This window comes from Pantherophis guttatus, chromosome 5 (assembly GCF_059756535.1).
Source record: "Pantherophis guttatus breed Tessera chromosome 5, ASM5975653v1, whole genome shotgun sequence".
Lineage (NCBI taxonomy): Eukaryota > Metazoa > Chordata > Lepidosauria > Squamata > Colubridae > Pantherophis > Pantherophis guttatus.
Window position 1 is genome coordinate 21,990,523 of NC_142067.1, and position 144,179 is coordinate 22,134,701.

Genomic DNA, 144,179 nt, shown 5'->3' on the forward strand with positions numbered 1-144,179 from the left:
GATTTTAGGATTTAACTTTAATGCATTCAAATTACTGAACTGTTTACTCTTCAAGGTTCCCATAACCAAAATATTTAACTGTTTGAATAAAGGCCATTGTTTGAATGACCCCAGTGGACTTGCTAAGATCCAAATACAGAAGAACGATGGGATGTTACAGGACCAATTATCTAGAGAGCTAAGTATTTCTGGTGAAGAATGTCTAGGGATATTTTTGCGACAACTATGGGCTGAATGATTGAGAATCTCCGTAGACATTTAGCCATGAAATTTCTAGTTATGTTTTTAATCATAGTATTTGTGGGGAGAATCTCATTAGAGGTGATTTGCATAGAGTAACGTAAAAGAAATAAGGCTACAATATCTGGGCTAGTTACTGCAGTAGCAAAAAGATACAGCTATAAATCACTCCTTGCTCATTTAAAACAGATTAATTTGAACTCTAAAGACAGCCATGTTTGAAAACTAAACTTTATTCTGTGGTGGTCAGGCAGAAAACATAACTTATGTAGATGCATGCTTTTAAAAAATGAATTTTTCATGACCAGCCTCGGGAAAGTTACTGGAGTGAAAAACAGTCACTTCAACATATATGTTCCTCTCTTTGCTCTGGGAGATGAAGAGATGAATCTTCTATCATTTTAACAACATTGCAACTCTCCTATGAAAATGGCTGGCTTAAATACAAGTGATTGGCCCAAAGTTGTCCAATAAACGTTAAAACTGTGAATGAGGGCTTCCTTGGTCCTAGTCCAACCTTTAGCCTATATACTACACCAGAAGTATAATATGCTGTTAATATTCATTCACAGCTCAAGTCAAGCAATTATTACAGAGAGTTGTTAGGAATTTAAACAATGGATGTGATGGAACTTGACAGTAGGCAAATCAATATACAGTACCTATATAATGCTAACATTCATTTTCTTTTAATGACTTCACTGTGTTTAGCTTCTAATCTTTGTACACTTGTGCAACTTACAATCTTCCAGCTTATGTATACATTTTGGTATTTCCAGCTTACAGTGAAAGATGCAAATCCCTGTGCAAACAGAATAAAGTACAGAATACATGAAGAACGTAATAAAAACTGGTCTCCAAATGCAAAAATATTTTCAAATGTCTATAAGGTACTGTGTTCTAAGAATACCTTTTGCTGACTAATTTCTTACCTAGAATTTATGTTAGATAATTTATATAATTTAAAGCTCAAAAACTTATAAAAATTCCATTGCATTGTTGTATTTTTCATACTTTTCTTTCCTTTAATTATTAAAAATGGGGATGTTCCCATGTGTGCTATGAAACTTGCCTTTAAAAGATATTTCCTGATTTACAACCAGTGGTGCATTGTTCCCAGTTCACCCCGATTTGGGCGAACCAGTAGTGGCGGTGGCGGGAAGCTCCGGCCACCCATCAAAAATGCTCTGCACATGCGCAGAAGTGCCATGCACTTGCATGCCGGCACTTGCATGCCGATAGCGAACAGGTAGCGCTGGGATTTGAAACCCACTACTGTTTACAACCATTTATTTAGCAAGTATTCAAAGTTACAATGGCACTGGAAAAAGTGACTTATGACCTGTTTTCACACTTACGACCATTGTAGCATCCTCACGATCAAAATTTGGGCACTTGGCAACTAGCATTTGTAATCTTCCCAGCTGGCTTCTGACAAGTCAAATCAATGCAGGAAACCAGATTCATTTAAGAACCGCATGATTCACTTAAACTCCAGTGATTCATTTAACGACTGCCGCAAAGAAGTTGTAAAATGGGGCACGATTCACTTAACAAGTGTTTTGCTTAGCAATGGAAACTTTGGGCTCAATTATGATGGTAAGTTGAGGACTATCTGTACAAAATTCCAGATAGGCTGGAAAACTATCTATCTGTGAGAACATGAGTACCATCCAAAATAACCCTAAAGCAAATTCTATTGCTGTAGGGATGTGCAAAGTGTTCTATGCATGGAAGGACTAGTTTCAGGTGGTCTGCCACAGGATCAAAACTAGCATATTTAAGAGAGAAATGCTTTGGGGAGAGACAGAGAGAGAGAGAGCAGGAAAAGACCAATGAGGTTGCAGGCAAAGGAGGCAAGGAAAGGAAGGTGGATACTAAAAAGTGGATCGATCAATTGCATATGCTGCATTTGAAGCCAAGCACGCTGGAAATGGTAGTGGCAAAGGGGAAGGGAGGAAAGGAAGGTAGGTATGGTACTGATTTGGGCTGGTGGTTATGTCATGATTGAAGCCAAGGACATCAGCAGCTAAGGGCAAGGAACAGGAAGAGCTGGGAAGAGCAACAGATGGGCCATTTGCTAGAGGAGCCATTTGCTAGAGGAGGGGAAGAGGGCCAAGCTAAGAAAGCTCCTCCCAGTTTTGTTTCAGTTAAAATGCAGAACAACCAAAAGTGCTTTGGGGGTTTCAGTTCTATCAAATTGCAGCACCCCTGAATGATTCCGAAACACAAAACGCATTTTCTTTTTCATGCCCACCCCTATCAAAATCAAATAATGGAAGTGTCCGATATTTAATGGTATTAAATGATTGCACTTCGTCTAGGATAGCCAATCTGTAAACAAATACATGAAAAACAAAGCAGAATCAGAAAGCTGAGTCACAAACGATCTTACAAATACATTTAAAAAGGACTCTTCCCAGTTTGCTTCCAAACTTCTTTTGCTCCTTTAATGGTTTCTCGTTTCACACATTTCCAGTAACCTTGGACTCCTTGTTGCTGAGGCACCTGTTTAAAAAAAGTAACAGTTACCAATCTATATTTAAGTTATAATTTTTTTAAGGCTGGCTACATTGGGTAAAGTCAGCTACTCAGATCCATCTGTCAGTTAACCATTCCTACTGGTCCAAACACATTTACCTGATTGCAGGACACATTACTTTCGTCTTGGTTAATCATCTATAAATGAACCTATCACAACCACAAGTATTTTTTTGTGGTTGGAAGCTGCTGGACAAATGAATCCTCCTTTATGATTAGGGATGATCTATAAATCATGACAGGAGGGAGCAGTTCTAAAAAGGCACTTCTGCAGTTTAGCTGTTTTATGATTAGATATGACATACAAACGCAGCAGGGCCAGCCTGCTCTACTTTGATGGGCAGGCTGGCACTATCCACTACTTGCCTCTTTCCATTTAGTCATTTAATTATTTTGTAGGAAGAGCTAAAACTTGAATAAAAAGAGCCTTGGTGGCGCAGCAGACTAAAGTGCTGTTAAGTAACACCAGCTGCCTGCAATTACTGCAAGTTCAAATCTCACCAGGTTCAAGGTTGACTCAGCCTTCCATCCTTTCAAAGGTAGGTAAAATGAGGAACCGGACTTTGTATAAAAAAGAACACCACTTAGGGGCCCCCCGAAAGCCCTACTAAGCAGGTATATACAAAAGTATGAAGCCTATTGCTTAATGCATTGTAAGCCGCCCTGAGTCTCCGGAGAAGGGCGACATATAAATCGAACAAATAAATAAATAAATAAATTCGCTTATTTTTGACTTTCTTCCCCATCATCCTAGGGCCGTGATGGCGAACCTACGGCACGCAGAGCCCTCTGTGGGCATGCATGCTGTCGCCAGCTGCTTTTCTGGTTTACAGCGCGCGCATGCACATTGGCCAGTTGTTCTTCGCGCACGCCGGAAACCTGAAGACCTGCTGGCCAGTGTGTGTGCGCGCGCACACACACACACGTTCCAGTTTGGGTACTTGATGCCCAAAAGATTCACCATCACTGTCCTAGGGCATGTATTTGGCATAAGTCATCATTTAAAAATGCTTTTAAGTACACAATTATCTACTTTCCTTTTATTCTTTTACTCATTACCACCATTAGAAGCTTTGGGATCAGCTGCCTTAAGCAATTTGTATACCAGCTAACCTCCTATTATAAACTGCTTGTTTTAATACGATAAATTTTATTTTATAAATGCATATTTATAAAGCTGATAAATTTTTAAAAAAAGACTCTACTAGGTCATATAAGCTCTCTGTGTATAAGCTTTCCTTATTTTATTAAAACTGAGGCAATTAGACATTTCTACTGAACATTTGAGAACAGAATTACCCTTAATCCACGATGCATCCTGTTTTTGAGGACTCCAAGGAACTCTGCGTGGCTGAGGCAATTATCTCCATCTAAATCAAAGATCTTGAAGATGGTGTCCAAAACATTATCTGAGAGCTCCTGCCCTGTAGCCACTTTCACAGCTCTCTTGAACTCCGCTAACACAAGCAAAGATATTTCATGTTTCTATTAAAAATAATAACTAGATTTATAATTCTAAAGAATAAAGGAATCTGAGAACTTTATATGTCTATTAGACTATACTCGTCTAATTAATAGTGTGATCAGAAAATGGGTGTCCATAGCCATGCTTAAACAGCTATGTAGCACTGTATTTATTGAAGAAAAAATACTTCTATTTTCACAGAAGTGGAACCAGTTACTTTATGGAAAATAGTTAGCTTTTTACCTGAATCTGCTTTTTGAGCACAGAAATTTGCCCAGTAAACAAACAAACAAACAAAAAAAAATTGAATTACAATATTTTACCTGGAATATTGTAACTCCTTTTTACATTTCTGAAGGAATTGTTATTTTCCCCTCGAGTATATGTATTCTAAAAGATTTATGAAATCAATCTATAATTAAAATTTTCTTGAGTTTGCTTTTCTTTGCCTTTGCCTTGTAAGGCCTACACTAACTGCAATAGAAAGTCACTCCTTACAATCATGCTTTATGACAATATATAGAAGGCTGGGAAGGAAGATAACCAAAATGCAATGTAATTTTAAAAAATCAAATCCATATCAAATGGGGGGTTTTATGCATTTTTAAAAGGATATAACAATTCTGTACTAGCAATGGATTAACAACAGATGATGAGGGGAAAAAGAGCATTACTATAAAGCAAACCAAAGATGTTGTTCATTTTTGGATTCTATTGTCTTATAATTTCTTATTTACATAAATGGCAGCAGCAAATTGATCCCATGTTTACTTGTTAAAGGTTCAGCTTTGTAGTAAGGTTTATAAATGCTATTTCACATACTATACTTCATATATGCATTCCAGTTTGTCACTTCTTTTTTAAAGAGATTTTTAAAAAAGAAGAAATATACTTAGTTTTTGATAGAGAAAACCCATATACAACTAGCCACACTGTATAAATATTTATTTTATACAGCAAAAATTGTGGATCTTTGTAAGAGCTTTTAAATGTTCTTTTTTAAGTTCCCTTTTTTAGGAGGGGTCAAACGAAGATTCTAAACAGAGTTTTTTGAAAGCTTTGATTGCAAGATATGTTTTAAAGGTAATGTTATTTATTCTGTTTTCCAAATCGGATCAACAGTTTGGAAGAGCCTTGTTCATGCTCAAGAGCTATTTTTCACTAATTAATTGAGAAAGCATCCATTGGTTCAATTTTCTAAATCAACTCAAACTGCTGAACTGGACCAACAGTCTAAATTGAATGGATGATTTGGACTGAAACTGATCTGCACACCTCAGTTCTACTATTATTCTAGCATAGCGGCAAAGCACACGGTACTATATTAATTAAAGAAACTTCTAAATATATTTTATTACAGTTCATCTTAAAAAACAAAAACAAAAGGAGGCATCTTCCAATAATTTTTTTTTAAACCTCCAAAACTCTTGGTGACATTATAGACACATCCATATATTTTTCTTGGCAGCAATGCAGAAAAAAGCTTTGTTTTCCTCTTCCTTCCAGAACCTCACTAGACCTGATGTTGTTTAGCTTCTGAGCCCAGACAAAGCCGAGGTGGTGTTGCCACCTACTGAGATTCCAGTTAAAAATCAGGTAGCAATATTGACTGGAAATCATTTATTTTTCCATTTAGAAACAATTTCCACTATTTTCCTTTGTGCGTGCTAAGAGATGGTGATCTGTCATCTCATAGCTGTCATAATACATAGTGAGGGACTGACATATAATGCATAAAGTTCAAAACAACTTTATAAAGCAAAATTGACATAATGGGGACATTTTCAGAATCCATACACATTATCTTTTCATTTTGATTTCATGAAGAACGATGAAGTGGTGCACTTCTTACCCCGTTTAACTGGACGGCTGGCTACAGTAAACATTTTCAGAGCAATTGAGAAATCTTCTAAACGGTTTGTAAATTGGCAGAAAGTCTTAAATTCATCCATACTGATACTCTGGAATACCAAAACGGGTGAGATGTTTAGTCAAGACAGCAAAATCCAAGTGTATTCATAAGGGAGTTGTCAAATCACTATATAACTACGTACAAACAAAACAACTTGATTATATTTTGTTGTACTTTAGAAAGCTCTTCAGTTATATTATAGATGCTTAATTCAATATGAGGCAATTTATACCAACCTCTCCTGCTTGGATTCTCTCTTTCACATTTTGCCAATAAATTTCATTATTTTCTTCATCAGTGAAATACAGCAACCACTCTACAAAATCTTCCTTTCTCATGAAGGTCAGGCCTTTGGAAAACTGATTGAATTCCATTTCTTGCACTTCTGCTTGTAAATCCTGCATAAATCTAAAATAAATAAACAAATAATATGACAGCTTAGTTAAATGCAGAAAAGGGCAACCAAAAAGATCAGGTGCTTGAGAGCCTTCTCTATGAGAAAAAGCTAAAATGTCTGGAGCTCTTTACTATGGTAAAAGGTGATTGAAGCAGACATGATTGAAGCACTACCGGTAAATATAAAATCATATATACCATATATATATATATACTGTACAAAGTAAAAGAGACTTTATCTCACCCTCTTGAATCAGTCTGACCTGGGATCCTCCAATAAAGCTGAACAAAAAGAAACTTGGAACTGTCCAAAAGTATTTTTCAAAAATACTTTTGTGAAAAATAGAGTTGTAGAATTAATTACCATGAGACATGGTGATGACTGCCAATGTGGATGCCTTTAAAAGGGAATTAGATAAATTCATGGAAGGCAGGCCTATCAAAGGCTTGGGAATCAGTGCTATTTCTGGGATGGGAGCAACATGTCAGCTTTAGGGGAGAAATGGTATGAGAAGGCGAAGTCTTCACTTCCTGCTTAAAAGCACTCCAGAAGCATTTTGGTTGCCAAAACTAAATGTTAGATTAAGATTTCCTTGGACTGATCCAGCAGAGTTATCCTTTTGTCAAGACAATTATTTTCATACCGCATTTTTAGCCAAATAATACTTTACTCTTATCAACTGATGGTACTGTGTAAATAAAGAGTATCCTCTTAGAGTCACTGTTGTAGGAGAATGCAACATACAGACTGTTAGCTTCCATCTCTTAACAGCAACAACTTTCATTACTTCCGTGTTGCAGAATAACAGAAATTATGCCAAGAGGGCAGAGTTCTGTGAGCTGTTGACTTAACACAAGTTGAGTAAAAGAAATTACTAGGTTTTAAAAGTTTGCAATCTTAAATACACAGCTGGAAGAAATTAATAAATGCCATGAATTACAAAAATATTGTGCTTCCGCAAGCCTACCACTAGAGTGCTCTCTAAATTCATCTATGTTCATGAGTAACTAGGCTGAAAAAATGTTGGTATCTGCAATTTTTTAAAAGTTGCCTGAATGTGAAAGCAGACTTAAACATGAAAGTAGATAATGTGCACATATACTTTAATTAAAATCTGTTTAAAAAGAGACAAACTTTTAAGTGATGTAAGTAACAGAAATGAGAAATTGTTTGCTATAAAATACTCTTGTTCAAACAACCTAATGTTACTCTTATTCAAAATTTTGCTAACAAATGTATTATGAATATCAATGAAATACAAATTTGGTTATAGAATGGCCATCAGAGAAAAATCATTTATATCTATATTCATAGAGAGAGAGATCTAGGCATGCATATCAATTTTTATTTATTTTTGTATCAATTTATGAACTACATAGTACACTTGCAGAGTGGGAATTTATTTATTTATTCAATTTCTATAGCTATCATCTTAAACTAATAGAAATAGATTGAAGGAATAGATCATACATCCAGCTCTTGCTTATCAATGGAGACCGAGTGGAGCAATTGGCCAGTTTTAAGTTTCTGGGTGTTATTATAAAAGAGGACCTGACTTGGGCACTCACATTGCAGCACTGATCAAAAAGGCCCAGCAGAGATTATACTACCCGAGACTTCTCAGGAAACAACGACTGAATGGAAAATTGTTGGTGACCTTCTACCGCTGCACCATAGATAGTATTTTAACTTACTGCACCTGTGTATGGTTTGCCAATTGCAGAGTGGCAGATAGGACAGCACTCCAGAGGGTCAACATCATTGCCCAGAGGATCATTGGTTGCCCTCTCCTCTCCTTGGAAGAGCTTTATAGCTCCCGCTGCCTTAAGAAAGTTCAAAACATTCTTAAAGATCCATCTCATCCTGGGCACCCTTTTTTTGAACTATTACCATCTGGCAGACGGTACAGGACAATAAAAACAAGGACAAATAGGCTGAAAAACAGCTTCTATCCCAGAGCAGTAACTATATTGAATTCTACTGTATAGTGCAATATTAATGCAATATCAGGGGTTTCAATTCAATTGTATAGAACAGCGGTCATCAATTGGTGGCCTGCAGACCACTGGTGGTCTGCGAGAAAAATTTGGTGGTCGGCAGAAAAATGATTTGCATTTTTTATATTGCACTAAATATTATTTATCTTTTTTAAAAATTCATATTAGTTGTCCACGGGATTTAAAATTATGAATTTAGTGGTCCCTGAGGTCCGAAAGATTGGTGACCTCTGGTATAGAATATGAAGGATGTGTGTTTGTGTTTTATTTTTATAGTTATAATGTACACTGAAGATGGCATTTAATTTCATTGTATGAGGTGCAATGACAATAAAGTAAACTAACTAAGTAACTAACTAACTAACCAATGACTCTAACTAAGAACAGGACAGGATGCAGAACAAAATTAAATATATATATATGGCAGCCAAGAGAAAATATAATAGATATCAATATAGCCAGGAAACCGGGTCATTCATAAACATGGAATTGTATGGATATCTGTACAATTGTTTAATTGAAGAACTTTTGATAAGATTGTTTCCCCAGTATACTACTTTTGCATGTAATGTTCACAAGCTACACATGAACTTGACCTTTTTAGTAATATTTACTTGAAAAACAGAACATAAATTCAGAAAAGTATAATTGTTAACATTTTTAAATTATGTATGATTTCAGGATGCATGTAATAAGGAGTTCAGTGCGGAAAAATTAATTGAAAAATATTGTGGCACCTAGTAAATGAGGAATGTGTAGGTAGGGCATCTTCACGGAATCACACATTCCCATAGAATATACAATTGGCTGTTTTGTTTAATTAGGTTGTCTTTATCTAGTTTTAGGATTTGTGTGGAGAACATATCACAATTTAGCTCATATTTATGCAGAAATATTGAAAATTGAAGACTTCACCAACTTTTAAACACAAGTTTATCCAGTTTTAGGACTTGTTTAAAGAACACATCACAATTTAGCTCAGTTCACAAACTTTTAAACATCAGTTTATGCAGCTCCAGATTCAATGGAATTCTTGGTGTTCTCTTGGTGCTGTTGGACATTGGGCAATGCCTGCAAAACGACTAAGCTCAAAAAGCACCAAGAACTCCACAATATTAAGCATTACCACTGTAAGACATAATCAACTCTTCTTACATCTTGAATTATACACCTTTCCAAAATATTTTGTGCTGCAACCCAACCAATTCCTACTTGACATCTACCATTTTCTTCATCTATAGCATTGTTCTTTGCACTTCTTGTTTACAGAGCGTAGTCATTTCAGTTCCTTTTATTTTTCTTATGGCATTTTAGACACATCCTACACTCGCTAGTAGCCATTCTTCTCTCCCTCCCCCACTTTTTTTAAAAAAGCCAAATGAACATTTGACAAATTCAAATGTTCCCTGGAGAGAACAAAACATTCCTGTTGCTTCTTGCAAGGTAAGCCGACTGTAGCAGCAGTTTGATTAGGTCGTTCTAGATGGACAGGTTCTATATATCTTTGGCTCTCTTCACAAAAAGAACAAAACAAGAGTGACTGCTTCCTTTATCCACTAGTCTCCTGAGAAAACTGATTTTCTAGGTTCATTTCAATCAGATTTCATTAGCAATTTGGGGATAGAAACTAACAGGCACCCTGTGGAGTTCTTGATGTGAAAGAAAACAAAGGCAAATGAGGATAAATGGGGCTGGAACATTGCAGAGGCATGATTATCCGTTTTTAACCACGATGATGCCAAAATGGTGGTAATTGAGGCTTCAGCTCAACTCTGGTAAGACTAAGTGATTGCGAATTTTCTGACTTGAGTGACCTTCCATCTTTATCTCTAAATGGGGTAGCGTGCTCCACAGTTGATATACAACTCGGGGATCCTTCTGTACACGTCCAAAAAACAGGAGACAGCTATAACGAGGAAGGGTTTTGTACAGGTTCATCTTGTGCACCAATTACACCTGGACCAGGGGACCCAACTTATGGTAGTTCATGCTTTAGTTACTTCTTGGGTGGATTACGTAACAAGGTCTATATAGGGCTACCCTTGAATAGCATTTGGAAGCTGCAGTTGGTCCAAAATGCAGCAGTATGGACTGCATTGGGCACTTCATGAAACGGCCATGTGACACCTCTGCTTCATACGATGTAGTGACTCTCTTGAGGGTACAATTCAAGTCATTATTACTTATAAAAGGTTCATGGCATGGGGGTCAGGATAATGGGGAGCTGTCGGGCTTGGTAATTTCTACCATTCTTGCAAACTTCAAATTTAGCCCTTCTCAATTTCCCTTCCTATTTTGCATATGCTTGAAAAAAACAACAATGCTAGTTTAAAAGCTTTATTGCCAGCATGAAATCGATAACATGCATATAAGGCAAATTGCCTTCTTAATGGTAGAGAATAAATAAAATGAATCAAGTGCACTATGAAGTAGAAGTCACAAACCGTGTAATGATCTGCTATACAGAAGACTTGCTGTGTAGCATGATTTAAAGTCACTTCTGCATGCTAAGTTTAAATTATGTGTTGCAAAGAACAACAAATCAACAGGAAAAGTGAAAGACTAAATAATAAAGCCTACATTTCATTTCAGTATTTTGAAAAAACAAAATCTCTTAAGCATACATAAGCACCATTAAGCCTTATGAATGAATCTTTCCCCCCTCCCCCATCCACATCATTTTAAGGAATGTAAATTACATAGTTAACAATATCTAAGCTTCTGTGACAGGTTTTAAAGCAGCCTAATCAAATGTAATCACTCCTGCTTTCTCTGGCTACTCCGCTGATCAATGGAAAGCCTTTTTAACAAGAACTTGGAAAATGATAAAAGCATTTACCATCATTTTCCCCTCTGCCTTTGACAATGATCTATGTCTGTACAGCTCATCAGTCATCTGTTGTAAAAACATCATGGCACTTTGATCAAAAAGCCAACAATAGCCTCCCATGTGAGGTAGAAATGTGAAAAACTATGAGATAGAAATCACATTTTTCCTGAACAACAGAACCCTAGAAATGATGTGCTTGAGTTACTTACAAATAAAATAATGTGAAAAGTGATATCTCCACAGAGCTTTAAAGAAAAATAGACACTGATCCTTTCATTCACCTTTCTGTGCATTAAAACAAACTCTACTGTCATGTCACAATGCAGATGGATTGTGGATATATGTGGGCAGTGATAAGGAGACACATACCAAGTGCATGAAAAAGAAATGCCTCTGTTGAAAAATTACCTATATAAAACCCTATACTTATCCTAACAGCTCTAAGAGCAAAATGTGGGAGTCCAATTTTGATTACAAGCTTCTATCTGCGGTAGGCAAAGATCTTTAACCTACATTTGTTGAATGTAGTAGGTACACAGAATTATCAGTGTTATGCCTCATTGGATCAATGCAGGATTTTATCTAATTACCCGAGACATTCCATTTCACACTATAAATGCAAACAATCTTTCACTGGTGCACTCTGGATTTAACACAGTTAAAGACCCCACTGTACCTTGAGAAAAAGGAGCAAATTTAAGCATATCAAAAACTTATTTTCTCGCAGAGCTGGAGCATCCTAAAACCATGGAAAGGCAAGTTTTTGTGGCATTAGGCATGGCCAAATCTGAATTTCTCCTTTTTCTTATCTTAACGTCATCTCTCCACTCTTCTCCATTATTTTAAAATCCAAGTTAGATACAATGATTGCATGATTTGCATGCATATTTTTCTAATATTATATTTCTGCAATTAAATTCCCATGTAAAATGCATTTCGCTACTTTCAGCAATATACATCTTTTTGTGCCCATTTATCCAGCTTTGCACTTTGTTGCAAAGTTGTAGCACAACATTCAGAAATTTACAACTACCGGAGAATAACTAAATTTTGATTTGGAAAATTTTAATCAGATAAATTTGTACTGGAATGAGAAAGAAATGAATTTCTCATCCATTTCCAGGAGCTCCTATTTTGGTTTTAGCTGGGAGTAAAACATTCTAGATAGTAGTATATATCCACTAGGAAAATAACTTGATTATGACCAACTGTATTACAAGTTTTTGACTGTTCCAGATTCTTAGGCTTGCTATGTCTAAGCAAAAATATAACAAAATAAAGGAATGAGGGAACAGACATGATGAAAACCACCAGGTTTCTTTTTGTGAGATGAATGGAAGAAGTGCCTGTTTGCATGTTTAAAAGGGGATTGATCATATTGAGTAAAACTAATACGATCCGTTTCTGAATTCAGGATTAACCAGATGAATACTGTATGTGAGTTGTGAATGTGGCTGCTTCTTACCCTAGCATTGATGTTCTGTTAATTGCGAAAGAAGCAATTGTATTATGAATTCCATCTAAATCAGGGGTGTCAAACTGGCGGCCCACGGGCTGCATGTGTAACGTGCAGGCCATACCCACCCCAGCTCTGCAAATGGGAAAAACATCGCGAAACATCACATGATGGCAGCGTGACACTGCGAGTTTGACACTTGTGATCTAAATTATTTAGGCTTAACAACAACAAAATAAGAGTTGGAAAGGACTTTCTAGTCCAGGGCTGTCAAACTCACAGCCGGATGCGTCATGCGCTGGCCTTATTCACGCCCAGTTTAGCAAAGGGGAAAAAAGTTACGATATGTCACATGACAATGCTGTGACAACAAGAGTTTGACATCCCTGTTCTAGTCCAACCTCCTGCTCAAGCAGGGAACCCTATACCGTTTCAGACAAATGGTTGTCCAATCTCGTTTTCTTTCCAATGTCTTGGCTTTCCAATATTTACATCTATAACATAGAAAGGAGTCAGTCTGCAGAGGTTCCAATGGCCCAAAGATACCATTGGATACACATAAGAGGAATCTTAAAGTGAAAAGGGCCAGTACTGAGCCAAATGCATGACGCCTCTCAACTGTTCTTTGGAAAGATACAACTGTCCTTTTATCCTATTCAGTACAATGCTTTGGCCAAACTATTTAAATTGTGAGCATTATCAATATATTTCATGTATTGGTGTAATATGGGCAACAATATGCTTATTAATAACACAGTGACTAGACAAAAAGAATCCTCACTTGCATAGAATAAGGTAAGCAAATCTGGGATAAAATTGAACTGGGTTTCTCTTGGTTTGATGTTGGTCAGAATATGCCCAAACTGATGGGTATTGTTTTTACTCTTATGAGGGAATGTTGGGTGCTTTGGGCCAGTCACTCTTTCTCAGCCCAACCCAGTTTACAGGGTTGCTATGTGGAAAATAGACAGGCAGAATGAAAACCTAAAGCCTTGCACCTGAGAATCAGAATTTTTGTATGATGATAGAAGGTATAGTAGACATCAATGGTTTGGAGCAGTTACAAGTGACTGTTTGCCATATTTTCAAAATTTACTGAGAATCATTTTCACTCAGATCCCAAATTAGAAAGAAGGTGCTAGTGGAGTCTAAGAAAAACAAAACAACATTTTATTTCCTCATACAGTCATATTTTGTGCTTCAATTATGAAGACTTGAGTGCTTTTTCACAAATGAACACTTCTTGATCCAAAATTTGGATGCCAAAGTATTCTTATTTTCTCAATGTATATCTAGATGACTGTATTTCACATACTTCTGCATAACCTGATATAAATATATCTCAAGCTATGTTTTTCAGCAGATGGTAACCATTAAGAAAATAACTATGAATATTAGCATGTGAAGTAGTCCTGAGGAAAACATAATAGGATTCAAAATGAGGGACCCATTTGCAGAAGATTCCTCAAAGAAAAGGACCGATATTAAATTTATTTATATTACTAAGTAGGATATTTTCTTCAGCATTTTTCAAGGTAGAAGTCGCATAACTTCAAGTCTTATATTTCCAAGAATACAGGGCTTTTTGTCTGCATTTAAGCAGTCTCTTTTTTAAAAAAATAGCATTATAAGAGTTTATTCACAATACAGGATAGGTTAATGCTCATTTTAATTAAGTGTTGAGTAAGAAAACAAATCATATTACAATCCTGATCTGAAGCACAACATGACATTAAAAAGATAGAATAAAATGCAGAATTATAATAATCTATATAAAAGACAGATGAAGATAATCAGAATCTCTATTATTAGTTAAGCATGACTTGTTTTATTAAATGTCTAAAAGTAAGAATTTAGTCTAGGCATTTTCTGGGAATAGCACTATAGAAATTAGTTCTATTAAAGCATTCCAGAGGGAAACACTATCTTGACATAACATCTAATGCAATTCCCACAAGTGTCCCAAATATGGAAAGTTATTTGGGATCCTTCTGAAGTAAAAGATATGACAAATATTTTTAAAAGGCTATAAAAATCAGGATGAGATTCCAAAGTAACTTTTTACATCTTGCAACAAAGAACAGAACAGGATGATACAAAGTAGTCCTTGATTTACGACCACAATTAGGATCAGAATTTCGATGGCTAAGCTAGGTGGTTGTTAAGTGAACCATACTCAATTTTATGACCTTTTTTGTCAGTGATTCACTGTTGTTAAGTGAGTCATGATGTTGTTAATCCAACTTCCCCCATTAGCTTTGCCTGTACGTCACAAATAGTGATCACATGACTTCAGGATGCCGCACTAGTCATAAACACAAGCCAGTTGCCAAGCGCCTGAATTCTGATCATATGGTGATGCTTTGATGGGCATATGTTAATCGCTTTTTTCAGTGGTATTGTAACTTCGAATGGTCACTAAGTAAACTAAGTTGTTAATCAAGGAGCACCTGTAGTTGACGTTAAATAAAAGCAACCTCATTGTGCATCCCAGTTTGTTGTGTTTTTTTGCCCCATGTGGACATCCTGGTTGATTTACGAAAAATCTCAATGCAAACCAGAAAAGCGGAATGTGGACTTGAAGTCATCTACCAAAGATGTTCATGCTTTGAGAACTTAAATTATTAAATCCTTGGTTCCCCTTTGCCTTTAAGAAGTATTGGATTAACCACCTGACAAATCTGGAATACGTTTTAAAAGAGTACTAAATCCATATTCTGTTTTGGCTTCATAAGCCTCTTTATCATAAACCTTATTCAGGTTTAACTGTTTTAAATACGTACGCCCAATTCAAAGATTTTATAATGCTACCTTTGGAATTCCGAATACTGAAGTTTATCTTTTCCTCCCTTTCCAAAAAAGTGGACCAGTAACATGGTGTTGATATCAGCACCTTCCATTTCTGGTTCCTGCAAGCAAGTAAAAACAAATCAGGAGTTAATATTTGGTGGAATAACTCCAGATGTATTTGTACTTTTGTAATCCTGTCATAAAAAGGGACGCAGCGGTGTCTCAATGGCTAAGACGCTGAGCTTGTCGATCAAAAGGTTGGCAATTCAGCGGTTCGAATCCCTAGTGCCGTGTAACGGGGTGAGCTCCCATTATTTGTCCCAGCTTCTGCCAACCTAGCAGTTCAAAAGCAGGTAAAAAATGCAAGCAGAAAAATAAGGACCACCTTTGGTGGGAAGGTAACAGTGTTCCGTGCGCCTTTGGCGTTTAGTCATGCTGGCCACATGATCATGGAGACGTCTTCGGACAGCACTGGCTCTTCGGCTTTGAAATGGAGATGAGCACTGCCCCCTAGAGTTGGGAACGACTAGCACATATGTGTGAGGGGAACCTTTACCTTTACCTTTAATCCTGTCATAAATAACTGAAGCAAAAGATGTAATTGTTTACCCTGAACAATGCAAATTAAAATCCAGGATGAACTTTAAATGAAGGAAGAGGCCTTCGCAGAAATAAAGCAATTTATTATTATAATATGAAAACTCTCAATTTGATCAGACTTCAAATAACAACTTTCCCAAATTCTATCTTGGTGTTAAAAATTGCTTTCTCTTTTATAATATAGGCTTTTGCTGTATGGACATATATGCAGTTCCCACGGACAATTTCAAAAGAAATATCAGAATAGTTTAGCCCCTTTTCCAATGGGTATGTGGAAAAAAAATATTATTAATTTTTAATGTTGATCACACAGGTTTCAAAGAGAGTTCTATTAGGAGTTAGTCAAGTCTCATTCTGAAAAAGAAACATTCACATAAGGAAGCACTGTATGACAACTGCAGGTACTTTAAAATATTATTTCTATTCTTATCAGTGAAGAAAAATATTTCAAATGAATCATTACCACAAATATTTTGTCAGTTATTAATGCAACTTTTTAAAATGTACTCCAGGATTCTATGCATTTAAAAAAAAAAAAACTCTTTAAATATTTATAGTGATACTTGCAAGTGAATATTTGCAGCTTATAAGTAGCACTGATTCCAGTAAGTATTTATCTCTATCTGGGAAAACTAGACTTACTTTAGAAAAAGGTAAAATAAATAAATAAAGAGTTCTAAATTTATATATCAAAATTTTACCTAGGCTGTTAGATATGCCAAAATATTAACCTAATAGCTACATGAATTCATCTATTTCTTATTCAAGAGAAATAAATAATTCATATATAGTTGATTTTTCCCCTTAGTAAAAATGCTTAAGAGAAATCAAGGAGTGTATTTCTGTATTTCAGTTATTCCATTTTTTTCCTGAAGGTTGCAACTATGCAAAGTGAGGGATTTGTACATTATAATTTTCTTTCATCACTTAGACTAAGTGGCATTTCTTTGAACACAACAACACACTAAGCATCATGGAATCCACAGAGATTTCAACAGTACCCTCCTTATGACATCTACATGACCTCTGTCTTTTCTTCTGCTGAAAAAGAAAGATGAGACAGAGATCTATTCATGGATTCAAATTCTAGTGGTTATTTGAATTTTAGCATTATCTACAAGTTGTATTAGTTCGAGGTGTATCATGCTTATTGCCCAAGTAACAACACACTTTATGGGAAAAGGGATAGCATTTATTTGTCCAATGTTACTTTCCACTAAACTAAGTAAAACGGGCCACGTTTAGGTCACTAGAAATAGCTTATTGTGCATGCTGTACTTTATCATTGACTTTTGTAACTGAAAATATACATATTAAGTTCAGTATTAACATGCTACACCTGGCAATGATGCAATTGATAAATTAAATATAATACGGTGCAACAGAGCGGGGAACCCTTTTGACTGGTAAAAATATTTGGAATTTTGAGAGAAACATTGTAGGTACTCTTGCAAAACATCTGCTGCTGCTGCTGCTGATGCAGGCTGTCTTGTTATAAAATTTGCTGAAAGGACAGCTGAGATGTTGTCATTCCCTTTCCTCTAATCTCCCAGGATGTTTTTTTTTTACTGTGTCCTTTTTGTGGACAGGGGGGCCAATTCTCAAACAAAGTCTGAGCTAGAGCCTCTAGCCCCGTGATGGTGAACCTGTGGCACGAGCCGTCACCCCAGTTCAGCTCTGCTGCGAATGCGCGTGCGCCTCCCGCCGGCCAGCTGGTCTTCAGGTCTATGCCATGCATGCATGGGGGCTGTGTGCGCATGCATGGGTGTGTGTGATGCATGCATGGGGGCGTGCGTATATGTGGGGTGCGTGCAGGGCCACGCACACATTTGTGGGGTGAGGGGTTTGTGCTGGTGGGTGCGCACGCATATGCAGGGGGCTGCACACACATTGCATTTTGGGGCTTTGGGTGTGCACATGCACATTCATGCGCACACTTGCTTTTGGCACTCGGTCCACAAAAGGTTAGCCATCACTGCTCTAGCCTTAATTTTTATTCACTGCTGAACTCAGAAATATTTACTTACTGCCACAAACCTTTGTACAGTGTAACCTCTAGCAAATAAGAAAGACAAGTTAATAATGTAAATAACAGGGATACTAGAGGTGAGAGCTTTGCTTACAGCATAAATGTGGCCACATTTATGCTGTAAATGTGGGTGGTTGAAAATTTGCTGAGATTTAATGGCATTCAATTTACCCCTTGACTCTCTCTCTCTCTCCATAAAGAACTAGGCAACTTGCAAGTCTCATGCAGATCCCAGAGATGGGGGGTGGAAAGAAATGTCTGGAATTTGCAAATCAGGGAGGAGAAACACACTGAAGCTTGCAAGGTGTTGAACTCCTCCTGGCTTTGCAGTTACAAAACCTGTAACCAGTTTCGATTGCAACAGAAAACCAAGCTGTTTTACCATGTTTTTAAATTAAGGAAAAAGTCAGTAATGAAATATAGAAATTTTTATTAAACGTAGTTTCTAAAGTAAAAAGAAAATACCCATAATAAATGTTATCCTAAGGAGATTCCATAATGGAAAATGGAATTTTTGCAAATTTAGTACATTTACCCAAAAAAAAAAAAAAGACAACGTGATCTCAAGCAGCATTGACCAAAGTCATGGAGGTCAATATTTATGGGCTCAACTGGTAACAATTATGACATTAATAAACAGCATTAATAAACAAAAGAAATAAAACATGTACAGTATATGGAGTGTCTGTAAAACTAAGACAGTGGGAGCACATAATGGAATTCTAGAATGCATTAGAAGAATTTACTAAACCCACTGAATGAAATTATGCCTCTGATCCTGCAATGCCTGTAATACCATGTCCATATAATTGGTTACTGTTTTCCTGTGGGATGTTTTTTCAACTTCTCATGTAGACTAAGGTATGCTAGGATATGCACATTGTCTCTCATCCAAGTATTAATCAAGTCCAATGTTTTTTTTAAAAAAACATTAGCCAATGTTGTCAAGGTGCAATCACCTACTATGGACCCTTCCAACTTGAACAACTATAAGGTTTTTACTATTTTTGTAACTTTTATATTATTTATACAATTGTAACTGGAAAAATTTAAAATATATTAATCATATTAAATTTTAGATAGTTATAGTAGTTTGCTATAGTAGTTAAAGACATGAGGCTTGAGACCATTTTAGTCATGCCTGAGACACAAAGCCAGCTGGGTGACTTTGAGTCAGTCACTCCCTCTCAGCTCTAGAAAGATAATCAATCAATCAATCAAAATAGATCTGGAAGGGACCTTGGAGGTCTTCTAGTCCAACCCCTGTTCAAGCAGGAGACCCTATACCATTTCAGATAAGTGATTGTCCAGTGTCTTCTTAAAAACCTCCAGTGATGAAGCACCTACAACTTCTGATGGTAAGCTGTTCCACTGATTCTCCTTAACTTGTCCTCAGCTAATGATAAACAACTTCTGAAAAATGTTCTAACAAAAATCATGAGCATGTCTAGTCATCAAGAGTGAAGAATGATAGAAGGCACCCAAAAAATCAAAACCAAAGAACTAGGCATTAATGCCTAATATACATTATCATAACATAATGTCTTTTTTTGTGGTGATGATCCATAAATCTTTTATCCTTATTACCATATTTTCCAAAGTATAAGACACATCTTTTTCCCCCAAAAAGAGGGTGAAAATCTGGGTACCTCTTATACTCCGAATGTAGCCCCACCCAGCTTCTCAAACGGAGGTTTCAGAGGCTGAAAAAAGCATCAGAAACGAAGCCCCCAAACAGAGCTTCAGAAAATCCCCCAAACAGAGCTTCAGAAAAAAAGCCTCCAAACAGAGCTTCAGAAAAGAAGCCTCAGAAACAGAGCTTCAGAGGCTTTTTTTCTGAAGCTCTGTTTCGGAGGCTTTCAGAGGCAGGAAAAAAAGTTTTTTCTGAAACTGAGTTTCAGAAGTTTCAGAGGCAGAAAAAAAGCAAAAAAAAGCAAGGCACAGAGCTCACAACCAAGGAACCTGTTGCTAAAATTCACCTTTGGGAACAGCTGATTGGGGGTATTCCGGGAGGCCAATCCACCTGCCAATCAGCTTTTTTCTTATTTTCCTCCCCAAAAACTAAGGTGCATCTTATACTCCGGTGCATCTTATACTCCTAAAAATACGGTATATAACCTTCACCTGAACTATGAATTTCCTCAGATTAGAAAAGTATTTTAGGAAAAAATGTCAGTCATTACTTTATTTACTATTTACAGAGACTAAATAAATAAGTAAACATCACAAATATTTTAATAGAGGAAAAGTTATATAGCTGCATCAGAAAATTCATATGAATCTTCCTTGGATTGGCACCTACCTGAGACAGGATGTCATCTCCTGAAGCTGTTTTAAACTCATCTTGCTTTCCAATTATTTTCTGAAGCTAAAACAAAAGGATGTATTTATTACCTTCTATTTTTCTGAGTGTGGGCAGGACATTCCCACAGCATACACAGAATATTTAATGAGGTTACAAAGATTGAGGCCTCCTTTATTTATTATGGAAGTCTCTACATAGAAAATCTTTTGTATAAGAACACTAAACAAGCATAGAATGTATAAATTATACATGAATTACAAAGTAAATGTAAGGTGTGATAGGCAGCCCAAGTATAGAACTATCTATCACACTGATGGAAGGAGAGGGGCAGGAAGGAATGTTTTATTCCAGGATTTTCCATGAACAGATATGGTCACAAGAACACCTGCTCGCTCACTGAAATTAATTCTTTAAAACCACAAAAATTAGCTTTACACTCATCATTTCCAAGGATTATAGATTCAAGCTTTGTTTGAATAATCCCCGTTTGTGTTTTTCCCAGCCTTGATTATCCTCCTCCTTAACCCAGAGAACCAATCCACAGTCCACACTGTTTGGGAAGGTCCCGATTCTTTGGAGATGTGAGAGTGTGTGTATTAGGCATATGATGGGAAGAACCAGTTGCACAATGACTTTATTGCAAACATATTAAAATACGTCCAGAAATATAAGTTTAAGCAGGACAGCAGAGCTTCAGAGAAAAGTAAAATCAGATAAATGCTTTTATATACCGTTGATTTAAGAGGTTTATCTCAAAGTTAAATGAGAGCTTACATAGAGAGGGTAAGAATTCTCCAGTTCAATTTTTTTTTCTTCAAATAGTTTACTAAGCAGCCTTATGAAGCCTAATTTCTCTTTTGCTTATTCTTCCTGTCTGAAATATAGGACAATACTATCAATTTGACTAGGGAAATTAACTGGCAAGCCACATTCCTTTGCATGCAGGAAATATTATTCTACCCCTGCCATTTCTAGATAAAGATTCTCAGGCAGTAGCAGTGAGAAAGGCCTTCACTAGATACCATGGACATCAACTCTAAATTAAAACAGTCATTACTGAATAAAATGATCTCACTTTGTAGATTGTAGCTTTTAAAAACGTATTGAAAGAGTGCATTTTAAACATTCTGAATAGTCAAAACACTGATATGTGTTTGATTCAAAGCTGTGTTTTCTTTTAAAAAGCCAGAATGATTAAATAATCATGACTGTCTATAAAATAAAAACAGGTTCTGGATTCAAAGGTTTTCTATCAAAAGCTGCTTTTGCTTATTGCTTTAAATCCCAAAGTAATCATCCAGCAAACTCCTGGCAGGATTTTTTTTTTTTTGTAAAACATTTCTCATCATGTGAGTACAGTATAGCACTGCTAAGCCCCCCTACCTTTCAAAGATGTTAACACCGTTCCTCAAATGGATAGCAAAAAGAAAAGAACATAAAATTTATTATTTATGATAACGGCAAGGTTAGAACCAGAAAGTGCAGGACTTAAAGGTTCTTAGAAGTGCTTATGTTTATCATTGTGAGACAAGGAACATATGACCTTCTTTCTAAACGATAAAAATGATCTCTCCTTACATCTCCCACAGGTAGTTCTTGACTTACGACTGTTCATCTAACAACAGTTTGAAGTTCCAACCCTCAGAAAAAGTGTTTTATAGCCTGTGCCTACACTTATGACTGTTGCATAGCTCCCACGATCATTTGATTGCAGTTTGGATGCTTGGCAACTGGATCGCATTTACAAATGGCTGCAGTGTCCTATAAGTCGCATAATTGCAATTTGCAACCTTTTTTTTATGATTTCCAGTAAAAGATGTCTATTGGGAAAACTGGATTCATTTAATGACCACAGTAAAAATGGTTGCAATATCGGTCCAGTCACATGATGACTCGACTTAAAAACTGCAGCAACTTACAGCTGCAATTCTGATCCCAATTGTGGTTATAAATTGAGGACTACGTGTACATTATAAACCTTAAAATGTACCTTTGATTCCTCAAATCCAATGTTAAAAGAAAGTCTGACAGGTTAAGTTGGAAAAAGCAGTATTTTCCTAAATTTGTTTCAGTTATTTAGCTTTTTAGTCACTTCCAGCTCTGTGTGATCTGATGGATATCATCATAATGCCTGTTAGCAAAGGCTTCTTTTGAATTCTTGTGAGATCATGGTTGTGTTATAGTATCTAGGGCTTTATTCATTTATCACATTTATATCCTGCAGCAATTCAAATCAATTTTCACCAGTTTGCATTACAAATTTAAACACAGATAAATTTAAAACATCCAGTAAAAATTAAAACCTTGGCTTGTATCAGCTTCTTTCTGATTGTTTTCAATTTTTCCAAGAGTCGGGGTCTCATTCTTTACATTATATGTCCAAAATGTTTAAGTTTTAGGTTCATTATTAGTTCTTCTGGTGAGATCTGTTTTATTTCATCTAATATCGAAATGCTTGTTCTTCTTGCTATACAAGTTATTCTTTCCAAGTTTTTTCCAAGTTATTCTTTCCAAGTCCCCCCCCCCCCCCAGCTTTTCTGATGATCCTGCTTTCTTATCCACATGATACAACTGGGAAAACAATGCCCCTGACAATATATAGCTTTGCTGTCAGTGAGATGTCTCTGCACTTTGTCTAGATCTATCACAGTCCTCCCAAGGAGCAACTGTCTTTTTATTTCATGGCTACAGTTACCATCATTCTGAATTAGGAAGATAAAGTCTGTTATTACTTCAGCTTTTTCCCCACTTGTTTACAATAGGATGGCAATGACTGTTGATATCATCAACCGTCAAGATCAACTGATCAATTGTTTCAAACCATACCTTAAAGAATTCTTTTTTCTCTACTTGTTCATTGCCATCTGCATCCAACATTTTAAAAGCAATCTGAAATCCAGTCTGTGGTTCTACAATAAATAATAGATGTGTTCAAAAAAAACCTTTACATGCAAGTGATAGAGTCTGATACTCTATATATAGACACATGCCTCCAGATTTATATACAAGAAATTTGTGTAGTGTAATAGTTAAGATAATGAACTGGGACCAGGAGACCTTTGTTCAAGGCTATCCTAAACCATGGAAGTTCAATGGGTGACTTGGAATCATTCACACATTCTCATAGCAACCTACTCTCAGAGATTTTTTTTTGTGGGGAAAATTGGATGTAGGAGTTTATGGATGCAATCTCAAGCTCCTGGAGTAAAAATGAGATATAAATTTATCACATAAACAGGTGGATGTGAAGCCATTTTTAAAACCATTTCTAGATTTGCTATCAGAGAGTATTGAGTATCTACAAAACCAAGTACAATAAAATGAAAGATTTACCCAATTTGATTGCTATTTTTAAGAATACATATTACAAATTCCATGCATAATATGGGAATGCCCTAAATTAGAGTTTGTGTTACTAAAAAGAAGCCCATAAATCAAAGTTTGGAGAGTCAAATAGAGATTGTTTCTACTGAGCCAATGTGCTAGCAAAATTAAAAGGGAAAGAGATTCCAGCTATTTCAGTGACAGTGTTAAGATCCTCTAAGAATATACAAAGAACCTCAGGGAAAATGAAATGTTCGTTTAAACTTTTACACACACACAAACGTACATACATAGACATACATACATTTCTAGAAATATATATATATATATATATACATACACACACACACACTACCAAGTTTAAAATTTTTAGTTAAAACTTTCAACTAAAATCCCTACAATTCTCAGTACATTCATGAATATCAATAAATATTTCACAAACAGGGTATCTACAGTCTATTGCTTAGGCTTTAGGGCAAGAAGCCGTACTGATTTAAGAACGGCCACTGAATTTTATTAAGTCGACATTTTGAGTCAGTAACACTGCATATGGGGCCTATTAGTTTATTGGAGGATAAAGCAAAATGATAAAGCAGTGAAACAAACCATATGTTGCAACAGGTTGATAAGGAGGCAGCCCCACAGAAGGTATAGGAGCTAAAGCAGCTCGTGCAGCTCACCAGATGACATTCTTATCTGATATGAGGCAGCTTTAATGGTATGTATTTATAAAATATAGGAGGTTCAAAGAAAAGCCCCACACACTTCCATTTAATTATGCAGACAATATTTTTAGGATGAGAGTATCAGATATTCGCATTGGCTGTTAACAGAAATTATATTTGGGTGTTGGCCATAAAAATAACAGTTAACTTTATCAAAATAGTAACAGCCCATATTTTTTTTCTTTAAATCACCATGGGAGGCAGATGCCAAGACAGACAAACCCTACCAAAAGCTATTCAACCAGAGAGATGAATCCTTAGGACTCTAAATAGGCTTCAGCCTTCGTCTTTCCTCAATTGACTTGGAGATACTGCTAGCAATTCTGAGAATTATAGTTCTGAGCCATTTGGAAGGAAGCTGGTGCTTACTCTCTTCCAACTATTCCCATGATCTGGGAAGGTGCTAACAGGTGGAATGGAAAATTGTGTATTTGAACACTGACTTCCCTAAACACCTTTTCTCCCACTCTCTCCAGGCTTCGGAAGCTCTTTTCAAGGAACAGAAAAGAGGCAGAAAGTGGCCATGCGGATACATAAATTGAAATTTAATCCAACCACCAAGGGCTTGCTTAATAGGAAAGTGGAATCAGGACACAAATATGCATTGTTCCCCAAAGAGGAAATTCACCATCTAGAAGTGAAGATTGATTCCATAGATTTTGTGTACCCCCCCAAGACAGCAGTGTTAAACACTGCTTTTGTAAAAATTACATTAGTGTACTAGTACTGCATGAATCCTAGCTTGACTTGGCAATCATGCCTAAACTGAATTGATTGATTAATTTCTAGACCACTCATCTCCCTCAAGAGATCATTGCAACAAGGAGCTACCCTTGAAGTGCACCCAGAAGCTTCTTTTAGTATAAAATATGATAGAGAGGACAGACCTCAAGAACTTATTATATTTCTATTAAAAGACCTTTTCTGGGAGCAATTTAAGATTTTGACTTTTAAAGCACTGAACAACTTGAGGCCTAGATATCTCAGGGATCCATCACAATATGAACTTGCCTAGACATTAAAATAAGGAAAGGCAAGCTTAAGATGCCTTCATTTTCTAAGGACCTGTAGAATGAATCTTTTTCTATATTTCTCAGTGTGCACGTAACCAATTATTACTCTAAGAAGTTCATATCTTTATCAGCTGAGTTTTGACCTGGATCATACAAATAAAAAGGAGCTAACAATAGTGATTAACATTTAATTAAATTGCAAAGTACAGTCACCATCAAAATACTTACTTGTGAGTATTGTCAGCAAAAAGAGGTACTCTGTGTAGGAAATCAATCCTGAAATACAAGATTGAAAGGTTAGTTTGGTAGTCCTCAGCAAATTGATGTGCTTTGTTTATAGCACTTCTTGCACAATTAGATTTTTATAAAAGTTCTTTAGTTTAATGCTCTTTACCTATTAAAAAAAAGCAATATCAATTAGTTTTCAGGAAAATCAGATTTTCCAGCCCCATTCTACTGCTCTACAATTCCCATCATGCTGATATCTTATTAAAGACTTGGTTTATTTGGGATTAATAGAAAGTCTCTTTAAATCTTTTTTGAGTTTTTACAGAAAATATTCAGTGTTTATACAAAGAATGAATAAATTAAGTGTGCTTTGTCATATTTAGTATTTGGGAGGAGACCTTTGCTAATGTTGCTCTGAAGGATCAAAGTATTTCATCCTTTGGCTGTCTTCGAAATGTGAAGACCAGATTTTCTTTAAGTCTCAGGGGGAATAGAGCAACACAAAGCTGGCAAGCTGCTAGATTGAACTGATAGAACTGCTGGGCATGGAGCCAGGAACAGGCTCTAAAAAAAAAAAAAAATTAAAAACCTGAACACATCTTTTCTACAAGGTGAAAGTGTCTTTTCTTTCCCCTTTTGAAGGAAAATTCCAACATTTCCCTTTGAAAGGCCTACTGAAGAGCCTGAACAAACACAAGATGCAATTGTCAAAATACCAACATGCCAGCTAAAGATAGAGAAGTATATAAAGTCTATGGGTTAAAGAAAAGAATTTGAAGCATCCCCCCCAGTAAGAACACTTTTAGAATTTTTAAAAAGATCTTTTATAAATAACACATACACACAAAGACAAGCTACGTTTAACGTGCAAACAAAAAATAACCCCAACCCTTATCCTGTATAATGGAAGAAATGTTGCAAGCAAATGTTTGAATTCTACCATCTACTGGGCAAGTCTTTTCTGTGATTTATATTTAACTAACCGATAGAAAAGGAGATTCGCCCACCTCCCCAACACACAGGATTCTCACATTAAATAATTCCTATGAATGGATTCTGCTAGTGATAGTTCATAACTGATGTAAAATAAGTATTGTTATGTTAATTCAAGGATGCATAAAACTTATATCCATGAAGTCAGAAAGATTATAGGATAAATATTAAGAGTTTTATTTAACAACTTACTGTGTGTTAAATTGCTTTCGAGGGCTACATAGTTTTTTTAAAATTCTGTTTGAAGAAAGTGCTTGAGAGCTAGGAGGAATGTATACTACCAGTTGGAAATCATTAAAGCAGTTATATCTATATCCCACATTGTAAGCTACCATAGAGTTTCTGCTGCAGCCATAGAAGAGATGCAGCTACTTCAACAAATAGCTGATAGATGCTGCATTTGCACTTGTGTACAGTCAAATCCAAACCACTGCATTGCTTTCACTAATTTTCCCCATTTTACTCAGCTTACTCATCTGTTAATGATTTCCCCCCTGCATCAGTTTATAGTTTGGTAATAAACTGTATACTAGCACTGAGAAGGTGCTCGTTCTAAACATTTCCCCATAGCACTGATATTGACAAATAAATGTTGATATTCAAAAATTCTTTTCTGTGCTATCACTTCCATTAAACATAGGGGACACAACGTATGATAGAGACATTGGACATGGGTGTCAAAATTTAAATGCCACACAACATTGCCATGTTTTGGAGAACAAATGCACCCAGATATCTTCTTCTGCTTCCTATTCAAACAAGGAACAGAACTTATTGAACTTAATTTGTTCATTTAGCCTTTGACTGATTATGTGCCATCAAGTCAGTGTCTACTCTTAGCAACCACATAGATTTTTCTCAAAGAAACTAGTGTACTGGGCTATGACAACAGCCCTGAGAAAGAGGAGGAAAAGCTGCAACCAAAGCAACAGTCAGGTAAGAGAAATCTCAGCCCCAAGCAGGAATGGAATTTGAGAAAACGTCTTCGACCTGAGCCTAGTATTCATGTCCTTGGTGTTCAAGTTTGATTAATTTCAAAGGGCTTACAATATTGATTTAGGAAGCCTAAATAATCCCAATGTTTTATAGTGTACTGCCAAACTAAATTGCAGAATTGTTATTATCTATATATTAGAGTAGAGTAGAGTAGAGTAGAGTAGAGTAGAGTAGAGTAGAGTAGAATAGAATAGAATAGAACAGAATAGAATAACAGAGTTGGAAAGGACCTTGGAGGTCTTCTAGTCCAACCTCCTGCTTAGGCAGGAAACCCTACACCACTTCAGACAAATGGTTATCCAACATCTTCTTAAAAGTTTCCAGTGTTGGAGCATTCACAATTTCTGGAGGCAAGTTGTTCCACAGATTAATTGTTCTAACTGTCAGGAAATTTCTCCTTAGTTCTAGGTTACTTCTCTCCTTGATTAGTTTCCACCCTTGCTTCTTGTCCTACCCTCAGGTGCTTTGGAGAATAGTTTGATACTTGATACTAGTTTCCCTGAACCAAAGGCAAGCTACAGACACTCTGAAATATGATCATGAAGTATCTCCAAGAATGACCTGTGTTCCCACATACATTTCTAGGCATTCCAGGTTCCAGCAAAATTCATTCTCAGCCTCATTCTCCCTCCCTCTCTCTCACACACACCTTTTTCGGATCTTTGTTTCTGGAGCTAAAATAGAGTTTGAAATAGCTCCAACAAAATATTTAATTTAGCAGCCTAGGCATCAAGCAAACATTTCCATATATTGAAATCTCAGGAAAGAAGATTTTAATATTAATTACATCAATAACCTAAACGGTTACCTCTGTCTCCAAGTTCTCTAAAAAAGGTTGGTCCTGGTCTAGCCTTCGTAACATTTGCTAGGGTAGAATCTATTTCCTTTGAACAAACCAAATAAATGACAGGTTAGTTGTGAAAGCAAAATCCATTAAAGCAAATAACAGAAAGAACAAAAGTTCTTTTGACAAACAGCATCAACTCTTTGCCTACCTTTTTTGTCAGTTTCTTGGCCAAAGTTTTACCTGTCCAAAAAAGAAAAGAAAAAAGAAAAAACACACCAGTCAATCATCTGTAAGTCAAAGCTTTGTTGAGTTCTGCAGTTTCTTCATACTGTGTTTTTAAAAGAGAAATTGCACGTGACACTACCAACAGCTTAGAAATATTTAAATGTTCATAATAGTTAGAAAAAAACCTACTGTTCTAGAATGATAGGAACAATCTATTCAATACTGCTACAATGCGTAACAAATAGAATAAAATAAACTTTTAGATATTTAACTTAAAAAAACTAATATACTTTCTATTCGTTATATTTACATATTGGCATAAAACTGAAATCACAAAAAACAGCTGTAATACAGCCTCCTTTCAGCCTTTTAGATATTCCAATTATAATCCCTAAAAATTGCAGTTAATATAGCCAACACGCATCTTCCAAACCAAATGGGCTGCAATAATTTTAAAACCTATTGCTATAAAAAACTACCACTAGAAACATTTAGGACATTAGTCCAAGTATGCGACAGGTGGCTATTATTGGTTTTCCTTCTTCTTTCTAGTTCTTAACTATCTCCCATGTGAATGTAGTGGAAATGAAACTGGTTTGAGTTCTGTCAGTGACTTTCTACTTGACAATAGAAAGATGAGTTCTCCCTGTAACTCATGAATCATATTGGAAACCAAAATAGAACTCCAGTTTTATTCACACCCAAGAACCCTGAATACGGTCATTAACATATTAAACCATAACTTCATTCCCTGGATCCTTTGGGATAAATACATCTAGAATTTTGTGATCACATCTTAACTGGCCTTGGTGAACACCAAGGTGTGGTTAGCATGCATGGTGCATCATCTAGCAAGGAATTAGAAACCCACTTGGAACTAAATTTGTTGAATGACTTATCATGACATTGGGTGTAGTCTACCATAACAAAGCGTCACACTTTTCACTCATTAAATATCTTTGATAATTTATAAATAGTAGTGGTGAAATCTGAACTGGTTTGCTACCGGTTCGCTGGCTGCGCATGTGCGCCAAGTGTGCGCTGAGGACGCGCATGCGCAGTACACACCAAAAGGAGGCTTGGGAAGGTAAGTAGAACAGCAAAGGGGGGGATCAGCTGTGCCGCGCGGTTTAGCTTCACTAGAAAGCAGGATTTCCTGCTTTCTAGCAAAGGTAAACCATGCGGCACAGCTGATTGTCGGAAATCCCAGTTTGGAGTAGCTTTTTTAAATTACTGGTTCAATCGAACTGGTAGCTTTTTTTAACTACCGGTTCAACTGAACTGGTAGCTTTTTTTTACTACTGGTTTGCCTGAACCAGTAGTTTTTATCACTACCGATTCGCCCGAACCAGAGCAAACCGGTAGCACTTCACTTCAATAGGTTATATAAAGAATTCTATATTTTTCAGGTTTATAACTTTTCACTCTATGTATTGTAAACTCATGAACTGAATTTAAAAACTTTATGAAGGTCTATATACGGCAATCAAAAGTAATAATAGTTTGATTTCTTTCATTGTTCTTTCATAAGAACGAACAGAAATTATTACAATTTAGGTCACAGGTGTTAAACATGTGGCCTGTGGGCCAGATAGCCCAGAATTGTCCTGTGGGGCCCTCCCGGAGATGGCGAGGGACTGGCCTGTGCTGCCTCAGCCCACTCGGCTTCACTCACCCACTCTGGCCCCCCAATGGCAAACAAAATCCTTATACAGTCCACGCTGGGATTGAGTTTGACATCCCTGCCTTAGATACTTCAAACTGCCAATGGCCGTTGGTTCAGACGTTGGATGCTTTTTAGCATCTTTCCACCTTTTAAAACATCCATTTACATAGCTTTTAAACAACAAACAGCAGATACACAAAGCACCAATGAGAAAAAAGCACATTTTTTTTCCAGGCAAAACATTATCCATAACTTTGCATGTATAAGAAACTGCCACCGGAATCAAGGATTACATCAGTGTTCTCTGTCATAAAAACAAATTTTGAATAGTTAGTTTTAGAGTTAGATACCAAATGAATGTCACACATTTCTTTGCAATCTAAATTTTATAAATTCAGAGCTTTGTAACATATATTTTACTTAGCTATTAGTTATCTGTTAATACCAATGTTCAGACTAAACCTGATGTTAGTATCTCAACGGCAATGAATTCAGCCCATGTTTTCCTGCATACAATACACTTAACCTATGCCTCTTTAGGAAGAACAGACATATAACCTTTTGTTATTCAAAAGTCACTACTTTATCATTTGTGATAATGTTGTAACGCAAAGGAAAAGTGCAGCATTAATAATGACCCTTGGGTAGGATTTTCCACAATTTGGAGTTGTCCTTTCCAATTGTTTAAGTAGAAAGGCAGAGCAAACCATCAGTCCCAGCTTTGCTTCCTGTTTTGCTTAGAAGTTCCTGCTGTCACCATTTATCCTTCAAGGGGCAAATGACTTGACATCCATACCCCTTAATGTTTTTCTGGCCATTAAAAAGTCAAAAAAACTGAAATGACTGCAATTGGACCATCTCCTGATGTAATGTAAAGGCATAGTGACAAGGGGATTCAGCATTTCCTTGCCTTTTGAAGATAAATCAAACTCAGAGGTCACAAAATCAAATGATGTTATTAAAAAAAAAGAGGATAAAACATTAAAAAAAATAAAGCATTAAAATGAGAACATTCATTATGAAAGGAAATAATTACAAATTTTACATGAAAAGAGAAAATCCAAAAGAAAACCCAGTGCTCCAGACAGGCCACAAGATGGCACTGGTCTCCAAAAAAAAAATTCCCTGCAAAATATAAGAATATTCTAAAGGAAAAAAAGTATCTTCATACAGTTAACCTTAAATGTGCTGAAATCAAACATCCAATTCCGTAATTTATATTCCAGAAAGATAAGAAAAATGAGACTTAATGCAACAACAACAAAAAAGCCAAAAATGAATCCTTGGGCAGATATTTTACCCTTTTCCATAAATTTAGATCCTGCAATGCACTCTACATGTGGCTGCCCTTCCAGGCCAGAAGTGGGGAGGGCACTCCTAGTCCCTTCCCTTAAACATTTATCATCTAATGGGAATTAGGAAGTGTGCCTTTTCCCTGCCCTACAGGACATTTTTCCCTCTGAAGTTCAGCAGGCCTCTACCTTCCTACCCATCCATAAAGCCTTGGACTTCAACTCTCAGAATTTCCCAGCGAGCATGACTGACTGGGGAATTCTGGGAGTTGAAGTCCACCATCTAAGAATTGTCAAGGCTATGAAACACTGCATCAGAGGATATCAGGCAAAGCGAAGCCCCATTTTTCTACAGATTTCTTTGTTTTAAAAAGACCAAACTTCCTCTATATCTAGTAGGACAAAGAGCTGAGGTACCTGTGTATATGACCAAGACCAGGGGTCTTTTAAATACTCAAAGAGCCATTTGGACCCGTTTCCCACAGAAAAGAAAACACTGGGAGCCACAAAACCTGGGTGGGCATGGCCAACTCAATGTCACTCACTTCTACCAGTCACATGACCCCCAGCCACGCCTACCCAGCCGGTCATTAGGGCAGAGAACCAATTGTTAAAAAACACCAGGAACCACAAAATCATTTTGACATCTCTTTCTCTCCCCTCCCTCCCTCCCTCTCTCCCCCCCTCCCTCTCTCTCTGTATCTATGTCTCTCTCTCTCTCTCTCCCCCTCTTCTCTGTCTCTGTCTCTGTCCTGGCCACTTCTCCATCCCCCACTGTCGCCCTTACCTTCTCAGGCCAGGCAAGGAGTGACTGGGAGGGGAGGGCAAGGGGCAGGGCCAGGCAGTGGTGGGATCACCTGACAGGGAGCCACAGCAGAGGGCCCAAAGAGCTGCATGCGGCTCCGGAGCTGCAGGTTGCTGACCCCTGACCAAGACCAAATTCAGTTGTAGGAGTATAAACGAAGAGTCTCAAGTCTGTTGGTTGCATTCAGAATAAACTGCATCATTTAATTCAGTTTGTCTCATTTTAAAGTGATACACAAAGAAGAAGAAATTCTCCTTCCTAATTTCTCTTGACTAATATCTTGAGTATCAGAGAAGATACTCTAATTTGGCAAATGGACAAATCGGCATTCATTCAACAGCATTGTTTAAACCGAGAAGAAAAACAGCACTTACGCTCTGATTTGTCAAACATAACTGAGAACAGGAAATCTCTTGGAGTCATGTAATATTCTCCTCCATACTCCAAAGAAGCAAATTTCATAAAACGTTGCTTTCGAATGGAAAGCTTTTCTGCCATCTCTTCATCCACAGCATCTTCCTTCTGAAACACAGGAAATGATATAGCAAATACAGGTAAATATATTCATGGCTAGAATCACCAGCTATGACTCAGCAACAGAACAAGACCTGAAACTATATCATTGCTGCATGCTGCAAAACAAATATTTATTTTAGACTAAGGCAATTGTCAAAAGGATCGTTGGCGTTTATGCACACATCTGTTTGTGGGTTTGTAGGCGTGCATTTTTTTTTAAAAAAAAATACTCCTGAATCTTACCCAAACTCATGGATAAGATGGAAACAATGAGGTGTGATTAATTCTAAATGTAATTTCACTTCATTAGCTGGTGGCCAATGCCGTGTCATTAGGCAGAAAAGATAAAAAGACAATAGAAATAATCAAAAGACTAGAACAACTTCAAATAAGATAAGATGCCCGAGATGCTTTAGTTGAGAAAAATTGTGTAAGTGATCAAGGGAACAGGGCGAAAAGGCAGCTGTCACAAAAATAAATACTGCTGTGTGTGGGGGTGGTGGTGGTGGTGGTTGAACAAATGTTGGTGCACAAATAAATGTTGCCTCTTGGGGCGAACGAATGAATGCTGTTGCATGAATGAAATGCTAGGGCTTGGGGGCAGCTTTTTGCCCCACAAGACAAGGTGCAGGGTGGGCGTAGTTAGGAGGGGAGATAGGCAGGTGGGGGAAGTTGGCTTGAGGCTGTGAGGGACAAAGTCCAGCATGGCTTGCATTGCGTACTTGTTTAATGATCTGCGATTCTTGGTTAACAACTGCAGTGAAGATGGACAAGATTGGAGTCTCTAAATGATGCAGTCGTAAGACATCTCATTACATGACTCCATGACTTGGCAACTGAAATTCCTGTCCCAACTGTGGTCGTAAACTGAGAATTACCTGTACTCTTAGGAATTATTTTGGAAATATTAAACTGGAATCCACAGTCCTATGTCTTCAGTTTCTTTTGTTATGCCCTAAATTCTGGAATGACAGAGAAATAGGTCTTAACTTTCTTCTGTGAGAAACTACTTCATGTATTTTAAGAATGTTGTATTTTTTCCTCACAGCCTTCTCGTCTCAAGGCTAAAATATCCATTCCCTTAATTTGTCACTCCAGGAGTTAAGTTCCAATCTTCTCTTAACTTCATTGCCCTTTTCTGAATTCATTCCAATTTGTCTGAATGTTTTTAAAATTCCACTGAAAAATAGAAACAATATTTAAGGTGGAGGTCTAACCAATGTGAAATAAAGTGGAACTATTTTTTTCAGTCATTTGAAAATATAATGCTACTGACGCACTTATCTTTTTGGAATCACGTCACATTGCTGACTCATATTTGGCATGCTAACAATTATAATTTAAGGAACCCTTTCACAAGCACTATTATGAAGCAGGCTGGTTCATCTGAATTCACACTTTATTCGTTACATATTCTTTTCTATGTGTTCTTTTTTCTGTATTTCTTTAATCCTTCAATTCTTTCCTTCTTTATTATCATGAGTTGCATCCAGTGGTGGGATTCAAGTAATTTAACAACTGGTTCTCTGCCCTAATGATTTCTTCCAACAACCAGTTTGCCAAACTGCTCAGAAAGTTAACAACTGGTTCTCCCGAAGTGGTGCGAACTGGCTGAATCCCACCACTGGTTGCATCACCTGAAAGTTGGAGGTCTGCAAAAGGACATTCCACTGGTAGAGACAGAGATAAAGGTAGCCAGAATAGGAACACTGCTTATTGTCCATAAAGGAAAAATTGCAAAAGACTACAGAAGTATTATGACGTAAGTATCAAGATAGCTAGATTGAATGTCATTGTTGCCTATGAAAATCAAGTTTCTGTTATGTCAAGTTTCAACTACTGTTGACTTCAGAATGATCCCCTCCCTCCCTTTTTTATTCATTTTATTATTTTATTTTATTTCTTTCCCTCCTTGGTTTCCCTTTCTCTAAAGATATAAGGACCCAGCATTATACATGAATTCATAAATATACTGTCAATTGTACATTGAAATCCTTATCCTTCATCCTCTTATAACTGATCCGTACCTCAGTTCTAATTAACCTTTAAATCACAGAGGAAGAACTGAGTCTGAAGTCTCTCAAGCCCAGGTTGAGGGCTTGGTAGACTCTGAAGATCTTTTAAAATGCCATCAAAAATAAGGAGGGTGTCCAGTGAAGAGCAATGCAATACTCTCTGAGTTTAGAGTGCACATCCAATTTCTATTTATTCTGATGAAAAATGAGTTTTACAAAACCAGTGCTCTGTTGAACTACAGCATCTCAACAAAGATGAACATGAAGAATGTACCTATGGGCTTGCTTTCTGACATAAAATTTTGTGTCTGTCTGTCTGTCCGTCTGTCCATCCATCCATCATCCATCCATCCATCTCTGATCAATCTAACGAACAACACCAAGCAGTAGCTAGAGACAAATTGTAGAAGCCAAAGCAAAATGCCTTTTCATCCTGCCTTTACTCTTGCTCCGGGTGAATGTTTTGTATGCCTTTACTGATTCCTTAAAACTCTTTTAGCTTAAATTTCATGGACGTGTTAAACAGAACAGTGTATTCAGCTTTATTCTCTTTATGACTCAGGGGTTTTCTCTCCCTACATCATTGACAATGATGACTGAAGCAATGAAAGTCCTGGCACTCTCAAGGGATGCCCTTCAACCAGCAACCTAAAAGTGAGTCATGACCGCAACTGAGTTTTTGTACTTGCTACAGAAGAGCTGGTGGCAAAAAAATAAAATAAAAAAATAAAAAAAATCACAAGGAATCTGGTAGCATTTTTCTAACAAATGTTATTGAATGTAAGCTGCTGAGGTGAGCAGTTTACGCCTTTCAACAAATGTGCTAGAAAAGGTGCTACCTGATTCCTTTTTATTCTTGTTCTGTAATTCTTCCCTTTGGTGGGGAAGTTGAATAAAGCCAGCTGAGCTATAAGTGCAGTCCAATATATGATAATCTTTTCAAAGATTTTCTGCAAATCTTAAGAACATTTTCAAATTTTACATTCTAAGAGCAAACAATTAGATAATGCTAGTAGTTCCTTTACTTTAGTCTAACTAAATTCAGTAGGACTTACTTCCACTTAGGCAAACCTGGTACTTTCAAGATATGTTATATTACAATTTCAAAATTCCCAGCCAAGCTATTGATTATGATAGCAAAAAAATTACAATCCAAAGACTGGGGAAAGCTGATCTGATATTAATCACCAGAAATATAAGAAATTTATTTTGAAAAATGAGTCAGAAGCATGGCTTTCAACTAGACTGAAGAATATCAGATCTTTTGGCTATTGGTATATGAACACTTATACAACTATCCAAGAAAAATTACTGCATTTTGGCTTTCTATGAGGAACATTAGTTGTCATAGCTGACGTTTAACCTTCCTTACTTTTAAAATGGTTTTGCCAGAAATTGACATTTACTTCCAGTTTCTGGTAAATAAGGCACATAGCAAACAATGGGTTTGCTTAATGTTTGACGCAAAATAATAATAATAAAATCTCACTCTTAATCAACACTGACTGGAACTGGCCTCGAAGAAAGGGGGGGGGAAGAGAATGAGCACAGTACCATGCAACCCCTCTCAGAAGCGAAATCCAGAACAATACCATGAATAATGGCATCAAAAACTGCCAAGAGATCAACTAAAACAAGAATACATGCACTACCTCATTCTACTCCCACCAGAAGTGATCCAAAAATGTGAGGAATGCCATATTTGGGCTACAACTGAAAGGGGTCTAGATAATTTGCTTCATCCAGGTATTAAGTGTTAAGAATAGATCAACTAAAACACAGATCTTGATGTTTCACAAGTGATATACTGGTAACTAAGAGAAAAACTGCAATGGCAAATACAGCAAAGTTTATGTTACACTGATTTGAATAACCTAATTTCTTTTAAAAAATCAGAATTAATGATGCATTCTAATTAAACTAAGTCCATTTAAGAGAAAAAGGGGTTTGTTTAAACTGGTTATGTATATGTATATGCATATGCATATATATGTATACACACACACATGTATGTGTGGGTCTGACTGTGTGAGAAAGAAAACACATTTTTAGGCATAATTAAATGGTAAAATGTATTCGGTTAATGTTTAGTTATTTTATTGCAACTACAGACAGTAGGAATTCAGGAATTCTAATATATCATATATGCCACAGTAGCAAGACATCAACTGAAGTAACAAAGAAAAACATTTCAGCATTAATTATGAATATAAATGTTCCTGTGATTTTATGTTAGACCCCTTCTCATGGTAACTGGAAATATCAATGTTAGATCTCTAATACTTAGTGGAGAATTAGACTTGAATGACTTCAAAGACCTCTGCAATGACGCAAATCATTTCTCCTTTCATTGACATACCAAGTAATCAGCTGCTAGGAAGCAATTTGTATCTGAACATTATTTACACAGACACAATCTGTTACTTGCAGGCAGACAGGCTTCAACACAGCAGTATTTTCTGCAAGCTAATTTTTAATTTGTGCAAGAAAGCATCTTAAATTATTTGGAAAGAAGAAAGACATTGATTTTTCTCCTTCTTTTACTCTACACAGAAGAACTAGCCCGAGGCAGTTGTAACCATACATGTACAAAGTACCTACCACCAAACCCTGTAAAGCTTAATTCATTTATCTCAGGAATGAATAATGGGTCTTAAATTACAGGCAGTTAATTCTAACCAAAAAACGGATGAGAATAAAAGGTACTACGCATTTCTTCAAATCTTGATATCATAAATAATGTGTTACCTTTCCTTCATTATTAACTTTCGAACTTTTTGAATATTATCTAGTATGTGAAAAAATGTACAGTTGTATGCAGTTTATAGTGTTTACTGAAGGATCATTTTTAAAAACTTGGTTCCTTTCAAAATGAATTGTTGGTTCCAGTTTTTTTCCAGTATAGTACAATTAAATGACCTTTCTTGCTCTTTCTCACACATTTACACACATTCCTTTCTTACAGTCTCTTATTCCCTCTCCTTATAGTTATAATTTAATTCTAGCTTCTATTCTACTTAAATACCCATTTATCATCAGTCATCAGTGACTGGTTCAAAGGATCTGTCCATGTTGGCTCCTGCCCAAACTCCATGACTCATCAGATACCTGTATTTGGGGATATAGTTTTCTGAACATTCTGGTGAAATCTCAGTGTCTAGTTCTATACAAATTATTCCATTGAGGGATTTAATCTATTGGGAATGACCATTTTTCAGGAGTCACAAACCACAGAGAAATTCTTCTTAATGGCCTGAAAACTTCCAGCTGTTCCTTAAGTGCCTCCCTGTCCTTAACTCAAACTACATCCTCACATTTTAAACCATGAACAAACTATGGTACAAGACATTACTAAAAAAAACACCCAGTAATAAAAAAAACAATCTGGAAAAGAAGGCACCACAATAACACATTTGACTAAAATCTGGGCAAAAGATAAGTCTTAAGCTGAACCAAAAGTTGAATGGAATGAGCCTAGAGGTGGGTTTCAGCAGGTTCTGACCAGTTCTGGAGAACCGGTAGCAGAAATTCTGAGTAGTTCGGAGAACCGGTAGTAAAAATTCTGACTGGCCCCACCTCTCTGCCTCCCAAGTCCCAGCTGATCGGGAGGAAATGGGGATTTGCAGTTACCTTCCCCTGGATTGGGGATGGAATTGAGATTTTACAGTATCCTTCCCCTGCCACGCCCACCAAGCCATGCCAACCAAGCCAAGCCACATCCACCAAGCCACGCCACGCCCACCAAGCCACAAAACCAGTAGTAAAAAAAATTGAAACCCACCACTGACTGAGCCCCATAACTGAGGGTTTGTATGAAAATTTTTGAAGATGGGCTCCAGCATGAGTCTGAAAGCTTGGAAGAGTAAATCTCTGATCCCAAATCATCATCTTCATTTAAGAACCTCATAATCCCTTGCGGGGTGGAGTCTGGACAATTGAATGGAGCTAGCAGAGTGTTTTAATGGCCGGATGCCCTTCTTGTCACCAATGCGGAGTTTTGTTCAGCAGATATATTCTCAGTGTTCCCAGAGAGAGAAATAGCTGCCTTTACCTAGGATCGAACTCTACCTCCAGGCTGCCGCACCACTCCAAATCTCTGATCCCAATGGCCGACCCAAATTCAATCTCGCATCATTATCCTGGGACATGTATATTCACCTTCATTTGTGAAAAAAATTCCCTCCCAATACTCTTTGTTCCCAAATTTGAGACACTTCAAAGGCTCTCAGTGGTCAGTTTCTGAAAAAAATCCAGCAAGAAAAATAAAAGTTGCAAGGTTTCAGATTTTTAAAAATTGCTTTACTTTTGGCAACACCATCTATATAGCTCCTAAAGGTAATGCAGTAATATATAGTTAGTTAACATAGAAAGATTTGTGAATGCAATACTGGTAGAAGGTTTGAATTCCATTAGAATAACATCTAGCTACCTGTGTCTGAGGAGTCCCAATAAGGATGAAACTGGTTGTCCAGACCTTCCAGGTGAGTAATGTAACTAATCTTTGAAAAATAACTTGTGATCTTTCTTGGCAGCCAATATAGTCTCTAGTAACTCTCTCTTTCAACATCACAAGTCTGTAATCCATTTTTGCTGGATTACATAAAAAACCCACCATGGTTCCATATAGCTTGCTGTAGATTATTCCATCTTGTCTCCCATCCCCTCAACCTAATACTTTAACTACTACCAGACACTGAGGTGAAACGTATGAACTATTTACATCTCAATCAGTCTAAGGAAATTTTATGGTAATTCATCAGGGTAGTTCCCCCTAAAGACTTTAATCCAAACAACAAAATCCATGAGATTAACCTAGCCCTCCAAGGCTTAATCCCCTTTGCTTCCATCACAAAAAGATGGAATGACTTGAAATGACTTCTACTAAATGATTTCTGGATATTCAACGTAATGTTCAGCTGGTCTCATGGAATATGGCAGGCTGGCAACCTTTTTTTAGTTGCCTACTAAAAAATTTTGACATTAGATTCTTTCTGGAAGAAATATGAGAACAAAAGTCTGATGAGCTGGAAAACTAAATATTCTTTTCTCTTCAGACAACCTCTAGTCTGCAAGGTGGATGTGCCACATAAAAATTGTTATTTGAATTCTTAAATTAGAAGTACTGTATGTCCATTTAACATTTTAATCCCATTAACTATAATGCTCAGAGAGCTGAAATTGGAAGCCAAAGGATTTGTTAACTAATGTCTACTTTTTTCATTATAGAGGAGAAACTAATGGGCCAATGACTCTTGAGATTTGGTGAAGAACCAGCTTCTGAAACTGTTTCCTAAATTAGAACATATTTCAGCAAGAGATTCCTCTAAGGAATTAATTATGAAGGGTGGAGATTGATTCAACTGGTCATTAAATTTGACCTACTGGTTCTAAATGTCTTGATTCCTAGTAACCAAAAAGGTTAGTTTACTTTCTGAGAGGCATTGGCATCAAGACACTATGATTGACTATCATACTGCTTCATTCACTCACTATTGGAACTGATTTTAAAGTAGTTTTCCATTGTAATAAGTGATCACTCAAGCTTTCTGAAGCTTTGCTCTTAATACTCTGGTATATGGCAGGACTGTAATGTTCCCAACACCATAATTAAGTTTGCTAGCTGTAATAGGAACAAATTTATTCCTGCAGGAAATTATGAGGGTTGCATGAAAAATAATGATCTACCTCTATAACCTCAGTTTAAACAATAAATGAAGCAGACAAATAATCCTTGAAATAACTTTGTTACCTGCCTTTATTTGGCTACATACTTTTGCCAAAGACAGACAAGCTTCTTAAAGCTGTCATGAACAAATTCCACATTTTATCTCTTCAATCATTTTTTTATTAGTGATTATTTATTAGTACTTTTTCTTAGTGGACTGAAATTCTGAATTTCTTATGAAAGTTGTTACAGCTGCTCAACTTTGTTTGCTAGTACAGGAAGGTGGTTCTGAATTATACTCACATTTAGACGATCTAGTTCTCGGGTGTCAAATTTGCGGTGTCACATTTCCATTACTTGACATTTCGTGATGTATTTCCCATTCACGGAGCTGGGGTGGGTGTGGCCTGTGTGTGACGCATCTGGCCTGCCAGTTTGACACCCCTATTCTAGTTATTTATGTGTTGTGTGGAATGTTATTAACATTTGGTACTAACTCTTGTCACTAATAAACTAATTCATGCTATCGCTTTTTTTTTAATGAAACCAAATCTAACATCCTAACGTGTCAGCTGGCATTTGAGTTACATGTTGACATAGTACTATGAATGTAAAACCATATGGCACAATCTCTATGTTGTATTATTATTTCAAATTAGAAACTGAGCCCAATTAAAGTGAATTTGAACGATGCTCTGGGAAGTCCTGACTCAAATTAGTCCAGGTTGGATTTATGTGCATCCAGCCAAGTACAAGTAGTCCTCAATTTACAACCACAATGGAGCCCAAAATTTATGTTGCTAAGTGAGAAATTTGTTAAATGAGTTTTGCCCAATTTTACAACTTTTCTTGCCACATTTGTTAAGTGAATCACTGCAGTTGTGAAATTAGTAATCCAGTTGTTAAGTGAATCTGGCTTCTCCATTGACTTTGCTTGTCAGAAGGTGGCAAAAGGGGATCACATGACCTTGGGACACTGCAACTGTCATAAATATGAGTCACTTGCAAAGCATCCAAATTTTGATCACATGATCATGGCACTGCTGCAATGGTCGTAAGAGTGAAAAATGTTCGTAAGTCACTTTTTTCAGTGCTGTTGTAATTTCAAACGGTCACTAAGAGGACTCCCTGTATTTCAATTCTACTTATTCCAAGCACACACAAACACACACACAACATATCTACGTGTGTGTGCACATCCACACTATTGCCTCAAGGTTTATGTATGCATGCTGCATATATTCCAACTTTTTACTTCTTTGGCTTTCCATGAAACTTTTTATGATGAGTAGGACTATTCTTTGCTGCACACCTTCCAGCTACAATGCATATTCTTGAACCCACTCACTCACCTCTACTTTAAGAGTCTTATCTCAGGCTCTCCTAGAAGTAGTAACAAGTCTTCAACAGCTGTTTTTACCCAGACTCCATTTTGGTTTCCCAGCTATGTTAGGGGTCTCCAACCTTGGCAACTTTAAGACTTGTGGACTTCAACTCCCAGAGTTGAGGAGTTGAAGTCCACAAGTCTTAAAGTTGCCAAGGGTTGGAGACCCCTGAGCTATGAGACTCTTCTTCTTCTTCTCCTTCTTCTTCTTCTTCTTCTTCCCAGAAATGTTTGTCTCCAGCTTTCTCCTCCTCCAGCTTTCTCCTCCTCCTAACCAATTCAATTTGTTATGGATAATAATATATTATTTCTTCTACCCTCACGGTCTGCTATCAGCTAAAACAACACATTCTAGTTGGGTAATGCATGACACAATAGCAGGGAATTCTGGATGGCAGCATGTCTTGCAACTTCAGTTACACCAGGATGGAACTTCTTTTCTGCACCCACTTCAATCAGGATTTCGTCTGGCATATGGTACCGAGACTGTTTTGCCACATGGCTTTTGCTAGAAGCTAGATGGGGAGTGTGGGTTGGGAATGTGACCCTGCTATTTTCCTCAAGTTCTCAGCAGCTTTCAATGATGTTTATTATGGTATTACTGGGCCTCGGGGATAATGTTTTCCAGTGGTTTATGTTCTTTTCTGTTGGGATGTGTCCAGAGTGTGCCAAAGGATCACTGCTTGATTCCTAGGTCTCTTCAGGGTTCTATCTTGTCTCTTATGTTTTTCATCATGAAAAAAAATTCTTGGAGGGTATAATTTAGAGCTTTGAAGAGGGCTCCCATCAGTTTGCTGAAAGCACTCAGTTCTACTTCAGTTTGCTTTCTAATTCCAAGGAAAAGAATCAGCGCCCTTGAATGCTGCTCATTGATACAAAATACGGAGATCACATAATACCTGCACTGAAAGATCTGGGCTTGTTAATAGTTGCTTTCTAGGCACAATTTAAGATTTGGATATTCAAAACCCTTAACAGCTTTGGATCTGACTAATCTTCTGTTCCTCCTGCTATGAACTTAACTAGTTATTTAATACAGCAGGAAGACTTTTTCCTCCTGCATGCATATGCGGAACATGGAATAATGAGTTTAATTTACAGATAGGTATTTGGAATGTTAGGATAAACTTCCTAAGAGTAAAAACAGACCAACAATGAATACTAAGGGTAATTGTTGAATTGGATAGACCTCCAAAGTGGATATTTTAATGTAGATACTTGCATTGAGCAGGCACTTGGGTTTGATTTACTAAAGGATCTTTTATAATCTTATGATTTCCACATACTGGTCAAGTTGTATGTCTACAGCTGAACAATCTTCAACAAGAAGAATTGGTTTAAATTCAATACGTTGTTGTATCATTTCTTCCAGCCAGATTTTAATCTTGTACCAATAATTTTTTGCTTCGGGACAAGTCCACCACATATGGTAATAAGATCCTGGTATTTGATGACATTTCCAGCATTTAGCTGATTTATCTTTAAACATTTTTGCTAACTTCTCCGGTGGCATATGCCATCTATAAAACATCTTATACTGATTTTCCTTATATGCTGTGGACATTGTTAATTTATAGTTCCTTTCCCATAGTTGTTGCCATTTTTCAAATTCAATTGGATAACCAAAATTTCTACCCCAGGCTATCATCGTTTCTTTTACTTGCTCCTCCTCCAATTCAATATACAACAAAAAATTATTTAAAAAAATTATTAAGTTTTCTTCTGTTCCCATGAATATCTTATCCAGTTCAGTGTTCTCCATATAAAAACCATAGTTTAGCATCTTTTTCATATCTTGCTCTTATTTGCATATACATGTACCAATCTATCTCAATTCCCTGTTGTTCCAATTCTCGTTTCTCTTTCAGTTCCCCCTTATCTGTTCATAACTCATTATATCTGACAATATTTCCAGAATTAAAGACATTTGGGTGTATCAAAGCTTCCGTTATTGATAACTATGTTGGTATTTTCACATAAAATTTATCTCTAACCTTCTCCCAGACCAATAACAATGCATTTCTTATATAATGTCTATGAAAGTATTGTGTATCTTACTTCTACCATGCCATAAAAAGGTATGCCATCCCAGTTGTAAATCATGCCCTTCCAGTGTTAACAACCTTGTATTTCTTAATTCAATCCATTCTTTCAACCATGTCAATGTTGCTGCTTGATAATATAATTCCCAATTTGGTAAACCAAATCCCCCTCGTAATCTCGTATCTGGCAACATTATTAAATTTATTCTTACTTTTTTACTTTGCCATATAAATTTCCTCATTATCTTATTAAGATATTGAAAGTAAGTCTTTTCAATTTTTATTGGCAGAGTTTGGAATAAGAATAATCTAATAAATCTAATAAAAATCTAATAAAAATCTAATAAATAAATAATAGTCTTGGTAATATATTCATCTTTATCAATGCCATCCGACCCATAAGTGATAGTTGAAGATTCTTGCATTTTTCCAAGTCTTTTTCAATTTGTTGCTTTAACTTGTAGTAGTTTTCTTCTTTTATTGTTGCACATTTTGAAGTTAAGTATACTCCCAAGTATTTCACTTTTTTCACCACTTGCATGTCTAGATTTTCTTTTATCTCTATTTTGTTTTTCTGTTGTCTTCTTCACCAAAATTTTTGTTTTATCTTTGTTTATTTTCAAACCAGATACTTTTCCGTAACCTTCTATCTGTTCTAGTAATTTAGGACCTGTTATTTGTGGTTCCTCTATAATAAAAACTAAGTCATCGGTGAACGCTTGTAATTTATATTCCTCTTTTTTGACTTTCATTCCTTTTATCTCATCACTCCGTCTAATGTTTCTGTTTAAAACTTCTAGAATCAAAATAAACAATAATGGTGATAAAGGGCATCCTTGCCTGGTGCCCTTCATTATATTAATCTTTCCTGTCATTTCTCCATTCATCATTATCTTGGCAAATTGTCTGTCATATATTATTTTTATAGTATTTATAAATCTCTCCCCAAAATCTCTGTAATTGCTTTATCATAAACTGCCAGTTCACATTGTCAAAAGCTTTTTGTGCATCTAGAAACATCAACACCATTTGTTTTTCTGGGTGAGTTTAAACCAGAGTTGTTCCTACTGGGTATCTTTCCAGAAAAAAATAGTAAGGAAAATGTATATTTGATTATACATATAATAACAGCTGCAAGAATTGTGTATGCTCAAAATTGGAAATCAGAGAAAATACCTTCGGAAGAAGAAGTAAAAAATTTTTTAGACTGTGCAGAAATGAATAGATTAACTTTGATGATTAAAGATAAGGTGGAATCAGAATATTTTAAAACATGGAATTATTTTTATAGTTGGTTGGAAAAGAGATATAAATGATTGATACCATAATTGTGTACAAATGATGATTATAATATTGATTTAGAAATGAAATGTTAGAATGGTTCGGATGAATATGAAGATAGAGGAAACTTATGGAAGATGGAAAAGAAGATGGAAAAGAAGCCTAGAAGATAACACCGAGGTGTCACAGGGAAGGGAGGATTGATGTATTAAATGTTTATCTTGTTTTAAAAAAATAAAAAAAATATTAAAACAAAAAACAAAAAGAATGTGGAGACTTTCATGAAAAAAACAAGTATAATTAGAAATAGCTTCCATACAAATAGACAGTTCAACCTATTATGATTTGTTTTGGGGACTCATCAAGATGTTGCCTTAATCTACAGTGATTTTAAATCAGGCTGCTAAACATGGTGCTCAAATTTAATGTGGACCAAGTATTAATAAAGCAAGTATTAATAAAGGGATTATAGGTTTGTTTGAAACAATACATTTATATGCAAAATAAATTTGACTTTGAATAAATGTACACTTTTTTGGCAATGTATATATTTTCTGTTTAAAATGGGGAGGTATATCAGTATGGCACCTTTCCCAACAATTACTATATATTTCATGCTGCAGACTGAAAACTGCAGCTGATTCAAGAACATATTACTTCTGGAAATCTACAGGTGCTTTAACAATGAGACGTTTTGCTGAAATTGTAAATGTTTTATTAAAGGAAATTAATCCAATAAAATTTAATGTCTCCTTTGAACAACTTATTTGTAAAATGCACACTAAATAGAAAACCATAGTATTCTCTTTTGTAATGACAATAATTATATTAATAATTTAATATACATTCTAAAATTCTATTATATTTTTCCTATATTTTCCCATATTCAGAAGTTTCATATAATCTTTTTAAATCGTCTCCTGCATCATTTTTTTTAAAAAATCCGGGGTTTTTTCCCCTGCCAAATAAATTTGGTTATTGCTTGATTTAGATCCATGAAGAATTTTTTTGATAGATTTGCTGGGGCAGTTTGCAACAAAAAATTAAACTTCGGTAAAACATAAGATTTTATTGTTACCCGTCCCAAAAGTGATAGTTGAATTGTACCCCACTTGTCAAGGTCTTTTCTTATTTGGGTTAATAATTTATTATAATTGTCCTCTTGTATTCTCGAGCATCTGCTGGTTAACCAAATTCCCAAATATTTAATTTTATTGATTACTCTTAATCCAATCGCTTCCTGTAAATCCTTCTTATCTTCCTCTGAAACGTTCTTGATTAATATATTTGTTTTCTTTTTGTTAATTAATAGGCCTGCTACCGCCCCAAATTCTTCAATTGTCTCTAATAGGGATAAACCGGATTTTATGGGATCTTCCAAAATAAAAGCCATGTCATCTGCAAAGGCCTGAGTTTTATATACCTGGTGTCCAATTTCAAGACCTTTTATTTTTTCCTCGCTTCTTATTTTACGCAGTAGTGTTTCTAATGATAATATAAAAAGTAAGAAGGATAGAGGACAACCCTGTCTTGTGCCTTTGCCAATAGAAAATTCTTCCATCAAGTCCCCATTTATCTGTAATTTAGCCGTTTGTTTGGAATAAATGGCTTTAACTGCGTTTATAAATCTTATTTATCTTATACTATTGGTCTGTGTATAAATTTGACAAATAAATAAATAAAAATTTACTTATGATTCTTAACAGATAAGAGTTAGCCAGACCTCTCGGTAACTGCTCCTTTGATATTAGTGATAGCATCCTGCTTTCTGCTGATCTATTGCTATTGCCTTCAATTTCCCCAAGTATCAGTCTCCTCCAAAGATTTATGCTTTGTGTCCAAAGTATTTAACCTGCAGCTGAGTTATTACTTCTTCCAGTGAGCAGTCAAGTTTTATTTCATCTAGTTTTGAATGATTTGTTCCACTTCCTGTCCAAGGCACTCTTAACAATTGTCTTCAGCATCCCAGTACAAAGGCATTAATTGTTCTATGTTCATCTTTTCCAGTGGTCCAGCTTTCATAGTCATACATTGCTACAGACCAGGCTATGGCAATACAGGATTAGTATTTTGAGATTTCTCCACTTTCATACAGGCAGTCTTTTGAGTTACAACTGTAATGTAGCCTGCTCTTTATGGTCATAATTTGTGAGGTTGTAAAGCAGGTTGGCCATGTGATTTTACACCCTTTTAATCCTTTTTTGCAGCGGTTTTCAGCGAACCAAGGGTTTGCTACGGACACCGTTTTGCTGATAGCCAGAAGTAAAGGCTAGTTTTCAGTAAAACTGTCACAAAATGCAGTCACGTGACTGTAAATACAGCCCGGTTGCCTGACAAGCCCTCCCTGACCATCGGAACTTCGAATCCAAGTCACAAGTACCCCCCTTAATGACTTAAGGACAAGGACATGCATTTTATCTAAACATCTTCTCCCAAGAAGCAGGTGCCTCCTTTCGTCATGCTTACTGTAACCATCTTTTTGAATTTTTGTGCCAAGAAAAACAACATCATCCACTTTTATTACTTGTTCATTGTTTTTCTACTTAACTTTCACCATCAACGACCAACTTATTAAGTCTTCCTCACTTCCAAACCTCAAATTATCAGCATATCATACATTGCTAAAATTTCCTCCAGCAATTTTAATTTAATTTCTTTTAGCTTGCCATTTCTAATTATATATTTTGCATATAAGTAAATTAGATAGTGCAGACTAAACTATGCAATGGGCACAATTATGTATATGGGGCCATTTGGTTTTTGCTGGTAGCAAAAACAAAAGGTTGTTAAGCAAGATTGAATAAAAATTGACCTAGTTAAAGAAAACGACATCTTATTTGAAACCTGGTTTCAAAAATTGCTTGATATGAAATTCTAGCCTGTCTGAGAACTTAAATTCTGTCTCAATTCTTTTTCAAATTTTTCAATTGGAATAACAATTTCAGACCTCTGCATGAATGGCCATTTTACTGGAATACAGACTAGTGACGTAGTGATCGTCTTTATATTGTTTTTAAGCATATAGTTATTTCAAAAACCTGATCAGACATCATTTATACACACCTTACACAAGAAAGGTCACAAACTATTTAACTACATTGTTCAATTGTTCTGTTGTCTGGAAGAACAACTTAAGAGTACCTCTGTGGTTAAGACTTGTGCCAGAAATCTAAAATGTGGTTTCCCTACGTTTCCCTCCCTCTCCCAAACTTTGTTATTCCCTTTCCCTATTAAATATTTGCACCACTTAAGCTTTTGCTTAGATTTTCCCACTTTTAAAGTTACGTCTCTTTTGAAAGGAGTGGGGAAGGCTTTTGAAAGGAGGAGGGAAACACTGTTGTCAAATAATTAAAAAAAAAAAATCCTTGAACTTGTTTAAGTAGATGTGTCAGTACTGTAATTCTATTATACAAGCAAAGAGAATGCAAGACAGCCTCTCATTCATATAGGACAAATAGCTGTGCCAAAAGCACAAATTACACCTAATTATAGGGTATAACTCTGTCATCTCTCTTTTTATAACCTAGTAGTTTACACACTTTGATTTTTTTTTTTACTTCCATTTGAGTTTATTAACATCAAAGCTTTGTCATCACTTATCTGTTTCCACCAAGTTTTTACTTGGGGCAATAAAGAATAAAAACTTCTTTACATTCCAGCTTTTTGGATGCAAGAATGGTTTAGCCTGCATTGTTCTTATGATGTTTTATACAAAGGTTTTAATAACCATGTTGTTAAATTTATTGCCCTTGGCGGAGAAGTCTTAAAATACACTATAATTTAACCTACTATAGTATTAAATACATCAGTAGAGTGCTCTGAAATTATATTCATATTAATACTATTCCCATAAACAAGACTAGGTATCTTATGAAGTTTTGAATAAGAATATGCCAGACGGTTTTAGATTTTTTAAATCAATATTGTATGCCAAATATGTTACTCATATTTTAATCAAATTCATCAGATATACTGCATCACATTTTTCTTTTACAATTTTTTTTTTTAATTTTATTTATATGCCGCCCTTCTCCAGAGAGTCAGGGCGACTTACAATGCGTTAAGCAATAGCCTTCATACTTTTGTATATTTATACAAAGTCAGCTTATTGCCCCCACAAACTGGGTCCTCATTTCACCTACCTTAGAAAGGATGGAAGGCTGAGTCAACCTTGAGCCTTGGAGAGATTCGAACCAGCAGTAATTGCAGGCAGCTGTGTTAATAACAGAGTGCTTAGACCACTGTACTATCAAGGCTCTTAATTAAGAGGTATGATGGCTATAATGGGTTAATGGGGGCAGGACTATTAGGTATTAGGGTATGTATGTTAGGTATGTTTGCTGCTCTGATAAGATATAATTTTATTATCTGTACTTACATATATACCTACATCAGTGGTGGGTTCCTCCCGGTTTGGCCCGGTTCTCCCGAGCCAGTAGCGTGACGATATGACGTCACCGAACCAGTTCTGCCCCCCGCACTCCCCCATCCCCCGCGCCACCCCCACATTATTCTTACCTTTTATTTGGCCTCACCCCCAATCTATTGCTGCCTCCTGAGTCCCAGCTGATGGCTAGAGGGAAAATATCTGTTTAAACTCTTGCCGCGGGGCTTCAAAGGGCCGCCCTACAGCTGATCAGTTAAAAGAAAACAAATGAGTAGACCAGTGCCTGCAAAAATATATGACTAGATCAGTGCCAGCAAAAAATAAATGGGTAGACCAGTGCCTGTAAAAATACATGAGTAGATCAGTGCCTGCAAAAATACATGAGTAGATCAGTGCCTGCAAAAAATAAATGGGTAGATCGGTACAGCTCTGCAAGCAGTTAAAAGCCTGGTAGACCAGTACATCTGCTAAATCCTAAATAATTGTCATATGACCATCAAGCCACGCCCACAAAATAAGCCACGCCCACAGAACCGGTAGTAAAAAATTTTAGAACTCAACCCTGACATACATACAATCTTTGTATCACTGAGATGTATTGTGCATTTATTTTTTATTTCCTTCCTTCTTTTTTCAAACTTCAGGTCTCAAAATTTGAACTCGTTTTGATTCCAGCTTCCATCACACCCAACTCTGCCATTTTTAAAATATATTCCCTGCACAAGTGAAACAGAGACAGAGACAATGCATACCATCTTTATCTCATCCTTTGTTAATCTGAACCCTTCAGTTTCTCCAAAGTCAGATTTTACAGTAGTAGCTTCTTGTTCACAATAAACAAGAACATGATTCCTCTGAAGAATAATTAAGTGTTCTGTTACACCCATTAAATTCCACCTTTTGGCATAGTCTACAAAAAGGCCTAGATGTACTCAATAAAACAAGGACAAACCTTCTTAAATTCTCTTGATCTCTCCATTCTTCTTATGTTAAATTATCTGATTTCATGTCACTCTGCCTTTTCTGAAACCTGCCTGTTCATTTGGCATTTCTTTCTCCAGATATAGCACTGTACTCTTTTCTTAAATTAAGATCTTAAGGCAAAATTTTCTTTGCCTAAAGAATCAGTGCAATGGTTTATAATTTGCAATGTCTAATACCCTGATGGCGAACCTATGGCATGCATGCCAGAGGTGGCATGCAGAGCCCTCTCTAGGGGCATGCGCACCATCGCCAGCTGCTCTTGTGGTTTCTGGGGCACACATGCGCGCCGGCCAGCTGGTCTTTGCCAGCACCAGAGCGCCAGAAAATGGCCTGAAAATGGCCAAAAAACAGGCTGTTTTTTGGGCTGTTTCCAGGCCTTTTCCAGGCTCGTTTTTGGGCTGTTTTCAAGGCCGTTTTCTGGCTGTTTCTCAGGCTGTTTTCAGACAGTTTTTTGGGCAAAATGACTGTGATGGTGAACCTATGGCATGTGTGATGGCACCTGGATGGCAAACCTATGGCACCACCTCTCTGTAGGCATGTGCGCTGTTGCCAGTTGCTCTTCTGGTTTCTGGCACGCACATGCGTGCTGGCCAGCTGGTCTTTGCGGGAGCCGGAGAGCTGGAAAACGGCCTGAAAACAGCCCGAAAAAAGGTGAAAAAACAGGCAGTTTTTCAGACCATTTTCGGGCTGTTTTTGGCCCATTTTCAGGCTATTTTTGGCAAAGACCAGCTGGCCGATGCACATGCATGTGCCGGGAACCTGAAGATTAGTTGGCTGGCGCACACATGCACACGTGTTCCGGTTTGGGCACTCAGTGCCGAAAAGGTTCCCCATCACTGCTTTATGAGTCTACATCAGAAATTCCCAAATAGTTGGGGTGATTGCTGAAAATCCCAGTAGCTAGGTGATCAAATATCGCAATTATTTAAATGATAAAGTTCTCATTCTTATTAATGCCTAACTCTATTGCAGAGTAGCGAGATGAAGAAAATATTCTAAAATTGTATTGTATTCTAAAATTACTATAATACTGTGTGCGATGGAACAATTCAGAAAACAGTGGGAATACAAGCAATTCAAACAGTGGAAAATAGGAACAGGTTTAAACCTAAAATTGCAGTATATGGTATGCAAATATTTATTTGTACATTAGCATTAATTTCTAAGTAAATTATTTGATGATTTTTAAAGAATGATTGGCAAATTGTTTAAAAGGAATCTAGAAGTTGGCCATATTGAGTAGATGGCTATAATAGCTCTGGGATTCATATTGAGTAGATAGGTATAATAGCTTTGGGATTCTTTTTCAATTTTTTGACTGCCTGAAGGAGGAACAAAATAATAGTAAGTTAAAATACAGTCAGATCTCTACTATTTGGCAATTTTAGTGAATTTATTAGCAATATGCAACACCATCATAAACCTAAAGCTTGAGCTAAAAATAGCTCTTGCAAGTGGAATGCCAATATCCTTATTACTGCACAACAGGATACCTGGTCTACCTCTTCAACTATACAGATTTCTAGTAAATAGCTGTCAACAAGCCTGTGCATGACTGAAATCAAATTACTAATACTATGGGAATAGGCTTTTGAACTTTGTGCCAACAAAGTATCACGTATCTAATCTAAGAAGGAATTACAGACCAAAAGACTGCTATTATTTTATTAGCCATACCACCTTCATTTTGATCTGCTCTACTACGCTCATTTAAATCTACTTGTCAGTGGGATGGCAGAGAAAGTACAATACATTTTATGTTCCAAAGCAGCTATAATTCTGTTTTGAAACTTCTGGTTTTTTCAGGTTTTAAAGAGTTTTGAACAATTTTTACAGCATTTGATCTAGAATTAATGACATAAAAAGAGATTATAATGTATCTAAGCAATAATTCCTATACAGTTAATTAAATGAAGTAATCAACTCAGACATAATGTCATGCTTACTAGTCAAATAATATGTTAATCTTGATTTCAAAGTATGAACCCAAGTCATTTAGGCAAACATTGTAGTGTTTTCTCTTTTAAATGAATTCAATCCAATTGTATTTATAGGTAGTAAAAGTTTAAACTTCTCAAATATCCATATAATAATGTAAAACAACTTTTTCACACAGGTCCGAGGACATTTTTTATAATAAGATATTGCACGTAATATCTTGCATTTCTATCTGATCAACCAAGCAAACAAAGAAAAGGAAACACACAACTTTCTGAGCTTTCCTTTATAAAAATTGCAAGAATCAGAATGCTGGCTAACATAACACACTGAAAATTAATTTATGAGATGTGCCACAATCTTCTGCCCCTTATCTATTCTCTTATACTTCGCATAATAATGCAAATTTAAAAAGTTGAAAACTGAGGATTAACAATCCCTTCCAAAAACAAAACTTTATTCATTAGTTTCTGCTGCGTCATCGTTCACTCAAGTTCTTGTATCTTCTGCTACAACCATGGAGCTAAATATCAGATAGGTAGGATATACGTATGTATATGAATAAGAATGTGTATGTGCATATGTATGTATGTATGTATGTATGTATGTATGTATGTATGTATGAATGTACATACTCAGTGTACATACTTATTATATGACAATACGTAATATTATATGCTCTCAGTGTACACTTATGTACACTGAGAGCATATACACCAAAGACAAATTCCTTATGTGTCCAATCACACTTGGCCAATAAAGAATCCTATCCTATCCCATCCCATCCCATCCCATCCCATCAGAATGTATGTATGTACTGTGTTTCCCCGAAAATAAGACCCTGTCTTATATTTTTTTGAACCCTGAAATAAGCGCTTGGCCTTATTTTCGGGGAGGTCTTATTATTTTGGGGCACATGGAGGAAAGCAGAGGAAATGGTGGGAACCGGCTATGCATGCGTTTAAATATTTTTGGGGAGGGCTTATTTTCAGGGGGGGGCTTATTTTAGTGCATGCGCTCAAAAGCCCGATTGGGCTTATTAACAGGGGATGTCTTATTTTAGGGGAAACAGGGTATGTATGTATGTATGTGTTATGTTTATATACATACACTTTCAGGTAGTCCTCAATTTACCATAACTGAGGCCAAAATTTTTGTTGCTAAATGGGATAAATTAAGTGAATTTAATCCCATTTTATAACCTTTCTTGCCACAGTTGTTAAGTCAGTAACAGAATTGTTAAGTGACTCTTTCCCCATTGACTTTGCTTCTCAGAAGGTAACAAAAGGTAATCAATCGCATGATTTGGGGACACGCAACCGTCATGAATATGAGTCAGTTGTCAAGCATCTGAATTTTGATCACATGACCATAGGGATGTTACAAAATAGGTTGGAAGCAGGGGTGAAATGCTCCCGGTTCGGACCGGATCGGTTGATCCGGTAGCGATGGAGACGGGAGGTTCGGAGAACCGGTAGCAAAAATCCTTGCCTCCCCCCCCATGCCCAGCTGAGCCGCGCGATCATCAGAGGCTTTTTTTCTTTTAAATGGCTCTGACGATCCAAGCTGAGTTGCCTGACCGTCAGAGAGCTTTTTAAAAACCCTCTGCCGATCAAGGCAACTCAGCTGGGATCTTCAGAGGCATTTAAAAGAAAAAATTTTTTTTTCTTTTAAATGCCTCTGACGATCCAAGCTCTGACGATCCCAACTGAGTTGCCTGATTGGCAGAGGGTTTTTTAAAAACCCTCTGATGATCAGGCAACTCAGCTGGGATCGTCAGCTGAGATGATGCTTTTGAAAGCATTTTTTTACAACCTCTTCACCGAAGAGGTTGTAGAAAAATGGTTTTAATTGTAATATGTATGTATGTATGTATGTATGTATGTATGTATGTATGTATGTATGTAGGTCTTTGGTTATTCGGGTTTTCTCCCGCGTAAAATTGGAGCTGTCTTGGCAACGTTTCGACGAAGTCTCATTCGTCATCTTCAGGCTGGTGTTCTCGGCTTCGTGCTTCTAGGAGCAATGTGTGTGATCGCAGCTGTTTCTTCCTTTTAACTGCCAGTGGGAGTGTGAACTGATTGGGTGGGAGCTTGGCTGTGTTCTGATTGGGTGGAGGTGTGTTCTGATTGGTTGGGGGTTTGGCTGTGCTCTGATCGGATGGGGGGGTTGGCTGTGCTCTGATTGGATGGGTGTGTGTTCTGTTTAGGTGGGGGCTTGGTTGTGCTCGGGTTAGTCTGAGTAGCAGGGGGATTTGAGCTGGTGAGCTGTGTTGCTGTTGTTTGGCTTCGTGTTCGTGGCCGTGCTATCTCTTCATGTTGGGTGTCAGTCTGCTTCATGTATGGATTGGAGGGGTTTAAAGTGGCTAATGATGCAGCTGTGGTCTGGCTTCTGGTCCGTGGTCGTGCCTGATCATCAGTGTGGGTTTGAGTCTGCTTTCTGCGTGGATGTGTGGTGGTTACATCCTGTGTGGCTTTCGTGAGTGTGGGTCTGGTATCATTCTTTGTGTTAGGGACTAAGACTAACCCAAGCACAACCAAGCCCCCACCTAAACAGAACACACACCCATCCAATCAGAGCACAGCCACCCCCATCCAATCAGAGCACAGCCAAACCCCCAACCAATCAGAACACACTTCCACCCAATCAGAACACAGCCAAGCTCCCACCCAATCAGTTCACACTCCCACTGGCAGTTAAAAGGAAGAAACACCTGCGATCACACACATTGCTCCTAGAAGCACGAAGCCGAGAACACCAGCCTGAAGATGATGAATGAGACTTCGTCGAAACGTTGCCAAGACACCTCCAATTTTACGCAGGAGAAAACCCGAATAACCAAAGACCTACATACAAACACCCGCGAAAACCTCAGAAAATATTATATATATATTGGCCACGCCCACTCAGTCACATTACCCCCCCACCAAGCCACGCCCACAGAACCGATAGTAACAAATTTTAGATTTCACCACTGGTTGGAACTGTGAAAAACAGTTGTAAGTCACATTTTTCAGTGTCTTTAACTTGTAACTTTAAATGATCACTAAATGAACTGTTGTAAATCAACTATCTGCTATTCTTGTAAGTATTTGTTTTCTATGTTTTACTAGGCATAAATATTAAAAGTATACAGGTAAAGAGTCTGTAATGTGAATTTTTACTTGCAACTAGCATTTCATTCTCTTTTTTTTAAATGATGATACTGTCAATAAGGAAAGCCTCTGAAAAGCCTTAAGATATTCACTGTTAAGAATGGATAAGTATAACAGTTTTATTTCCTTCCTGAATAAGGAATGAAACAACCTAGCTATTGTATAACAAAGGTATTGTACAGTTGTGTTGGGAATATTGTTCCTTTAATTTAGCAGATTAGTCAGTCTGTTTCAATTAATAGATGGGTCTTAATGGAATGTGGAAATATTGCCCAGCATCAAGTTACACAACTGAATCAACTCTATTTTTCTTCCATTCCCATATCCTGAACTTCCGACTACAACTCCTGTCGTCTTTAATTTAATTAATTTAATTTAATTTATCGCATTTCTATGCTGCCCAACTCCCAAGGGACTCTGGGCGGCTTACAGCAAAAATAATGCGAAAATAAAAAAATTGTTAAAAAATATTGTAAAAACATTTTAAAACATTAAAAGCCCATTCATGGCCGGATCTCGCAAGATTGCAACAGCGAGATCAATGGCCCCAAGCCTGCCAGAAAAGCCAGGTCTTCCACTATCATGCAGAATTATGAACATGTTACTTCATAAATCTGGTGCGTATCAAATTTAAAGCAAGTTTAGCTTCTCTAGCAATTCAATTGTTATACAAATCTTTTTAAAAAAGTTATTTCTCCATCTATTTAGGGAAAGTTCAAGTTTTATTTTTGACATGCAAAATATCTAACTCTTTACCATTATGGCTCTTCCTCAATTTATCTCCATGATTTATATTTGTATAAGACACCCCCCCCCACAAAAAAACCCCTTCAAATGCCAAGGATAGGATTATTGATAGTGAAAAAAAAATGATATTTATTATAAAGATCCTTGATGCTACTTAAAACCCAAGATCATAATCAAGTGCCAAGGATTACAGCAGTGACAGAGAAACTGATGACTAATGACAGTACAGTCATTTGGCTTGTACTATACTTTTATCTTAATGAAAGCATCTTCTCGGTAATCTCCGTGATTTAGAAACCAAGTACACTGATCAAACTACAGTTATTAAAAAATAAAGCCTTGAATATTAGAGAACATTAGAAAGACATCAAGAATTCTAAAATTCTAAAACTTCAGCTACCTCAACCCAGTGGTGAAATCCAAATTTTTTTATTACCGGTTCTGTGGGCGTGGCTTGGTGGGCGTGGTGTGGCTTGGTGGGCGTGGCAGAAGGATACTGCAAAATCTCCATTCCCACCCCACTCCAAGGGAAGTATACTGCAAAATCCCCATTCCCTCCCCACTCTGGGGCCAGCCAGAGGTGGTATTTGCCGGTTCTCCAAACTACTCAAAATTTCCACTATCGGTTCTCCGAACTGCATAAAATTTCCGCTACCAATTCTCCAGAACCTGTCAGAACCTGCTGGATTTCACCCCTGACTCAACCATACTTTCTTTGGTCACCTGGTACCTCTCAAAGAAAGCCATCTCTATGATCATCCTGACTTGACTTAATAAATTACATCTACCATATTTAGTTCAAGAGGCAGCAAAGTTTAAGGACCCCAAGTCTGCTAATCTTTCCACAAACAGATTTTTTTTTCCACATCTTACAGAATCAATCAAATCTGACATAAAAAATCAATAGTTTTAACATCTTCACAACACAGAGGTACTTAAAATTCCTAGCAAACTGATACACAGATTAAAAAAAACCCTATGTAACACTTCACTGCACACCTTCCACTAGCCTTAATGAAACATTAACACAAACCATGGATGTGTGAGTATATTTTCAAAGCCAATGCTCAAGATATAAATACCTTGCATTTATAGGCTGTAAGTGATACTGTGTTGTGAAACAAATGCACACCCTTAACAAAAATCCATTTCTAAATTTAAACATAACATTATGGCCTTACAGATTCCATACGGACTATATTATTGACTGTTTTAGTCACTCAGCATAACAATGTCTGCATTTCAGTAATGCAAACTATGATGCTCATGATATATTTAATGCTTCGGTTATTTAAACTTCAGAGATATCTGAAACTTGAACTAACTTAACGCAACGTGATATAAAACCCATGCAATGTTGGAAGTTTAAATAGTTTAATTATAGTTAGTACAGGCAATTAGTGACTTTTGAGATCAAACTGAACAAAATTGCAAAATAATGTTTCTATGCCACTGTATTCTTTGCCCTGAAATTCAGCACTGCTGTGGATCAGGGAAAAAAAAAAAGCAAATAAAATACCAACCCTTAAAGATTTTATATTATCTTTGTCAATAACAGCTGAAAGGGTATGCCTTTTCTGAAAAACACTATATATTTCTTCCACAATTATTTTGTGGGAGGAGATCCTTGCAGCGATCACTACAAACCCCTCTTTCTTGCTTCAAATCCTGGTCTTTGGTCCAACAGAAAATGGAAGATCTTCCTTTGCTGTGATGGGGAAGAAAAAAAGCTGCCTAGGTGTTTGTGCGTGTGTGGCAGGAAAGAGCTGTGTTAGCACATTTTCACAGGAGTAAGCATTCTACAGAATGACAAGGCAGGGGTGAGTTGGCATGCAAGAGAGCAGCCTGACACTGAAGAGTTAGGAACAGTAAGGTGATGGAGCCAAGTAGGATATCGCACTAGTAATTGCTGAAGCAGAGGAGTGTTAGTGAACTGTTGAGCAGCAGCAGCAGCAGATCCAAGCCTCAGTGTAGTAGCTCCATCAATTATAGGTAGTCCTCAACTTACAACAGTTCATTTAGTGACCATTCAAAGTTACAACGGCGCTGAAAAAAAGTGACATATGACCATTTTTCACATTTATGACCATTGTATGGTCATGTGATTTCCATTTGGATGCTTGACAACTGACTCACTTTTATGACGGTTGCAGTGTCCCGGAGTCATGTGATCTCCTTTCGTGACCTTCTGACAAACAAGTCAGATTTGCTTAACAACCATGTTACTAATTCAAGAACTGCAGTGATTCACTTAACAAACATGGCGAGAAAAGTCGTAAAACGGGGCAAAACTCACTTAACAAATTTCTCACTTTACAACATACATTTTGGGCTCAATTGTGGTCGTAGGTTGAGAACTACCTGTAGCCAATGACCTTTTTCTCCATTTCCAGGAAATTTAAGCAGTATCACCAATGATGGTTCATGCCAGAAGCAACAGAGTCTAGCTGTAACTCTCAAAGCAACAATCCCAGTTTAACTTAAAACGATGCCCTTGAAGTGATGTCCCGGTGCCTGGAGGCCGTACGGATCTGGATGGGGAGGAACAGGCTCAGGCTCAACCCATCCAAGACTGAGTGGCTGTGGTTTCCGACGTCCCGATATAGTCAGTTGACGCCATCACTGACTATTGGGGGCGAATCATTGGCCCCCACGGAGAGGGCTCGCAACTTGGGCGTCCTCCTGGACTCACGGCTGTCTTTAGAAGAGCACTTGACGGCCGTGACCGGGAGGATTTTTCATCAGGTTCGCCTGATTCGCCAGTTGCGTCCCTTTCTGGATCGGGACTCTTTACGCACGGTCACTCATGCCCTTGTCACCTCCCGCCTGGACTATTGCAACGCTCTCTACATGGGGCTCCCCTTGAGGAGCACCCGGAGGCTCCAACTGGCGCAGAGTGCGGCCGCGCGGGTGGTAATGGGAGCGACATGGCGTTCCCATGTAACACCTCTCCTGCGCGAGCTGCACTGGCTCCCGGTGGTCTTCCGGGTGCGCTTCAAGGTTTTGGTTACCACCTTTAAAGCGCTCCATGGCTTAGGACCCGGGTACTTGCGGGACCGCCTACTACCACCAATAGCCTCCCACCGGCCGGTACGCTCCCATAGAGAGGGGCTCCTCCGGGTGCCGTCAGCCAAACAATGCCGACTGGCGGCCCCCAGGGGGAGAGCCTTCTCTGTGGGGGCACCTACTATCTGGAACGAGCTCCCCCCAGAGATACGGAGGATCCCGGATCTGCGCACCTTCCGCCGCGCCTTAAAGACCTTACTATTTCACCAGGCCGGCCTGGCCTAATTTTCCCCCTCTTTTATAAAAGATTTTTAAAATTTTAAATATTTTTTAGTATTTATATATTCAATTTTAAATTGGTTTTAAAAGTTTGGGGTTTTAAATTTGTCGGGGCCAAAATTATTTAATTTGATTTTATTCTATTTTTTAAATTTTGTATTGTATGTGTTTTTATTGTTTGGCTGTGCACCGCCCTGAGTCCTTCGGGAGTAGGGCGGTATAGAAATCTAATAAATAATAATAATAATAAAAAAATCACTAGGATTGGGATGAAAGAAGAAAGAACCTTAGTTTTCTCCCTATTCTACAAGCAAGGAAAATGCCCAGACCAAGACAAACAAATTGTCAGCAGGTAGAACTATCAAAGATTGGCTGCAGGAGAAAAAGGAGGAACCCAGAAGGTTACAAAAATTAAAACCCATCTATAAAGAATATAAAAAGCACAGCTGCACAAGCATAAGAATAAATAATGTGAAATAGGATATAGAAATAAGACAGGAATAAGACATAGATAACAGTATATTTTTATTTGGATCTTTTGAAAAATACTTTGTTTTTGTTTACACATATCAAAACTCAATACTAAAACCACCATGAAAAATTAATTTGCAGAATGTTCTGTTGCTTTTAAAAGAGGGCGAAGACAAAGCTATACTGGGGTTCTTCAGAACATTGGTCACGTTAAAAAAATCAATAAAAGAAAACCATAGCTCTGTAATTAAATGTGTTTTATAAATATTGATCATTATCATTTTACAAGCTTACTGGTACTTAGAATTTGTACTCATGTATTTTCTGCAGCAGCATCCAGGAAATTTGTTGCATAAACTCTCAAATTTGACATGTCAAGCTGGGGATTAAAAATGGAACTCTGAACATCTCCCACATGAGTTCATGCAAGTGCACTAACTGGGAAAAGCTACTGGCAAAGCATCAAACATGTTTTACAACCCCACTCTTTATATCTTATAAATACAGATCTTGTGTTTGAAACTGAGGCTGGATAGTGCTCTTTCAGCCATAATATGATGTTTAGGTCTGGAGGACTAAAGATTCCTTATCTCTGATTTCATTCCTATGAAATATATTCCAGCATGAAATAGTTCTATATTAGCTTGGCAGTTATCTGCTATTGTCCCTTTTATTTCTGGATTGTAAGAGAACTATCCATATTACTGGCAAGTAAAAAGGGAAAAAGAGAAATACATTTTATGGAACCTTTATAAAGAAACATCTAGTGCACTGGTTATGCCCGTTTCTAAATTGAGAGGCCCTTCTCATGATCACTTGTGCCTTAGTCATCTCTCATTTTGATTACTGCAATATAGCCTACAAGAGGCTACCCTTGAAGACCATTTGAAAGCTACAGCAGGTATAGAATATATGGCTTGAATCGGTAAGTACCTATCTCATTTTGCCCCCATGGCGCAGTGGTTAGAATGCAGTCAGCTACTTCAGCTGACTGCCTGCAATTTGGCAGATCGAATCTCACCAGGCTCAAGGTTGACTCAGCCTTCCCTCCTTCCAAGGTGGGTAAAATGAGGACCCAGATTGTTGAAGGCAATATGCTGACTCTGTAAACCACTTTGAGAGAGCTGTAAAAGCACTGTGATGCGGTATATAAGTCTAAGTACAATTGCTATTGCTATATCAGTTAAGCCTGTTTAAATTATTTATTTTTTATAGATTGCCTTGCTCTGGTGATTGAGGGGCTAATAAATAGATTAAATAAGCAATATTGCGAAATTAGTAATAATGTCTACAATGTATTCAATGTAAAAGAACGGAATATTTTTTTAAAACATGTGAAAGAGCAATAAAACTATAAAGGCAGAGGCCTATTTTTTCAACTTCTAAGTTTTGATCTTTTAATATCCAGAGAAGAAAACTGGAGAACTGAGTTTGATTTAACTTGATTAGAAGGTGGAGTTGATACACACCTTATAGAAAGGCTGTTAAAAAGCAAAAACAAATCAACAGTAGTGAAGAACAGGTTGAGCTCAATACTTAGGTTCAAACAATTACACCATAAAGACAAAGCATTCAAAACTGAGCTTGGTTAATGAGAGAAGTACACTTTGGAGAGGTATGTTAATTCAGACGATTGCACGCTGTCTGAAAATAAACATTAAGTTAAAGCCAACAACAGATGTTTCACAGAAGTGTCCCATCTCAAATTTTTCTGCAGTACATTACTGTGACTCCAATATTGGAAATACAGCGCTAAAGATAAAGTATCACTATGTTTGGTATTTAGCAATACTGGAAAATTACTGTACTTATTGCTACACAGTATCCACAAAGAAGAATAACATTTATTTTGAGCATCCCAGGAGACACAAAACTCGAAAAAAGGGTTTTTCTACAGGTCATTGAAGAAAAGGAAAGTTAGTGAAATTTTCATAATTGAATAATTCAGGGCATAAGTGTACACTTTAATAAGTTTGATATGATTACAGTGATATGGAAACATTAGTGTATTTAAAGTGTTCAATATATCTAATATACGTTATCTCAAATATCCTTTCAGGAACTTTAGAAAAATCAATTTCTTAAACAATCTAGAGCAGTATTTCTCAGCTTTGGCCAGTGTAAAATGGCTGGAGTTCAATCCCAGAATTCCCCAGCCAGCTCTGGAAGTTGAAGTCAACCCATCTTAAAGTGGCCAAGGATGGGAAACACTGCTCTCCAAGTATGAAGGATGAGAAAGAGTAGCTTTTTATGGCCTTCAGGATCTGAAGCAGCAGCTTCCCATCATTCTATCTTTATTTCTTATGTAACCAGACTCTATTATTAGAGAGTGTTTTAATGTGCTTTGGTGAGATCCAGGGTCTCTCTTCGTTGGTGAGAGAGTTTTCTATTTTATTTTCTCAAAGAAATATTAATGAAGCCTTCAAAAGTAACTTCAAATATTTCATCTTTTTAATCAAAGGAGGAAAAAATATTTTTTGAAATCAGAAACAGCATGTTTCCAAAACATTATACATCATCTTGTACTAGAAACATTTTACTTATAAATTATTCCTGCATAAGCATATTTCAGCAATCAATTCAATTAATTTTACAGCCACCAATGCAATAAAACTGCTTTAACATGATGTAAATCAAATAGCACAATTGACAAAAGTGTTTACTTTTATAGTAATCTCATTACAGTATAGCACAAAATCAAATCAAGGAAAAAATAGTTTTTATGTAATATTCTTTTGCAGTGTACCTGTACTAAAATTAACCTTAATGAAATGTTTTGCTTACAAATACTTTGCTTAAATCACAAAGTTTAAAGAGAACAACAGTCAGGGTGAATCTGGTCAAATCTTTTCTGAGCAGTCACTAAACATAATAAATACAAATTAATCATTCTTCTTAAAATTGTGTGCAAGAAATTCAAAGTAAAACAAGAAGGAATGGTATATATACAGCTGGCCCTTGAGTTATGCCAGCAGTTCGGAACTTCTGTTGGATGGTGTCCATTAAGCATGATGTCATGTGATTACACCACTTAGCGTAGGCAACCCTGGAAGATCTGATTAATGTCATAATTGCAGGGCTATGTGGGTTGTTAAGTAGGAAAAGGTGGAAGACCAAAACAAGGACCATGGACATGCCACTGGCAGATGCTACAAAGAATGAGAATGGATGATGCCACAGGCAGGAGATATGGAGTGTATGTGGGTCAGCAAGGACTGCGAGCAGCTGTGGAGTGCTGTGTGTGTGTTACAGCTAAAACTTTGAGGACTGGACATAAGCATACTATAACTTATAGTATAACTATAAGTTCAACACTGTCATAACTTTGAATGGTCCAGAATGAATGGTCATAACTTGTGGACTACTTATATTGTCCAGACATACAATCATTGTGTGTGGATTCCATTAGAATTAGTTTTTCATTTTTATCTAAGTCTAAATTTTATAATATACCATTGTTCCTCCTTCAACACATTCTGATTTAAATGACCACATTCTGTATAGCAAACCTTCTGTCTCTTGGAAAACATATCAGCAGGTCCCACTGTAACCTTTTTACATATCACAAAAGTTGACAAAGTGGGGTTTTTAAAATTCAGTGGGACCTGCTGATATGTTAGAACCTAGATAAGAGACCACTAGGAAATCCTAGTATTAGAGACAAAACTGGGAGCTAAAACTATCCTGGAAGATAACAATTAGGAAACCACTTCTGTATGGTTGTCAAAATTGCAGGTGAACGCACAAAGCTCCATTTGCGCATGTGCGGGATTAAGTTGCACACATGAAACCATCCCTTCCTCCTGCCACCATTGGTCCAAAGAGCCTGAAAGGTTAGGGACCACTGCCATGCAGGATCCAAGGAAAAGGCCTTCAAATCACATGAAGACATATAATAGGGAAAAAAAAGACGAAAAATGTTTTCCTGAAATTAAGGCACAAGCAGCTTTAGATAAATGGGAATCTGAGAACATTTCATTGTCTTCATAAGAAATTTACATACAAGTCAGGAAGCCACAGCAGAGATAGAAGATGGTGAAAGAGACTGGCTCCAAGTTCGCAAAAGAATGTAGCAAGAATGTATATGTTCCCCTTATTTATTCGTTCTGTATGCTGAATATATACTGTATTAAGGGAAGCCGGTTAGGAAGGAAATGAACATGGTTTTAAAACTGGAAGAAGAAGCAACAATAATCTGCTATGCTGATGACACTTGGTAGCTGAAAAATGGAAAGGATCTGCAAGGAATGCCATGAAAACATAGAAATAAAACTAAATATAAGATCAAACTAACAACAACAGACACAATGACCAGGTTTATAATTGAAAATGAAGGTGTGGGTGTGGATACCTTCTGCCTTTTAGGATCAACAATAAAAGAACAAGTAATGAAGAAATATGCACTTGGCTGAGCAGCCACAAAAGGCTTTGGAAAAGATATTCAAATGCTATGATGTCTCTATACCTATGAAGATCAGAATTGTGCAAGCCATGGTATTTTCCTGTGACACTCTATGGAAAAAAAAGTTGGACATCAGAGAAGCAGGCTAGGAAAAGTATTGATGCTTCTGTATTGGAGAAGAATATATTATGGGCAGCCAAGAAAACAAACTAATAATTATTGAACAAATCAACCCAGAGTTCTCCCTTGAGGCACTAGTGACCAGGCTCAAATTTTCCTACTTTATGAAAAATTGTGGGAAGACCCAGCTTTCTGGAAAAGGCTCTAATGATGGGAAAGTGGAAGGAAAGAGGGAGAAAAACAGATGGACTCAATTACGGCAGTGATGGGAGTACCATTAGAAGACCTGAAAGACCCATTTAAGGACACATTGTCATTAAAGAAGATCCATGTGTTCTCTAAGACTCAAAAAAGACTTCAGCACCAGAGGGCAGGACAAGAAGCAATGGGTGGAAATCAGAGGTGGGTTTCAGCAGGTTCTGACCAGTTCTGGAGAACCAGTAGCGGAAATTTTGAGTAGTTCGGAGAACCGGTAGTAAAAATTCTGACTGGCCTCACCCCCATCTATTCTCTGTCTCTTGAGTTGTCTCCAGCTGATGAGGAGGAAATGTGGATTTTCAGTAATCTTCCCCTGGAGTGGGGTGGGAATGGAGATTTTACAGTATCCTTCCCCTGCCACGCCCACCAAGCCACACCCACAGAACCGGTAGTAAAAAAATTTGAAACCCACCACTGGTGGAAACTGATCAAGGAGAGAAGCAACCTAGAACGAAGGAGAAATTTCCTGACAGTTAGAACAATTAATCAGTGGAACAACTTGCCTCCAGAAGTTGTGAATGCTCCAGCACTGGAAGTTTTTAAGAAGATGTTGGATAACCATTTGTCTGAAGTGGTATAGGGTTTCCTGCCTAAGCAGGGGGTTGGACTAGAAGACCTCCAAGGTCCCTTCCAACTCTGTTATTCTATTTGTGACTTTCCAACCTAGCGCCCCGCTCCGTATGTGCTACTACTCCAACTCCCAGCATCTGCACACACACACACTACAGCAACCATAAAATAGAATAGAATAACAAGAGTTGGAAGGGACCTTGGAGGTCTTCTAGTCCAACCCCCTGCTTAGGCAGGGAACCCTACACCACTTCAGACAAATGGTTATCTATTTTGTTGGTCACGGATGATGGGAGCTGTAGTCCTTCACATCTGGAGACAGCAGGCCAAGAGAGAACTTGAATAAGAAATCTCCAGCATATTAAACATTATTTAATATTACATACATTGACAGCAGCCCACAAAAAAACAGCCTTGGTGGCGCAGCAGACTAAAGTGCTGTTAAAGTAGCACTTAGCTGCCAGCTGCCTGCAATTACTGCGAGTTCAAATCTCACCAGGCTCAAGGTTGACTCAGCCTTCCATCCTTTCGAGGTAGGTAAAATGAGGACCCGGATTGTGGGCGCCAATAAGCTGACTTTGTATAAAAAAGAACACTGCTTAGGGGGCCCCCGAAAGCCCTACTAAGCAGGTATATACAAAAGTATGAAGGCTATTGCTTAACACATTGTAAGCCGCCCTGAGTCTCCGGAGAAGGGCGGCATATAAATCGAACCAATAAATAAATAAATAAATAAATAATCTATGCGCAAAATTGGAAGAAGGAAAATTTGCCATCAGAAGAAGATTTAATTAGAAAAAAATTTAGAATGCACAGAGATGGACAAATTAACAAAAGAACTCAAGGAGAAAGAGGATACAGAACATTACAAAGTGGGGTGTCGATGGTATGAATGTTTGGAGAATAGGAAAAATGAGAAAGAGGAATAAAGGAAGGAGAGAGGGGGGAAAAATGTTGAAGATCAAGTTACAATGTAGACGAAATAAAGAAAGATGGAAAATAATTGTTGCATAAGACAAAGTTAAAATATGTGTAAATAGCAAGAAAGGATCACTTCGAAATAGCTGTAGGAAAAAGGGATATGTATATAAATGTTGTGTGTTTTGTGTCTTGTTTTAATGTATTCAAAATAAAAAACTTCTTAAAAGAAAAAAATATCCAGCATGAAATAATCCCTCCCTCCCCCCCATCATTCTTCCTGCAAACACTAATAATGGCATTTCAATAGCAGTTTCCCCACTCACCTGCGCCAGGACCAGGAAGAAGCCGCCGGTCCCCTCCCGCCCGCTCCACCCTCTGCAGGAGCCCACCAAGGCGCCTCCTCCGAGCAGGGAGGCGGTTGCGAGCCACGGTCCCGTCCAGCCTTTGCGCCCTCGGAAGCTGCCAAGCACGAGCGCCCCGCGCCTCCCGCAATTGCGGACCAGAGCGGCCCAAGCGGCACCCCACGCCGCCGCCATTTTCCCGGAAGTAGAAAGAATCGGTGACATCAATCCGTAAACATTGAGTAGTTAGAGAGCCACCCACAGTTCTCAGCTTCCGGGTTCGCTTCGGATATTCCGTATTCTTGTTCCATCAAGGGCTGTCGTCGGGAAAAACAGCCACAACGGAGGCACACAATAAAGGCAGGTTCTTCCTTTCTGGCATAGGTCTTCGTTGCTGGTGAGAACGAGTTTCAAAAAAACTCGCCTTTTCAATATTTTAATGGTCAACCAATCTAGATATGTTTTGCAAGGTGCATTGAATGCTTTGGGTATAATTTTGAGTTGAGGGGTTTTGCATGGGAAAGAGGTTTGAAGCAGTACTTTAAACAGTAGTTTTGCTGGAACCTGATTAAAAACAAGAATTAAAATGCCCAGCTCAAACACTAGCAGCGGGCGATTTTACAGGGAGATGGTGAAAAAAAAGCAAGTCTGACCAATAGTAGTGGAATAAGTTAAAAAAAAAAGCATGTATTCATTATTGTTATGGTTGGTTGCATAGACAGATGTTTGGACTGTCTTTGGCATTTTTTTCCTACCTTATCGAGTCCATCCCAAGGACCTGGAGTAAATCGATGTTATTTAATAATATTAAAGGTATCATCGCATGATGTAATTATTATTTTGGAGCAGAAACATCTAGGTCGATGGGCTCCATTACCACGTACATAATATAATTATTCTAAAGGGAGGTTGTTGAAAGGGATTTGGAAATCAACTTTGTGGAGAACAAAAGGTTACCTCTAATTTTTCTAGCTCTTTCGGGGGAAAAAAAACCAAAACAAAACACACGTTCTCTTGCTGCGCATGCGCTATTTCAAGAGCGCGTGCAGGTGATTCTAAGGCTGAGCTAGATGCTTAATTAGGCCAAGTAAACAGCTGCTGATCTCCAACATTAAGCTTAGGTTTTTTTAATGGCTTAATTTTTTTGTGTTAATGCATGGTTCAATATACTGAATTAATCTAGGAAGTAGGGATTCCCCCCCCCCAATAGCCAAAATAAGCATCTGTTGTGCAGCAGCTATACATTTTGTGCATGCAGATAACTGTGGTCTAATGGCATTGTCTTCACCGATGTGAATGCCAATTTTGAAGTACTACGAGAATTAAAAATCACCCCGAGGGGTTTCCCTCTGCTGCATGGAATTGTTTGGTCCCTCTCCTTGAGTCGCAGAAAGCTTGATCCTTGATTTCCTTCCAAGATAAACCACAACACCTAGCATTATTTACTGAATAGCATTGGAATGAAAAAGGAATTACTGCAGTTAAGCTTGTCTTACTTGTGGACTGGGATAAGTTAAAAGTAATATGATGGGGACTTGGCAAAGAAAAAGTTGGTATCAGGCAAATTTCTGCCATCATTGACTGCAGGTGGGGACATGGCCGCTCTTAAATTGTTGATCTCCAGGGCATCAGGTTTGAATAACTGTTCAAAATCACATCTTGCCCAGTTAACCGTAGTTTAGGGAGATAATTTCAATTTTAGGGATTCACACAGCCCACCAAATAAATCGTAAATTAACTACATGAATAGCATTTAAACAACACATTTAGGCTAAAATGTGGTTGGCTAGCTTGTAGACTTTAACTTCAGTTGGGCTCTCTAAATCAGTTTACTCCCTCCTTTCTCCTGAGAAAGGAAAGCACTGAGAAGAGAAGGAGCTCAAAAAGTACCTGCCTTTTTACCAATAAATTTTAACTTCATTTTTCCACAGAGGAACATTTCCCATTAATCCTCTGCAATCAGCTCACTGGGCCAACCTTATCATTTGATAGAGTAAGATCAGCAGTAGAGCCTGCTGAATGAGACTAGTAGCTGCTCCACTCTAAATCACTATTTCTTAAACTTGGCAACTTGAAGATGTGCAGATTTCAAGTCCCAGAATTTCCCAACCAGCATGGCTAGCTAGGGGATTCTGGGAGTTGGGAGTCCACACATGGATTTCAAGTTGCCAAGATTTAGAAACACTACTCTAAATAATCCTTCTTGTCTGATCTATTGAGGACAGAATTACATGTACCCTGAAATATCCTAGATCTCCTAAATAAGTCTGCTATCTCAGTTCTAGTGAGAATTCCTTTCCCAGGATTAATAAAAGATTCACCTGCCAATCTAGTTTGGAAGAGGTGCCTTTGTATACTTTGTCTCCCTTTCAAGCAAACTAAATAAATGTAGGTTTTCCAGCATGTTTGCCAAGGCAATATATATAGGTCCAGCTTTTTTCAAGTTTTTTAACTTTAATATAGCCAAAATACTAATTTAGTTCACAGATCATACTTAGCTTAGTAAATTGTTAGGTCTACAGTATATCCTGACAGGGTTTACAGTTATGGCTAAATGGCTAAACTAAATTATAGCATATCACAATGTCTGAATCCAAAAATCAGACATTTTCTGTCAAACTAGCAGAAATCTAATAAAGAACGCCCCAATAATGTGGCTCAGATTGAATACCACTCTCTTGCTTCTGAGAAGTTATTTCCATCTATGGAAAGCTTTTTCTTGGTAGAATACTCAGCTTGAAAAATATTCCTCTGCTTTAATAATTTTTTTCTTTTTGGCAGTCCTTTGGACCATGCGTTGTTACTCCCTTGCTTGTTTTTAATTTGCTAAGCAATTAGTCAATTAAATTGTTTTAAAGACTTGCATTTTTATAATTTTAGTCAACCACTTTTAATTCCATACAATTAGTTTATAACTTGATTTCATTATTAATTGTCAGTAACCTAATCATGTGAGGAGATAATGCCCAAAAATAAATATTACAAATATAATGTGCTGCAAAAAGCAAAACTAAAAATTCCTCTGGAACTTATAGAATATTACAATTTTCTTCTGTTGTCTATTTCCTAATATTTGCTGATGAGCTACATTTTGAAATAGAAGAAAAAAGTTGGATTATACGTAAGTATAATATGATTTGTTTGGTTTTGGTTGAAGACGGGCAATCTAGCATTAAGATTTATAAAATATAGTTTATGGCTGAGCATGTTGTACAAATCTAATGGCTGAACCATAGTTAGCCTAATGACCCTTATCATAAGTAAAGCTAGCTATTATTAACATGAATAACATTAATGGATTGGGGTATTTAGAAATCTACAATTATTATATATATAACTCTAAAAGTTATGCCTAAATTGATTAATTTTCATTTAAGAACCTATGAAGGGGCCCATTGGTCAGGCTTGTGGCCCATCTAATCTAGTCGTGGTATTTTATCAGGTACTTTACAGGTTTACAAATATGGAATGGGGGTGATAATTCTATTTAATTGTGCTCTCTAGCAACTGGTATTTAAATTCCTAGCACTTGGATTCCAGTCTAGCAAGATTACCCTATGAGATAGTCTAGACAAGAAAAAACACAATCAGCAGTACTACCTCTATATTGTAAGGTTACACTTACAGAAGCTTGCAAGACTTAAATTATTTCTCCCTTCTCTCCTTTTACTCACCAGAAAACTAGGAAAGATCTCTTCTGAAATGTTTCCCATACCTTCCCTTCTTGTGTGGGCTGAGATATCTTTTACATTCAGGTTGATTAGTCTGTGGCTCTCCCTCCAGTCTCCCAATCATTACATCTGCCCGTTTTGGGGTGACCAATTCCTGGTTATTTCTGCTTTTGGGCAGGACCTTGGTGTGGCACAAGGCAGTTACAGTAATCCGGGTTAATCTTCAGACTTCCTTCCTTCTTGGTAAAATTCTTGGGATGTTTGTGAATCTCAGTAGTGTCTCCTGTATACTAGTTTGTACATAATAATTTCATGTTTTAGACTTTTGTGTATTTGAATATTGTTATCGTTGTGGCTCATTATGGTCACTGCTAAGTTGTTCATGGTCTGCATAGTAGGCCACCTTGCCTCTGAAGATGCCAGCTGCAATTGTCGGTGAAATGTCAGGAAATCTGTTGTCTAGACCATAAGCATTAAATCCTGAAACAGAACACTTCCCAATGTCCAATCATCTTTTTTCTAAAACAATAAATTGCTGGCCATCATCATATTAAAGGGCAGCAAATTTCATAGTTGCACTGTTGCTGAATGAAGATCTTCCTTTTTACCAGTCTTGAATCTCTTCATACAGTATTTAGTTTTAATTGACAAGTTAAAGGTTGAACTTTGTTGAGAGAAAAAAAAATACAATTTATAGTCGCGCTTCCATACTAGCGGCTACATTATTCTTTTTTCAGGAGTGATGACCATGGCTGCATGTAGTATTCAAATTCTATAAGCAATCCTTATTTTATGATATTTTGTTCAGTGACCATTCAGAGTTAAGATGGAACTGAATGAAGAGACTTTGACTGGTCCTTGGAGTTCTGGCCATTGCAACATCTCCATGGTCATGTGATAACAATCCGGACATCTGAAGCCCAGGTCACACTTATGATGTCACAGCAAGCTGTAGTTATATGATTGTGATATCTGATGTTCCCTGATGGCTTCCCATAAGCAAAGTCAATGGGGAAGCCAGTAGGAAATCACAAGTCACTCCCACTTCTGTGTTTTATTGCCCACCATGGCACCCCTTGCAACATGTCTTTGCATTCTGTATCCTGCCAGTAGCATCCCCCTGTGCCATCTGCACATCTGCCCTTGCCCTGCACCTGCCCATGGCATCTACCCACCCCAGTGCCACCCATATACTCTCCCACAGTCTGTAGTGTTTTCCAGTGTTATTACCCCACTCCCACAGCACCCACACACCCATCCACGCTCTGGAATACCTCACTATGGCACCTTCTGCCCCCTCACAGTAACTGCATGTGCTCTGGGATGCATGCCTGTGACACTCCCCACTTGCTCATAGCTCTCACCTGTAGCTTTGACCTGCCACCCTGCTTGCCTGGGAATCCCAACTCTTGCCCCTTAATAACCTGCATGATCCTAAAGTTAGGATGGCAATTGGGGCTGTGTGATATGGTTGCTAAGCTGATTTCTCACCATGATTTCAACATTTCTTTTCTGATTACTTACTCATTGATAGCTCAGATCTGGATCTATGCAGAGTTTGGATTTCTTTCTTTCTTTCTTTCTTTCTTTCTTTCTTTCTTTCTTTCTTTCTTTCTTTCTTTCTTTCTTTCTTTCTTTCCTTCCTTCCTTCCTTCCTTCCTTCCTTTTTCTCTTTCTTTCTTCCGCCTTCCTTCCTTTTCCCTTTTTCTTCAGCTACTCAGTTTTCATTATGTCTGCATACTAGGACTTGCTTTCCTAATGGTAAATGACATGCTAGTGAAATAATGCTTTCCATAGCCTAAATTACATCTCCATAATATTATCATTACATTATCATTATATTTTTAAAGTTTCAGAGTTCATTGCTTCGGCTTTGTTTATATTGTAGCAGTACTCACGTTGGGAAACATCCAACCTGGCAGAGAGGAAGGATGAAGCACAGATCTGTCTAGAATCACTGCACAACCATAAAGGAGCCAGAAGTGGCCCTCCCTGAATTCCTTGGAGCCTTATCTAATTGTTCCCGAGGAAGAGCTGCCAGACGAGAGATTCCTGTATTATAGGCAAAACATAATAAAGTAATTAGTTCAAACTCCACATGTGTGGGTCTGGTTATTTGTGCCTCACCACTCACTAACCACAAGTTGAAAAAGTATCACCCTTCAGTTCTGATACTTTCTGATTAGTATTTTCCCCGACTTGTTACAATTATTGAATTACTTTTAAGCAGTTTGGGAGTGATAGAGCAATTAAAACACAAATATTGGAAAGGTTGCACATTTCTATATACATTGTATTTGCCAGTGAATCACCTCTGCAAATTATGCTATTATAAATCACTACTGAAGATGAAGAACTAATCTATTTTTTTTTCCTTTTATGCCGTTTATTAAATTTGTAATGGCTACTTACGCTATCTACCATTGATTTAATAAGGCTTTAGTAGCTGTCAATAATGAATTCATTAGTGTTATTAATAAATACTATAGGGAGCAGTCACAAATAAATTCTGTCTCCTTAGTATTCATATTTATTTTCTTAAATAATCTATTTTACCTCATCGCTTGCCTCCAAAAGATGGTAAGATAGAATTTGTCTAGTTCTTATAGTGGTTGAATCTGCACAGTGCTTAAGACTGTAATGTGGTTTGTTTTGATTTGGCTTAGTATCATGTAAATCCAGCCATTGTGGCTTATAAACCATATGTTATGGCTTGATGTGATCTGTGAATCTAGCCATCGAGTAACTGAAGAGTAATCTCTTCTCTTTTAAATAATGGAAACTTCAATTAAGGTTTTTTTTTTCCTGGATAAAAATCCTTTGTTGTTGAGGGTGTATGAGAATTAAATGAAAAATGATGTTTTCAAATAATCATTGAACACCCCTCAAAACTTTGACATCATGATTACGCAGAACGCAGAACACAAGAAGGAAATTTTACTGTATTATGAATGATTTGTGAGCTGGGCTTCACAAGCCACCCAAGCCACACAATTATAAATTGGATTTCATTGTCTTACCTCTCTGCCGTACACTCCAGCCTTGGTACATTGTGACGTCCATCTTTCTCAAAACTGAAAGAATACTCAGGAATGAAGGCGAATATATGTGTCCCAGGATAATGTTGCAGGATCCAATCTGGGTCAGTCACCTGGACCAGAGATTTTGTCTTCTGAGCTTTCAGACTTGTGCTGGAACGTCTTTCTAGAGAGAAGTTAGAAAGGCTAAAGAGAAGTTCCTTGAAGATTGGCTCAACCACGAGCCCAAAAGCTTGGAAGACAAAACCTCTGGTCCTGATGACCAACTCAGATTGGATCCTGAAAGAATACTCTATTGACTCAGTCGAAAGGACTCTTATGAGTGGAGTTCTTTCATGAGAACTTTAGAAGCGTCTCTATTGTTGGCAGAAGTAGGTAACAACTGATGTGATTATGAGGAGAAGAAAAGACAGATAACAAAAGACCCCATTATAACCATTATTTTCCTGTTTCATTTATTAAAATATCCCATATTAAGTAATGGAGCCGGATGCATTATTTTTCATGCATTCCTCGTGTGTCTATTTATATTCACATTTTAGAATTAGATTTTTAAGAGCGCAGGAAATTCTTACATTTGACTACAATATCTAGCCCAATATATCTACTACTAGTAAGAAAGGAAATGATAAAACATACCTCTGTAAATGTAGCTTGCACAATCTGCCAGCTCTGTCAGTCCATTCCCAGGATAAAGAACAGCCCTTCATTCCAGATTGTCAATACACATCACCAAACCATATTTCCCACCAAGGAAATATGTGCTCTATACATCATGTACTGAGCCAGCATTATCTGGCTTTAGAAAAAAATAGTTGATTGATCAGAAAGTTGTTGTACCAATAATTTAAAAAATGGGGACTAAGGTTCGTTGCTTCAGCATCTGATTGGGTTTGAAATTCCCAAGCAATGGGGAATTCCAGGAAGAGTGAAACAGAAGAACAAATGGTTCAGATAGTGCTATTTTAATGTATTAACAAATACATTAAACAATCTAGTAAGGAATGGTGCATTAGGTTTTTAACGTCAAATGCTGGGGAAATCAGGAGATTCAGGCAATTCAAATGAGTATAAAGATTTATTGCAAGCTTAAGCTCTCTACAAGAATCTGACCAACTAACAGACAAGAGAAATGAGTGGGAGATAAGAAAGGCTTTCCAGCTGGGCTGGACTTAGATCTCTTGTGTGTGCACAGTAACTTGTGACTTATGACACATTTGACCCTTCCCTTGAGCTCAGCCTGATCATTTCCTACATCAACTTTTTTTGGGGTGTGTGGTGTGCTAAAATCTCACTGACTCACTATCTCTTTGTATAAATTATAGAACTGGGGAGTATGAACATCAGTTCATCTTTCAAGTTGGGCATGAATATATTTATTTGTAATGTTTTGTGTCTGTGTGATTTGCAAGAATATCTTAATGCCTTTTTACATAAATTCCTTTTGAGATCTTGGCAGAAAGCATTCGTTTGTAGCAAACCAGCACCATCTTGTGGTCTGCCTAAATTTTTATATTTTCTGCTGGATTTATCTTTAAGCAAATTCTAATTGATCTGCTCAGCTCTGTAATTTAATGTTTACAACAATGGATGATTGTATCTTAAAAAGGATTGTTATATTTTTCTTTTCATTTGTTCAATAAAATCTTGTTAAAATTAATTTCATTTTGTTTATCTCCTGTGAGATTGATCTAGCCCCAAATGAAGGACTGAATCCTCCATCCATATGCCTCTATGCCACATAGCCAAAAAGTGGCACTACAGAAATTATTTCACTTTTTGCATTTTTACCTTTTAATCAGAAGTAAGGTACTACTGGTTATGAGAGCTTATTTCTCTCACACAACAAAGTCAGGATACAAGTTACCCCCTGCAAGATAGGTTGTGACATCCACAAGCTCAAAGTAGGAGATGAAGCTCCAGAGAACTTCTGGGAGAGTAGGTTTTTGAGTGTCCTTTACTTGACATGCCATATAAGATGGTTTATATGTCAGAAAAATGCCTATTATTTTTGTGTCTCCCCATTGTGTAAGTACAGTACACAAGATCACTGCAACAAAACTTCATGAGACCGGTGCCTTCTCCCCAACCTTCATTACAGCTCATCTGCTTTACTTATTATAGCATGTATGCTCAGAACAAAAATGGCTATATGGGGATTTAATTCAGTTGGAAGACTGGACAATTTACAAGTTTGACAGATTTGTAAAAATGAGAAACAGAGTAACCAAAATTGAGAGATTTGCCCATCTTTAAATAAAAAATACAAGAAATTTAATTGAGTGTGTTCTTCTACATATGTTTCAGTGCCTTCACAATATGAGGACTATAATTATCACTAGTTAATGCAAGATATGTGCTACCAATTAATGTTTATGCCTGATCATAGAAGAGAAATGTGTAGGAGCAACTTCAGGCATTTTTGGCATGTTTAACAAATGCTTTCTTCCTTCTTATCTTTCTTAGCATATACACTACAGATATAAATTACATGAAATCACATTGGTAGTTAGAGCAAGGTACTGAGGTCAGGCTGATTGATAATGGGATTTCTATCCCTGTACTTAAGATATGATACTTGTAATCATATAATCACTTCATTCCAAAAGACCAAAATAATTTTATGTTTTTCCCTGAGAACGGGTGAAATGTTCCATAGGTTATGCCAATTTTTAGATATAATAAAAGGCTATGATTCATGGTATAGTGAGGCAGAAAATGCAGCTATAAATCAAGGATAATGCTAACAATGACGAATTTGACTTGTCTTATATTTTGATAATGAACCAAATGCATGTCTTTTAAATGTAAAATAGGAGGTTTATGCACATATAGAAAATTATTCAGAAGTGCCTTGGACTTGGATAAGCAAATCACTTCTTTATTCATTAAGGAGTCATGTCTTTTTCCACACTTCCATGCAGAAAGGATGTTGCTGCTTTAAGAGTCATTTTAATAAGCTATCTTTCTAAACCAGCTGTATTTCTTTCAGGCACTTGCTTTCATAAAAAGTAGAAGGTACTGCTTTAGCATAAGGTCAGAAAGACTTATTCCAAATCATCATGATACAGACATAGCCTTATAATATATATATTTATTTCCAAAAATAAATGTGTATTTATAAAATCTAAAGATATATATTTAAAAGCAGATTTACAAAAAAAGATGTTTTCTATTGTACAAAGTTAGCACCCACCCCTCTCCTAGAAGAATGGAATATTTTGAGAAATATTAAAAAGGCAGAATATTATATTTCCCTAAAGAAGAAACATGCTCTTTGAAAGCAGCTTTCTTAATAGCCCCAGCAGGACTGAGCCAGCCTATCTACAAGACAAAAGACCTTCAGCTCCAGGGTGATGGGATTAAGACATCGCCCTTTAGGACATAATAGGACCATTTAGCAGAAGACACAGAGCTCACTGCATTGCACAATCTCCTAAGGACATTGCATCACTCAGCAAACTTCAACCAAACCTGACAGCTCAGACAAACATGACCCCATAGGAATCTGACAACAGCCAATAGAATACATGTTCTTGCATAGGAACATGAAGTTCAAGTTCAAAGCCCAAGAGAAGGTATAAACCCCCCACACTCTCAACCCAATGTGGTCAGCTGCCCAGAACCATGTGCTTGGTGGTTCTGCTTCACCATTAAATCATCTTTCCAATCAATCTCCATGTTTCCACTGTCCAGCTTGGAACTGAACCAGATGACTATTTCTTCCAACACTTCGCCAGGACATTATTATTTGTTACAGCAAAGAAATCTAGTTTTCCTCTTCTTATCTGATTCACTTTTGTGCTATTTCCTTCCTTACAAAATAAGGCAGAGATATTTTAAAGTCAAGAAATAGGTGAAACTCTTTGGCTCAAATTGCAAAGTGAAATACAGGTTTACTCAGAAATATGTCCTACAACATTCAATGAGGCACTCCCTAACACAAGAGTGTCCAGTTTTTGTGGGCTGATGTGCACAAGTGGAATTTTGAAGAACATGAGTGGCATAACAACACTTTTGTAGGTTGATTAGGATAGTGAGGCATCTGGAGGAACAATTGATGTTTCCTATGAAAGAAGATTAAGAGGAGCGATCTTGAAATATCTGATGGAACTCTCCTGCAGAAAATGTTTTCTGCTGCTCCAAGAGTGGAATTGAAATCAACTGGTAGCAATGCAGGCCAAAAATCAAGATTTCCTTAAATATTACGAGAATCAAACTGAAGGCACTGCTTAAAAAAACGAAGCAGACCTGCCTATGGAAAATCTATCTTCTGCCAACTTGAAGAGTTTAAAAGTACATTAAAGGGGAACTCCCTTTAATGCACATTCCTTACTTAACACTGCTAATTCCTCTTTCCCAATGTGAAATTACTTTGCAAAGAGCAAAGGAAGAATTTCCATAATCCCGTCTTCCATCTCATGTACCTTGGCTTGCTTCTGGGAGCATTAGTTACCGATATGTTGCTGTGCCTTGTGAATTTGGAGAAAAGAAATTTTTAAAAAGTCCTATTTTAAGACCTCTGCACTAAATAAGAGTGTGTGTACTGGTTTGGATCTTTCTGTGTGTTCTGGAAGAATATGAAGAATTTTGATATCCCCGTCAAGGAATGAGGCCCAAGTGTCTTTATATAGAAAGATTATGTTTACACGATAGCTATTATTGTCAGGCCAACCCTAGCTATTTTGGCATTGCTGGTAAAATTAGTTTTGCTGTCTTTCCTCCCAGAGGCAAAACAGTGTAGCATATGTCTTCAAATTTTCAGCTGAAAAAAAAAATATCAACCACCTGGATAGTATTATTTTTTATTACTGTGTAGTTGAGATTTGCGTGTTGGAAAGAAATGAGGGGAATACCAGCCAAGGTTAACTACTTTAATTTCAGAGAGAGGAGAAAAGTAACAGACTTTGATATGCCTTGACTTTGACTGAATTTTACCCAGAGAGAATAAACTAATTGTCTGTATCCACTGGGGTTTTTATATTGGATGTGATATGGAGTTACTTTAGCCTTAGTTACTTTGTAGAACAAGTTATCACCAAAACTAGATGGAGAAAGTGGAACCCTATAGGTTTTTGAAGCTTTAAATCCATCAACAGTGGAAATCTCCTGGGCTCTCTGTGTGGACTGGCCCTTGATCCTTAATTAGGATGCACTGAGAAAGTAGTGCTGGTAAATGACTGTTGGATACCTAGGTTGTTGATATATGGAGATTTATGCCTGTTTTTCATACTTACGACCATTGCAGCATCCCTATGGTCATGTGATCAAAATCTGTACACTTTGCAACTGACTCATATTTATGATAGTTGCAGTACCCCAATGTCATATGATTTGTGACCTTCTGACAAGCAGTCAATGGGGAAGCCAGATTTACTTAGTATGGTGTAATATGTTGTTATAACAATAATCAGTTACACACGCACATATATTATGAAAATTTATCTAGACACACACACAGACACTTTTTTTTAAAATTTGATTTATATGCCGCCCTTCTCCGGAGACTCAGGGCGGCTTACAATGTGCTAAGCAATAGCCTTCATCCTTTTGTATATTTATACAAAGTCAGCTTATTGCCCCCACAACTGGGTCCTCAATTTACCTACCTTAGAAAGGATGGAAGGCTGAGTCAATCTTGAGCCTGGCGAGATTCGAACCTGCAGTAATTGCAGGCAGCTGGTCTTAATAACAGGGTACTTTAGACCACTGTACTACCAAGGCTCTTACATAACTACTGTAGTGGTTTTTTTTTAAAACCTACTGTATTTTGCATAAATGAGTCCCATGTTTCACTAAGCACTTTTAACCAAATTCCAGGGCTACTCCTTCCTACGAGGCCTCGGGTTACCTGAAACAAGATTGCTGGATAGCTATCCCTATAAAGGTGGAGAAATATTGATATTTTGTCCCCTTTACTCTAGCATGTCTAGCTTGTGGTTCGCTCCTTCTCATCTGAGCCTAGAGTGCTCTAAGCAAGTCCTTTCCTACTTCATCTCCCTTAGCCTCCCTGTAAACCAGGTGGAGTTCCAGGATCCATGGCAGCAGAGAGATCAATTGAGTGCAATGAGATCCATAGCTCTAGCTGGCCCTTTTGTAGCTGCAAGGGCTTTGGTTGAACCATGCAACAGACCTTCCAGAACAAGCTGACGTTCCCATTGAAACATAATTGGGCCCATTAATTGCCCAGGGTGGAACAATCTAATAATTTTCTGTGGTTGCTATGACACACTGAAACAAAAGCTAATTTTGTGAGTTTGGTTCACATAACATAGTAACTAAAATGTGGTTGTCCACTTGGTGGTTTTGTATGTGATACAAGCGTATAGCATAAACAGTGAACACAGATGGAAGTCAGTCTCTGGAATGAGAAGACATGGTTCTGCCAGTGGGCCTGGGGAACCCAGAGTGGGATGGAGCCCATTAAATGGCTGGTATGAAGGTGTGTTGTCACCAGGGTGGGGTTAATGTTTTATTATTTTTCTTACTATTTTTCTTTCTTTTATATGTGCTTTTGTCTTTGTAAGCCGCCTTGAGTCGCTATGTGCAAGTTAGTGGCAATATAAATTTTCTAATTAAATAAATAAATTTGGATGTTCGTACTCATGAAAGCATGAGGATAGTGATCTAATGAATGTTAAAAACAGGTTTGCAGGCCAAAGTTATTAAAGTATGAGATGAATGTTTCAGATAAGGTGCATTTCTCCGTGGGTCAAGGGCAGGATGAAATTAGCCACAAACCAGGAAATCTTCACAGTTGAATGTGAACAAGGGATTGAGTTAGTGTTCAGCATCTTGCACAAATCCAAAAGTAAAAACATAAAGATTTCAGATTTCATTCACTTAAATTTACTTATTAAATTTGTGTGCTGCCCAACACCCAACAACTCTGATTATTGCAGCCATGAATTTTTCTTGGAAGAATTATGGAGGTATCTTGCCGTTGTCATCTTTGAAATGTTTTTTTTTTTCAGCTTCATGGTTTAGATGACAGGCAGGCCTACAATTTCCAGGCAGTTCTTTATCCCAATGTATCTATTTTTTGATTCATTATGTGCTTCTATTTTTTGTTCACTCTTAGTGACCACATAGATAGACAGATCTTCTCCAGGCCCATCTGTTCCTTTCAGATCTTCCAAGTGTGCATTCACTGCCACTGTAATTGAGTCTATGCACCTTACTATTGCTGTGTCTACTTTCTCAGCATTAGATCCTTCTCTAGAGAGCTGGGTTTGCATGATGTATCTGAAGTAAATAATATGAGTTTGTTCATTTGTTTTTCACATGAGAACTCTGGGTTGATTTGTTCAATGATCCACTTGTTTGTTTTCTTGATTGTCCATAATATTCTCAGGAATCTTGTCCAACAATAAAGTTCAAAAACATTAATACTGTTCCCATCTTGCTTTTTCAAAACCCAACTTTCACTTCCATAGAGATGTCTGTCGAATGGGGAGTAGGTGGTGAGGTAGAAATGATGCAGTATACTGCATTATCAAATGGCAAGCTTTGTCCCCTGTGCATTGTAATGTCTGCTGCATGTACAAAAGAGGTTCAGATTGAATCGGACCTAGCTTGATATAGCGTTTAAGGTGCTGGAGATCATAGTTCTAATGTTCCCTTAGATATGAAAGCTGGTTGGGTCATTTAGGCAAATTCCCAATCCACCTTATATGGTTATTGTGGGGAAAATAGGAGATAGGAGCCTTATATTGAGCTATACAAAATAAATGCAGGATATTCTAACCAAAATTCAAGTTGTGGGATGGGCAAGGACACATCCATAGGAAAGAGACTTCTATAAAGCTATGTGCATATTTAGTATGTTGCAAAATTAATGCCAGAAAAATTGTAAAATTGTTAAGATGATTCCTTTCTTCCTGTTACTTAATGCCCATAAAGTAGTTGAACAATGCATTTTTCTATTTTTCTCCTTTGCTCTGAAATACCTCATTAAAAGAAACACACCTGGCACCAAACCTGCATTAGAATAGTACTCATGATGTATTTAAGCAGCCTTCTCCTGGATTAAATTATACAAATCAAGGGAGAATCTGGAAAATGACAGTTTTAATATTTACTAGACAGCCTGTATCCTGTTGGGTCATCATTTTAGAGATATTTTCTTATCTAAACAAAGAAACAGATTGACCAATGGCAGGCAAAAGGAGTGGCGGGAGTCCAACTTCCTTCGGCTTCCCCATTGCGTTTCCTTGTAAGAACATGGCAGGGAGCAGTAGAAATTTCCCTTCCCTTCCCTTCCCTTCCCTTCCCTTCCCTGAGAACAAAGTTTTAGTTGTATATAGATTTATTAAATCTTTCTCCGAGCAGCCTTTTGTTTTTATAAATCTTAAAAGAGTAGTATGCATTTAACATAATCAAAACAATTTATACAACAGACAGTAAAATAGTAAAGCAAAATTATTAACTGCAAGAGCCCTGTAACAATTTAGATAAGGGAATGATTTATAGTCCATTACTACCCTTAGTCAAAAATAATTCCTATGGGTTTCAGTAGGATTTAATTTCACGAAAGTAAATACCGGTAGTAGGATATGGATGTTGTACAGAGAATGGACCATTCCAGATAACTCCAGAACATTCTATTTCTTTCCAGGTGGAATTCTCTGGACCATGCCATTTCAAGGGGACAGATCCCAGAAGTAAATACTCTGAAAAGGATGCCATATGACAGATTGTGAGCATAACATTCTTAATAAAGCAAGCCTGTGAGGCTCAGACCACGCTTCATAATAACTTGAACTATTACTTTTTTGAAGGGTTTGCTTCTAGAAACTGCCAAAATGCCCTCTCTCCCTCTAGAATAGTGTGGTCTGGAATGAAACAGAGTTTTTTTCTGGATCAATGAATTTTGCACATTCTAAGTAGAAACTGTAATTGTAGCCTTAAACGAATCAGGGTATTCTATAATGTATTGTTGTTTTAAATTATGTCTTTATCGGTTTTTAAACATCTCCTTAGTCTGATATATTAAACGATTTAGATGTCTTCAGTGGGATTAAAAAAAAGAAGGAAAGTCAATATAAAGTGTCTTGTTTTACATGATTCTTGGGATCAGGATGGCAAAACAAGATCTCCTGGGCATAATCTTATGGAACAAAGCAGAAGAGAGATTTGATTAATTCCTACAGAATTACCTGATGCTCTGCCTTTGTTCAGGTGAATGCAACCATAGAAATAACCGCAGGAAGCATCGCCAGTCCAACCCACTGCCTACAGGCAGGAAAATGAAGCAGTATCTTGACAGATACTTATGTAGCCACTTCTTTCAAATTTCCAGTTATGGAGATTTCATTTGAAAGAGCATGGTTTTTTTCATAGTTAAAGCAGAACAGAGAGATACTGAAGCATGGGACTAAAAAGAAGAAATCTTCATTTTTCTGGATTTCTTTAAAAATGAAATAGACCATAATGGAACTTAGAATTGTGGTTCCAAAGCACTCTATTAAAAACATGATTAAAGATACTGAATACAGAATTTCATTAAGAATTTGACTGAACTGCTACCTAAGAGTCAGACTGTCACCTTAAAACATTTATTGGGGTGTATGTGTGTGTGATCTCCAAAGCTCAGTTTTCTTCTGGGCTGACATATTGTGTGGCTTCTACTGAGAACCTACTGTCAGGACATTTTCACAAATGATGCTCAAAATCAGAATACAAAAATAATTTTAAGAAGCTGATGTGAAACTCAATATGTTAGCTAAATTATACAAACAAAACACCTTTGAAGTCATTTAAAGCCAATTGATTTAAATGGCAAAGAAGTAGATTTTTAGTTGGATATCAGGAAAAATATCCTAATGAGAAGACCTGTTCAACAATGACATGAGCTTTTTTAGAAGGTGTTGAATTCTCCTTTAATAGAAATTTTTAATGAGAGACTGGGTGGCCATCTGTGGGGGATGCTGTAGCTATGGATTTCTGCATTGGTTAGGGAGTTGAAACAGGTCATCTCCAAGATGCCTTCTGACTATTAACTTCTGATTCTATCATTTGAGTTTCACTCCTGTGACTACATGAATTCTTATAGGCAAAAATGGGAAATTTAACAGTATTTGCCAATGGCTTCTTCCAGAACCTTTTGATTTAAGAAATCAAGGATGAGGAGTCTAGTTAGGACTAGGAGTCTAGCCAAAGTCTTCGAACTTTCCAGTGGTTTCCTATTCCTGTCCTTGCTTAGCTTTTTGAGACCAGAGTAACCTTGTTGCATCTTATGGTCCTCAAAAAACACAGTTGCAAGCTATTTTAGCTGAATTTCTGTTTCACAATAACATCACTGATGGGTTTTGAACATCATTCTAAGTCATCATAAGGTTGGCTTTGGATATTGTGTGGACACAATCATCATGCTGTATAGATTGTGGTTTAAAGTTAGGTATGAATACAATCAATTGAAATTCAATCAACAAACCCTTAGTTTAGCATGTCTTGTTGCATCTTAAGATGTATTATTTCAGAAGTTTAGATGGAGAACAGATATTGCATCAGGCTGCTGCATATGTTATCCCAGTTTAAGAGGATGTACATGGAGGTGAAATCCAGCAGGTTCTGACAAGTTCTGGAGAACAGGTAGCAGAAATTTTGAGCAGTTCGAAGAACTGGTAGTGGAAATTTTGAGTCATTCGGAGAACTGGCAAATACCATTTCTGGCTGGCCCCAGAGTGGGGTGTGAATGGAGATTTTGCAGCATCCTTCTCCCAGAAGTGGAGAGGAAATGGGGATTTTGCAGTATCCTTCCCCTGGAGTGGGGTGGGATTGGAGATTTTGCAGTATCCTTTCCCTGCCACGCTGATCAAGCCACACCACGCCCACCAGGCCACGCCCACAGAACCGGTAGCAAAAAATTGGATTTCGCCACTGGATGTACATTTATATATATATAGTTGTGCAGGGCAGTGGCGATTTTATTAGGTATTTGTGAGGAACTGAAACACTAAATATACAGGCAGTGCCTCTCACATTTTAAGGCAACTTAAAAAATGTCTGACATCCATCTTGCCATCAAATTAAAGGTGGCATTCTGCTAATGCTAGGAGGACAACTCCACGCTGGCTGCAAATTACAGCCCTAGCAAAGTCTGATTCTGACATTACATGGTTGAAAACTGTACCCTGACACGAAAAAGCAATCCTGTGGCTGAACTTTTGATGTTCTTTGATAGGGGCGCTTACCACACGAGGGAGGGTCTTCCTCACAACCGAACCCGGAACATTTTCAAGAGCTCCAAGCGTGTCTCTTGCGTGGGTCTTTTGCTCAAACCGTTTGCATTCAAGGATTCAACCAGCCGTTTAAAAAAAACAGCACCATCACCCAGGTTCCAGATTCCACGTGGAAAACCGCATCCCAACCTCCGGGCAGGGGGAAAAACTCCAGGCGGGGTTTCCTAATCAGCTTCGCGCCCCGGCAAATAATAATAATAATTAAAAAAAACTCGAGCACGTGGCGCCTTATCGAGGCCACCTCGCCTCGCGGCCGGTGCGGCTGAGCAACGAGGCTTTTCCTGCTTTCCCTCCCGCGTGGGTTACTTCAGCAGCCTGCTGTATTGCTGCAGAAGCGATGGGCGCCCGCGTGAATTCGGAGCTGCTGGAGTGGGAAACGGCTAAAGATGCTAGAAAAATGACTCGAAACAAGAGGGTTAGGGCAGAACTCCAAAGAGTCTCCAAGGAGGACAACAACCCCCACCTCAGGCGCCCTCAGAAAAACGCTCCCTCAGCATTCGTGGGGAGATCCTTCTGAGGAAGCGTCCCTAAGTTTGGCAGCCTGATCACTCCAGATCCACCCCACACCCCGGTCTTCTGATGGTTGGACTTCCGGGTAGCAAATAATAATAATAATAATAATAATAATAATAATAATAATAATAATAATAATAATAATAATAATAATAATAATAATAATAATAAAACCCTTCGAGCCTCGTCAGGTCTTTTATTTATTTATTTATTTATTTGGGAGCCCCAAAGGACCGTTCCGTGCGCGAATTCTGGAGAAGCGTGGAAGTTGCTTCCCAGGGAAGTTGTGAACGCGGACTTGCCGCTGGGAGAGAAAGAAAAAAAAAAAAAGAAGAAGAAGAAGAAGAAAAAACAGCGCCTGCGTTTGCAGAGCGCGCCTGTTTCTCCCACCATAAAAAACTTCGTCCCAACTAAACGCGTTTAAAGCTCAAGCTGCCAGCCTTGGGTTTTTTAAAATAACCACTTAGCCTCTTGGGAAAACTAGAGCCGGGCTGAATGCAGAACATCAAGCTTTGGGGTTTTTTTTTGGGGGGGGGGAGGCTCTCCCTTTTACATACTCGGCGAATTCAGTGACCAAAAGCAAAAATAAAATAAAATAAAAATCCCAATTTGATCTAAGGCCGTGCTGCTCTTCCTCTCCCTCCCTCTTTCTTCCTCTTCCCCTCCCCCCCCACCCCTTGTGTGAGCTCCTGACTCAATTGCGGCTTCAAAGTTTCTGGTCCGCATCGTTTTCTGCCCTACTGCATACCCACGGACCCAGGAGTGTCGCAGACCAGTAAAAAAAAAAAGTGTGTGTGTGTGTGTGCGGGTGTCGGTCCTGGTGAGAGAGCGGCGATTCAACTGCCTGGAGCAGGCTGGGGGTTGGGGGTAGCTTCTATTGCAGCAGGTAATGTTGAGCGCTAGGACCTGGGAGAGCCCCTCCGCCGCCCGCAAGCTGGACTACCTTAAACCCAGCCCAATGCCTCTTCCTGCGCCACTTTTCCCTGCGTGCTTGGATGGGAGAGCCGCACAGACGAGAGCCGCAGCAGCTCGGGGGGCTGGAGTACAACATCGCCCGGCTAAGCTCTGCCGAAGCTACACCTGTTCCGAGGCAACTCGAGGAAAAGATCCCCGCACTTGGACGGAGCTGCCTTCCCCTCTTTGCCTGGGTGGTTCGAAGCTGGAACGTCGGCCGGGCTGGAACCGAGGAGCATCCGCGTAGGATTCTGGATAATAGATCTGGACGTCAAAAAGTTTTTTAAAATATTATTATTTTAAGAAATCCCGTTCTCCTTTCGGGGGGAGGATTTACCTCGGCCAGCAAATGTGAATGTCCCCCCCCCCTTTATTCTTCTCCCCTCCTTTTTAGGATTCATGCTGATAGATGCAGTCTGGTATAGACTTAAAAAAGAGCGCATGTCTTTGGGGAAGCAGAACCCATAAAAAAAGAGCCTGGCGTCGGCCGGGCATCTGAGATGCCATATATCGATAATGTATGTCCCCACTGCCTTCTGTAACGCCTAAGGCGCCGAAGTTGCTATGGTCATTCCGCTCCTAAACCCCATGGAGAAACTACGGATTTTTATTCTTTTTACGGCTGGATGGGCAGAAGATCTCACCGCCTGCTAAGAGCCCCGGGAGCATAGACCCCGTCCGCTGCTTCTAGACCCACAACCCGAGGGGGCCGAGAGCTATGTCCCGGTGCGGAGCGAGCGCGCTGCTTTTTTCAGACTGAGTGGCGATTTGACCTTGAACCCCAGGCCAGCCAAAACAGCTTTTATTCTGGTGTCCTATTTTTATTTTTTATTTTTTAGTTTGGGATCCGTGCGATTATTGATGGATTAAAGCAGAAATCTTTTTCCCCCCTCCCCACCTTCCCTCAATGTAACTGCAAGTGGAAGGGGGAAGAACGGAGTGGAAACACATTCTTTAAAAAAAAAAAAAATTAAAGGAAGAAAAAAAAATTATCTTAGGTTGGGCACCAGCAATTACAATTTGCTGCCAGTAAAAAAAAAAGCGCTTACCTTCCCCCCCCTCCTCCTCCCTTCCCCGCTCCTGATGGCTCCTTTAGGTGAAGTTGGGAACTATCTCGGGGTCCAAGACGCGGGCCCCTTTGGGAACGTGCCCGTGTTGCCGGCGGACAGCCCGGTTTTGTTAAGCGACCACCTGGGGCAGTCCGAAGCAGGTGGACTCCCCCGGGGGCCTGCGGTAACGGACTTGGATCACTTAAAAGGCATCCTGAGGCGGAGGCAGCTCTATTGCAGGACTGGATTTCATTTAGAGATTTTCCCCAATGGCACGATCCAAGGAACCAGGCAAGACCACAGCAGATTTGGTAGGTATCTGGGCGGTTAACCCCCCTGGTGGCCGTGGGAGGGCTATGCCAGAAGTCATCCTGACCCCTTTCCTGCGCAAGGTGGGTGGGTGGGTAGGTGGGGTGGGGTGGGGAGGAAAAGGAGTGGGCGCTGCTGGTGGATGGCATTGTGGTGAAACCTCAAGAATTTGCGACCCCTTGCAAGTGTCCAAGTAAGAGTTGGGGGGGGGGAGCAGTATAGCGTGGTAAAAACCACAGATGTGTCCCGCGCTCGCTCTCCTTCCTTTGCTTAGGAAGTAAATGCAAGCGTTAATAACGGACGGGGAAGGGTCCTCTCCGCAGAGGTGCTGCCCGTCTTTCAGTGACTCAGTTTCCAATCAGGGCAGGAATTCTCTGCCTGTTTAGCCCGGGCGTCTCTTTTAAGTAAGCAGACGTGCAGAGAATTGGGCTTTTCACTTTCATAATTCTGTAAAGTGTTTTCGCGATCTGTTCTCCCTACCCCCCCTTTGCTATCTGCTCCCATCCACCTGCTTAAACTGCAGCAGAACGTCTCGTCCCTGCACTAGCTCTTCGCTGCTGAAGGGACCCCCCCCTTTTTTTGAGAGAGAGAGAGAGAGAGAAGGGCTGTCCGCACACAGCGAGACCCGCTGTCTGTCGGTACCGGCATAATAAACCAAGACGTTTTGGTCCCGAAATAATTAGCCTTTGCTTATCTTGGCGTTTCTGTTGCATGGGTGGATGTCCGCATGCTTAGATATCCCAGTGTTAAATGAAAGACCCGAGCTGGCTAGCAGCTGAATCCAGACTTCGCTTAAAAGTTTTTTTTATTATTATTATTTTAAAGCCTCTCAAGAAATCTTCTGTGACTCAGCATAGACAGCCGGCGAACTTGTTCAGCCTTCCCCGACTCGCCGCACTCCAGAGGTCCTGGAATCGCAAATGCCTTTGTCCCCAAAATTTGGGAATGATGGGAGTTGTAGTCCCTATCTCTTGTTGCAGGGAGGATGCTATGCCAGGCATTCAATGGGACCGTCCGCGCGTTTTGATTTATATCGCTGGGTTTTAAGTCGAGGGGTCTTGATTTAATTGTACGGACTGAACTTTGGGAAATGGAGATGATGAAGCAATCCCACTTTAGAGAGCCGGGCTCCAAGTGCTGTTGGTAGGACTTGATTTGCGAGGAAATCCACCTGACTGCACTTGGCCCACATCGTGCAAGATAAAAAGTTGAGTGGGGATTTCCCTTCCCTTTCCCCGGTCGTGCTTTAAAACCAGTTGTTAGTGAACAAAATCTCCATTTCGTGTCCTTTACTGCTTTCGAGAGAGCCAATTGGAAATGCCGCAGTTCTGTAACGAAAGGATGTCCTTCCATGGGGAAACGTGAATCAGATCTTGTTATAACCTCCCCCCCCAACCTTCTTTTATTCTTGCCTGAATTGGGTTTCCTTAGCTCCGAGGACACACACCCGCTTTTCAACCCCCCCCCCACCTCCACCCCAACGCGGTTTTCGGAGAGAACCAGACTTGCGAAGCTCCTAGGAACCCTTTTCCTTAATAAAAGGTGGTTTGAAGTGTAGACGCGGGGGGCCTGCGTGTGACATTGAAAGGAATCTTTTAAGAGGCGGTAGCAATTCCCGGAGGGAAGAAAGTTGGGCCATTAAGCAGGAATTGGGTTTTTTGAGCCTGCTCTGTCTTCCGCACGCCCCTTTTGCTCCGAAATGGCTTTGCGTGGCCCTTCTGCAGCGGTTTGAGATCTGGTGCAGGGTGTGATGAGCATGCATGCATGTGTCCATATAATGCATGCATGCATGTGTCTATATAATGCATGCATGCGCGCGCTCAAAGATCGGGCTGGAAGCGTCACGGTACATTTTTCGGGCGCGAGGTCGAAATTCGGAAGCGGCGGCGTGTTAAAAGGCGAGGTCTGCAATCGGGTCTAACGCTCAGCACCAGTCCGCGGGCTCAGCCGGCAGCAGGTGTACGGTGGCCGAGCTGAAGCTGCTGCTCCCTCGCGCATTTGCGCGGCGGCAACAGCAGCAGCTCGAAGACAATGCCGCGGGGTCCTAAACTCCGCCATCTCCTCTCTTTATCTCCACTCGCCCGAATTGAATAGCCCCCCTTTACAGGAGGACAGCACTTTAAAAAAAAAAGAAGAAATCCATGGGGCACTGGCTATGCCAGCGGTTCAGAGCAATGCATCATTTGCAGTTAAATTCAAGATCCTTCCTTTTGATTTAAATGGCTATCCATCTTACCTGCTACAACTAGGGGCTCGTAAAAGTGGTGAAGGAAGACCTCTGTTGATTTTGAAGTCTGAGAAAAGTGAGAGTTAAGTAGTAGTTGGATGGGAAGCATCCAGAAAATCCCAGCAGAGCAGATCATATGGCTAAGAAGACAAGTAGCAAATCACTTCTGCATTGTTATCAGGGAAACACTATGGGCTATCCAGGTAGAGTTGACTTTGACTCAAGGAAAATTTAATTAGGGGACTGCTTATTACACAGAATGGGGAAATTATGCCAGCTATTATTCTGTTTTATAAATCAGAAATACTGGAGGGTTGGTGGTTTTTTGTTTTTTTTTGCTTCTTTTATTTTTTTTTAAAATTTGATTTATATGCCGCCCTTCTCCGAAGACTCAGGACGGCTTACAATGTGCTCAGCAATAGCCTTCATCCTTTTGTATATTTATACAAAGTCAGCTTCTTTTAATGTAACAAAAATTCAGTTGTTTTCTTCACTTGAAAAGAATAGCTTTGGAGTGGTGCACAAGAAAATCTGGAAGATTACGTAAAGTTATAAGGGCTGGATGTGGTGGTATCCTCTTTTCTAGCAGGATGTTTGCAGAGTAGTAAAAAGTCAAGGGGCACCCACCACCATGCGATCCAACACCTTCCTTATCTTTTACATATTTATCACAAAGCACCATGAAGAAAAAAAAAGATTGCAATACATAGCTCTGAACACCATCTTCAACTTTTTTTATACCCCCTGCCAACCTCCTTATTTTCTACTGGTATTGGAATTCAGATCCAGTAACTTTGGGCTGGATAATTGTGGCTGCAGAAGTCCGAAATGTATTGAAAGTGTGGTCAATGTCTATTAGTAATAAGTAATAAATATGGGTTTTGCTTCATCACAGCAAATTATGCAGTGAAAATTATATGGCTGCAAATCCCTCATGACCACCCATTTAGGGCAGATTCCACTGAATTCAGTAGCTATTTACATATAACTTGTTGCTCCATCATTAACTGAATAAATCCAACTTCCTGAGTTGATAGGCCATATTTTCAGCATGCACATTGTGTGAAGCAAACCCACAGGTGCTATTTCTGAAGCTGTGCAGGCTGCAAACTGGCTTACAGTATGTCCAGCTGTTGCAAAGGAATCCTGATTGTAGATGAACTAGATTAATAGAGCAATAAACATGAAAGAAAAGCTGCGTGCACAATTCAGATTCCTGGAATGGCACCTGCAGAGCACAGGTGACTCCAAAAGAATAAAAACCACCTGTGGTATACATTATATCTTTTAGAGGGGGGGAAATCTAGGACTGAGCCTCACTGAATATCCCTGGCAAGACATCAAGCTTTATGTATCTTGACTTCTTTTATACCTAGTTTGGTTTCTAGATTGTACAGAGACCAGGGTAGTTATGCAGTTATATAAAAGCTGTAGAATATGCTTTTTTAAAAAAGTTTGCCTTTTTATTAAGATCAGTAACAGGAATTCATTCAGTACCATCCCTAATTTATACTTGCACCCACTCTTCTCCTCAAATTAGCTATAGTTGACAGGAGATTTCTATTCAGTCCAGAATACTGTTCTAGTATGTTTGGGGACTGCAGTTAGTAGTGCAACTAAAATATTCATAATAGCTTCTGAAAAACTCTTCCCCAGTGCCTTCCAGATGTGCAAATTCCAAATTTCCAGCATATCTAGAAGGCACTGGGTTTGGAAAGGCTGTTCTACAGTCTATCTCTCAATGATTGTATATAGTTTTCAGGTTATTTACCCATTTATTTAGGCTGCCACCAGAAGTGTACTGCAAAAATTCAGGCTATTAATGGTTACTAGCCAAGAAATATAGAAAACTCTGCCATTGTCCAGCAATTACATTGATTTTTGCATTTGATTTTAAGTCCATTGTAGCTTCATGCCAAAGAATCTAACATATAGATTCACTGTGGTGTTTACACCCTCCTCACATTAGTAAATGTGTTCAGCGATGTAAAAAACAACAACCACCTATGTGCCAGTTTTAGCTTGCTATAAAGTTTACATCTTTTCTGCAACATTTTTAGTCTTCTGGACTTGAAAACCCTGTAACGCGATTCTGGGTGACCAAGCCCGTTGTTGTTTTGTGGTTTTTTTTTAAACATATCCACTATACAAAGTATCGCAGTCTCCCAAAATTTGGGCACCCTGATCTCTAGAATTAGTGTGGTGGAAAGGCGTGCCTATTGCGTTGCCCCTACTCTCTAGTACTACACGCATCCCTCGCGGATTTCTCTTACTGCCCCTCCCCTTTCCGCAGTTAGCTGCTGGCAAAAGCAGGAGAGAGAGAGAGAAAGAAAATTGACTAAACCGCAAAGTAACCATCCACGGTTTTAGTTGCCCAATAAATTCAGGCCGAGTAATTTAAAGGCCGCGGAACCGAGACAAGAACGCACGCGCCATTGGGAGCCCCGCGCGCTCTATCTATCCAGTGAGCTCTTGTCTACGCAATAGCGGGCAGGGGAAAACCCGGCAGATGCGTGACAGGACGGTTCGCGCCTCCCGGATAAAAGGTTGGCAGCAGGGCCAATTCTGACGTAGGGAAATCGTGGTGCAAGGATATGCCCACGCGCCGTCCCGAGTGGGGGCGGGGGCGCACATCTCCGTGAAGCGCGGAACGTCCTCCGGTGAGGTCTTGGCGACGTCCTTCAACCGCCTGGCAAGACTGCAGTGCACCCACTAAAAAAAACTAGGGAGCTGGGTCACAGGAAGGCCGCCAAGGGTGTGTGGCAAGGAGAGCTCCCGGAGCCCCCCCCCACTGGTCGTCCGGAATTGTGCAGCGCAAAGATGGGAGCCTTGTTCTCACGGCTCCAAACGGCTTTCAGGATCAACCCCCCCCCCTTTTTTTTTGCAGTCCGTCCCGCGGGGACGTAAAAGCCCAACTACTGCAGGTGTGTGCTCCCTTCCCTCCCCCGCCGTTCATTATTTCACTCCCCCCCCTCCCCGGAGAGCGGACTAGGAAATCCAGTTGCAGTGAAATCGCTGGGAAAATGGAGAAGGGGGACCCGCAGTCACACTTTTGGGGACGGTGTGCGGAGGGAGCCCTTCTCTCTCTTTTTTGCCCGGGCTTTCCGCTGCCCTCCCCGGTTTGAGGCCTTTGAAGAGCAAGGTGGTGCCGGAGGAGAGAGGGAGAGACACGCGCGAGCCTCTTCCCTCGGAGGACTGACCTCGCCTCGCGGCCCGCTTTTATTTCCCCTCGCTGCCTGCGGCTGCTAAAGAGAGCTTGCTGCTTCAGGAGCTATTTTGGTCTTTTCTCGCCCTTTCTTTTCCTTCCACCGTGCAGCCGCAGAGCCAAAACTGAAATTCAGCCGCCAGGCTCGTTTTTAGTTTGTGCTCTCATGTATGTAGTAAACTGATGGTTAGGTGTATGTATCTGCCTTCCTTGTTTATTGTTTCTCCTGTTCTCCCTGCCCCTAATGGGCTGGTACAAAAGATGTGGTTCGAAGTATCCAGGACTTGCCCCTTCAGAAGGAGATCGCCTTGTTTTCTACTGTTCAGAAAGGATTAGAAAATGTAATGATGGCAAAAATGTTCAGGACTTTTGTGGGGGGGGGTTAACGCTCTGAAAGGAAAAGTTGTTTGACATTGGAACATCTGGTTGGGAAGCTGCCCTTTACGCAATTGGAAAGATTTAAATGGAGACTGTGATGCTTATTTATCAGGGAAGTGGGTACTGAGGAGCCCTGGGCAGATCACGCGTTAAACAAGGGGTTACTTAGTGTAGGTGCATTCAACATTGGTTCTGCAGTTGGTTTTGTACAGCATGCTAGGCTAAGATAGAGTTGGACAGTATGTGGTTTTGTATGGAAGCCAGGTGATTCTCTTAACATGTTGGGTGAAGCAGAACATCTGGTTAAGCTATAATACGGATTATTATTTGGGCAAAGAATCTTTCTTATGTGACCTCTGGAGAAGGGTCTAATGCAGAGGTGGGTTTCAGCAGGTTCTGACCAGTTCTGGAGAACCGGCAGCGGAAATTTTGAGTAGTTCGGAGAACCGGTAAATATCACCTCTGACTAGCCCCGCCCCCATCTATTCTCTGCCCCTCGAGTCCCAGCTGATCGGGAGTAAATGGGGATTTTGCAGTAACTTTCCCCTGGATTCGGGAGGGAAAGGAGATTTTACAGTATCCTTCCCCTGCCACGCCCACCAAGCCACACCCACAGAACCGGTAGTAAAACATTTTGAAACCCATCACTGGTCTAATGGTGAAAAAGATAGAAGAAAAGAATAGGACCATCAGCAGCACAGTCAATAGACTTTGTTATTGTGGTGATAAGTTCAGAAAAGCTGAAGGACCAGGTTAGGGACAGCATCATGAAGAGGATATATCTGTAGTCACTAAGTAACATCTTGATGGTCTGTAATCAGTCAAATCTAATGTGACCTTAGGAAATGTGTTCAATTCAAATTTACATTTTAGTGCATTGCGTAAATCCAACCTGTGGGGCAAGTTAAGCAATACAGAATGTTTGGGGCCATCTATTCTTTATTAAGACAATTTCCCAGATAAGTCCCAACTTCCATAGTTTAATGGAAGTCCAGATCTATCCATTCAACTATACTCCATATCTGAAGTGCTTAATCAAACATGTAAAGGATATCTTGACTCTCCAAACAGGAATTTAGCAACTGAGGATGCAATTTATTCAAAGAACAGAAACAATAGGAAGGGAGGAGAAGTTGTGTTAGAAGTATCTATACCTGTTTAAAAATCTTCAAGAATCTTGAGGGGGAAAAAAAGAAGCTTTGAAAATGGAATAGAACTCTAGGAGGTGATGTGACTGCATCCATGCAAGGATTTGGGGACGTGGCTTATCATTTACTTCTTCAAAGATATTTTTTCAATATGGTACCATATTCCTGGAATTTTCAGTTGGTTCCTCACTCAGGCAAACCTTAAAACTTCCTGAATAATAGACTGTTGGAATGCCATAGACATAATTTGTCTTTTTTTGACAATATAACTTCTGACCTTCTAATTAGCAAGCTTTTGAAAAGTTGGTTGGAGTACTTGGCACTTAATTAGATATGACCATTAAATAGCTAACTGTTAGATTGTTCCATCTCCACCCCGCCGCCCCATCCCAGGACTCTTTCATTGCTAGATTTGACAATATGTTAGATTATGCAGGACCTATTGGAAAAGTTTGACTTCTGACAGAGTTGGGAATAATACCTATGAATGTGGCCTTATTGAGTGGTATAGATTTTATGCCCATGAACTGTCAGGTGGATTGATTGGATAGGCATGCTAGCTGACAAGATTGGCGTCTCCTGAGAAGAAATGCTGATCCGTGGCAGAACTCAGTTTTGTCAGAGTTGTGCTTTTCTGGCAGTACAGTATGTAAGTTAGTAGAGACTGACATAACATTTGCTGATAAACTTGAAATATTAAATAAAAGTTGGCTGAATAGAATGAAGTTTAGCAGAGAGAAATGTAAAATGATCTTAAAGAAAAATAAATGAAATCTACATGTATAAGATAGGAGTTTTCTGGCTTGGTAATGATTCTGGTGAAATAGGAATAATAGCTTATTGAGAACTAAATATAAGTTGATGTGATGTGGCTGCCAGAAGGACAAATGCAATTTTAAGGTGCAGAACTATAGCTTCTAAATTACACAAAATAATGTTCCAGTTTATTCTGCATTCTGCTTACCATATTATAAAAATGATTTAGACAACAGGGAGAATTAGGAGTCTAGGAATTAAGTTCTCTGAAGACAGGTGGAAGGAACAGGGCATGTTTAGCCCTGAGAGGCTATGGCAGGAGCATATGGGAGCACTTGGTAAATACCTGAAAAGATATTGCCTAGAAGAAGGTTTCCCATGACATGGAATAATGCATTTGAGGAGAGCAGGTTCCAACTGAATATTAGAAGTTATTTTCCTTGTAGTAAGAGCAATCCAAAGGGGATGTATGTGTATGTACACCTTCGAATTAGTGTTGACTCCCTGCAGTTTTCTTTCCAAGATTTTTCAAAAGTGGTTTGCCATTGCCTCCTTCCAGGGTTTAGAGCAGGGGTGTCAACTCACGTTGCCACGGCAATGTCACATGACGTATCTGGACTTCCCCCCCCCCTTTCACTAAACTGGGCGTGGGTAGCACGTGACGCATCTGGCCCTTGGGCCCGGAGTTTGACAGCCCTGGTTTAGAGTGTGTGACTGGCCGATGGTCACCCAGTTGACTTCATGCCTAAGGTGGGACTAGAAGTTAATTTCCCAGTTTCTAGCCTGGTATCTTAACCTCTGTACCAAACTAGCTTTCAGATCAAAAGTAAAATCAAGTAACTAGAGAAGTGGTGAGTTCCCATTTACTGATTTTATTCAGGTGAAGGTTGAGCAATCATCTGTCAAGAGTGCTTTAGTTTGGATTCTTGATCTGAGCAAGTTATTGGAATCAGAGCTTCAAGTAACTCTTTTCATTCTGTTGTCTTTTCTGTACTTGAGTGGTAGGCTGTCTTTAGGCCCAATAGGCCTTTTGGCATTTTTGGATCTCTCAAATAGCTGGAATACAGGATAGTTTATCTGTTACCCAAAATGGCTACCATAATGTCCTCCGGGCTACTGACAACTTTTCCACTTACCTAAAGGACACTGTTGCGATTGCTTTGTCTTGCCTATTTAAGTCCCTCAAATACTTTTCTGCTATTCAAGTTAACTCCCTCCCCCCCCCCCCCCCCCCCCCCCCCCCCCCCCCCCGGAAAGTGTGCATAGATACAAACTAAGCTGTGGGCTATGGCAAACTACCATTTTTAATTTTCCAAGTACAGGTAGTCCTGGATTTAACAACCATTCAGTTACTGACCATTCAAAATTATAACAGCACTGAAATGGGTGACTTATGACTAGTTTTCATACTTAACAACCATTGCAACATTCCCGGGATCAAAATTCAGGCACTTGGTAACTTGCATTGTCCTGTGATCCTGTGATCACCATTTGTAATCTTCCTAGCTGGCTTCCAACTAGCAAAGTCACTGGGGAAAGCCAGATTCACTTAATAACCATGAAACAACTGGTGATTTGCCTAACTGGCAAAAAAGGGCAAAACTCATTTTTTGCTTAGCAACAGAAACAAAAACATATTTTGCTTAGCAACAGAAATGTTGGGTTCAGTTGTGGTCGTAAGTTGAGGACTACCTGTATATCTTGCAAAGACCCCAAGGAAGTGACATAAGATTTTATGCCATATCAGTTTTTGGCACCCATGACATTTATCAACAGACTGTGTGTCAAACTGCAGAAGTAGGGTATTCCCTCTATATTACAAATTATTTCCTAACTTCTCACAATAAATGTATGAAACAGTAAACACTACATATGTTGCCCTGAGTTTGTTGAAGGAAAAATGAGATGGAAATTAAATCACATGTCTTGATTCTTAGAAGTTCCTGCAATATATAAGCCTTCCTGTCACATACACACCTGCCTATTTTAATGATGGGCATTTTTAAAAAATGAAACATTTGGCAGGTGTGTGGATTTTCCCTTTTCTATAGAGTTATAGATTCCTTAAATAAAAGATGCCTGTTAACTTTTATTATTTATGCTGTTCTGGAAGCAGAGCCAACACTTTGAAATGGGAAGGCATTTGGCAAATACATTTCCCATTACCTTCAGGGAGTTTTCTTCACATTCTCCTCCAGGCAAAAACAATTTCTGAATGGAAGATAATTAATCCTCTTAGATGAAAAGACAGCAAATTAAAAAACAAAGCAAAAACATACATGTTTCTGGGGAGGGTCTGAAGAGTCCCTGGGTTTTTTTTTTCCCCATTCTTCTGCAATCTGTGACCTTCCATGCATAGCTTGTGACTTCAGCTCACATTGGTGATGATGCAGCAGTCAGATCTTTGCAAAGACCAGGAAAAGCTGCAGCTGTAACACAGTTTGGATTTTCAGAAAGACTGCAGATGGAATGCAGTAACTGCATATTCTACATTCAACTATATTGCCAGCTGTTTTATAGAATCTGATGGGACAATTGCAATGGGCAGAATATTTTCAGGTCAACAGATAGAAGATACCTGTATTATTAGGCTGGCCCTCAAACCTACATAGTCCTAGTGGCCTGATATATTAATTCCCTTGAAACTGGATGTTTTCATTAGTTCTGTGGGTGCATCTAGCTGATGCAAGTATTGCTTTTGAACAAGTGAGGCAAAATGAATAGATTAAAGGGAAGCTAATTATGAATCTAGGGGATGCGGTGGCTCAGTGGCTAAGATGCTGAGCTTGTTGATCAGAAGGTCGGCAGTTCAGCGGTTCGAATCCATAGTGCCGTGTAATGGGGTGAGCTCCCATTACCTGTCCCAGCTTCTGCCAACCTAGCAGTTCGAAAGCACATAAAAAATGCAAGTAGAAAAATAAGGACCACGTTTGGTGGGAAGGTAACAGCATTCCATGCGCCTCTGACATTTAGTCGCGCCGGCCACATGACTACGGAGATGTCTTCGGACAGCGCTGGCTCTTCGGCTTTGAAACGGAGATGAGCACCGCCCCCTAGAGTCGGAAACGACTAGTACGCATGTGCGAGGGGAACCTTTACCTTAATTATGAATCTAATTTAATAAATACCTTCATATACTGTTATAAACAATGTAGTGTTGGTTATAAGAGGGTTTTAGATATCCTCCCCTTCTTAGGATATTGTTTCCCATCATGTGTGTATGAGAAGACATTATTTGTCTTGATTTCTTTTTTGTGTGGAGTTGGGGGGAGGGATTTAATTTCTAGCTTCTCTAATACCTGCAGCAACTAATATAGGGGTTTGCTCTCAAATTGTGCTTTTGCATTTCCTTGTTGGTCAGTTGCAGGGAATACAGATCAGATCAGAATGATTTGGTGAGTTCCTTACTTTTTCAGGCTGCAGCAGTTCACACTGCTTTGGGGGTAGTGCAAGCTGAAAACAGTTTGGTATGAAAGTATCATCTCTTTTAGGGGTTCAGCTATGTAGCAAACCATAATTGGGTTTGTTTTGTATTGGAATAGCATGGTATGTGCTTGTCAGTTTTTATTTATTTATTAGATTTCTTTGCTGCCCATTTTGCCTTGTGATTTTTAAAGAATGATTTATGACTTGGTATTTTACAGATCCCCCTATTAAGTTGATAAGAATATCCAGCATATGTCTTCCAAGCCAACATTTGCAAAAATTCTGATGTTCATAATTTAGTGATTTAAGCATTGTCAGTCTCTGTTATAGAAAGTACAATGTCACAGCTTTACCCTGGATATCTCTCATTGCCATGTCCTACTTCTTGATGTACTGATTGTTACCTCATTGTATTTCTGAGTCTGAAATTTCTCCTTGGTACTTAAAATTCTCCTTGGAACTTGGAAGTATTTCAATTTTCAGCAATTCTTTCAAGAGTGCAGTTAGTTTTACATGCTAAGAAACATACATATGAAACTTAGCCCAATTCTGAGACTAATACTTTTGGCCATGAGTTCTGTTTTATTTTGTCTTGAGATTTTTTTTTTCTTTTTGAATAAGTGATGCTTGGTTTAATACTACTAAGTTGAACTATAGCCCTATAACCTTCTACCTTGTCTCCATTTTCTTTAACCTAAATCCTAAACTGTGATTAATTATAATTATAGGTAGGGAAGATAGGTTTAGCATTCAGTATGAAATTGACTTGTTTGAAATTAATCATAGTTAACTGTAGTGTGCCATGATCCATTGCAAACTATTAATCTAAAACAAATCTTTAAAAATCTATTGCCATAAATATTGCTGATCTCATTGCTAATCCTTATTCTCTCAGTAAAGATGCCAAGGAATTGTAGTTCGTTTTTAATGTGGAAAAAGTAAGAAAAGCAAATGATAAATCCCCTGGCATGTTTTTCAACCCATCAAGCACCACCTACCTACTAGTAGCAAAAACAATCACCAGTTAACTTCATTAATGTCTCTTGTGGGAATGGGTGACTTTGGCTAAATTCTTTGAACCAGCTGGATTAACTCAATTTGCTCATTTAATACATCATAAGTATAGAGGTGCCTCTCACTTGTTATCTCTTAGGCATGTTAATTCTGAATGTGGGTCTAAGCATCTTCTGGAAAAATGCTAAATCCATTTCTCAAAACAGCTCAACTGACAGATTGCAGTCAATTTGCCATCACTTGGTGAATCCTTAGATGCAGCTCAGGAGTTCATGCCTTCCATGACAACCATGGACCTGACCCAACTAGTTCAGGGTCTGACTCATGGGGGGGGACACACTTGACCTAGTGTTTCTCTTGGGGCAGTGGAGATATGATCTGGAATTAAGGGGTATAGATGCTTTTCCCTTGTCATGGTCAGATCATTTCTTGCTGAGGTTAGACTTCAGGACGCTACTACTCCATCGCAGGGAGGCGGAACCAATTAAGTAGTTCCGCCCCAGGTGCCTAATGGACCCTGAAGGGTTCCAGGAGGAGCTTGGGGAGATACTTGACTCCCTTGTCCACAGTCTGGCTGAGTCCCTGGCGGCTGCCTGGAATAGGGCGGCATCTGGGGCACTGGACCGGATTACGCCTTTGTGACCACTCCATGGCGGTGGATCCAGGAAAGCTCCCTGGTTTACTGAGGAGCTCCGGGAGATGAAGCGCCAGAAGAGACATTTAGAGTGACGCTGGAGGACCAGTAACTCCGAATCTGACTGAACAGTCTTAAGAGCCTTTATTAGGACTTATTTAGTGGCGATACGGGCGGCAAAATGTTCACATTTTTCCGCACTTATTGCATCCGCTGATTCGCGCCCAGCCACCCTATTTAGGGTGACTCGCTCCCTCCTTAATGTAGGGGGAGTGGAGCAGCCCTTGCAGGGTAGAGCTGAGGAGTTTGTGCAGCTTCTATTGGATAAAGTCGCTCAGATTCGGATGGACCTGGACTCTGATTGGGCAATTCCAACTGAGATGACGGGGGCAGGTCTTAGTCCTATTGTGTGGGATGAGTTTGAGCTGGTGACTCCTGAGGAAGTGGACAAGGCTGTAGGAGTGATGAGTTCCTCCACTTTTTTTTGGACCCGTGCCCCTCCTGGCTGGTTTTGGCCAGCAGGAAGGTGATACGAGACTGGCTTCAGGCTTTAGTTAACGGGTCCTTGAGGGAAGGGGCCTTCTATTAAAGGAAGCGGTTGTAAGGCCCCTCCTCAAGAAGCCTTCCCTGGATCCAGCAGAATTAAAGAACTTTTGTCCAGTCTCCAACCTACCCTTTGTGGGAAAGGTTGTAGAGAAAGTGGTGGCACTTCAGCTCCTGCGGTCATTGGAGGAAACGGATTATCTAGACCCTTTTCAGTCTGGCTTCAGGCCTGGCTACAACACGGAAACTGCTTTGCTCACGCTGATGGATGATCTCTGGTGAGCCTGAGATGGGGGTCATTCCTCCATCTTGGTGCTACTTGACCTCTCAGCGGCTTTTGATACCATTGACCATGGCATCCTTCTGCGACGACTAAGGGAGCTGGGAGTGGGAGGCACCGTGTTAACGATGGTTCTCCTCCTATCTCTCTGGTCAGTCATAGTCAGTGTTGGTAGGAGGACAGAGGTCGACCCCTAGGCCCCTCGTTTGCGGGGTGCCTCAGGGCTTGATCCTCTCTCCCCTATTTAACATCTACATGAAGCCGCTGGGTGAGATCATCCGACAACACGGGGTGAGGTATCAGCAATACGCGGATGATACCCAGCTGTATATCTCTACCCCGTGTCAATTCAGTGATGCGGTGGATGTGATGTGCCGGTGCCTGGAGGCTGTGAAGGTCTGGATGGGAGTCAACAGGCTCAGACTTAACCCAGACAAGACCGAGTGGCTGTGGGTATTGCCTCCTAAAGACTATGTTGATTGTCCATCCTTGGTTCTGGGGGGGGGAAAGAGAAATTGTCCCCCTCAGAATGGGCTCGCAATTTGGATGTCCACCTAGACTCACAGCTAAGATTAGAGCAACATCTAACATCTGTGGCTTGGGGGACCTTTGCACAAGTTCGCCTGGTGCACCAATTGTGATCCTACTTGGATCAAGAGGCTCTCCTCACAGTCACTCATGCCCTTGTCACCTCACGGTTAGATTATTGCAACATGCTCTACATGGGGCTACCCTTGAAAAGTGTTCGGAGACTACAGTTGGTCCAGAACGCAGCCGCGCGAGCTGTCATGGGTGCATCTAGGTACACCCACATTACACCAATTCTCCGTGAGCTGCACTGGTTCCCTATTGGTCTCCGGTCACAATTCAAGGTGTTGGTTATTACCTTTAAAGCCCTACCTGGCTTAGGGCCAGGTTATTTTCGAGACCGCCTTCTGCCGCATAGCTCCCAGCGACCGGTAAGATCTCACAGAGTTGGTCTCCTCCAGGTCCCGTCAGCTAAATAATGCCGGCTGGTGGGCCCACGGGGGAGGGCCTTCTCTGTGGCTGCCCCAGCTCTCTGGAACCAGTTACCTCCTGAGGTCCGGACCATCCCCACCCTATTGCCGGAAAAGACCTGGCTTTTCCGGCAGGCCTGGGGCCATTGATCTTGCTCTTGTGATCTGGCAAGATCCAGCTATGAATGGTGTGAATGAGTTTTTAATGTTTTTAATTTTTAAATGTTTTTTATAATGATTTTTTAAAAATGTATTGTGAGCCGCCCTGCGTCTTCGGAGAGGGGCGGCATATAAATTGAATTAATTAAATTAAATTAAATTAATGGAGGAGATCCACAGTGTGAAGTGGGAAAGGAAAGGAGTTTTCCTGAAGGTTGTGCTCAGTATAGACCAGGGGTGTCAAACTTGCGTCATCACGGCGGCATCATGTGACGTATTGGGACTTTCTCCCCCCCTTCGCTAAACCAGGCGGGGGCGGGGCTAGCACGTGATGCATCCGGCCCACAGGCTGAGAATTTGACACTCCTGGTATAGACTTTCCTCTTTGCTAGTATCCTGGAAGTCAAGCTTTTTCTGAAAATGCTCTAGCACTCTTTCAAGAGAATGCAATAGACCCACGTTAGAAGAACTTGGCTCACATGCTAATGTGATACTTTTGGCTCAACATGAAACAGGAGGGAGCAGCCAGGAATATGAGAGTTTCATCCTCAGCTAGTTCTAACATGGAATAACCAAAATGTCACAAAGTATAGCTGCTTCTCATCCACCCCCTCAAAAGCACAGATGATATGGCCATGTGAAAACTCTTTGTCAGCAGAAACATCAGAAAACCTATAATATCCCTATTGAGGATAGAACCAGAACTATATAGATAGTAACAGCAATAGCATTTAGACTTATATATCACTTTACAGTGCTTTACAGCCCTCTCTAAGCAGTTTACAGAGTCAGCATATTGCCCCCAACAATCTGGGTCCTCATTTTACCCACCTCGGAAGGATGGAAGGCTGAGTCAGCTTTGAATAGCTGAGCTCATTTCTTTCCTGTTTGAATTAACTCGTGCACCATTGAACTCACATGTTCTCAAAAACATCCCCCGTCCCCAAAAAACCCCCATTAAACCCATGTAATAAGGAAACTTTATTACATTAAGATTTGTCAAATGCTTTGGAAGATGCTGATCAGGCATCAGGTGGCAGATGTCTTCTGAAAATAACTGTGCTATGCAGCCAAAACCAAAATGGCCTTGGAGGCCAGTGTCCAGTGATTGGAGAGAAGAGTCATACCCGAAACAGCCTAAAGTAGCCAGTGAGCGACTGGGAAATCCCAACCTCTAACCACATCGGTTGATTAAGAGTTCTAGATTGTATTCATTGTGTAGTAAGAACAGAGAAAACACAATTTCAGAACTGGAATGGGTGAATATGGTTTTAAGTAGCCTCTGTTATGGGCTGGGGATGATTTGATGGTCTGGGATGGCTGAAGATGACCTTAAGGTACAGGTAGAAACGTATAAGGAGAGGCATTCTTTCAGATTCTTTGACATCAAGCTGCGAAGTCATCACTTCTATTGATAGGTACTATCCAGCCAACAGGGGGTAAAGATCATAGGTATTTAATACAAACAAAGCAGTACTTTTATGGATGCAATTGTAATTTTAAAACTATAGTGGTTTAGTGAATTGCATATACATAGCATATAGGTTTATTATTTTGTTAATAACATGTTAAGTCCTCCAGTGCTAGAGGGAATTCTGAGGTACCTAGGATTGTGTGCTGGTTTCAGGATATCCCAAAGTATTTACTGCATTGCTTAGTAATGGAAGTTCCAGTTCCAATTGAGGTCATAAATCGAGGACTACCTGTAAGGTGGCACAGCAGGATTTGAGGAAGATTTAAACATTTAGGGTGATGTCATCTTTATTCCAGTATTAGAAGAACTGCTTGGAGAAACATCCTTCTATGGGACTTAACAATAAAGTAAGTCACAGTGGGATAGATTGCATTGCAAAGTGTTTAGTTCTGCTGTTGTGGAGAGTAGAACAGATGTGCAACAGTTTTATTTCAAGAAGCCGTAATTCAGACCTCAGTTGCAGATTCTGGATTGAAGAAAAGCTTGGATTAAATTTTACGTCCAATTCTGGGTAGAGTAAACATAAATCAGAATGTAGACTTCCTGATTTTAAAGATCTACCAGTTATGTTTATAAATGGCCTAGCATATCATATGAACCCAGCTATTCTGGTTATATTCAATAAATGATGATTAAGCAGATCACAGTTTAGCATGTTTTGTAAATATAGGTGACCTTTTTGCTGATGAAAAATATGTTTGGTCACCTACCTTTTAAATGTCTCAAGGAGAATTGCAGTAAACTGCATACATTCAACAGCAGAATGAAAACAGTTGAATGCAGCTTTGAAAGAACGTTGCATTATATCCAACAGGAAATGGCCATATGCAGCTGGCATGATGATTTATAAATAAATATCTTTACATTCTGATATACAGATTGTATGTATTATAGATCAGTAATTCAGGGCTATTCTTCATAGCCAAATTTAGTGCTACACTCGTGCCAGCAGAAATTTATAATGGTATAACTTTCACTATCCCATTGGTGGTCCCTAGCCAGGGTGGATAAAAATTGATGATTTAAAAAAAATCAGATTTTTTAAAATTTAAATCGGATTTTTTTTAAAAAATCAAATTTATTTTAATAAAATGCTTTGGGAGTAAAAATCTATATAAAGATAGTTTCCTTTTTAATATACATTAATAATTTAGTTTATTCAGCATGAAATGGACCTTAGTTATGTAGCATGAGGCTGTATATTCTGCAATATTGGGACTGTTGGTGAGTCAATAGCGGGTCAGAGGAGGAGCCGCTGCAGGACAGAGATGACAGTTGCTCTTTTAAAATTATGATTTAAATCGAGTTGATCTCAATCAAGCCTTTTTACTAGTGATTTAAATCATGATTTAAATCATGATTTAAATTGACTTGATTTCAATCAAATCAACCCTGCCCCTAGCTTACCAAACATTGCTATCTATATACCATAATTCTCTATAAAAACCCACGGTGGCGCAGTGGTTAGAGTGCAGTACTGCAGGCTACTTCTGCTGCTTGCCAGCTGTCTGCAATTTGGCAGATCGATCACCAGGCTCAAGGTTGACTCAGCCTTCCATCCTTCCGAGGTGGGTAAAATGAGGACCCAGATTGTTGGGGGCAATAGGCTGACTCTGTAAACTGCTTAGAGAGGGCTGTAAAAGCACTGTGAAGTGGTATATAAGTCTTAAGTGCTATTGCTATAGAGGACATGGTGTGGTTGGGGGGGTGAGGATTCTCTTGGCTTCATTTTCCTTCCATTTCACCCAATATCACCAATTGGTGATATTCTGTAATTCTATTAGAACAGGTTGGGCAAGAGGTAAATTTTGACAGATGGCTACGCTAGCAAGTTTAATCATTGTTCAAACTCATTCTGTAAATGTTTTTTATGCGTATATTAGTGCTTTCCTGGAATAGTTCAAAAATAGTCCAATCAACAACTGAGTTCTATTTTGAAGCATCAGAAAGTGAGCTGGGTTTCTCTGTCCTGCTTCCCTGCTTAGCCCTCCCTGTCAGCTGCTGTTCAGAACAATCCATGCCAAATTATGCAAAAAACATAATTGGTCTCATAGCTTTTGTCATTAAAGTCATGGCTTCATAAGGCCTAGCATTAGAACATCAATTGGACATTCAGAACAAGCTGACTGCATTTTTATCTGGGCTATTTCCCTATCCTTTTTGCATATTTTTTGCATAATTTTGCATCGATTGTTCTATTGATTATTTTGGCTTGTTTATTATTTGATAAAACTGTTATTCTACCGGTAATAATTTTAAATATTTGGACTCCAGTAGGCCACTGTCATCCAAGTTGTAAATCTGATGCCTTTGCAGTATTGAATAATATATAAAGCAAAGCTCAATAATAGTTGCATAGAACTTTACAGGACAAGTTACAGAACTTCACCTGTCAATTTTTTCCTTGTTGCTGGATTTATGATGCTGAGATAGGTTATTGCATCCTGCAATAACTTTTTATGAAAGATGTGCAGTTATTATTATTTTACAAAATCTAGTGTGTACTTTTCTATTAGTCACATTTTCCTTATACATTAGTAGAGATTATGACTTTATTCCCATCGATTAAAATTCTCTCTCCTTTCCCATTCCACTCAATCCTTGCCTAGTCTCATGTACATTTTAAGCCTGTACCTTTGCTATAACCATTTTTTGGGGGGATGTTTTCAACATTTCAGTCATATTAAAAATGGATGTTCAGGAAATGTTTTGCTTAGACATTTTGGGTTAAATTCTGCCATGTGTTTAACCAGTTTCTGAATAATCTTTCATAGCTGTCACATAAATATTGTTGTGCTTTTGCCCTTTAAAGTAGCCCTCAAGTGTTGTTTCCAACCAATTTGTAGGTTCTGGCATGTGAACAGTTAGCTGAGTCATTGGATCTGCTGAGGCACTTCATTAGAAGGACTTATAAAAATATCTTTGAACAGTAACTTTTTTTGAAGGTCTCATCTTTTGGTTTGACGTTCATATGAAGTTGTATAATTTCAGAAAATAAGGACAAGTCAGGTAGTGGGGGAGGGGAGGAAAAGATGGGTTGGCTATGCAGATGCAGGTAACATATCAGATTACAAATACCTTATCAATTGACAGTTGTATGTGTTAAAACCCCTTGTCTTTATTCTTGTATAATGATTTGTTCTTCCGCAATAATTTGAGGAAAAGCTCAATACTGCCTTATGCATTAGAACAGAGGTGTCAAACACATGTCGTCATGGCAGCGTTACTTGACTTATCAGGATTTTTTCTCCCTTTGCTAAACCAGGCGTGGGCATGGCCAGTGCGTGACACATCTGGCCCGTGGGCCGGGAGTTTGACAGCCCTGCATTAGAACTTCCTGAAGCTCTAATAACTACTGATGTGTTGACATTCTTCTTTTTGGCAGAAAAACAGCTGCAATTTTAACAATACGTCTGAGTCAATTCAAAGTCAACACAAGTATATTAAAACAGGAGAATGAAAGTTGTTAATACGCTTGCTTTATATATTTTGCAGGTATCCTGGAATTTATCAGTATAGCAGTCGGCCTGGTCAGCATTCGAGGGGTAGACAGTGGACTTTATTTGGGAATGAATGAAAAAGGAGAATTATATGGTTCGGTAAGTATTATGCAGTTAAAAATTTGTCTTTACCTAGTCAATTTTGGTTATTTTTGTGTCTAATGGGCTTCTTTTAAAATACATTATTCAACCATATCATCAGCAATTATGTAACATTATTAGGAAAATACCCAAATCTATCAATGCTTATTTTTTAAATTTTATTTAATTCAATTTTGATGAATCTTAGATTTCATTTAAAGAAAGGTGCACATTTTTGTATGCATTTCTTCTGTGCTCAGAATTTGATTTTTGAGTACTATTAATGTAATCTGCTTTATGTGTAGGTAATCTACAGTTAAATTCACAGTCTAAGACTGTTGGAAATTTAACAATTCAAGCACTACCTAAGACAACTACTACTACTACTACTACTACTACTACTTCTTCTTCTTCTTCTTCTTCTTCTTCTTCTTCTTCTTCTTCTTCTTCTTCTTCTTCCTCTTCCTCTTCCTCTTCCTCTTCCTCTTCCTCTTCCTCTTCCTCCTCCTCCTCCTCCTCCTCCTCCTCTTCTTCTTCTTCTTCTTCTTCTTCTTCTTCTTCTTCTTCTTCTTCTTCTTCTTCTTCTTCTTCTTCTTCCTCTTCCTCTTCCTCCTCCTCCTCCTCCCCTTCTTCTTCTTCTTCTTCTTCTTCTTCTTATTATTATTATTACTACTACTACTACTACTACTACTACTACTACTACTACTGTTGCTGCTGTTTGTGTTTTTTCATCTACAGCAGGGGTGTCAAACTCAAGGTCCGGGGGCCAGAACCGACCCACAGGGTGTTTAGATCTGGGCTCGTGGGGCCGCCCTGGAAAAAGCAAAGGACTGGCCCTGGTACAAGTGACATTGAGCTGGCCACATCCTCCTGGCCACGCCCTCCAGCTCCCCCGAGGTCAAACACAGTCCTGATGCGGCCCTCAATGAAATTGAGTTTGACACCCCTGACCTACAGTGTTATACTGGCATATCACTTGGATAGCATCACATAGCAGCTATCTTTCTTAGGTGTAGATAAAAACTTCTATAAATCAAAATTAATTCCTGGTGATTATCTGAAAATATGCCTGTAATTCTCAAAAATAATAAGGAGCTGTTCTGAGCTGTTTTTCCAATTTCCTGGTATTGCCTATAATCCTGAGTTTTGCTAATGATTGATATATCAGGAAAACCAGACTCAACCTTGTTTGCTTTTTCAAGAACAGCCCAGAAATACAATAAATGTTTAATTTCTGTGCTGTTGGCAAAGCTTTTATACGGCATATAAATAAACAGTGGTAGGATTTGATATAGCAGAATACTTAGAAATTCTAAGGCATTCCAATCCCTATGGAACCATTATAGGTTGAATGGCATCTTGATAGCTATACTGGAGCATGTTGCATTTGGTGGACACAGTAGATGGAAACTGCATCTCCAGAATCCCATCAGGACCATAATCTTAACTTCAAAAGCCTTACATAAGCAGTTGCTTAATATTTTTGTTACAGTTATCTGTCTTCCTTTCAAGCTTCATAACCACAGAGAGCAAGTGATGTCACTGGCATACAGCCATAATAAATGATCCTTGGGGGGAATGCTCTTTTATTCAGAAAAACGGGTCCCACTTCATCTTGTATCTTTTTCTTCCTCAGCTTTAGAAGGTTAGTAAATATTTATAGTTGGAGATGAACTGTCAGTGCATATTACAGATCAGAAAGGCACAATGGGAAGGAAAAAAAAGCAGAATGCTGAAGCGAATTACTTATTACTGATGTGGGTGAGATAACTCTCTCTCTACCCCCTCCTTCCCCCCCTCTCTCACACACACAAAGACTGCAAGCTATTAGCCCCACAATATAGCTATGTGATATTTCTGAAGATAAACGGGCTTGTAAAATAACTTTTTCCTCATCCTACCAACACAATTAAGCAGTTAGAGAGTTATTAAATGTAGGCAGCAGGCCATGTAAAAAGGGCAGGACATACAGTGCAATTTCCCACAATGGGCAAAATCATAATTGACCATGCTCTATCTAGAACAATAGGGAAACACAATTATAGAACACTAGTATAGGTGGCAGAGAACCAAATGTACGTTGGGAGAAATTGGTATGGCATGGAAGGGACATTGGAAAAGTAACTTGCTGAATTGAAGGTCTTCCATAGACCAACTGTGTAAAAGCATGGATTGTGTTCCAGTTACTCTGGAGACCAGTACGAAAGATTTCAGTTTCAGCTCCACATTTATGCTCTCAAGTCCAGTTGAAACCAAAAATTGGGCTGAAAGACCTGAGGTCTGATTCAGTGTCTTTTTCCACGATAACTGAAAACCATATCTGAGGAAATCTGAGGTCTAGTCCCCTACCATTATAAATGATTATGGCAACAGACATATGGCACTTACTTTTCTACTAGTAAAAATAAAACTGTGTTAGCAATCTTACGGACTAATGAAAGTACTTATTTGTTTCACTCCAAATAGAAGAAGATTTAAAAAATGGTCTCCGGTACTTAATGGCCTTGATTTGTTCTATGTAGATCTCATTTTCAAATAGTTATTATGCCCATCTTACTTTTGAATAACGATCACTGTTTTTGTCTTGGAATGCTTATTATTAAGTTGTGATGTCTATGTTATGGGGCCAAGGCTTGGATTCTCTGCCTTAATTCTACTTGTGTTGTAGATGAGATGTTGTGTCATTAGTATAAAGAAGGAATGCTAGTTTAGTGGGATGTAGTTCATTGTTAAAGTTTGGCTCATGGAGTTAAAATGGAAAATGTGGGACTAGAATGAACGTTTGCCTCATTCCTCTCTGAATAGGAATTAGTACAGGCAGGCAGTCAGAGGAAAAACTGCTTTGTGCTGGCATGAAGTTATGTAATTATGTCATCAAAAGTAGTACTGTAGCATTCAGTCAATTGAGGAGAACTAAATCAATTGAAGACCACTCTCAGTCTCTGTACAGGTAGTCCTTGACTGCAACAGTTCATTTAGTGACCGTTCAAACAAAGTTACAACGGCACTGGAAAAAGTGATTTATGACCGTTTTTCAGAATTACGACCTTGCAGCATCCCCATGGTCATGTGATCAAAATTCGGACACTTGGCAACTGGTTCATATTTATGATGGTTGCAGTGCCCTTCTGCAACCTTCTGACAAGCAAAGTCAATGGGGAAGCCAGATTCACTTAACAACTAAGTTACTGACATATCAGCTACAGTGATTCACTTAACAACCGTGGCAAGAATGGTTGTGAAAGGGGGCTAAACTCACTTAACAAATGTCTCATTTAATCACAGAAATTTTAGACTCAATTGTGGTCATAAATCGAGGATTATCTGTATTTCTCCCTCAATTTAATGTGGCCTTTCCTAACCTAGAGTCATTCAAATGAGTGGAATTCAATTCTCAAAAATCCTATCCAGGACAGGAACATTTACAGGTTATAAATAAAAGACAATAAATTTGTAAGAACCGAGTTCTACATTCCCCTACGTTTCTTCATATAATGGTATACCCCCATTTATTTCTGTATTTGCAAATTTTATCAATACATCTGAATTTCTGGGACCTTTTAGAATGTGAAACAATCAAAAAAGAACTCCCCGGTTGTTCAGATGCTTTTAAAAAATGGTGTAATTTGAACGAGGGAAATAAAATATAAGTAAATGGAAGAAATGTTAAATGGGGCCAAACCTCCATTCCTCTTTTTGTAGAACCATATATCCCTTCTAAATATTTGATGATTTGAGGTGAGAATTTTAAGAATTTGCAGGAAAAAAAAGCTTACACTTAAAGATAGATATCTTTAGCTTTCTTTTTAAAAAGGAAAAAAAAAAGATCTGTGGAAAAATTACCAAACTGAGGTTCTATTACAGCATTATTTATTTATTAAATTTATTTGCCGCTCATCTCCTTTTGAAGCAACTCTGGGTGACTTGCAGCCGAGTTCCAAGAGTCCTTCTAAGACAAAACAATGACACTGAAAAATGCAACTGTACTTATTTAATATATTCATTGTTTCATATTAGAAATTGCCTTACAATATAACATATGAAAAATGTGTAAATTAGCATATCATTTGCTAATTGTGTAACAAGATTGAAAACAACTATTGGCTGTCTGAAGTATTTTAGTTCTGAAATCAAGTTTGCATAGAACAAGCTAGCACTCAAATTTAAAAAGACAATGTTACTTAACAGCTACTGCAGTGTAAAACAAATATTTAAATGTATCAAAACCAAATGCTTGATACTGGTTTATTTCACTAATGAAATTGGTTTGGTAAGTAACTGGTTTTGAATCTGAGTGGGTATCTTTCCTTCCTCAGTTAATTTTGCAATAGGTACCTATGGACATTTTAATGCCATGTTGAAGTACAGAAGCTTTTTGTTGTTGTTGAAGATGAAATGTACACAAAGCTTAATGAAATACTTGGCAATGGTGTGTTTGGGCCATATGTTGTGGAAATTCTTATTTCCACTGGTGGGGCTTGTATAGGAAAAAATGCCTGGGGCATTGTCCCCCAAGGCTTGAAATGCTGCTAACAGAAAATGGGCTTTACTTCTAAACTGCAATGCGATGAAAAGTGGCTGTAGTGTAATTCCATTAGTTTCAATGAAATGTATCATCTAATATTCATGATCCTTTAGGGTCTTGTTGACACTGGCATAATTAATACCTTCATTTTAACAGCTGCCAACAGTGGCACAAATATTCTGGTTATGGTCTGGAGTCAGTGTATATTTTCCTATACTCCTGGGTTCTTGAAGCATATGCTAACAAATAGTGTTCAAGGTACTGGCTTATTTTAAGTACCATATTGGTACAGGGTTAAAAAGCTGGGGGCGACTGTGGTATACTGGGTGCCAAAGCTGTAAAAGTGTGGCTGGATGCTGACACTGCAGTACTGACACTTGCCAAATGACACATGCATCCATTAGCAAATATAGCCTGTGCTGAAATAGTTTATTGTTGTAAATTCCTTCTTCCAGGGTGACAACCATGCTAGACTTTTAAAGATCTACAGACGTTCAGAGAATGTGGTTACGAAAGTCATGTAAAATGTAGGGAGCCATGGAGATGACCTTGGGGGAAAAAGATTCAGAAACCACTGCAAAAAGAAAATGTGCAGAAGCTTGCCCTGAGCTTTGAGAAAAGAGAAAGTATTAGGAAAAGACTCACACTTACTGCTCCCTGATTCCGAAGGGTATAAGAGGGAGGGATGGAACAATATAATCAGCCTTGCAAGAGCCTGTTGCTATAGCCTTTTTCAGTAAAGTAGAATTTTTTGATTCATGATATCAGATATTAGATTTATGAATTAAAAGCTTTTGATATTTTGGGCAAATATGTTTGATGACATGCTGATTTTTTGGGGGGAAGACCCTTCCTGACACACAATCCATGCTAGAAGGATTTTTAAAAGACTCCAAACACAAGCTTTTTGCTACATTGGAGAAATGTGTGTTTGATCTACAACGAATGGATGATTTCAGTTACAGGATTTCTGCTGAATACATACAAATGGGTCCTTTAGAACTACAAGCCATACTTTCACAGCAATTACCTCAAAATGTGAAGGATTTTATGGTTTTCCTAAAAGTTCATAAATTTGCAGACCCCATAAGACTCATCTACTAAAGATAGGACATACATCCATATAGTCTACTCAAAAGCAAACAGCATTTTAGAAATAGAAAGAACTTTTCTCATTACAGCTGCTACTCAGTTGTCTAAACATCACTTTCCAATTCATGATGCGAGCTAATGCTTTAGAAATGGTGGCTGAAGTAGTTCTCCAAGCACAGAATGAGGGCAGGATGGATCTCTTGTCATATGCATTTTATTCTAAATTGCTTTGATTAGCTGAATACAATTATATGAAGGCAGCATTCCAGCAATGGAGACACTTCCTGGAAGGGCAGGACACCTAGTACAAATATGCACAGACCATGTGAATTTGGAAGTTCTTCAAAATGTAGAACTTGGAAGATCAGGTGGGCACAATTCTCCCAGTTCAATTCCCGTGTCTTATTTTCCCTGGTTCACAGATTAGGCTATTAAATACCCTGTCACATAAACCAGAACATGATAATCTTCCCCTGCTGTAACTTTGCCATTGCCCAGGAGTTAGGCCCTCCTGAAAGATTGGTGCAGAGAGGCAGAATGTTGGTCTTTTAGATCAAATGAAAATGCAGGAACCACAGGATGCTTACTCCAGGTCTTGGATGGATAATATCCAGGAGCCTTGCAAGATGGTTTTTCACCCTACATGTCTGAAAGGATGGTATCTCAATAGGCATTTGTAGGTTCCCCTTTCTTTAAGGAGAGAAAGGTTTATAACACTGTCGTGATCATAGAACTGCTGGACATTGGGATGTGTTTAAAACTGCATTGGGTTCTCAGATAGTTCTCATGGTCAAGTGTGAGAGTGATGACAGAGATTACATTTCATCTTGTCATGTTTGATGCTGAACAAAGTCTATTCATGGAAAATCCATTGACTTGCTTCTCCCTCTGAGTTCTTGTTTATGACCTGGGATTACACTTCCACACTTCTTGTAAGATTATACTGGCATTCTTGGGGTTATAGATTTGTTTACAAAAATGGCTCATTTCATTCCTTTGCAAGAGGTCCCATCATAGGAAAAAGCACAATTTTTTAAAAACATGTTTTTAGGTACAGAAACCTAGTCAATCATCATATCAAATTGTGGACCTCAATTTACCTCCAACTTTTAGAAGGCCCTCTTCCATTTATTAGACATTAAAATCCATTTGTCATCTTCTTGACATTCAACCTTTAATGGTCAAGCTGAACATTAAAAACAGATTCAGGAACAATATGGTGTTATGTCTCTTGTCTAATAGACAATTGGACTGCACTGCAGAATTTGCTTACAACAACTTAATACCTTATAATTTGCACTTCTATATTTTAGTACCTTATAGTTCACACATGCAACTTATAGTTTGTACTTCTATATTTTGTTCCCCAGAACCCCAACATCTGCAGTTCTTCACACTTCATGCTTTCTGCATCAGAGCTTTTCTTAAAGGAAAAGCTGGTTTTGGCAAAGGCTTTGCACAATCAAACTGCAGACATGCACAGGCAAGAAGGTACCAAAATTGCAGAGGGGATTTGACCTGGATTTCAACTAATTTTTTTGTCTTTAGTATGACCCTCAAAAATTTTATTGGTCCCATCCTAATAGTACAATAAATTAATCAATGGCCTTTATCTGAAGTTGCCTGCATCAATGAAGGTTCAACCCATCTTCCATTGTACACAGCTTAATCTGTAAGAAAACTTACCCTTCCCATTTTGATGGGTAGAAAAGAGACATATGAAGTGGAAACTATTCTGTGTTCTAGTTGCAAGGAAAATAATTGGAATATCTGATTCACTGGAGGGCCATCCAGATTTGGAGAGATCATAGGAGAACAGGAGAATGACAGACATTCATGCCTGTGCTTATAGGTTTCATCTATAATTCCCAGGAAACCTTCATCCCTACAAAGACAAAAGACCTAACAAAGAAAAAGGGGTCAAACTATTTTCCAAAGCACCAAAAGGCAAGTCAAGAAACAATGTTTAGAAACTAACCAAGGAGAGAAGCAACCTAGAACTAAGGAGAAATTTCCTAATGGTGAGAACAATTAACCAATGGAATAACTTGCTTTCAGAAGTTGTAGATACTCCATCACTGAAGGCTTTCAAAAATAGATTGGACAACCATTTTTCTGAAATGATATAGGGTCTCCTGATCAAGCAGGGGGTTGGACTAGAAGACCTCTGAGGTCCTTTCCAACTAAACTCCCATGATTTGCCAATGCTACAAAATGACTGTGAGTCTCAGGATGAAGTAGGCTCTTGTTTGCCAGCAAGATATACTCCCTAGAGCAGATGAGTATGTAGCTGAGGGGAGGAAATGTTTCCTAGCTCCCATCTTCTTCTGGGTTGCAGGATTTGCTGGATAGATTGGGGAAGCCATCAGAAGGAGGCACAGTCCAGACAACAGAAAGAGGGAGGTGCCCAGTTCTTCCACCTCTGCATTGCAGGACTACTCTAGTAATCTTGGGAGCTGCTGAGTGAGGAATTTGTGTATGTGTGTGTGCATTTGAAATTTGTTCCCATAGTTTTGTTCTGGGTTTTTTATTCCATGTGGACAAGAAGATTGAATGTAATGGAGGAGGTGATGTGGAGAAGCCATAGAGATAACCTTGGAAAGGAAAAAACCAAAACAGTTATAAAACCAAAAAGTGCAAAAGGACATTTTGAATCCAGGAGAAAGAAAAAATATTAGGAAGAGACTCGGACTGCCTCCTCTTTGACTCATTGGGTATAACAGGGAAGGAAGGGAAAACTGAATTGGACTTGCAAGATTTTATTTCCACAGCCAATCTCAGTCAAGAATAGTTCTAGTTTTCTGGAGTTCAATCCCTAACTTCATATTTTGTAGTATTGGAGTCTTTTTCAAGACATTGTATCTTAATATTCTTGAAACTTTTATCAAGAATATCTCAGAAACCACCAACAGCCTACTGCAACCACATGGAATCAGCCTAGCACACATGCCAACTAAAAGTCCTTCAAAACATCCTAAACAAACCAAAAGACCCAGCCCCAGAAATAGAAGTAATCTACAACATACAATGTAATGTCTTCAACAATCACTATGTAGGACAAACAGGCAGAAGACTATCAGAACTCATCCATGAATACCAACTAGCAGTCAGAAAACTATTTAATTTCATAACATATAGACAGACTTGATCATAGTTTCAATTGGGAAATTGTGACCATCTTAGACCAAGCCAAGTCCAAAAAAGCCAGGGAATTTCTAGAAGCCTGGTACTGTTGACAAATTAGCTATCAATAGGCGCATAGTCATTAACAACATCTATAGACTATGCAAAAGAGACAACTATAACCAGCCAAAAAGGGAACAAAAAGACTCAAGCACCTCTTCACCAGCAATTAGCACCTAGATCAGGATAGAATAACTCCAAAATTAACATCAGACCAACTTTACTATTCACTGTTCTGTTATTGGGGAAAACAATACCCCAATCAAGAAATTACCAAAGAAGCTAACAGTAAACAGCCCAACCAAAGAATCTCTTAAGAAGCCTCACCAACACTGAAAGGACAAGCCACTAGAATACCTTATAAACTGACAGCAATACACATTCCTTACTAGCACTGATGATGTTACCTATTTTGGGTAATTAAATGTCTGCAAGAAAACAAACAAACTCAGAGAGCACCAAGGACCCCTGGAGTCTTTTATGTTCTGGACAGCCTCAAAGGGCAGATATAAAAAGAGACATCCAAGCATCTCAATTTGTCCTTGTTAATATTGATAATAAAAAAATCCACCCTGGATTTCTTAAAGCCCATCATGTACTATCTCCGAGTCTGTATTCTTATGAATGAGCAGGAATGCTCTGATCATTCCAGGGAGAGGATTATCCAACCTTTGCTTGCAAGCCTCCACCAAAGGAGCATCTATGACCCCAGGAGGCAGGCTTTCCTTCCACTGCTTAACATGTAGAACACTCAAGAAGAAATTCAATTATTTATAAGTAAGAATAATTTCACCATCCTTTGTTCTCCATTTTCAATATAACATTCCTTTTGTTTTGTATGTAGAATAATATTGTATGTGATAATATGCAGTGTGTATATGAACTACACAAAATGCATGTGACTACTAAACCCTGACCTTGAATTGCATGAAAACTAATATCATCTAGTATTCATAAAACCTATGAGTGGAATATTTTAAAACATAATTATTCCAAAATATCCAGCCAGCATGGTCAGGTATAGAGTTAAAAATAAAAAATAAATGATCTCGAAAATACCTCTTGCCTAATTTCTTATATTTTCAAGCAAAAACCCATTTCTATATTTTAGTTGTACTATAATACTCAAGACAGATTTAAAAGTGATGTATCATTCAAAGCAATTAAGCACGAGGCTGGTGGACACACAGTACAGCTAAGCTGCATTTTGTGTATCTTCATCAGTGTCGTATTTTTAATAGGCAAGACATACAACAGGACCTCAGATGACTGCAGATTATTGGCACGTTTATAAAAGAAGAAAAATACTGGCCTCAAACCAGAATATTATGCAGGATGACAATGTTCAGTGGTCTAAAGCTGGCTAAACTTCAACCTCTGAAATTATAGTTAAGGACGGTTTTGATGCAACAAATAATTGCAATTCAAAAATAGAAATGAAAATCATATTAGAGAAGGAGGGAGGACTTCAATAGGGTTCCTATAATAAAACATTTTAGCTTAATTTGGCAATAGCTATAAGGTTATTTGGTTGTGTTGAATCTGCTGGATATATGGAAAAATCAAGGAGTACCCAGAAAGGTAGACAGTCAAATCTTTCTTTCACAGGCTGGTTACATTTATTTTAATTAAATTCAACAGTATTCATTGGGTTTATTTCCTAGTGTTGGAAGAAACATCCTTCTGGGTTCTGCTCCAAGTGGGGAAACAGACACTGGAAACATGGAGACTGCTTGGAAAGATGGTTTAATGGTGGACAGGATCACATGGCTTGAGTTCCTGAACAGAAAAGGGCAGATACAGTAAATCCTCGGGTTTTTATGCTCTCTCTGGCTCTGCATTTCTTGGGGCCACAAAAGAGTATCCTGATTGGTTGTCAGACTCCCAGGGGGTGGGGGCCTTGCTGGCTGATGGTCACATGTGCTTCCCAGGTCACATGTGGTGAGTTTCTGCTGCTATTGTGTAGAGGGCTAATCCTTGTTGGATCTTTGGCAATTCCTACTATGGCTCTGCCTGAAGGAGGTAGATCTTTGTTATGTAGAATAGACTGGCCCAGGCCTTAATGGCCCATTGACAAAGGGTGGGGGGGGCAGGAAGATGGGAGCTGCTTCAAAACATGCTTATCCCAGGGAAATATAATATTCTGCCTTTTTCATATTTCCTAAAATATTTCACTCTTCCAGGAGAGGGGTGGGTGCTAACTTCCTACACTAGCAAGCATGCACGCATTTGGAAACAGGACCGAATTGGAGCCTTTTTGTGTAATAAGGACTTAATCCTTTTATTCTCTATTTAAGAGCAGAATTCCAAATCCCGGGCCTTGGATTGTCTTTGGGAAGCGTTTGACAGATTTCATTTGTTCACTGTATTATGAAACCTAGATTTCCGTATATTATGAAGCCTTAACAGGACAGAAAAGTGATGATCAGGTTGTAGCTTTGATAGCAATGTTTTTAAGTCTCTCTTGTAGAGTTTCAGCGGCACCATATTTTAACAGTTATAGTTCATAGTAACTTGGATTGTATTTACACACTATACTGAATACTATAGCCTGCAGTACTGTGTTTACAGAATATCCCACAAGGTGTTTTTTTTTTTGTTAGAGTCTGAGGTTCAGAAAAGATGCTATGAAGCCAAATGAGTTACCAAGCAATAACAAGTCTCTTTGATCTCAGAGCATCAACTTTTATTACCAGATATTTGTCAAATTCATCTTTTTAGATATTGAAGGTAATGTGAGATGAAACTGCTAGGTTGGCAGAAGCTGGGACAAGTAATGGGAGCTCACACTGTTACGCGGCACTAGGGTTAGAACCGCTGAACTGCCAACCTTTCGATCGACAAGCTCATCATCTTAGCCACTGAGCCACTGCGTCCCTATTAAGGAATTCTTAAATTAGTGGCAAAAGAATGATCTGAACAAGAAATGGCCTTTTCACAGATCAGCAACTGTATTACAGCACAATAAAAATGTTGCCAGTATCTTATTAGGCACCCGTGACAGAATTTATACATGAGCAATTTAATTCAGGTCAAGGTAAGGCAGAATGTAAAAGTACATATTCAGGAAAGTTGATTTCCTGGTTCTGCTATGACAAAAAGGCCCAGGGTTAATAAAAGTGCATCCCCACTTGAGAGGTGGAGAGGTGACTTTGGGGGTGGGAAGTGTCCATTCGAAAGCACGTAAAAAATGCAAGTAGAAAAATAGGGACCACCTTTGGTGGGAAGGTAACAGTGTTCCATGTGCCTTTGGTGTTTAGTCATGCTGTCCATAGGACCACGAAGACGTCTTCGTACAGTACTGCCTCTTCGCCTTTGAAACGGAGATGAGCACCGCCCCCTAGAGTTGGGAACAACTAGCAAATATGTGCAAGGGGAACCTTTATCTTTACCTTAAGGATTCTTTAGATGAATTGCCCTTCACATGTCCACCAAGCATGGTAGGGATTGAAATAACGCATGCTATCCACATCATTGGTAGCTCCACACATACATAGTTTATGGGACAAAGGCTCTAAAAATAAATCTGCTTGACTTAGTTTTGCTTGTAAGTTACAAACCTGACTATTCTCAAATACCTACAGTGTGACAGTCAGAGAGTACCTTGATGGTGGAGGATATAAATAGAGCCAGAAACTTAACTTCCTCACCAAGCATTTGGGGGTAAGTGATAGAAATTAGAATAGCAGTAGATTTATTTTTATTTGATTGATTTTTCCCACCTTTCTGATCCTTTTCTTGCATTTCATATGATTATTAAATATGATTTTCTATTTGATTCATAAACACTGGATCTACGTTGAAGTGTTTGCTTTGGTCTTCAAGAAAATCCTGAAGGCTATTTAATGAGGAATTGCAGGGTGGGATCAGATTGTGTGTGTTTGTGTATGTGTGTGTGTATTATATGATCACTGATCTAAAAAAAAAATGACACTTTCTCCTACCTGCCATTCTAGCTTTGAGAAATGGTGCAGTAATTGCAATATATGTTGCTATTCAGAGCCTGAGTGCTAAAAAATTCTGGGCTCAGGAAAGTCTAATGTGATTTCTAGCAAGATGGCCTATTCTCTGATATCTTCACTCGCCAGTTCAGTTAAAAATTGAATGCATACAAATTATTAAATAATTGACAAAAAACGTCATCCAAGTTGAAATTAACTATACAGAAGATGAATATGCATGTGAGAGAAACATGCAGCAAAGCATTGATGTCTTTAAATTTAGTTATTCCTGAACTGATAAATAAAGCAGGTAACTGTTGCTAGCCTAGTTTTTAGTTCTATGGATATTGGTTTTTTCGTGTTGTTGCATGAATAGAGATGATTGTTAAACTAAAACTTGCAGAAAGCAACTCCAGCTCACTATAATTATGACTTTAAAATAGCATTTTCCTCCCTGGTATTAGAAATGCTAGGAATTCTGTATCAGTTATAGCCATTGTAGTCCCAGCACACCTGAAGATTGGTTGATGAGGGGATGTTGCTTTAATATGATTTTACAAGGTAAATAAGGCAGAAAATTATGATGAGCCATGTTCATCAGTTGGTGGCTACTTTTCCTGCCCATCGCTAATGGATGACAGATTAAAGATAGCAAGCAACCTACCAGTCACTGCCCTGAAACCACCCTGACTTAAATTGTGTATTGGTAGCAACATTAACTGGCCTGATTGTTGATAATGTAGGCTGTGAGGCAGTCCCTTTTCATATACAGATGTACTTTCCTGCTGAGTCAAGGATGGGAGGAAAACAAATGAACAAGACAATAAAGGATGTGTTCTCTCTGAACTCCAGACTTGAAAATGTAGAGATATGATGATGTCTAAACCATTTTAATATAAGAATAAAGCTGCAAATAATGAAGACAATTCAGATCAATCTTGGGTGAGTTTTAAACTGACTTGACAGGAAGTGGAAAACAGAAAGCCTGGGGGGTCTGCAAGAGTTCTTGGTATATTGTCTGTTTAAATATGGGAGATGCATGGAGGTAAAACTAGAACATTACACATGGATCTTTTACTTGCTTTTTCTTTGCACCAAGGTCTTAAAAGACATTAAGAGAATCTGCAGCCCAAAAGAGGGTGCTATGGGTCAAAACCAATGCAGCATCACTAGATAGTAAAGAGTACCTTATTTGAAGAAGTAGCTATTTTAAATATAGCTGTTGGAAATGCTCAACTGTGAAAACAGTTCAAATATCTTTCCCAGAACCTTATTTTTGCTTCCAGGCAATGCATCAACAGTCATTCTTAAATTGGAGATGACTTTCTGTTTGATGATATCTAAAATTAGGTGTACAGTCTTGATTTACTGGCCAAGATTAAAATTGGTAGAGGGTATGAAGCTACCAACATTGCCGGCCTGTGTTTTCCATCCACATTTCTGCTTAGCTCCTGTGCATAATTTACTAAATAGGTATGGATTTTTCTTAGGGCAAGGCAATTCTGAAAATTAATTGTTGACAGTTACTAGATTAGCCAGCATTAAATTTCAAGAAGCCTTAAACAAGTCACAAATCTTAAGACCTTTCCATACTGTCATGCATTTGAAGAAGGAAAAGCTTTGTCTCAGGCAGACGATTGTAATACTCTCTGCACGAAACCGATTTTAAAAAATAATTTGTTATAAAATGCAGATGAGAAGATACTGATCACATGTAATTTTAAGGACTATATTATCTCTTCCTGTGCCAGTATTCTTCAAATTTGTTTAATGATGGTCTGGAATTATGTTGGCTTTCAGCCAACTCACTTAGACAAGAGGGAGCTGAAATAAGATAGAGACGGAAGAGATGGTAAGGCAGTAATGTAAGGTGTGTGGGGTGCCTCAGGCAAGTAGGGGAGGCCCTGGAAGGCCTGGTGCAGGACACAAGTGAGTTCTCTTCACTCAGTTGAAAATCCTGGTTGGATTTCAGCATGGAGGATTTTCAGCTCCTAAATGTAGCTTCCCAAGTTCTCCCCCAGCCCCCATGAGGATCCCCCTTTCCTTATCTGGAACTCTGCTCAGACCTGTGAGATCACTTTAATTATCACAACCAGGAATACTGAGAGGAGAAGTCATGTGGGCACCTCAACTTAAAGATTGCTTCAATCAGCAGCTGAGATCCAATCCCAATTGTGGCTTCACTGCCTGTTTTTTTAAGCCTTACCAGATAGACCAGACAGAAAATATGATCAGATAAGCTAATTCTACTTTATTGTAAAGCTATAATAACAGAATATTGCATGTCTCCTTTATAGCTCAACAAACTGGAGAAGGGTCCCTTCTGAATCTCTTTCCCTTTCTCCACTCAATATCCAGCTATGGGCTATTTGACCATTTCTAAACATAATCTCTTCACCCCATCTCCCAGATACCATTAGAGCCTGTTTCCAGATATATCCAAAACAGAAAATACCATTTATACACTTCTTTATTTTCCTTATTTTGGATGCATTTTTGCTCAGAATATGTATGAAAAGCCAATATGAGTATTTTTAACACATATTTATGTGCAATAAAGCATCTTTTACATACAAACTTTGGAAAATTACCATGAACATTATTTTTATCAGCACACGTGATCTTCATTTAAGTACTGCTGGTTCAGTGACTGTTCAAAGTTATGACACTATGAATGAGGGATAGTCACCCCTCAAACTTAGGGCCATTGCGGTGTCTCATGAGCAAGTGACTAGAGATTGTGACGTTTCTTGCTGACTTCCCACAAGCAAAGTCAGTGAGAAAGCTGGCAGGAAATTGGAAGTCGCAATCACATGAAGTCCTTGCTTAAACAACACGTATGGTCCTTGCTTAACGATTGCTGGAACTGTGGATCCTAAACAGCATGATCATACGGGTTTTTTTTTTACTAATAACCATATTGCTTAAAGATTGGAGTTTTTGGTCCCAATTAATATTGTTACTACATTTATACATACCAGTATTTATATGAGCACTTTCTCACTACACAAAGCTTTTCATTTGAAAATTGCATTAACATTTTGGAGAACTGTGTCAAATTGTATCAAACAATACCAAATTGTTATTCAATTCCTAATGGTTGAAAATTTAAATAGTTTTAAAACTTCAACATTTTATATAGTTTTCTTGATAAGATTTCATAAGTAATTTGTCACTATCTTCTTCCTATGGTTAAGAGAGAGCGAGTGGCTTAAAGTCACCCACCTGGCTTTGTGTCTAAGGTGGATCTAGAAGTCACTCTCCCAATTTCTAGCCTTTTGCCTTTAACCACTACCTTGGAATTATACTCTTATTAAAATGTAATGCAGGTTAACTTACCTTCCATATCTGTCTTAGTTTTTTTTTCACTTAAGAGTAAATTAAACAAAAAATAATTATTTTAAAATTTATTTATCTTAATAGACATTTAAGAACACAAGGAAAAGAAACAAAACAAAATAATAAAGAAATAGAAAAGAGATTTATAAGCAGAGACTTATAAGAATAAATAAAAATGTTAATGTTAGATTAGTGCTACATATTTATAGTATCTTTTGTCAATTTAGAACTTCACACTATTAAAATTAAGTTGATATAGACTGATTAATAATAGCCTATATAGTATGAATTATATATCAACATGAAAAATTCCAAACATTTCTGTTTCATAGGAAATTCTCTCCTTATTTAGTAAATCTAGCAAGATAATGCTATACAAATCTCTACACTGGAGAGATGGGTAGGTATTATCCTTCTCAGTAGATGAGGCAAAGTTGATGGGAACAAGATAAAATGCCTTCCCCGGTTAATACTAGAGTTAGATGATAGCCCTCTCTTCTTTACTTTACTTACAATCTTTCATGGCCATGTTGAAAAAAAGTATTATACATGCTATTTCTCAGAGAGGTTTAAGTCTCTGTATTATTGAAGTTTTACTGTATTTTTGAAATTGTTCAACTTCAGTGTAACTTGGCCTTGATGTGACTATTCTAACAAGAACTGGTAGTAAAACCGGCAGGATGCTCCGCCCACTGACCTGGACGTCATCATAGGTGATCTGCGCATGAGCAGAAGAGCTTGCGCGCCCGATACAAACCGGTAGTAAAGGTAAAGGTAGAACCCACCCCTGAACTGCAACCTGTAAAATCTGCAGTTCTGTGGTGTCTATAGTATCTAGTTTCTCTTTTCACACCTTTTTCAAAAGATTTGCTGAATCATTCTGGGTGAGTATAGAACAGCCTCAGTAAATATATGACCTTAAAAGTAGGTTATTTTAATATTCTAGTGACTACCACTTAAATATGACAGGACACTGACAGAGTTATTTGCAGATGACACAGAGCTGGAAGAGATAGTTAATACTTTTGAGGTGGGGGAGGGAATCTAGAGACCTAGATAAGCTTCACTTATGCACTGATATGAACAGGATGGAATTTAACAATAGAAATGTGAAGTTTTGCATCAGGCAGAAAAATGTAAGGCACAAGTCTAAGGTGGGGGATATCTGGCTTGGCGGTACAGGTAGTCCTGAACTTACAGCCACAATTGGGGTCATAATTTCTGTCATAAGTCATTGAGTCAAACCTGATTTTACAACAATTTTTATGGTGGTCATTAAGTGAATCACAAGCTTGTTAAGCAAATCCCAGCTTCCCTAATGGATTTTTTTTGCCGGGTTTTTTTTTGCCCAAAAAAATTCAACTGGCAAATCATGATCATGTGGTCTGAGGCCAGTCACAAGTTGTAACCGTGAGCTGATTGCCAAGCACCTGACTTGTGATCATGTGATCCCTGGCTTCATATCCTTTTCCACCAAGCATCTCTTCGTAATGGGAAAACACTCATTAATCATGCTTCTTAATATGGAGTGAGGTGAGTTCACTTCTCTAACTAATCATCAGACCTACCAAGGTTCTCTCTAAAGAAAAGAAAAGGGGGGAGAAATTGATCATAAGTGATCCATGTCCCTGATTGCAGACGAATGCTAGTGCTACCAATAAATACCCAGGGAATCCAGCTTGTATCTCATGGCTGGCGGCATCTGAAGTAGCCAAGAAATGGGCATGGAGAAGATATACTAGAGCAGACTTTGGAATCAGACAATTGTGATTGTCCCATCTGTAATAATAAAGAGTGCAAAATGGTTACTGCCAGATTTCAGCAACTGGAAGGGGATTGTGAAGTTCCCACAAAGGTGCTCTTATGGGGTGGGGAAGGATCTATAGGAGGATCAGAAAAGTCAAGTTAGCATCCACAGCCATATGGAGGCCTTGCCTTTTAAAAAAGTGTCAGTTGTGCAATGCCTATGAAAAAGGGTGTGGGCTTTAGCTGCACAGGTGAAGCCACCAATTCACCATTCCTGCAGATGTCCCTTTGTTCAGATGCGAATAGAATAGAATAGAATAGAATAGAATAGAATAGAATAGAATAGAATAGAATAGAATAGAATAGAATAGAATAGAATTCTTTATTGGCCAAGTGTGATTGGACACACAAGGATTTTGTCTTTAGTGCATATATTCTCAGTGTACATGAGAATAAAATACATTCATCAAGAATAAAAAGATACAACACTTAGTGATATGGAGCTTGGCCTGGCTATCCTTCTTCTAAGACGGGTGTCAAACTTGATTTCATTGAGGACCGCATCAGGGTTGTGTTTGACCTACTGGGGGAGCATTTTCAGGGTGAGTGTGGCCAGCTCAACATCACTTGTGTTGGGGGGTCCTGTGGTGGCCCAAGCGCTCTGCCAAAGTAAACGGACTCCCGAGCTCTGTTTTCAGCTGCAACGGCTTCCTGCAACCCTCTGCCAGTGAAAACAGAGCTCGAGAGGGCTGCTCCATTTTTGCTGGCAGTGGCACTGAAGACCAGTCCTTCGCTGTTTCCAGGCGGCCTCGCGGGCCAGATCTAAGCATCTCTTGGGCCAGATCCAGCCCGTGGGCCTTGAGTTTAATACCCCTGTTCTAGGACATGCTTTTTGATATACCTCTGATGCATATGTATATATACTTAGTAATTAATTGTGCTGGACTTTCTTTTTTATTCCTACTCAAAGACAATTTTCAAAGATACCTTTAATTGACCTACTTTTAATTGGAGATACTAATTATTGATATGTGGTTATGTATTTTTGTTTTTCATCCAGCTGAAATTCATTCGGATGGACTGAAATATATCATTCCTTATTTCAAACTATTGCTAATTTGGATTTATTTATCTATATGCAGTGAATATATTTGTTCCATGGTTATGCAGTTAATAAAATTATTACTCAAATGTTTTATACGTGATTGTGTATATATGTTTGTATGTATCTGTGGTGTGTGTGTATGTGAATTTATATATATTTCAATGTCTTTCACTGTAGGCATTAAATTGCTTGTCCAGCATAATAATCTTGATGCTGTAATGATGGTTTTTAAAACAGGAAGAAGTTTAAAAGAATAGTTCTTGTGATAGATTTTCTTCCAGTTTAGATGCTAATGGCATTAATGGGATGAAAGGTTTTCTTAGATTGTATTAGTTCATTTAATTAAAAATAGGATCAGCCACTCTCAGGCTATTTATTCTGCTGAGTGATTCTGTATTTGTGAACTAAAGTCTTTGACTTGATTATGTGGTTGTCTAGCTCATAAAACCCAGAGGCTATCATATGTCTTTAAAGAAAGAACGTTGTCTTGCTGCATAATCTAAATAGATTGCATTAATTTCTATTATATAGCATATTGATTAATACACCTTTAGGAATATCCATATTCTGGCCATTCATAGTATTAAAAAAAATTAATTCAATTGTCAACGTGGGAGATATTGTCCTTGGACTGACTGAAGCAAAATGTTGTGTCCATAGAGAAATAGCAATCATCCAACGTCTACCATCTAATTTCCCACTACTGTAGTGCTTCCGCAGTATAGGGAGAATTAGGGAGGGGCACAGTGGTGCAGCTCATTGGTGATAGGGCAAGTAGGGATTCTTTGGAACAAAACATTTATTTGGCTGCAAATAATTTTTAAAAATATTGTACCCTGTGTGATTATTATATAATTCTAATATTGTTTGCAGTGGTGGAATTAATTTTTTTTTACTACCGGTTCTGTGGGCGTGGCTTGGTGGGTGTGGCGGAGATGGATATTGCAAAATCTCCATTCCCACCCCACTCCAGGGGAAGGATACTGCAAAATCCCCATTACCTCCCCACTTCTGGGGGAAGGATATGGCAAAATTTCCATTCCCACCCCACTCGGGGGCCAGCCAGAGGTGATATTTGCTGGTTCTCTGAACTACTCAAAATTTCCACTATCGGTTCTCCACAACCTGTCAGAACCTGCTGAATAGCACCCCTGATTGTTTGGGAACTGACAAAATGTTTAAAAGATAGAAAGCAAAACATGGAATTCAAAGGTATTTTTTTCCTAAGTTTTAATTTTGTAAACCTTTATTATGGTTATATCCCATATTTATTATGACATATGTAAACTAACCTAGGCATGTCCAACCTGTGGGCCATATGTGGCTCTGGATAGCTGGTAATGTGGCTCCATAATAAAAAATAAATAAATAAATTATTTTTATCTTTATACAGTAACTATACTATATATTTTATATGTAGCCCAAGACAATTCTTGTTCCCTCAATGTGGCCCAGGCAAGTCAAAAGATTGGATAATCATGAACTAACCTCTTCATCTGATGCTATGTCTTATCATAGACCATTCTGTTGTGTATTCTGTTATAATTCTTTATAGAAATAATCAAATTCTCTCTTCAAAATGGAAGCCTGCTACTATCCTTTGGTGTTTATAATTAATTTAAGTTTTTCAGAAGAACAAATAAATTATCTTACAGATTCAACTTATTTTCAAATCATGGCATCAAATATGTATGGAAAAATAAATAACCGACTCAAGAATAGACTGAGAGGCATTTAATATCATGCCTCTTTTTAATATCAGAAACCATTCTGCAGTGTAACTCTATATGATCTAATTTGCCTGAAGAAAATAAGAATTAAAAAAACCATTAAGTTTCTTGCCAGTGCATTTGACTTCTATACAGCATCTGGATTTACAATTGAAAGAACTCAAAGTAATTTTAAAAATTGTTCAAAGAACCGTTAAGACAACAAGTGCTGTATTTAAAGACTATTCAGCAAATAAAAAGAAGAGATTGATTACAAAGCTGCTTGCATTCTTCTTCTTAGATAAGCTGTGGGAGGCTATTAGAACATATTCAACTCTTACCTATTGTAGAATACAGTAAAATTGATGTTGCACAATGAGGTTGAAACATCAGAGTTGGTTCTTTTTCTCTATTAAAAAAATTTGGTTGAAGTAGATCTAATAATCGCTATGGGTAAAGTGCTTATCCATTCTAAGCCTTTGTAAGGATCTTCCCCCTCCATACTGATTAATATGTATGTTTGTTTATAGCATATGATATTAAGGCTGTTTTGAGAAATCCATGGTGAGGGTTACAATGATTAATTGATTATATGAACAACTACTTTGGTAGTTAAAATTGCAGGAACAATGGAAAATTATTTACAGTATTTGTAAATTTAACATAAAGGTAAAACATCCTAAACTCAAACTCAGCTAATGGTGATTACATGGCTATCACAGTGAAGGGTGGGGTTTTTTTTTGGTACAATGTGGAAGAGGTTTACCATATCCTTTGTCTGTGTTTTTTTTAATTTTCCAGTTGAGCCTACAGCTTTGTGATTTCCTTGTGGTTTTCAATCCAAGTAATAACCAGGCCTACCTCTCTTTAGTTTCTTTCAAGGTCAGCCAAGCTTGCTAGGAAGCCAGAGGGGGGAAAAGTTGAAAAAAGACATGGGATGGCAAATCCTCCCTAAAAAAACGTACTTTAAATTTAAGAGCACAATAAAAATCAGTGTGAAAAGATTTGTGTACACCATAAGGTCATATCTGGAACTGAGAACATCTGTCTTTCATTGGGTCTTTGAAGGATATTTCCCACTACCAAAAGGGCAGTTTAAGACCATAATAAGAATAATTATTATGGCCAAATATGTTTCAATAAAACTCTCTTCCTTCAATAAGTAACTTTCAGGAAATTCATATGTAGAGTGTGAGAAGAATGATATCTTCCACTTGGTTGTAGTATTGAAATCTCTAGTCCTCTTAATACATAATCTCTGTGTGTGGTGGGAATGGTGTAGTCATTCTCACTAAATATGTTCAGCTTGTAACTATCACTGCCTAAACAGCTCTTGAATTCATTATGGGAAATATAAGTGGATGTTTCCCTTTCAGATAAGCCCATATGTTCACCATCTGCAATGCAATATAAACATTTTTATTCATCATTTTATGTATAAAATTTCTACATTGCTTTTCTTTTATTCAAAATTCAAAGCAGCTTCTTGACCAGCTTGAAGGAGTATATATAGATACTGAAATAATTACAACTATCTGAGATTACCTCAAAGCTATACATTTGCTATAAATGAAACTGTCCTGAAAAGAAAATATATGGATTATAATTGTGTTGCACTGTACATTTCATATAGAAATGTATTGGAAACCACTTGATATTTTTTGATGGGATGTGGTACAGTAACTGAGTTTTATTTTAAAAAGTTTTTCATTGTATGCAGCCAATGTAGTGTCAGAGAATGTGTCATCTGGCAAAGCATGGTCTTGCATTTAAGAAGTTGTATGTGGAGCATATTATTAGCATTTGAGCTAAAGAGTAACTTTAATTTTGTTTTCTTCTTTTCACTTCATTAACCTTTCTTCCCATTACATTCTTAATTCCTTGATAGTGGAGGTTTCTTTTAGTTGCTACATGTTGTTCTTAAGATCTAACACTTAATGAATGTAGAAGTGTTGTCTTATTCTTTCATTGTCATTCAATGGATTTTTAAAATATCTATTTTAAGCCAACTTTAGGGAGCAAGAATCTTGAAGGTATATAACCCCTCTTAAAGAGTATATCTCAATAAATGTGTTGGTTTAAGGGCCCTGTTGTTAGTTGCAAAGTCATGTCCGACCCATCGCGACCCCATGGACAATGTTCCTCCAGGCCTTCCTGTCCTCTATCATCCTCTGGAGTCCATTTAAGCTCACGCCTACTACTTCAGTGACTCCATCCAGCCACCTCATTCTCTGTTGTGGCCCTACAACTTGCTATTTTACAAACTACTAGATTATATGCTATGTGTAAACAGAAACCCACCCTGTTACAATATTGCATCATAATATTATCCTATTATTTTATTCCGAAGGGTGTGGTGGCTCAGCAGTTAAGGACGCTGAGTTGTCAGCTGGAAAGCTGATAGCCTGGGTTCAAGACCGGAGTGCTGTGCAATTGGTGAGCTCCCGTTACTTGCCCCAGCTCCTGCCTACCTAGCAGTTCAAAAGCATGCAAATGCGAGTAGAAAAATAGATACCATATTGGTGGAAAGGTAATAGTGTTCCATACGTCTCAGTGTATAGTCATGCTGGCCACATGACCATGGAAATATCTTCGGAAAACACTGGCAGAAATATATTCTAAGCATTTTTTAATATATATCTTTATAATTGTAGCAACACTGTTCAAATTGGACAATCCTATTTTTTTTAAGCAAAAGATGTTTTTATTGTTAAATGTTTAGGATTTAGAAATTACTGAAGACCTAGTTAATTATGCATCCTAATACTTTAGCCTTCCCACTCAGGTGGCGTTTAGATATGATTTTTCCTGGGAGATTGCTGAATGAGAAATGCTGTAATCCAATAGATTTGAAGGGCAGTAGCTGAGAAAAGAGTATAGTAATAATGTAGAGCTATGAGCTGGTCAAAGATTCAGATGCTTAAGAAATAAATGAATTAGAAACCAATAGGAGGCACAAAATATTTAGGTTAGTTACTCGCAGCCCAACTCAACTTCACAAGGTTGTTGTTATGGGGAAAATCAGAGGAAAAAGGAGTATTGAGTGTGTTCATCACTTTGAGTTAAAAATAATAAAGGGGGAAATAAAACTTTTATTCATCTTTGTTCTAAATGCAACACCCTTGTGGGAAAATAATCCACTCATGACTTTTTTCTCTCTCTTATATTTACAGGATAAATTAACCCAGGAGTGTGTGTTCAGAGAGCAATTTGAAGAGAACTGGTATAACACATACTCATCAAACCTATATAAGCATGTGGACACTGGAAGACGATATTATGTCGCATTAAATAGAGATGGAACTCCCAGAGAAGGGACCAGGACTAAACGGCATCAGAAATTCACGCATTTTTTACCTAGGCCAGTGGACCCTGAGAAAGTCCCTGAACTATATAAGGATATTTTAAGCCAAAGTTGACAAAGACATTTCCTTCACTTGAGCCCTTAAAAACCAACAACCACTATAAAGGTTTCATGCGGTGGGTTCTTAATTGATTAGCTGTGTCATCACATCAGCTCCACTGTTGCCAAACTATGTCGCATGCATAATATATGATGGAGGCTTGGATGAAACTTGCTGATGGTGTACTGCACTTAAAAGGTTTGTCTTCTGGAAGAAAGCCTATGCCCATCGCTTGATTTATTGAGTGAGAAAGAAAGAAAGAGTGAGAATGTTTGAGAGTGAAAGCAGAAGCTGAAGAATGAAGGAAGGAAGGAAGGTGGGAAAGGCCTGATGCATGCTGGGAAATAGACACGCTTTTAAATTTTTTGGTCTGTTGTATACTTCATCCTAGATCAGCATAGCTGCCATACTTTGACTCATGAAGAATTTTGGCTGGTGGCCTGCTCAAGTGTACGCTGCATTTTTTTTTTTTTTAAGTAAAGGCATGGAGGGTATGGTCTGTCTAAAATCCACACAGGAAAAAAAAAGAGACTTATTTTCAGTTTGACTGCTCAGTTGAGAGTCACCCCTTAATGAATTTCAAGTAAAGACCTCTTAGTAATACAGGATTTTTTTTTAAAAAAAGTTAAATTTATTTATAGAAATCCAAAGGCAACATTTTATTTATTTTATATATTTATTTATTATATAGAGTTTATTTTTAATGACATATGTACAGGCCAGATAGGCAGATTGGAAGCTATAGGCTCTGGAAAACATTTCAACAGCAAAGACCGCCACGACGGTCATACAAGTCAAACATAAAGATGCATGGAGGCAAGGAGGAATCTAGGGATCCTAATGTACTAAAGGCAACAATATTTTTTGTGCCCATATTATTGTAAAATTATGCACACCACTCATGACTCTTGAGTGCTTACTCTTCTGACTGCTTGTTTCATAGCTTAAAATCTCCCCCTTTCCTCTCCCTCTCCTACTGAGGATTAAAGATAAAACTGGGTCTTCAAAACTTTAATTCTGTGTCTGTAGTATTTCCTCTTTGATAGGCAACTTATCAAACTTAAATCTACAAACTTCCCAATTGTGGAATATAAAACACAAGGAAATAAAACAAAGGGTTGGTATATGATATATTCTACTTGTTAAACCTACTGCAGATAAATACCAAAGCTACATCATAAATATGTATGTTTTTTTTTTTTTTTTTTACTTAAGCAGAATATCAGAAACATTCTAATGTCTATTAGGATATTTTTGTACCAATTAAGGTTCTCTCACACAAGTAGTAACAAAGGCCAGAGACAAGGCTCTCACTCTTGTAAACTTGTTTAATTGTGCACTTGATTATCTACTCTGAAATTACACAAGTTCCATGGGGGTTATTATCTTTCATGGGAAAAATGCTTTCATTGTGGTCTATCATAATACATATAGGACTCTTGCAGATGACAAGAGTACATTTCTATTGAGAATTACAATGTGGGTGAAAGTACTATACTTAAATTATGTTTCAAATGTTCTTAAAGCATATTGTGCTGGCTGCACTGCATAATGTGTATCAGTGAGGATTGTGTAACATAATGAGTGCAAGCATATCTTTTGTTAGTAGCTATAATTTCGGCTTACCCATAGAGGAGAGGCTTTGTCATAAAGCCCTAAGATCAACAGAGGCCGCAGAAACCTTGACAATGACTGCAGTTCATGCACTTACATGTACATACCATTTCAATAAAAGTTGGCAGAGGAAATGTAGGGAGTTTAGACTACAGTAATACAGTCAGCTCAACATGGTTCTGGTTATAGCCTGGATTCTGTGTAAAATGGAGTGCTCTTTTGTTCTCTGTAGCAGGATTTGCACATAACACCATGCCATACAATAAAGATTAGTGAATAACATGCATAATGTATAATATACAGAACGGCCCCAATAAATAAAGAAAATGTATTTTTGGGGGGCAGCAAACCTCAGTCTAAAATTAATATTGCTGCTGAGTTACAAGAAGATCTGGCTTCTGTTCATTATACTTTGTCATATACCAGAATCCTGCCTTTTTTGTTTGTTTGTTTTGGGTTTTTGTTTTTGTTTTTGCAATCAGAAAAAAAATGGAGGAGTTGGAAAACAAATCATTATATATATTTCAGCTGCAAAACTGATTGATGTTTAATGAAACATGGTTAAAAATTCTGGATTAGAATTAGATGCAAAAAGTAGTATACATAAGAAATGTGTGCTTTGCATTATAGTCAAGCCTAAAGGAATTGTAAGAGGATACTATATGCATTGATTGTGCTGCAGTGCAAAATAATTTCCTAGAAAGTAAAGAGTTGCTCATTGTGTACTCAAAATCCATCTCGACCTCTGTTAAAAGCAGGACAGTTGTTCTACTGGAAGCTACTAGGAGCCCTTGTAGTGCAGTGGTTTGAATGCAATATTGCAGGCTAACTCTGACCACAGTCTGGAGTTCAATCCTGCCGGGCTCAAGGTTGACTCAGCCTTCCATCCTTCCGAGGTTGGTAAAATGAGGACCCAGATTGTTGGGGGCAATATGCTGACATTGTAAACTGCTCAGAGAGTGCTGTATAACACTGTGAAGTGGTATATAAGTCTTAAGTGCTATTTCTATTGCTATTGAAGCAATCTCAGAACCATATATTTATACCCTGACTTTCCACAAGAAGGTCTTCTCAAACAGCAAGCAGTTTCAGGTCTGAAGTAGCAATCAATTAGGAATAAATCTTGATGTATGTGCTTACGAATATACCGAAAAAATGGTTAATATATTCAAGATGAATTAAATATTCTTTTAATTGGTTGTATGGTGCCCTTTGGAAAGAAAGATGACAAGAAAATGCAGTGAATTCATACGATCAATTTTAGGTCAGAACAATTTCTTATTTTCTACTTGTTCTGCTGAAGTATTAAACCATCTCTACCCTTGAAGTCAGTGAGTTAAATGTTTTCCTGCCATTTCTAAAATAATCAATGGTGCAAGGCTGTAATTATGAAGACACAGACATACATACTATGGGAAATGGAAAACAAATATGGGACTATTGTTTTAGGAATAAGCTTGTGTCAAATGTATCCATAGTGTTAGCTAATCTACAACACCTAGTCTTGGGTAATTTTTAGATGTGATAAGATGCAGCTATTTATGATTAGTTTGTTGGGAGAGCTGTCCCATATAATTATTAGCTGTATTGGTGTGAATGCCATAAGCAGCATCCACAAGGAAGAAGGGCCTCAAAAAAGTCAAGATGAGGTCATGACAGCACAGTAGAAACTCTACCCCTTTGTGTATATCTTTGAATTTGCATGTGTCTCTTGTAATGCCTTGATGCCATCTTGCCTTTTTTTAAACCACCTCCACCCTTTCCCAAGACATTGCTGAATGTCCTAATATGTACATTATTCATTGCTGGTTTAGCACCAAAAAATGTTCATTGTATTAGGGTCAATGAGAGCTCTCCATGACATTAAAATGAAAAGGCTATTATCAATCTATTTTCAGTTCATATTATAACCAAATGTAAGACTTTCTGAATTTAGTTTGAATTGCTAAGAAAATTAGACTAGGATCAATCCTTTCAAACCGACACCTAGATTGACCCCAAGAAACACCAAACATAATTACAGAACAATTAAACCTATAGACTATATACATATAGCTTGAATGGTATCTTGAATACTGAACTAAGAATCAACCCTTTGAAATCCAGAATAACTTATTCTTTAATAAGTATGACCAGGATTGAACTGTTAATTTTTGCTCAGAGTCAATTATTTAAGAAGTTTATTCTATTTTGTAATAACATTTTTTATCACCACTTGTCAGTTATCTTTTTTAACCTTTGCTTCACATTGAAATAATGAATCAGTTGCATCTTTATCTATAAAGTAGGCACATGCAATACAGTATTAAGTAACAAGATCAAAGCTCATTGGCAGCGCATGAGCAACCCATCTACAGCTTTATAAAATTGCCTGCCAGAGACTGCAGACATAGGTGGCATGTCAAGCACCTGATAAGCCTTAATGCTGGTCTGTATTCAACTTGATGGTTTACAAGTTGTACAGACCTCTTGTTCTAATGGTCAAACCACTTTCATTGGAAAAATGATAAAGAGTTTTTAAGATGACTTTAAATATAAATTACTTTTCAACTGTATCCTTAAAATTTAGACGGTAAATTGATCATCTTATGAGGAAGTGGGATAAAAGACAGTATGTTCAACATCTAGTAGCAGAAAGATGTACACATGTATATCTATATGGATAAAAGTATGTATATGTATATCTATCTATATGTATGATAGATATAGGTATGTGTGTATGTATGTATGTCTACCTGTGTAGTTGCATAAAGATGGATTCAAGGAGCAATAAGCATCCAGATTTGCACTATGTCCACAAAAATATTAAGGACACCCATAAACAAGGTCAGCTTTGCCACAACTGACCAGAATAAACAAGTCCATATTTTTAGCCTTAATGTGGAATTTGCTGGGTGGGGGGAGGGAGGGATTGATCACAGACAGATCATTAATATTACTTAATGTGTTTTAATTTATTTTTTTGTATTTTTTAAAGAAAGGACTAAAAATAAGCAAGAAAAAAATGTTATGACTTTGTGGCAGTTGATACAATAAACTATAACCAATATATTCAAATAACCCATAGTGTTGTGTTGGATATTTGAATATTTAGAGATCCGGAATTATAGATATTTTCTTGGACATGGATATTTCGACTCATAGCAACAGACTTCAGAGCTTTTTGTACCATATGAAAAATAAGTAAAACCAAAGACACCAATGACTTAACAATTTCTATTCAGCAAGACACTGTTTTTCACGTATCACTCTTATCCATTCATTCCTCTAAGCAGAATACAATAATTCCAAAATAGGGTTTAAGATAAATGTTATCTTCCTCCCGATAAGGCATCAAGCAAGTAAATACTGTATCAAGGGTTGCATCCTTTACTGACCTTTGGTGTATAGATATTTGTTTTTATATTACCGGTAATTGTGTGGCCTTACAGATGATGGCTTATTCCAAAGAGGACTTGACAAGGCTACATCTAGCACTTATGCATTTGGAAAAAGAAAAGAAAGTGCCTTCTATTAAAGAGGGTTCTCCAAGTATGGCAGAAAAAATCAAGATGGTATATGTGTTTTTTGGGGATCTAAAGTTAGTGTTCGCTCCTTTTGACTGCCTGTTGAGCTCTAAAAACAAAGAGGTGATGAGGTTTTTCTAAGCAGTTTTTTAAAATGGTTCTTGGCCTATAGACTACTTCCGCCATTAAACTCATACTCTGAGAACAACTATGGAGGAGTGGTTTTAACTCAGAGATTCCAGATTTGCTCATCTGGAATGCTCTCTTTCCCTCCCGGAAATCTGGACTACATTCCATCATAACCGCTTGGAGTAAATTTTTTGGCTAAATTTCAGAAGTCGTTTGCCATAGTCTCCTTCCTAGGGCTGGAAGCTGAGTGACTGGTCCAAGGTCATCCTACTGTCTTTGTGCCTAAGGCAGGAGTAGAACTCACCGTATCCTGTCCCAAAGGTGCTTTTTCAAAAGGCAAACTGGATTTTCTTTGTTGTTCCTTGAAGATGTTTTGCTTCTCATCCAATAAACTACTTCTGTTCTAACTAAATGGTGGAGAATGGAAGGATTTATATTCCTGGCAGTCTGGGCTTTTGAAAAAGCACCGTTGGGACAACCATGACCTAAATGACTGAGAATCTCCATAGACATCAGTCTCCTGGTTTCTAGCCAGGGATATATTGTGTATAAAGAGCAAGCTTTAATGACACCACCACAGTCAGTATCTTGATTTTACTATAACCTACTGATTTTAGAGAGACATTTATTTATTTATTTAGTAACATGAAGAAATCTTTATTGTTGCTACTCAGTTCTATACACAAGTAAACACATAACACTGGCACTTTTTAATAATCCACACAGACAAAAATGCTAAATCCGTTAATGTTACCTGATTACATGAAACTATGAAGACAAAAAAGATTTGCGCTTTGTACATATTTATTGTTAGGATTTTTTGCCATCAAATTGTACTCACAGAATTGCCTGTCATGTGAAACCTCTTAAATTTTGTGGGGCAATTTTGTGTTCTTTAGATATACTTTGGAATCCATGGAGCTACTCATGATGCCTAACTTTGGTTTCTATATGTTATTTATCAGATATTAAAGGACCAATCTCTTCTCGTGGAAATCAGTGAGATTCTCCCATTTTCCATTAACGAATCAGCCTTATGGCAAAAATATTTGGACCATTTCTGCAGAACACAGATGAAGCTAACTGACATAGTAAATTCTTCAACATGCCATTTAAGTAAAGAATCTATATGCTATTTTTAGAATAGATGAATTCACTTCTTCATCCTTCCTTTTGATATAAGGAATAAGGATGCATATTCCTGTTCTCATTTCAACTGCTAGACTGAGAGCTGCTTTTGTATTCAACACAGCCTTTATGTAAAGGGTAAAATTGTTTATTGCATTCAAAACACTCTTTTTTGATAAAATAGGCAGATTTCACATCTACCTCTATTATAATTATGGATAATAGCATTTAAACCAGTTTCTAGAGATTCACCTTTTCAGTTGTTTAGAACCAAAATCTCCTTGATTCATCTCCCTGTCACCACTTTGGAGATAAATTCTTGCATATAGAACACGGATTAATCTCAGTTTACAAGATAGACAGGGTTGACTTTAATTCACTCATGGAAGCTAACAAAAGTTTTTGAATATTCTGTAAAAACATTTTATTCAGAGCTGCCTTAGTTTTGGATTTCACAAAAACCCACTTTTTAATAGTCATTGAATGTAGTAAATTTCTCCTCCCCCTTATGTCCCATTCATACAAAAGCACCCAATTTGCAGTTATAAAATTATTAAGGGACAGTAGCATAATTAAAATACTAAACATCATTAGAATTCCATAAAAATCATCCAACTGCAATTTAAGGCAATTCAGATCTTAAGAACTACAGCATTGGAGCATTATTATATCATAGAGTACATCTCTTAAACATGAGAAAAAGTCAGCTGCATTGCTTTTTCTAGGTAGGTGAAACTAGATGTCATTATTGATCTTTGTCAACATCTTTGTCAACTTAAACCAGTAAATTGTGTTTAAATCTGATAGCATGACAGAGACAGAAACTTAAGTCCTGCTGTTAGGTAGATCCCAGTAAGTCCCTAATTATCTAAAAAATTACCCAGGTCTGGTCCTGTTAAAGTTTTTAGGTCTCATTTTCAGAGGCTGTTAAACTAATTTATATCTCTTTAAGTTAGCTACCAGAAGTAAAGAAGACAAGTAGTTTTCCAATAAGATTTTTCCCTGATCTACTTACGGTAGTATTTTTTTCAAGGAATTAATTTGTAGAGCCCCTTAGAGTTTCTCTCTCTTTATGCAACAAGGAAGATAAACTTCCTGCTTGTGCTCCTGAACTTAATCGTTGTTTCAAAGTTTGGAATGTTGCGATCTAGCATCCAGAGTTGACAGTGGTGCCAAATTCAAGGCAGTCCATGTAAATACCACCATCTTGATTCCAGAAAACAGTAATCATGACTTTTCCTGTCAAAGTATAGTTTTGAATTCTCTCCCCCCCCCCACACACAGTTAAAACTTGGTGACATCCCCATAGACTTACACAATTTTTTGGGGTCATAATGATGAACCAATGTTTCACTGGCTATAACAATAGTATGAAGAAATTCTTCAGCTTCTTATACATGACAACAATCCCTGGCATATTTTGATACTTAAAGCTTTCATCTGCTCCATCAGCATGTAAGAAACCCGTCTTGTACAACTCTTCTGATATTGGAAAAAAATTGGTAATGTGACCCATACATTCTAGAAAATGCAAGACTTGAAATAGTTTCCCTTTAAGTAATTTTTGCAATTGTCCTTAATCAGATCATCAACTTTTCTCACTTAAAAATCACTACCGGTTGTCCCTGCCACAGGCCATCCACGTCATTCTTGATCACATGAATCAGCTCTTCCTAGTTCCTGATTTTTATATATTTTTTTGCCCCAGTCATGTCAACAGTCATTTACCATAAATAATCTGCATTTGGCAATGAATTTAAATTCTGGAGATGTCTTCAGCAGTCAAAAAGCATAAAGCATTGCACTGGTAAGTTGTCACTGCAGGTTTTCATTTCACAAATAATAAAACTTATTCTCAGAGCAACTTGTCAACAACTGAAAAAATAAAATGCCAGATACTAAATAATATGCCAGACCTTTTAACACATCAGTAGTGCATATCAGAGTATCGTGACTTATAACACAGAAGGCATTATGTTTCATTTAACCCTTGGCTGGATGGATAAATGGATGAAATATAGATAGTTAGATTTCGCAGAATTTTCTAAACATACACAGAGGAAAGGAGTGGCCACATCTAAGACCATACATCTATATTCTGTAATGTAATAATAATATCATAAAGTGACATATTATATGTAATATACTGTAACATACTCCTATACACACATATGACTATCTAGAACTTGTGCATAGCTATGTTCACACAGTTGGATATCCAAGAAGAAGCATAATCTTTTTCATATATAAAGTCTGTATGTGCATAGGGAACAGAGTGAAGTCTTTATGTGAGACATGGTGGTGCAGTGGTTAGAATGCAGCATTGCAGGCCAACTCTGCCCATAGCCAGGAGTTTCATGCTGACCAGCACAAGATTGATTCAGCCTTCCATCCTTCTGAGGTCAATGAAATGAGGACCCAGAATATTGGGGACAATATGCTGACCTTTGTAAACCGCTCAGAGAGTGTGTAAAGCACTATGGGTCAGTATATTAAGTCTAAGTGCTACTGTTAATGTGCCACTGGTGTAATCTCACTTTTTTTCACCTTCAAAAAACACTGAACAGTGTACTGTTTAATTTGACCAAACAATGGCTGAGAATTTTCAGACCTGCAGATTTAATCTGTATTGATGAAATCAGTTCTATAATTTATCCAACATAAACAAACAGAAAGCATCTTTTTATGGATGGAGAAGAAAGCTTGCCATGTCTCAATACTTTGTCAAGAATATCAGTTGTTATAGCTAAACCTAGAACCATAAATAGTATACAATTTCAATTATTGTTTCATGTAACCTTTGATATGCACAAAATTAATCAAACTAGAGGCAGGATTGGCCTGTTTTAGGGTTCCCATGGCAGGGTAGAAGCTATAGGCTGACAACTCAAGGTAAAAACTAAGGAGGCAATTATAGTAAAAATAATAGGAAAAAGTACTTCTCCTAATCAATTGCAAGTTCAGTAGTTTGGCAGGAAATCATCAACAAAGGTCAAATAAGTAATAGTGAAAGACACTTCAAAATGCAGAATGTTGAAATCAGCCTGCCACAAACAGTAGAAAGTGTTCCAACATTTAAGAGTTCTAAACAAAGAGTTTTATACTGGAAGCTCTTAGCCTCTACTGAAAGATACTGATCAACAGTGATTACAGAAAATAGGCTACTCAAATTACTCCAGGAAGACCATTATTCAAGTCAACCTAGCACTTTGCTTTTTTGCCCTTTAATTCTTGGCATGTTTGATTCTTGGCCCATTAAATGTCTACACTGTTGTGGACATGAAGGCTATATGTCAGCATTAGTCACTGCGGCCACATGAAATTGATCTTCTTGCTATATTTCAGTTAATCCTTAGCTTCTTTCTTTTCCTTAGCAAGGATGATGTGGGGATAGTATATGACAGAATAGAATTAATGGAGAACTGATTCCCTGTATTATAAATATGTAAATTTATGCATTAAAAAAGCTGATTCACAAGTCATTTTGGCAGATCTTGAGTTTTATCTAATGTGCTAATGGCTTTTTTATGCACGTTCTTTAAAAAAAATATCAGTGCTGCAATGAGTCAGCAAAAGTGCAAGAAAATCTTGCAGTAACATCTGTCAGTTTGCAGTGGAGAGGAATTCACATTTTTATGCCAACAACTGTGCTTGTCTGCTGACTCCAAAACAAATTCAGTGAAGCATAATGCTTACTGTTGTACACAGAGTCGAAAATCAGAAAAAGAGCCATTTTCGGATCTACTTCAAAACATTCTCTCTCTTTTTAATGTAGACTGAGTTACTCTAAGTAAATTGTTACGCTGGAAGCGTTATTTTGTCATAATATATTTGGTTTATCTCTGATGTTGTTGAATTTGACCTAATAGTAGGGATCACTGTTATTTTTGAAGAGCAAAATAATTGTTAGTTGCTAGTACAAAATGAGGGATTGGTGGATGTGCACATGTTTTCTTGCAACAGAGACATCCTGTGTCCAGATAAATGGACAGTTGCCAGTACATTTTTTTTATGCTGATGGAAGGCCTTGGGAGGAACAGGGAAGCACTGGACTTTGAATACATAGGACAAACATTATTTGACTTTACATCCTAAGCGATGCAAATGAAACTCTGGATATGGCACAGAATTTACTTTGTTATTCTCCTTGGTTCAGACCTTCTCCTGTCTCCTATTTTGGACAGCTCTGAGGATATTTTTCTATTTCACTAGATTTTCAATTTAGGTAATTGCAGAAGTATCTACTAGAGTTGATGTGGGGTAAACCGGATTGTAACTAGAGCTCACTGGCAGATTCAAGGACCAAAGTCACTAAGAAATAGAAAACATGCCTGTCGCCCATCCTAATTAGTGCAAAGACCTAGTTCCTTAAGGAACTCCATACATTTATTTAGCATTGAGAATAGTATTTTAGATTGGTTGAGAAGGATTGTGCGCTGTCACATCTGTGTGCTGGGAGAAAAGGAGCATGACTTCTGCTTGTTACAACCACAATACACAAAAACAGACCTGACAACACAGAAGCAATCTTGTCCTAGACTTGTCTGCTGCACCATCAATCCATTGCATAAGAAAGGCAAACTAAGACATGTCACGCTCATCTCAAGATCAAGAATACAAAATAGAAGGTTTGCAGTGACAGGCTGGAGATTACTGTAAGACCAGATCCAATTGCAAAAAAAGGCAAAATTGAAAATCTTGACAAAAAGAAGCCTTGTTCACAATTGTCTGCATTATCATTAATGTTTTGCACAGAAAAAAGCAAATTAAGATATGTGAGTTAATGTGAAAATCTTCAGTTAAAAGAAAATGCAGCCGGGGCTGGTATCTTTTAAGGGAAACTAAAACTGATGTAGTTATATCTTTTTTTATTTTTAAAAAAGACAGGTTTTAATAAACTCCATACCGTGATAAGCAAAATTCTATGGAGGAGTAGCTAGTGGAAAAAGGAGTTCAAGATAGATGAAAATTCCTTTAAAAATTTGAGACATTAAAAGCACAATGGCAAACAATTCCAGTGAGAGAAAAATGATGGATGGAAGAAGCATCAGCCATTGGGACTTCACAAAAAACTTAATCAAGACCTGAAAAATGGGCACATATAAGAGATGAAAAGGTAGGTGGAGTGAATGCATAGGGTGCTCTGTAAAGCAAGAAAAAGCAACTCTCAGAATGAGCTGAAGTTGGCAAACATGATATGAAAAAGCCTTGTCTAGATGTGCTTAAAATGCAAGGAAAAGTATATCAATTATGGAAAAGTTACAGCTCATTTGCATATCCTGCTTGTCCTAATGCAAATACAGACACACCATATTTTTATTTATTTTTTAAATTTATATACCGCCCTTCTCCCGAAGGACTCAGGGCGGTGAACAGCCAAAGGTAAAAACACAAAATACAAAATTTAAAAGCAATTTAAAATAAATTAAATAGTTTGGCCCAACAGTTTAAATACCCCGTTAAAATTCAGATTAAAATTAAACAATTAAAAAATATAAAAAAATTGGTCAGCCCGGCTTGGTGAAATAAGAAAGTCATTAGGGCCCGGTGAAAAGTTTGTAAGTCCGAGATCGTCCGTATCTCTGGGGGGAGCTCGTTCCAGAGGGCAGGTGCTCATTCCTTTGTTGGGGAAATGAACACACATTGTACTCAACCTGCTCCCCTCATCAAGCAAAGGGCGCTTCTATCATCTATTCTTAGTCTACTTCAAGAATGGTGATTTTCAGCTTCTGCTGGCCCAAGCTGTGCAGGAAGTCCTTTTGCAGCAAATGATTCTAAGATGACCTCTTCTGCTTGACACCAAAGATGGCAACCCGCATCACACCTTCTTCTTTAGGTGGGCAGAATCTCTGTTCAGCTTCATAGCCAAATGGGATCCAATGGGAAGCCAACATATTTTTGTGCTAACTTTGGTGCTGCTGTACGAAACGTTTGAACTGAATGTCGTGTAATTTCCTCTTTTTATTTTAAAGGAGAAAAATAAGAACTGATGGTTACACCAATGCCAGATAAAATCTGTAAGTGAATTGGAGCTCCTATTTGTGAACTTAGAGTAACTAC

General features: G+C 38.1%; 2 protein-coding genes across 2 annotated transcripts; one reads left to right on the plus strand and one right to left on the minus strand.

Moving 5' to 3' along the window:
- Positions 1-455: 455 nt before the first annotated feature.
- MICU2 (mitochondrial calcium uptake 2) lies at positions 456-72,858 on the minus strand. The gene is made up of 12 exons (XM_034410238.3): positions 67,081-72,858; positions 32,991-33,138; positions 28,837-28,868; positions 28,650-28,725; positions 25,853-25,900; positions 23,389-23,471; positions 20,560-20,625; positions 15,650-15,747; positions 6,395-6,566; positions 6,099-6,207; positions 4,081-4,238; positions 456-2,748 (listed from the first exon to the last, which is right to left on the minus strand). The coding sequence occupies exons 1-12, from the start codon at positions 67,321-67,323 to the stop codon at positions 2,644-2,646; spliced, it is 1,338 nt and encodes a 445-aa protein (XP_034266129.2). The 5' UTR covers positions 67,324-72,858; the 3' UTR covers positions 456-2,643.
- Positions 72,859-86,439: 13,581 nt separating this feature from the next.
- FGF9 (fibroblast growth factor 9) lies at positions 86,440-132,757 on the plus strand. Its single transcript, XM_034410256.3, has 3 exons — positions 86,440-87,877; positions 107,613-107,716; positions 131,512-132,757. The coding sequence occupies exons 1-3, from the start codon at positions 87,601-87,603 to the stop codon at positions 131,755-131,757; spliced, it is 627 nt and encodes a 208-aa protein (XP_034266147.1). The 5' UTR covers positions 86,440-87,600; the 3' UTR covers positions 131,758-132,757.
- Positions 132,758-144,179: the final 11,422 nt, after the last annotated feature.

Coding starts and splice junctions, on each gene's coding strand:
- FGF9 (XM_034410256.3), top strand. CDS start 87,601: ATGGCTCCTTTAGGTGAAGTTGGGAACTATCTCGGGGTCCAAGACGCG. Junction 87,878..107,612: donor GCAAGACCACAGCAGATTTG/GTAGGTATCTGG, acceptor TATATTTTGCAG/GTATCCTGGAATTTATCAGT. Junction 107,717..131,511: donor AAGGAGAATTATATGGTTCG/GTAAGTATTATG, acceptor TTATATTTACAG/GATAAATTAACCCAGGAGTG.
- MICU2 (XM_034410238.3), bottom strand. CDS start 67,323: ATGTCACCGATTCTTTCTACTTCCGGGAAAATGGCGGCGGCGTGGGGT. Junction 28,869..32,990: donor TATGTTTGACAAATCAGAGC/GTAAGTGCTGTT, acceptor TTTTTTGGACAG/GTAAAACTTTGGCCAAGAAA. Junction 15,748..20,559: donor GAGATGACATCCTGTCTCAG/GTAGGTGCCAAT, acceptor ACTTGCTTGCAG/GAACCAGAAATGGAAGGTGC.